Genomic DNA, 136,109 nt, shown 5'->3' on the forward strand with positions numbered 1-136,109 from the left:
CCCCACCTACCTCAATTCCAAACATACAACTTATCATAACCCGACTCGAACAGGCTCTTATTACTGCTGACGCGCACCATATCCCTCGCCATTCCTATCAGCCTTCCAAACCTCCCATTCCCCCTAAGGCCCTGCGCCTCTTACACCTAGCACACGATCTCTATCATCATTATACTCGAACTCGGGACCCTACCACTCTACAACAACACCGTCGAACGTTACGCCACGCTCGCTCCTACATCAAGGCTATTAAACGAAAAATGTGGATGGATAAATGTACTGATCTTGCTGACTACCATGACCCCCGACAATTCTGGCACACTTACCGACGCCTTACGAAAACAACTAAACCTCTTCCCTCTTACCCCATACTTACTTCTCCCCCCCGTCCTCTTTCAGACAAAGATAAAGCGGACCTCTTTGCCAACCATCTTCGTCTTCTCTTTACCCCTTCTGCTGCGCCTGAACTCTCCCACCCTGATGAGCCTATCATTCACCAATATACTCACCCCCGTCTCCCTGAATTTGAACCTTCTTTTCACCACTTTCCTACTGTCGATCATACTCATCCTATTAATGTTCCTATTACTCGCTCAGACATTTCCCACTATCTGAAGAATAAGAAAAACACTTCTCCTGGCCCTGACCGCCTCACTTATCGCCATATCAAAGAAACCCCACCACTCTTTCTTGAACAACTTAGTATAGTTTATACCTTTCTCCTCTATACTGGCTACTACCCCCCTCATTGGGGTAATGCCAATATCCTCCTTTTTCCTAAACCAGCCAAACCTCTATCGGACCTCCACTCTTACCGTCCCATATCCCTTCTCACGGTTTTTTGTAAGATTCTAGAAGGTATATTGAGTAAGCGACTATCGTCTTATCTCCGCTCCCTAGGCCTTCTTCCCCAATCTCAAGTCGGTTTTCGTTCTCTTCATGCTACCCAGGACCATCTCTTTCACATTTCCGCCTCCCTTAATCCCTACTTACGTCCTCGCCGTACTGCAGCCTTGGTATGTCTCGATGTTAACAAAGCCTTTGACTCTGTATGGCATCCAGGTTTACTCTACAAACTTCGCCATCTCCCGCTTTCCATTACCATAGTCCGTTTTTTTCATAATTTTCTACATCAACGTACTGCACAAATTCTCCTTCACGGTACATTTTCATATTCCTTCCCTGTGGCAGTTGGTCTGCCCCAGGGATCCCCTCTCTCTCGCATTCTGTACGTCATTTTCACCTACGATATTCCTCATCTCGAACCTCCCCTTCGACTTTACCAATATGCGGACGACCTGGCTATCCTTGCTCTTACCCCTACTGTTACCACCCTTACACGTAAACTGCAAACATATCTAAATATCCTGGCTTCCTGGCTAAATTCCTGGCACATCACTGTTAACCCTACTAAGACTCAATTCATATTCTTTCTCACTAAATCCCGTCTCTGTCGTCCTCGCCACCGTGTTCACCTCACTATGTATAACGCCCCTTCTTAAATATCTCGGTATTACTTTTCAAAACAACCTTAAATGGCTCTATCATCTTAACCTAGACTATAAGAAAGCCCTACAACGTTTTCGGGTCCTCCGTATACTCTCCGGAAATACGTGGGGATTCCGACCTTCTCAAATATTACATATATATAACACCTTCATTCGCCCTGTAGTGACGTATGCCTCTGTGACTTGGTTGACTGCCGACGCCACATCTTATAAGAAACTCCTTACATTAGACCGACATGCTATACGTATAGCCTACCATTTCCCTTACGACACACCTACTGCCAACTTCCAACCGTACCATTCCTTCCCCTCCATTCACACCCATATCCATGATCTCCGGCTCGCCTACCTCACTTCCGGTCTCACACATCAAAATCTCTCCATTACTGAAGCGCTTAATCTTTCTCCCCTCGCTAAAGCCATTCATCGTCATTCTCCTACCCCTTCCTCCTCCCACCTCTTTCCTCCTGATGTCACGTAGTTTCCCCCTCTAGAAGCCCCACTGCCCTGACTACTATTTCTTTCGGCTCTCATCATTATTTTTAGGATGCTCTTGGAAGTGTTGGCACACGCCTTCTATGTCAGTGTTACTGATCCAAAGGCACTAACCGTGCTATCACATAACTTTATTGCTGTTACACTTTGGTTTTTTCTCCAGTCCTCTTATCCACTATGCTTTTTCCTTTTCACTTATCCCATATAAAACTCTTCTTGCCGTTCCTTTTCCTACATATCTATATCATGTTGGTTTTTCTCTACTACAGTTATGTATTACAAGTCTCTGCTTGCAGTTCTCCTCTGCGATATGATATATTTTGTTCCTATATGTATGTACAACACATACTTCTCTATGTTTCGCATTTCTATACATATTTTCTTTCCTGTTGGCCAAAGAGCTGCAATGTTCAGCTGGCGGCCCGCCTCCCCTCTGCGGGGAGGAATGAACCAACCTTGTGAAAAAAAACAGTTTGGTCTGCCACTGCTAAGCAGAGTCCTGGAGGGGCGTGCCATTCCAGCTGATGAGTCCAAATGGCACGTCTGGACGAAACTCTGCAAAATGCACACGGCCTAACCACCCAAAAGGTGGTTTTATTCCTGTGATTATAAGATCTGCGGCCGTGAAAGCCTTTTTTGATATTGGATCTCCATGGGGGAGTACTTTTTTTTAAACGGATAAATTTCTCCATTAGCAGGTTAGCAAACTGTATTTGCTAACGCGGCAGGACCACACAGTTTGATCTGCCACTGCTAAGCAGAGTCCTGGAGGGGCGTCTCATTCCACCTGATGAGTCCAAATGGCACGTCTGGACGAAACTCTGCAAAATGCATACGGCCTAACCACCCAAAAGCTGGTTCTATTCCTGTGATTATAAGATCTGCGGCCGTGAAAGCCTTTTTTGATAAGTTAAATTCTTAATTACTAACTTTATTCATAATCATCTAGTTACTTTGGCTAAGCTAATAATGTTCCTAATTATTCCTTTGTATACATTGGGATCACATTCAGAAAGATAAAAAGAAATTGTTTTGTTTGTCTTGAAGTTTAAATATTGCCTAACAAAAAGAAAGTGTTGAATATGTTAAAAAATGTCAAAGTGACGAATGTCAAAAATATGATGAATGTCAAAAATGCTTCTTTTCAATACAACATCAGTTCATTTTCCTTTTTATGCTCTTCACTTCTAACTTCATCAATAACGTACGCAGAATAAGTATTGTTCCATATCCGTAGCTTTCAATGGCTACACATGATATTATACCAATAAATAAACAAAATATATTAATCATAATGGGATATATTCAAAATATCCCTGATAAATAAGTGAGAATTCTCTAACATAGCCTCATCATTTTTGTCAATAGGTTAAATATCAAGATCGTATCGTTTCATAAATTCTATCATATGGTCTCGAAAATTCAAGGAATACCATAGATGACATTTCTTAATTCGTTAATAACAGTAATATAAGGTTATGAAGACACTATCGTCAACAATCTGTTGTTTCGACTTAAATCAGTTAAAATACTAAGCAACATGAGAAATTCTCTTTGAAAATATCATCATTATTCTATAATATAGGCTGTTTGGAAATATTCTTTTGATGATCGTACTCATTTATTACCCTGTAAATGCATTAATTAAACACCATCAACATATATATTACGTCAACCTACATTACATGTCAACCCATATTACACGTCGTTGTCACGATATACGTAACCTTGAATTAATATTGCGTCGCATAAATTAACATTAATTAACCTCAAGTAAAATTCTTTCCTCATACTTCGTCGTATTTGCCATAATTCCACTACTAGTATATAAACAAATGCTTATCATTCATGACATTCACATTTCATACCTTGTATGTTCGTCGTATTTGATTTCTCCACAAATAAAAAACATCAATTAATCCTTTTTAAGCAACGCACAATTCATAAAATTCCATATCTTAACAAAAAATAACGCTTTATGGGTCACTAATTACCATTCACATAAATGATGCACTTTTCTTGTCAAAGAATGAGCATATGATGCCTATATTTACTTGCTTTTGGTAATAGGTTGGTGACGAATACGATCTCAATAACCTACAGTTCAATCTGTTTCCAGTTCACGTTTCAACTATATCATATCAATTTATGCATGGTATAATTCTTTGGAAATAAGTCGAAAAATTGTTATCAAAGCTCTTCATTGGCTAATATTATCTTCCCTATATATGAGTGTTATTATATGTTATGGAGGACTACCTAAATACATCATTAAAATCAACGCTCGCGATGAACCTGCACATTGAAATTGTCTCTCGAAGATATATATATCGACCTTCCTTTTATATAACAAACATTAACTAACTACCAACTAGAATAGATATGAATAAATTTTGAATAAACATCATGGAACTTATTCTGCCTGCGTTTCTGGACTGGGACGGGTGTTATCTTGTTCTATGGGAGATCCATCTCCGGGTTAGGGCTGCGTCATGTCCGGGTTGTAGTCTCAAGTGTCGGGTTCGCAGGAATAGCCGGTTGGTTTCCGCCAGACGTCAATTCCATCCTCAGCTTGGTTGGCCATTATGATGTTCTCGTATGCATGCATCAGAAGCATGTTTAAAAATATCGTTAATTTCATAATTTTGTTATCTATAGAATTTTCTTTAATTATATCTATGCTGGACAAGATAGATTGTGATGCCACAAACGTCAATGATTTTTTTAGATTGAATTATATAAAAGGTGTTTAAAATATCTCCTTGTTTTATGAGTAAATACTTCAAATAAGCGATTTTCAATGTCTGCCATACTTAATCCTTAATAATCTTCAATTCAGTCCTAGTCTACAGACAGCTTTTCTTTTTTTTTTTGTCCTTTCAGATATTGCGCTTAGGAATCTTGTTACGTATACGAAGATTATAGTGATATGTTTTTATATCTCAACTTGTTTTCTCAATAATTTAGGAAATCTTCTTTCCAAACAAGCTATTTTCCTTGCGTATGATTTTTCTCATACAACTTCTTCTTGTTACTCAATGCAATGTTCGATTGTTCCCCTTCCTGGTTTAACAATTCAAAAGTACCGTACTGGATTTATCTAAATCACGGCCATTTGAATTCCGGGGTCTGTACATTCTTACTTCACATTTATGGCCTATTTGATTCCACATGTCTGTACTTTCTAACTAAGGTTCTTAAACACTACTAAAGGTTGTGCCCAACGCGAGACGAGATGCTATTGGTTAACGAAATTACGTCACCGTAGGAGCAAAGCAGACGAGCCCAGAGCGCGCGACACGCAAATCAGTAGGAATCTCATAATAACAGCAAACATTACAGTTTCTCAGAACTAACTGCAGACCAGACACAAATATTACTGCTGCTATAAGATTGAAAAAGAGTAGAGCATAGTCAGTTTTCATTATTTCTATTACGAATAAGGCGTAAATGCAATATGTGAATACGTGACGGCACATTGACCAACGCTTGAAATGTATGAACGTTTCCAAGTTCCTCTATTTAGTTCGAGGAAGGTTACGTGCTCCCAAACCTGTAAACATAAATATTTAGAGATATTAAATGTTGAAAGCAGAACTCCCGTAATGGAACTACCGTGTCTTAACATACGATATACTGACTCACTTCGGCAGGTATCGAGTTTAAAGCTTAACACATATTATAACAACAGTCGGCTCCATGGCTAAATGGTTAGCGTGCTGGCCTTTGATCAGAGGGGGTCCCTGGTTCGATTCCCGGTAGGGTCGGGAATTTTAACCTTAATTGGTTAATTTCGCTGGTACAGGGGCTGGGTGTATGTGTCGTCTTCATCATTATTTCATCCTCATCAGGATGCGCAGGTCGCCTACGGGAGTCAAATCAAAAGACCTGCATCTGGCAAGCCGAACTTGGCCTTGGACACTCCCGGCACTAAAAGCCATACGCACCGAGCTCGATAGCTGCAGTCGCTTAAGTGCGGCTAGTATCCAGTATTCGGGAGATAGTAGGTTCGAACCCCACTGTCGGCAGCCCTGAAGATGGTTTTCCGTGGTTTCCCATTTTCACACCAGGCAAATGCTGGGGCCGCTTTCTTCCCACTCCTAGCCCTTTCCTGTCCCACCGTCGCCGTAAGACCAATCTGTGTCGGTGCGACGTAAAGCAAATAGAAAAAAAAAGCCATAGGCCCTTTAATTTTTTTTCATAACAACGGAAATAAGTTCATATTCGAAGCCATGCATAGATATTCCTTCTTCTTCTTCTTCTTCTTCTTCTCAATCTGCTTACCACCCGGGGTTGCTACTTTTTGCTATTGGCTTTACGTCGCACCGACACAGATAGGCCTTACGGCGACGATGGGACAGGAAAGGGCTAGGCCCGGGAAGGAAGCGGCCGTGGCCTTAATTAAGGTACAGCCCCAGAATTTGACTGGTGTAAAAATGGGAAACTACGGAAAACCATCTTCAGGGCTGCCGACAGTGGGGTTCGAACCCACTATCTCCCGAATACTGGATACTGGCTGCACTTAAGCGACTGCAGCTATCGAGCTCGGTCCTCCAGGGTTGGTTTTTCCCTTTGACTTAGCGAGAGATCCCACCTCTACCGCCTCAAGGGCAGTGTCCTGGAGCGTGAGACATTGGGTCGGGGAATATACAACTAGGAGGATGACCAGAACCTCGCCAAGGCGGCCTCACCTGCTATGCTGAACAGGGGCGTTGGTGGGGGATGGCAAGATTGGAAGGGATAGACAAGGAAGAGGGAAGGAAGCGCCCGTGGCCTTAAGTTAGGTATCATCCCGGCATTTGCCTGGAGGAGAAGTGGAAAACCACTCCAGGATAGCTGATGAGAGAATCGAACCCTTCTCTACTCAGTTGACCTCCCGAGGCTGAATGGACCCCGTTCCAGCCCTCGTACCACTTTTCAAATTTCGTGGCAGAGCCGGAAGTCGAACCCGCGCCTCCGGGGCTGGCAGCTAATCACACTAACCACTACACCACAGAGGCGGACATAGATATTCCTACTGTTTAAAATTAAAGAATAAGAAAGAACAGGAAAACACTTAATTAGAACACAGTCCTACCTGTGAGATCAGAGTCATGAAGTGATTGCTTTTGAAGATGGAATCCACTGTCGTGCCTTTCGCCGATGAGCCACAATGGATCTTTCAGTCCTTGCCCGAATGTTCATTTGTCGCATGCGTATAAATGTTATTTCTGGTGGCACAGCGGGGAATTTACTGCTAATTATTTGACACGCTTTGTGTATAATATGAGGTATGCGTGACAGTTCAGCACGTCCGTAAGTGTCCGTGCACATCAGAACGAATTTCTATTTTGCTCTTCCAGTGCCTTCACTTTCTTTAAAAGGAACTCTTCTTCCTCTGAGGTAATATCTTCAGTAGCCGTGGACTGATCAATTTTTCTTTTCTTCGCAGATACATTCTCAAGAATCTCTATAGCTCTCTTGTTAGTTTCTCTGGCTATCTGCCTCTCCGATCTGTTCTTCTCCACTTTTTGCTCGCTTAAGTGCGGCCAGTATCCAGTGTTCGGGAGATAGTAGGTTCGAACCCCACTGTCGGCAGCCCTGAAGATGGTTTTCCTTGGTTTCCCATTTTCACACCAGGCAAATGCTGGGCCTGTACCTTAATTAAGGCTACGGCCGCTTCCTTCCCACTCCTAGCCTATTTCTGTCCCATCGTCGCCATAATACCTATCTGTGTCGGTGCGACGTAAAGCAACTACCAATCCATTTTTTGTTCCGAAGACTGGAACTGACGAATTTCTTAGGAATATTTGTGCACTTACTGGGCTACTACTGTAAGTGCTACCGGGAAGGTTTTCTGTAGGTACCTACTGCATCTTTTTTCAAGATCTTCTTGGGAGGTAAATGCAGTAATTCTGTTTTTAAATCGCGAACATAACTGGCTTCAGTAAAATGCCTCGAGCACACGGTAGAAGTAGCTACATTGAAGACATCATTCCTTTCACATTTTTGTATCCAAACTTTTTGCAGGTCTGAAGCTTTAGGAGATGAATAATACACGATATCTGTTCCTTTCGTCTTTCTGGTACCTATATAACAGCTGTATTGTCAGTTATTTCGAACAGCTATCATCTGTTATAGCCTAACGCAATTAAGAAATTTTATTCACGCTCAAAATTCTGCGAAATGACACGCAAATATATACACTACGATGATGCTATGAACACACAGAAATTTCACACGCAAATATATACACTACAGTGATACTATGAACATAGAAATTTCACTCCAGCTACTATTACACTGTTCACGCAACTAACGAAAAGAAAATAAGTGCATCTCGCTGCACGAAATAGCAACGTAACAGAGATCTCACAGAAATGAACTACGACACACACACTATGCAAAATACACTAGGCCACTATATAAACCAATTGCAATATACGGAAAGAAATAACGCATAGATATTACGTGGAAATCCTTTCTTTGTAAGACAGACAGCGGTAAACAACGAAATAAGATACGCGTGCGCTTGTATGCTACACAGTCACGGTGCTCCTGTGATGACGTCACGCGCAGGACGAGAGAAAACTAACATATACTGCGCAACCAATGTGGGCCACGCATGCTTTCTAACAACATATTCACGGCCTATTTAATTCCGCATGTTTGTGCTTTCTTACAAGATATTCACGGCCTATTTAATTCCACACGTCTGTAGTGTATATTAATATCATAATTCGTATTTTTCTACTGCATGATTTCTGACACTTTATCGCTATTCACGGCAAAAATGACGATTTTAACACCTCGTTTCGACATAATCAGGGCAATGAAATGGTACATATTATTATTATTATTATTATTATTATTATTATTATTATTATTATTATTATTATTATTATTATTATTAATGCAAATAAGGAATTTTACTCTGCGAGCCCTATATTAGGCTCCAAGTTTCTAACAAGGAATGCAAAAATGATTATCTACAATACAGTCATTCGACCAGTACTTCTGTATGATTCCGAGATATGGAGTATAACCTAGAAAGAGCAGCAGCCCTTGCAAGTCTTTGAAAATAAAGTTTATAGAAAAAATTTTGGCCCATGGTTCAGTCCTGTCTCACAAAGCTGGCAGAAAAGATCTGATCATGAGATTTACAGCCTCTCTCAACAATACACTATAATGGGTGTGATAGAATCCAACAGACTGTGCTCGGCTGGATACCGTATTTAAAATCTATACAAGAGATCTCTTAATGGGAAAAGACCTTCAGGAAGACTTAGACCTCGAAGCACCTGGAAGAAGGAGATCAACAAGGTATGCTGGACCCTCCAAATTGATGACTGGGAAGAGTAGGCTCAAGATCAAAAAGGATGGAAGAGCAATGTGAGATTGGCACGGACACTTCATGTCCCTCAGAAGCCTACGGAGTGTGTGTATTATTATTATTATTATTATTATTATTATTATTATTATTATTATTATTATTATTATTATTATTATTATTATTAAATTTTATGCTCCAGAAGGGTTGTGCAACATAAAATGTTTGCTGAGGACTGCTGTAGACATATAGGGATAAGACCTAGAGGACACGAAGTGCAAGATGGGAGAACAATGTGATGAAAGACATGAGGTCAGATATACAGGGGAGTGATGACAGAAGTGTTTGTAACCTAATGATATATCAAGTCACTGATTGAGTTTGAAGAAGAAACAAATATCCCAGAGGATAACATGTTTACTAACAGAGCAAATTGTACAGAGCACATGCACATGATTTATGGCTAGAGACGGGAATTTGCCTATTTTATTCCTGTGTTCAGAAACATAGACTTTTGAGATATACATCCGTTTTAGGGTCTTTTTTAGCTATATTTCATTGGTTTTATTGTGCCTATAGATGCCTATTTCAGGGGTTTGTGCCTATTTGGAGTATAAATGCCTATTTGATGCCTTTTGACTGTATTTTTAAAAAAGCCAATTTTCTCCCAGTGCATTATATTGTAGCTAGTATGCTCGACAGAATTATCTTCTCTTTTTTCTGTTTATCCCACGAACAAAAATGGGAATTCTCAGAAGACACCAGAAAGAGTTCTAGGGAAATTTTCATCAGGAGAAACAAGGAACAATTTGACCTCAAAGCCTTCAACCACTCCAATCTCCTAAGAGCCTAGGACTTATGCGAGAACCAGTCAACGTCAAACTATGTTGCACAACCCATATACCCTCCTGTACCTTCCTTCCGATGCGAACTGTTGTACGCGTACGCTTTGTGTTTAGAACTTGTTGTGATTTATCATGGAGTGGAAGAAGAAAAGGAAGTGTGTTTGTGGCAATACCCAAGGAAAAATCGTTTAAGTTCTACTGGCTGAAACAGTTGATCACAGGCGATCCCAACTTCACAACGGGTGGAAGGGTAGTCTGTCAAGCTTGCAGTAAGGAGGTAAGTTCGTTTGTTCCTTTTATCTTTTTTTGTGATTGAGAACTATGATCTCATTTCATTGTAGCATATATAGGCCTATTAATTTATGTATTGTGGCAAGTTGTTTTGTTGCAATGCTGTATAAGTCGTGAACTTTCACTTGTTCTTTTATATTGCTAAAATGTAAATCATTAAATTACTGAACGAGGAGTTAGAACGCCGGTGGTCTCTTGTCACATAATGGATGAAAATTAAATTGGTATTTTGAACTGTGATTCATTTCCTGTGAAAATACAGATTTACAACTGAAATGCAACTTTTAAAACTCCCTTTAAAAATTGTGAACCAAGCTTGATAACTGCAGTCACTTAAGTGCGGCCAGTATCCAGTATTCGAGAGATAGTGGATTCGAACCCCACTGTCAGCAGCCCTGAAGATGGTTTTCCGTGGTTTCCCATTTTCACACGAGGAAAATGTTGGGGCTGTTACCTTAATTAACGCCACTGCCGCTTCCTAACCATTCCTAGCCCTTTCCTGTCCCATTGTCGCCATAAAACCTATCTGTGTTGGTGCGACGTAAAGCAACTTGGAAGAAAAAAAAGTGAATTCTATTACACTTCTGCTAAGCCTTCGTGAAACACAGGTCACAGATCCAATGTAGCCCGGCTAGGACGATGCCACAGCGTGTTTTACAAGGTTGCCAAGACTATCTTAACAAGACCAGGCCAGCGAAAAGACCATTGGTCTGGATTGGTGAGGTCCGGTTATTAACCGTTGTGTTTGGGGGGGGGCTTATGTCACGGCAATCAAATTACGCTGTTTTTAATTTTCAACGAGGGTGGCGGCCTTCTGGGCGCACATGATGCAGGATCTATTGCAGGCAACAGAAAATATTCATGACAGCTGACCTGGCTGACCAAAACTGGCAAATAGAAACAAATAAAATGTTCACAAATTTGAGATTTATCGTGCCTCCCCCAACTTGGCAGGTTCGATCCTGGCTCAGTCCGGTGGTATTTGGAGGTGCTCAAATACGTCAGCCCCATGTCGGTAGATTTACTGGCACATAAAAGAACACCTGGGGGACAAAATTCCGGCACCTCGGCATCTCCGAAAACCGAAAAAGTAGTTAGTGAGACGTAAAGCCAGTAACATAATTAAAATAATAATATAGTGCCTCCGTTTTCATTCTTCTTCTTGTTTCTGGATTTGGCCGCCTATGGACCGCATTGATCCTTCTCCTCCCAGAACCTCTTCATCCTTTCACGTCTAATCTTTCTTTCTTTCTCAGATATGACCAGTTTGGGTCTACATTTTGGTGGTTTCTCTTGGAATGTTTTGATGCTGTGCACTCGGCTTCCAAATTCTTTTCTGTTGTGAATCATTTCCATAGCAAGTCCACTTTCTATTGCATCTCTTTTTACCTCTTCTACCACTTCCTCGAAGTTTTCAGTCCAGTGGTGTACTTGAATATTTTCTGAGTTGGCCGTTTCTCATCCATTCTTTCTAGATGCCCATAGAATTTTAGCCCTCACTTTCGCATGGTGACAGTAATTTTTTTTTTTGTGTATTTGTAGGGATCATCATTTTTTCTATTCCTCCACTCCCAATCAGCATTTTTCTGTGGTCCTAAAATTTTCCTTAAGATTCTCCTTTCCTATTTTTTGAGATCTTGAAGCTCACCCTTTTTATTCATTGTCAGGCTCTCTGAAGCGTAGATTTACCACTGTGCTGTAATGTCTAAGTATCGCTTTCATTCTTCTATATAAGTAAGAATACTGATAGGGCCAGCTTGGTGGGTCGTTGGCAAGCATAAAGGACGGATCTCACCTCCGCACTACTCCGGTATCTTTTCATGTCTTCTTTATTATATTTTTCACCCGATGAACTCGACACGATACTGCCAAATGATAACTGAAAATCCTTGAGGACGAATTTCCATGTAAATTACTATAAAGTTTTGTACTTCTAGAAACATCATCTCTAATAGTCTTTTTGTTTATGAAACAAATGCATGATATATATTAAGCATTATTGCCAATTAGTCCAACTGTAGAAATTTAAGATATAGGGACAATGTAATTTATGTCAATTTTATTACTTTTCAGATCAAATGTGAGAAAAATACCACATAGATCAACTTAGAAATACTGTGTTGCATCTGATACGAGTACAGAAATCTGTATCAACAAAGCCTTTCTACCAGTCCACTTTGTGCAGCGACCAGCAACCATTTTCTTCAGACCTATGCATTGCAATGTTGGGAGCTAATATGCCCCTGCAAAAACCAGAGCATCTTCAAATTTCAACAAGCTGCCAGGAGCAACCACCAAGTTGGAGAAGAGTGGCATGCCTCTCTGATGGAGTCGTTTAAGATTGTGGAAGAAGTCAGGGGAAGTTTTGACCGAACCTCTGAAAAGGCAGCCGCTGTCAGCGAAATAAAACCAGATGAAGTGACTTCATTGAAGTTTTGTCCAATCACTTCATGTGATGTTGAGAGATCTTTCTCTCAGTACAAAACCTTTATGGATGAGAGGAGAATAAAACTGTAATCGGAAAACACTGAAACGTTGCTTGTAAATTCCTTTTATAGTAATTGAGTGTGTTATTAAATTATAAGTAATTTTTCATGCCTATTTTACACATTAGTGCCTATTTAAATGGCTATATTGGCTAATTAAAGAGCCTATATGCCTGTCTATTTTAACTGTTTTTAGTGCCTATAATTCTCGTCTCTATTTATGGCATTGAAATGTGAGATGACCATGATCACTGTTATAATCAGTACGGCATTACCTAACAGAACGAGCCATACACTGGGATTCTTATCATACCCATACATTGAATCTGGCAACTTTATCATCCGCAGATAAAATCTCAACATATCTATTACTGATCACCCACATATAAAATTTAGTCACATTGTCTGTTCTTCTCCACACAGACAGGCACAGTTATGTGGGTACCTTCTCTCATCATTGTGGTCCTATTCATAGGGACCTCAGTTTCCATTTCATATGATCCAGGTAAGTTTAAGAATGAAATATAAGTCATTTTCTCATTTCTGAAATACTACTGCTAATTATGGGCTGAGTGGCTTGAATGGTAGAGTGGCAGCTTTCTGGCTCAAGCTGGGAGTATTTGGATGTGATCAAATATGCCCACCTTGTGTCGGAGGATTAACCAGCACTTAAAAGAACTCCTCTGGGACAACTTTTCTGGCACCTCGGCATCTCTGAAAACTGTAAAAGTAGTAAGTGAGATGTAAAACTAATAACATTATTGTTAGTATTACTTTAAACTGACTCTCTGTTTCCCAAAAATTAGAAAATATGAGTGTTGATTACAAATTGAAATTTGATTTTTCTCCAAATTAGCATTTAATATTTTAGCATCTATCATTTATTTATTGCTCAATTCTATGGCTGAGGGATCAGTGTCAGGGGCCTTCTGGTTTCAGAACTCCTTGTTTGGATCATGGGATAATGGGTTTTCATGCCAATACCAACATTCATTCAACTTTAAAAAAAAAAATGCTATTTGTTCAGAGTATTGACCATTGTGGATCTTTTGCCCCTACTGGCACCATATTGTATGAACCTGCGTGTAATTGGAATGGCGGTAGTGTGGAATGTTGTGTGTGAGGAAAGGGAGATTAGGGACGTCACAAACATCCAGGCCAGGGATATTAATCATTACAATTAAAAACCCCTGACCCGGCTGGGAATCGAACCCGGGGACGCCGGGTGACGGGCGGATGCATTGCCCCCTACACCATGGTGCCGGACTTCATTCAACTTACACACTGCATATAATGCTATCATCCACCACAATAGCATGCAGTTTCTTACACATGGCAGACACCACCTACCTTCATCAGAGGGTCTGCCTTACAAGAGCTGCATCTGGCTGTAATATAAACAAACAAACAAACAAACAAACTCCATGATGCCTACAAAGTGACTGCTGCTGAGCCCGAAGGCCTGCAGATTACGAGTTGACACATGGTCAGCATATCAAATCCTCGTGCTGTTATTCTTGGCTTTGTGGATCGGGACCACTATATCACCATCAGATAGCTCCTCAGTTATTATCACATGGACCTCGAACGAGCTCTCAGATCCAGGCAAAAATCCCTGACCTGTTCAAGAATCGAACCCAAGGCCTCCAGGTAGGAGGCAGCCTCATTACCTCTAGAATGTGGAGCTGGTAGACCATTAGTATCATTAAACAAATAACATGTTTATTCAATATTGGAAAGGAACACAAACACATAATAGGACAAAAACTACGACAGGTTGGCATGGGTAGAGGGAAAAGTAGAAAGATGAGAGAGAGAGACAAATATAAAGGCACAAAAGGGTAGGATAATCTCCATACATGGCTGTTTTCAAATAGATTGGCTCTCTTCTCCTCAGTCCCAGTTTTCTCTATGCATTTTTTTCTCAACCTCTGGCGAACAAATAGTTTTCTTCTTATCCTAAACTTCCAACATCAAGACTTAAGATCTGTCGAGATGAACCCTCACTGAGTGTTGAAGCCTACCTTCCTGATGAAGCTAGGAAGAAGAAACGAGTTTTTCAGGGGGCTGGAAAGATGTGGATGTGAATTGAAGAGGAGAGAGCCAATCACTTAAGAAAACAGTGTATGGAGATTATCCTTCTCTTTTGTGTTTTCATGTTTGTCCTTATCCCTTTTTTTTTGTTGCTCCTTCTTTCCACAGTGACCTGTCCTTGTGTTCATCCTATTAGGTAGCCTTGTCTGTGGATCAGCGGTAGAGTGTCGGCCTCCGGATCACAAGATCGCAGGTTAAAACTCAGCAGAGGTAGCCCGATTTTAGAAAGGCGGAGAAATATGTCTGTTGGACACACCTTCTCGTACGATGTTGGCATATAAAAGGTCTCTAATGACACATTTGATGTTTATCTGACAAAATTAATAAAAAGTCAGCCTTTAACACTGTAGAGGGATTTGGTTTACTATGCCATCTAGTAGGGCTCAAGTAAAATGGAACATTGAAACCAATGAGCATTCATTCAGGTGGTGTCAAAAATGTATGCATACAGTAACAGGCTGTACAATTATATTATTCATTGTTCTATTATGTGTTCTTGGTTTCATCCTTAAAACTGTCCAACTCTTCCCTCATACTTCTTTATCTCCATTCTCACCCACAGCCCCCACACTTGCATCCCTTAGGCATTCTTTACTCTTCTTTATCTTTCTATGTGTTACTAACATCCTTATTAAATTAGCCATAAACTGTATGCTGACTGCAGCAGTAACATGGGAGTTCTGGGAGTGTTCATATAGCCCCACGTGGAAGGTCGTGACATGGCTCTGAACTGTGCTGAATAGTTATATAATCATTTTTCATTATTGTATTGCCTGTTGCCAAAGTTCCGATGATTTTGTATTGAACTTCAGGGTGATTTTGGGCATCACTGGACCATGAACCCAAGTATTCATGTAGGTATTATTAAGGACTAGAATTTGAATAAATGCCCACAGAGATAGAATAATGGACCATCCCAGTATTTTCCTACAATGGATGAGGAGAAAATTCGCCAAGACTTAGCATCCCAGTGTCCAGGATCAAAGATTTGTCTTCTCAGTCTGCGTTATTGAAGGTGGAGAAAAGCTACATTCAGTGTTCATGTGATTGCTTGGTTGGCTATGAAGAGCGGTGTGAGAGTGATTTGTAGACTACTTTTAAGTCTATCACACAGCAGACGGTTGAAGATTGTGTATCATTTTCTTGAACTCGTAGACGTCCATCAGCTTTTAAATGTGTCTTTATTCTCTTTCATTCCTCAACTTGTTGAAAATGTAATGAATAAATAAATGTATGAACAGTGAAGAGACATAACAATTTGTCTGTGTCTGGGAAGTGTTCTTTATTGGCATTATGTATACCTTCGCTCTTTAAGTGAAATTCTTTACTAGGCCATGGATTGTTAGATTTAACCTATTTTTGTCCTTGTGTAATAATTAGAAAATTACAACATACTTTTGGGTTTTATGTTCACAAGATTCTAATGTGTGAATCTTATGAATCTTATTGAACCTAGAACAAACCTAAATATGACTTTAGGACCTAAAAACAAAGAAAAGGCAAAATAATTTAAGTAAATCCATATCTTTTTGAAATTCATATGGAGCTAGCACGGATTTTGATTGCACATGTTCCATGAAAGCTATAGAACTGTTTGTGGGGCTGCTGATAGAATATGAAGGAATAAAATGCAGTATTTTGTGAGAAGATAATGGGGCAGGGTAGGCCATTAGGTCCAACAAGATAATGAAATGTAACTTTCACTTTTGAGGGTTGGCCAGCGAATTATTTCTCATCACCTTCCTGTTAGTGAGCATATACTGAGCTTACATTGTGTGCCATATTCAGGTCATTTTTCTACTTAGCGTGTGGGGAGTTTATAGTAACGTATTGGCATGCCAAAATATTGTTCAAAAACAAATCAGTTACAGCAGTGGACTGGGGAAGACATTCATTTCACTGCCAATGAGGAAAAATATCATCGAACCTCTCAAAAATAAATAAGAGTCCATGCAGCCTATATTTCAATTATAAATTTCTCATGTTGTTGTTTGGGTCATCATTCCAGAGACTAGTCTGATGCTGCTTTCCATGCAGCCCTGTACTGCGCTAACATTTTCATTTCCACATAACTTTTTTTCTCTTTATTCGTAATTCAATCTACTCGCTTCACCTTCAGCATCCTTTCTTAACACCACATCTCAAAAGCTTTTTATTTCTAAGCTTAGTTATTGCCCATGTTTCACTTCCATACAATGCCGTGCTCCAGGTGAATTGGTAAGTTGCTTTACGTTGCACTGACACAAATAGGTCTTATGGCGACAATGAGACAGGAAGGGGCTAGGAGTGGGAAGGAAGCAGCTGTGGTGTTAAGGTACAGCCCCAGCATTTGCCTGGTGTGAAAATGGGAAAACCATTTTCAGGGCTGCCGACAGTGGGGTTTGAACTCGGTACCTCTTGAATACTGGATACTGGCCGCAAATAAGCAACTGCAGCTATCGAGCTCGGTTTCCACATAACTTCTTCATCCAACATTTGCTTTAATCTATGTTACTTACAACAGGTGATTGTTTAGTCCGCCCTGTCAATATATTATCAATAGTTGACTTTTTTTTTTTTTTTACAATGTTTTACATGTACATGTTTCAGGAGCCTTCCATGTACATGTAAAACATTGTAAAAAGTCAAATATTGATAATATGTTGACAAAGTGGACTAAACAATCACCTGTTGTACATGATTGTTAGAAGTCAATACGGACCAATTAAGGACTGATAAAGGTCAAATTTGTTGATTTTCTAATCTGTGTCATATTCATACCTTTGTCTACTAATACTCTTCTTACCACCTTCAATCCCATCAAAAACCAAATGAAAAAGTGTGTCCTATTATTCTACCTCTTTTTCTGGTCAAATTTAACCAAATTGATCTCCTCTTACCAGTTTGATTCGGCATCTCTTTATTCGTAATTTGATCTACTCGGTTCACCTTCAGCATCCTTCTGTAACACCACATTTCAAAAGCTTCTTATTTCTGAGCTTAGTTATTGCCCATGTTTCACTTCCATACAATGCCATGCTCCAGGTGAATGTCTTCAAAAGCATCCTTCTAATTCCTATATCAATGTTCGGAGTGAGCAATTTCTTTTCTTAAGACAGGTCTTCCTTGCTTGTGCTAGTCTGCATTTTATGTCCTCCTTACTTCTGCCATCGTTAGTTATTTTACTTTCCAAGTAACAATATTCATCTACTACCTTGAAGACTTCATTTCCTAATCTAGTATTTCCTGCATCATAACTCGACTTTGTTTGACTGCACTCCATTACATTTGTTTTGGATTTATTTATTTTCAGCTTTTACTCCTCCAAGGCTTAGTCCATACCATTCAGCACGTTTTCCAGATATATTTTATAGACTCAGATAAAATAACAACATTGTTGGCACATCTCAGAATTTTGATTTTCTCTCTTTAGATTGTGATTCCTTTTCCAAATTCCTCTTTGATTTCCTTTACTGTCTGTTCTCTGTAAGCATTGAAAAGGAGAAGGGACAAACTGCAGCCTTGCCTCACTCCTTTCTGGATTGCTGCTTCTTTTTCAAAGACCTCGATTCTTATCACTGGAGACTGATTTTTATACAGATTGTAGATAATTCTTCGTTCTCGGTGTCTGATCCCAATCACCTTCAGAATCTCAAATGACTTGGTCCAATCAACATTATCGAATGCCTTTTCTAGATCTACGAATGCTATGTGCATGGGCTTGTCCTTCTTAATTCAGTCCTCTAAGGTCAGACGTACAGTCAGGATTGCTTCACGTGTTCCTACATTTCTTCCGAGCCAAACTGATCCTCTCCTAACTCAGCTTCAACTTATCTTTCAATTCTTCTGTAAATAATACGTGTAAAGATTTTGCAGGCGTGAGGTACTAAACTAATGGTGTAGTAGTTTTCACATTTGTCAGCACCTGCTACCTTGGGAATAAACATAACAATATTCTATCCAAAATTGGATGGCATTCTCCTGTATCATACATTTTACACACTAAGTGGAATAACCCCACTGTACTGGTTCCTAGTAGGACAGTCATTAATTCTGAAGGTATGTCATCAATTCCAGATGCCTTTTTCTTATTTAGGTCTCTCTAAGCTCTGTTGAATTCTGACCTCAAAATTGGGTTTCCTATTTGATTAGTATTGACACCCTCTTCTTGTTCCAGAACCTTATCATTTCTTTCTTTCTTTCTCTTGATACAATTGTTGGATATGTTCCTGCCATCTTTCTGCCTTGTCTTCTTTCCCTTATGAATTTTTAATATTCATACACCTATTCTAGTTTTCTTTTCTCCAAAGGTATCCTTGATTTTCCTCCATGCAGCATCTAGGTTTCCTATGACCATACAATATTCAACATGCTTGCACTTCTCTTTCAGCCATTCTTCCTTAGCTCTCATGCACTTTCTATTTACTTCATTCTTTAATTGTCTGTATTCTTTTCTGCCCTCCTAATTTTTTTGAATTCTTTTACTTCCTCTGTTGACCAAGTGAGTTGGCCATACTGTTAGGGCTGCACAACTGTGAGCTTCCATTCGGATGATATTGGGTTTGAAACCCATCGCCGGCAGCCCTGAAGATGTTTTTCATAGTTTCCCCATTTTCACACCAGCCAAATGCGGGGGCTGTACCTTAATTAAGGTCACAGTCACCACCTTCCCAATCCTAGCCCTTTCCCATCTTCTGTGCAAAAAACCGTTGCTATGTTAGTGCGACGTTAAACCACTAGCAAAAAAGAAAAAAGCTTTTTCCGTTCATCAGTCAGGTCTAGTATCTCCTGAGTTATCCACTGATTCTTACTTGATCTTTCCTTTCTTCCTAACTTTTCTTCAATAGCCTTATTGATCTCATTCTTCATCACTGTTCATTCTTCATCTGTTGTTTTCCCTTCAGCCTTTTCATTTATTCTTTGTGCAGCATGTTCCTTGAAACAATCTTTCTCACTCTTTTCTTTCAACTTGTCTATCTTCTTGTATTCCTTCCTTTCTTTAATTTCTTCAACTTCAGATGGCATTTCATGACAAACAAGTTGTGGTCAGAGTCCACGTCTGCTCTGTGGAAAGTCTTGCAATCCAACACTTGGTTTCTGAAACTCTGCCTAATCATAATGAAGTCTATTTGATACCTTTACCCCCTTTTTTGCTAGTTGCTTTACTGTTAATAAACTTAATCATGATAGGAGAACATATGGTTGAAATGAATCATAAATTTAGAGACATTTCCAATGACATGAAATTATTACATTCGACCAAAAAGGGAAAACTGATGAATGTTTTGGAAAATTTAGAAATTTATCTTACACAAAAATGTAATCCTGAATCAAGTTTAAATGAGAAAAGTGCAGAAGATAACCCACTGTTTAGGCTAGCATATAATCATTTAAGGAACAAAAAGAAGAAAAAAAGAAGAAAAACTTGAAGATCTTAATTTATATAGTATTCTCATTCAGTTCAACCAAAATTGTATGTATTGATCATTTTTATAATATTTTATAAGTTCTCTTTCCTCTTTGATATGATGTATTGGGACACTATACTCCTTCAAATTGTAAAACAAAGGATTGTGTCAAAATGTGTTATTCTATGATCTAACCACTGATGAAGGGAATAGTTGAGATTTCCCAAAACATGTATGGTTTAATAAATAGTGTTTCTTTCATTTAATGAGTGTATTGATCAAGGCAGATTTAAATAAACTATTATAAATACAGTAGTTATATTATACATAGTTGCTTTACGTCGCACCGACACATACAGGTCTTATGGCGACGATGGTATAGGAAAGGCCTAGGAGTTGGAAGGAAGCGGCCGTGGCTTTAATTAAGGTGTGAAAATGGGAAATCATGGAAAACCATTTTCAGGGCTGCCGACAGTGGGATTCAAACCCACTATCTCCCGGATGCAAGCTCACAGCCGCGTGCCCCTAACTGCACGGCCAACTCGCCCGGTATTTGATACCTTTCATTGTCTCCAGCTCTCGCCTTCATATACAGCCATCATTTGTGGTGTTTGAACCAATTATTAGCAAGGACTAAATTATAATCAGTGCAGAATTCAACCAGCCGACTTCCTCTTTCATTCCTTTATCCCAATCCAAATTCTCTTAATTACCTTTTCTTCCTTGGCCTACCACTGCATTCCAGTCTCACATAACATTTACATACATAACATACATATTGTACTAAATTGTCTCTCTCTTCATATATTCTTTTGATTTCTTCATCATCTGTTAAACTAGTAGGCATAGAGACCTGTACTATTGTGGTAGGCATTGGCTTGGTGTCTCTCTTGACAACAGTAATCCTCAAAGATATAAACTTCATTGTTTTCCCATACTGAACTGAGATTACAGAGATAAGATTTAGTAACGTTCAACCTTTTCAGTACAAATTACAAGTTGTATAAGATGTTATCTACAACATTTATTCAATAGTAGTACTGGTTTCAACATATACAAACGTCATCATCAGCGTAAATCATACAAATCACACAAATTGAGCAAGTGCATATTAATTAAAATTGCTGTGGTGACATGTAGGTATTCACATCTTCATCCAGTATTTTTCACCAAATGAATACATTGATTAAAAGTTTTAACGTGCTTAGCTGTACATTAGCCGTACATTCAACCTTTTTATTTTTACGCTCTCAACGTGTGAAAGTCTTTAGTTAGAAGTTTCTTTTTACTGTGTGTTATGATTAAAGTGATACACTTATAGAAAATATATAATAATCTGATCTTGCTGATCTGTTTACATACAAGTACCCAAATCATCACACATCATTTTTCAATTGCTAATAAAATCTTTAGTGATTATTTGTCAATTCATTAAAACCACTTGTTATTAAAATGTCGTCCAAGTAAGAACAGAAAGTTAGTCGATAACACATTGCTCGTGTAATGGACCTTGTGGAACTATGCGTTTGTATATCTCATAAAGCATGTTGTCCTTGAAAGGCTTGTTACACTTGTTAAAATTTACACTGAGACATACATAAAATTGAATGTTGTCATTTAAATACGGTAATTGTTTGCCCTTCTGTTCTTCTCTTTGGGCGTAATACAGGTGATCTAAAATTTCTCAGTCCAATCGGGAAGATTTAAAGAAGCCTGAAGAGGAACCAAAGCCAAGGAGGAATAAGTTTTAAAGTTTAATGGGCCTGGACAAGCTAATGGTGCAACTTTTCTTCTCTTACCATTTTCTTACATTTCCTTTTATTATCCAGATAGTTCCTTTTGCTTTCTTTTTTTTTTTTGTCTCTATTCCATTCATGCCATGCATTCTTCTTTTCTCTCACCGCTTCTCTCACCTTCTCATTCCACCACAGTGTCTCCTTTACATTCACTCTTGTCAATGTTCTACCACAGGCATTCTCTGCCCCAATTACAAATGTCCTTTTGAAAGTTGGACCATTCATCTTCCACATTTCCCACTTCAGTGACTGGAATTTGTTGTTCCATTCTCTCCCGAAATTCTTCCTGTACATTCTTCTCTCTTTTAAAATTTCCACTTTCTCCAATCTCATTTTTGCTGTCACAACTCTATGATCTCCATCGAATACTTCTCCTGGTAAAGCTGATACATCCATCAACTCTCTTTGATTTGTCTTTTCCACCAGAAAGTAAACAAAAATTACTGACTTTATTCTTCTCTCAGTCAAGCCATATCATGTAATTAATAAATATAAGTTCACCCTTCTCTGTCCCGTCGTCTTGTCCCCTAAATCTCTCATGGAAATTTCAGTTATTGTACTGGCTAAGATTACATTTATACTTTAAAAATAAGAAATACAACTATCTGAGTTATACTAAATGCTTAAAAGTCCTCCATTCAATAACAAACAATGATTAAATCCATTAAATGTTCCTAATGTTCCTGTAATTCAATTTTCAGGAACTTCACATATTTAAAGTATTGTGTTCTAGCTACTCTAAAAGAATAGGAATTTGATTCATATCCTCTATCTGTTCATATTTCCTGTAAGTAGAAGCCATAGCAGTAAAGAAACTATCTACATCAAATTTGCTAATTCCAGGAAGCTGTAGACAGAATACAATATTTACCAGAGGTGCTCAAATTTCTACTTCTTTTCATGCGGGTTGTTTAAAATAATCCCCAGATCCTTTTAGATTTATAATGATACAGCAAATGATATTTTATTCTAAACCAATTCTTTTGAAATCCTTGTTTCAGAGAGGAGAAAAATCTCGGAAGAGTTCTACAATGAGCATCTCACATACAGAGCAACACATCACATCTCACCAAGATTTCAAGATCTTATTGATGAACTGTCTTCCCCTGTCAGAGTAAGAATGGGAGAGGAGTTTCAGATGCCAACAGTTTGTGACTTATGTGATGCTGTTGCTGTGGCTCTGCTTAAGTATTACCATTCTGCAGAAACTCCTGAAGAATTTCGTGATGTGATTCTTGATATATGTGTTACACTGAAAATTCACACACTAGAAGTGTGCTCTGGAATTATTGATCTGAACCTGGTAAATGCATGACTGTCTTGTCATTATTATTGACCAAAGATTAGTATACACTGATTTTCTCTTGGTGGGAATGTTTCTAGAGTGCCATGTCATTTCTTTTACAATGTATGTGAGTCACGTGTAAATAATCTTTTATGTGTTCTGAGTTTTTCAGGAAGCTTCTTATTGTATGAGTGTTAACTCATGAACTGTGGATTGAGATTATACTGTATCATGTTTATAACTTGTTAATAATCTTGTGTGTATTCCAAGTTGCTGAGGAAACTTCTAGTTATATGTGTGTTGGCATAGGTGAGCTCTGGAACCTTGATTTACCAAAGACATCTGTTTGTAGATGCTTCCAGGTATCTTGTATTATTATTTTTTGTTTTTTTTACAAGTTATTTTACGTCACACCAATACAGATAGGTCTTATTGTGATGATGGGATAGGAAAGTGCTGGGAGTGGAAGGGAAGCAGCTGTGGCCTTAATTAAGGAACAGCCCCAGCATTTGCCTGGTGTGAAAATGGGAAACCACGGAAAACCATCTTCAGGGCTGCCATCAGTGGGGTTCGAACCCACTATATCCCAAGCTCACAGCTGCGCGCCCCTAACTGCATGGCCACTTGCTTGGAGTTTATTAATACTATGTTATAAGAAACAAAACTGACCAGAAACATAGAAAATATATAAAGAATACTGTAGCTGAAGGCAGTCGTTTAATGTAAGTAGTAGCTGGAGACCAGAGTTGTTTTAGGTTTGAGCTGTGAGAGTTATTTGGAGTCGCAGTGTTGTTTATGTTATGTACAGTAGACTCTCGGCTATTGGGTCTTATGGGGCGGAAGGTCAAGCCAGATAAGATTAAAGCTAGATAGCCCAGATTTCTGTAAATACTCTCTTCCAACCCCAGCCTTACCATCTTGTAATGGGCAAGCCTTTCCTGTGAAGTGTTCATGCCACAAAAATAATACTTCCTCAATTTCCTCATGCTTACTTTTCAACATCATTTTTCTTACTTTCATTCCACTTCCACTACCTTGGGCAACACACCACTTTTCACTTTCTGCCCAATATTCCTTCCAGTCTCCAACTGTACTTTTTCCTACCACTAACTCCATAGCAATAGTTTTGGCTGTTACCCCAGAATCTAGTCACCTTATAGTCATCCATAGTCACCACAATATTTTTTTCATTATCACCCATTTTGCAGTCTTTAATTAAAACACAATGGAGTGCACAAAACAACAATTTACCAATCTACACACTTTGGATATCTGATAAACAATTGACGAAACAAAGAACATAGAGTTGTCAACAGAGCTGTTCTCTACATGTGTTCCACGGGTGGCCCAGATTGGCTGCGCAGTAGATGTTAGTTTTCCCTCGTCCTGCTTGTGACGTCATAACAGGAGCACCGTGACTGTGTAGCATACAACCGCATGTGTATCTCATTTCGTTGTTTGTATATGTCTGTCTTATAAAGAAAGGATTTCCACGTAATAACTATACGTAATTTCTTTCCGCATATTGCTGTTGGTTTATATAGTGGCCTACTGTATTTTGCGTAGGTAGTGTGTGTGTGTCGTAGTTCATTTCTGTGATATCTCTGATAAGTTGCTGTGTTTCGTGCAGTGAGGTGCACTTATTTTATTTTCGTTAGTTGCGTGAACAGTGTAATAGTGGCTGGAGAGAAATTTATGTGTTCATAGTACAGTATCATTGCGATAGAAAACTGTGCCGTTAATGATTCACCGACCGAGCTCGATAGCTGCAGTCGCTTAAGTGCGGCCAGTATCCAGTAATCGGGAGATAGTGGGTTCGAACCCCACTGTCGGCAGTCATGAAGATGGTTTTCCGTGGTTTCCCATTTTCACACCAGGCAAATGCTGGGGCTGTACCTTAATTAAGGCCACGGATGCTTCCTTCCCATTCCTAGATCCTTCCTGTCCCATCGTCGCCATAAGACCTATCTGTGTCGGTGGGACGTAAATAAATAGCAAAAAAAAAAAAAGATTCACCGCAATCTACAGCGACACCTGATTGTCCAGCAGAGGGATTTCGGTACGGTACCTCGCTGGCTACATCGCCGACCGTGAAAGAAAATATGACAGTTCAATGCGAAGTCCCACTGCGGAAATGCTTTCCATTTCTTCTGGTACAGCCTCTGTGGGATGGATAGAAATGTTATCTCGGGGAGGTCTACACGTTCTATCGTTAGAATGGTAAACCAAATAAAGGAATTTGAGTTAATTTTCAGGGACACTCACGGACGAGCTGAACTGTGATGCATACCTAATATTATACGCAAAGTGTCAAATAATTAGCAGTAAATTCCCCGCTTTCCCCGCTTTCCCCGCTTTCCCCGCTTTCCCCGCTGTACCACCAGAAATATTAACAATGTATGTTAGAACGAGAATATTTATACGCATACGACAAATGAACATTCGGACAAGAACTGAAAAATCCATAGCAGCTCATCGGCGAAAGGCACGACAGTGGATTTCACCTTCAAAAGCAACCACTTCATGACATCTAATCTCACAGGTAGGACTGTGTTCTAATGAAGTGTTTTTACTGTTCTTTCTTATTGTTTAATTTTTTTAAAGTAGACTATCTATGCGGAGCCTCCATGGCTCAGACGGCAGCGTGTCGGCTTCTCACCACTGGATAACGTGGTTCAAACCCCGGTCACTCCATGTGAAGATTTGTGCTGGTCAAAGCGGGGGGCGGGACAGGTTTTTCTCCGGGTACTCCGGTTTTCCCTGTCATCTTTCATTCCAGCAACACTCTCCATTATCATTTCATAGCATTTATCAGTCATTAATAAATCACTTTGGGAGTGGCGACCCCATTGTAATAATAGCCTATATAGCGTTCATTCATTATATCCCTGACCCGGTCAAAGACTGGAAAACAAGTTGTAGGTTTTCCAGGACTATCTATGCATGGTTTCGAATTTGAACTTACTTCTGCTGCTGTTATAATATGTGTTAAGCTTTAAATTCGATACTTGCGGAAGTGAGTCAGTATATCGTATGTTAACATACGGTAGTTCCATCACGGAATTTCTGCTGTAAAGATTTAATATGACAAAGATTTCATATCTCTAAATATTTATGTTTACAGATATGAAAGCACATAACCTTCCTCAAACTAAATAGAGGAACTTGGAAATGTTAATAAATTTCAAGCGTTGGTCAGTGTGCCATCACGTTACATTTACGCCTTATTCGTAATGGAAATAATGAAAAGTTACTATGCTGTACTCTTTTTCAATCTTATAACAGCAGTAATATTTATGTCTGGTGTGCAATTAGTTCTGAGAAACTGTAATGTTTGATGATATGAGATTCCTACTGATTTGCGCGCTCTGGGCTCGGCTGCTTTGCTCCTACTGTGACGTCATTTCGTTAACCAATAGCAGCTCGGCTCGCGTTGAGCCCAACCTTTAGTAGTGTTTAAGAACCTTGCATGTGTTCATTGTTGTTTGTGAGTGCAAAAAGAGGCCTTCTATGTCTCATTTGAAGAGCATTGTTTCAAATTGTATTAAGTGCACAGATTATAATTTTACAGGAAGTTAAAAAAAAAAAAAGTTTTATTTCCTAACCAAATAAGACATGTCAAAAATCTAAACGGCAAAATCTAGATATTGAGGTCATGTTCCCGAATCAGTCATGATTCAAATCATTTCCCAATATATGAAGGTGTCATTCTAAATATAATATTTCACTTAATACGTTTTGAACCAATTCGTTGAACAAAATACATTTTGATACAACCTTTTATTCACATAATACAATTTGAAATGTTCATTTGTTTCCAAAGATTTTTATTGACTTTATTGTTAGCTACAGCACATCATGTACAGTAAATTAAGTTATTATTAACACATTGTTAATGCTATATGGATGTTTACAATCTTGAAAGCAATTCTTCTTCCTGATGCAAACAGTCCCAGTCGTCATTATGAGTCAGCCTACCAGCATCTGACGTTGAACCAATGTGTAGTGCTGAAACATAAAATTGTAAACTGTCGAACTCCTTCGAGTTGTCTCCAAATCTATTTTTCAGCGGGTTCTCGACGTCCAGTTTTTAGCGTCAGGTAATGCTCTCTGTTTATCGATTACGGGAGGTTCATATACCTGGCCCAGCCTTATGCCTCGCTTCAGAAAGGTTAAAATGCTTGGCGAGGATCTTGTAGTCCCTCATAACCCATTGTTTTCCTAGATGTTTTACAGTCACCACAGATTGATATATCTCTGGGCGTTCCACGGGAGTAACCATGTCAGAGCACTTACGAAGAAAATTTTCTACAACACCAAAAACCTTGTCTACGGGAAATTAGGAATGTCCTCTGACAGGAAAGATGACAACAATCATAAAAATGTTAGCGGGTGCTTTGGTTTTTAGCCAGTAAACTAGAGCATGGATAATATGCATGTTCTTGTTTTGGCCTCCACATCTGTCTACCGAACAGCCTGATACAGGTGATCGATTTATTGAAATGTACCTCATCTAAAAATGAAGTAATAGCTGATGGCACTTCGTTTGGCGTTCTTTCAGCCTCAGTCTCATTCCCCACATTAAATTTTGGATTCTGAATACTGACATCGCTAACACACGGTGCGTAAAATGATATTTGGCACGAATAGAACGCTTCGCCAATTGATAATTTAGGAAGCGGTTGTACCTGTTGCAAATCAAAGCAGAAGAACATTGTGTTAGCAGGTTGTTCCCTCATAAGTTTGTGAAAACCCTGTGAGCGAATATTATCTGCTCCCATATCAGTTAGTAAACAGTTCTTTTTATCCCTATGCTTTTCAGATTTAATCTGAAAGAGCATTCGAGCGCAGTAACTACAAGCATCCGTGGATGTTGTCCGAAACCCAATGTTGAACTGTGTATGGAGGAAGATTCACTTTTTCACTTTCAGGCCCGTGGAAACACTCTCCTACGGGTGAATATCCTCCATTGTGATCAAAAGTGAAAGGGCATGCAAGCAATACCACATTGTCAAGTACGATATAAAACTAGCAGGAACAGCCAACAAAAGAGCGGGATAAATACAGGGTGGAAAACATTAACGGGAACATAATACGTTTTGAATTGTTCGCCGTGGTGCACATAATACGATTTGTTCCGAATCATGTTTTTCAGCACTGAATTCCTATGGGAAAGAATACAAAATGACCCGATCTACTGTAATTCAACAGTGTTAAAAGGTATATCCTAATTGGCGGGAAACCGCATCAAAACATATTCTGACCTCGACTGCATTTAATAAGTTTTAAAAGGATGCTCCTCATTTGTTCAAGAGCTTTTTTCCGATAATTTATTCAATGCATACGTGTTAACAAAACTGTACTGTAACTTATACTTGTGACTCCAAAGATATGCATAAAATATTTTGAAAGATCACATAGCATTCTAGCAGGAGCCTACTTGCTAAAGCTTTGGGAAAGTACAGTACTGTACTGTATTACAGTACCAAGTGGGCCAGATAGTATGGAGACCAGATAGTCACGAGCTGGATAGCTGAGAGTCTGCTGTGGATGGTATTGTGAAGTGCAGAGACTGTGAGACTTCAGGAAGTTGAAGTGCTATTCATGTATGTAGTGAGTTGTCATAGATCAGCTGTAGTGATACCATTTGTCTTGGTGGTTCAGTCGTGATCTTCTGTGTGTTTTATATGAGTTCAGTTCAATTAGTCAGTTGTAGTTGGAATTCAGTGAGTTCAGTAGATGTTATGTTACGTAGCAAGTTGGTAATAGTTCAGTTATTTTGATACAGCCTGATGGATCAATTGTGAATTATGTGTTATCATACTGTATCTTTGTTAACTGAAAATTTATATACTCATAGTCAGTGATAGTAGTAGTTTTATTTTGCTACATTGCTGCACTCGTGTCAGTTTAGACTTTTTTTTCAAAAACCTAGGTGTTTCACTAGTAAGTTGGTAAGTTAGAATTAGTAGGGTTTCATTACCATTCAGAAAACTTAAGTTGTTTTTTATTTTGAAATTCCTTTTTTTGGTACTTCAAAACCCATTTAGATTAATTTTCACTGTTTTAGAGTCATGTATAGAAAGGAACTTGAAAAAGGAACACACAGTAGGATAAACATAATGTTGGGTCAGTGTTGGAAGAGGGAGCAACAAAAAGAGAAGACAAGGACAGACACAAAAACACAAAATGATAAGGACATTCTCTGTATCTTCATATATCTTCTCATCAATCCCAGTCCTTCTATATCCACTTCTCCTACACTCCCAATGAGCTTGTTACTGCTTCCCAGCTTCATCAGTAGGGAGAGCATGATGTTGGCTCCTCGGTAAGTGTTCAAGCCCTCCTGATGAAGATATGTTGGAGAAAGGAAATGTGTCACGCATCTAACGTGATTTATTTATTTCACTGAAATATTTGTAGGTTCCTAAGAATAAAGGATAGCTTCTAAAGTTTTGTGTGTCTAGACAGGTTCTGATATGGCTGTCAGGGTACCAGTGCATTCTCTATAGATCACTCAATAGACAACTATCCATCTCTAGATCTAAATGTGATGCTGGATATCCTATCAGATTAAGTTAATGCATCCTTCTAGAGACTCAGAAAGTAGGAGGCATAATAGCCAAGGACACTGTTACTGATTTCTTGCCAAGACAGCCATGCTTTGAATTCTGGCGAATACATAAATTGTTGAGTACATATTCAAGGGAAACTGTTATCCATTACATGTTAGATTAAATAATTAGTCAGTTCCAAATTTATCACAGGTATAGAATATGCTCATATTGCATTCCTCAATGTTTTTTATAATTTAAAGAAAATAAAACAAAGATGTGGCTTAGCAGCTCGATGTGAAACCTATCTTTCTTTCTTGAGAAACTACTGAGTGTTGTATAGTCTGTGTGGTGTTTCAGTTTTTATAATCAGGTTGCTGTCTGTCATAGGAGAAAACTTCTCAGTTCCTTATATAAGGCTTTGTCAATCACATTTCAGGTTTCTGTCCATTATGGCAACTGCCAGGGCAAGTACATTTACTTTTCCATCCATTTCTTATACTGATCTCAAGTAATACAATTATGTCTGCAGTGAACTAGAGATGGACGTTACCTATCATAATATGATAATGTATTCTCTTCCATCAGAGTACGCTGTTCGAGAAATATTATGTTCCGCTGGAGACCTTAATACAAAAATAACTGCCTGAGAAAAACCAAGGGAGAGGCAGAGAGTTTGTGATTGGCTAACAGATATTAGGGAGCACAGCAGCTCACTTTAAGCACGCCTCCTGCGCAGGCGCGAGCGATCATTTTGTAACAGTTTAGAGGCAGTGCTGATATTCCTACCCTGTTACTTGCTGGCCTGTTACAGATATTCTTTACTTATTCAAAGTGCTTTGTATTAGGGTTACTGGTAATAATACATCCAGAAGCAAAGTTCCTCAAAATTGTTACACGTGGTCTTCCCACTTTGAATCTCGTGTTTCACGCTGTGTTGTGGACAATGAGTAAAAGATCCAATACAATTTAAGTAGACAAAAACTCAATAACAGGGAAACAGTTTCTTAAAAATGCGTTGTAAGAAGGTACATAAATAATAATAATAATAATAATAATAATAATAATAATAATAATAATAATAATAATAATAATAATAATAATAATAATAATAATAATAATAAACAACAACAACAACTGTACCAGGAGGTACACCTCAACGCCGTGCATTCAAAATCAGTGCCTTAAGAACTCCCCTATCGATCAACAAGTGAAAATAATAACACAACAAGTTGGAACTTTAATCAGAAGATGTTTCCACTGAGATATTAAGTAATTGTTTTGTTGTGAAGTTTCCTAAACTGACTGAATTTCTCCTTGTTTTGTTTTGATATACATCAAGAAGTTTGGATATTTTTCTACAGATGACACTACTAAAAACTATGATCATGCACTCTGGTTCAAGGTGGAAGAACTTATAATTCAAAGAAGTTTGGTATTTCTAGGTTTTTGTAACTGATCTATGTTCAGTTATTTTTGGGTTGGCAATACTTCGTTTTTATTTCTGCCAATTTTGAATCTGGCCAATGAAAAATTTCTGAAATTAATTTTCAACCTATCACAGGCTTCTTGTTTGATTTTGAGTGTTACTTTTGAACTTAACCAATAAAATTAAGAGGGTGTGTCCTGATTAGACTTTAATGATCTCGAACTTTCCCTAAGGGTTTATAAACGGCAGCTTTTCACGTTTCCTTGCCAATTGATCATCGTCAATTTGTGTGTGTGTTAAGGCAGGAGGCGGGGTTGCCTCTTTCTTCAGTCTGCAGAACATCTACAAGGTAATGGCCACATAATTCCATCTTTCTTGCTGTAGCCGCAAATTATTCTGAGGGGAAGATCCGAAACCTTACTATGTAACCTTTTCTAAAATGTAACTTTTCTTTCGGCTAATGTAAAAACTTCATAATATCTTTAATTGTAAATCAGGGATAGAGAGTGTGTTACCCTCTCGAGCTCCCCTTCATCTTGATTTGAGGTGTCTGCAATTTAGCAACCTGTTTTCTATAATATATTACCGTTATTTCCATGCGTGCCACCTCAAGTAGCTTGGGATTAGCCCCTGTTTAATTGGCCGAGAGCCCTGTAGGTTTTAATTTTCATTATCTGGGAGTGCAGTGTACGTCTCCATTCTGTTTGTGTTTTGGGCCATTTACTTAACCTGTTCTTTTTCACAAAGGCCCTGTAGGTTGGGTACTGGATACCCCTGTACAAAATGATTTTCAATTTGTAAGTAGTGCCTTGAGAGGCCAAAGATTGTAAATTTTGATGTTGCCCTGAGTGGGCTGTAAGAAACTGAGAGCCTGTTAGCTCTTTTTCCAAAGTTTGTGAAAGTAACATGTGCCTCTGGAAGGCTAGATATTGTATTTTGGGAGCAAGTGCTCTTGAATTAGGGGATTTCTGCCCTTAACTAAAGGATTCCTTATTTTTAATTGAAGTTCTGTAAACTGGATCTGGTATATCTGGAATTGTAAAACTATGGGCCTGAAGCCCAGAATCTGTAAAGTTCACTGTTTTTGAATTTTCCTAGTCTTGCTTCATGATTGCTTTTGTACCTGATATGTTGTTATGTTCACCTAGTGAAAAATTGTTAAGTTTGAAGTTCTAAAAGAAATATAATCTTCAATTCAAGTTTTAAATTAATTTTAATATTGTAGATGGTCCCATTCACCCCGGCACCTTCTTTAACCTCTTTCTGCTCCACGGTTACCCCCGTAACAGGTGGTAGCAGAGTGTGGTTGAATGGGTCTCAATTAAGCCCCTTTGGATGGCTAAACATAGAATCTGCACCAAACTCTAAGAATTTTCTCAGTCGCTGGGAAGATTTCTAAAAATGTAAATTTTATATCATCATGTCTGGCTCTCGCGAAGTCCTCCACCCCGGGTACTTGCGCAAGGAGGAATTAATTTATGAATTACTCATTAGAAATGTTCAATCTGGAGGCACGGTTGTGGCAGATACTGCCAAACTTAAGGAATCACTTGAATTGCCTATTTCTATCCCAATTTTGGGGGAGAAGGAAATTGGTGAGGCTCTCTCCACTATCACTAATAACACCATCGAGCTAGCATCTGTAGTAAGTTTTTTTGAAATAAGTGATCCATCTCTTAATCAACTTAAAAGAGTGCAGGCTAGACTGTTCCATTTTTATCACAGGGTTAGGGACCTATTGTCTCTCAAACTAAAAGAAGATCATGCTAAGGAGGCTAGTAACCTCATTGAACACCTTTCAGAAATGTCAAAGAAAGTTAGGCAATTGTTGACTGGGGCAGCTGCTCCCAAATCTGATCAAGCCCCTTTGATCAACTTGCCTGCTGAGGAGGATTCATCCAAATGTGCAGAAAGTAGGAAATCTGTGGCAACTCCAGAAACTTCTGCTCAATTAGAAAATGATCCTGATCGTCGTACACAAATTCCACCTTTCTTTTTAAATAATACGATGTTAGAGACTTCTCAACATTCTAGGCCGTTACCTATTATGTCACCTCGTTTTAGTAGTTTGCCCCATCCGCTGGCTATGTTACTTAGGGGAAGTCAAAATTTTCCGTAAACTCCACTAATGATGTCATTTCGTTTCTAAGATTCTTAGTTGAATTTCAGGATCACGCACTAGTGTTTTCCCTCTCTCACTCTCAAATTCTTCAAATTAGTTAGCCTCACTTTATAGGTGTCCTCTCGGACAAGATAGTTAGAGCCATAGCTGAGCGATATTCCATACAAGACTTCCACGCCCATCTGCTGGCTAACTTCATTCCGGCTCGAGCCATGTCTTCCTTAATCCAAAAGTACTATTTCAGAGTACAGCAACTGGATGAAAATCTGGCAGATTTCATCCAAGATATTATGTTTTACACCAGGGTATTCGCTCTTCATTTCCCTGAAGATCAAATTGTGCAGACGGTTGTTGAAGGGTTTTCCCCACCCTACAGGTCGTATTTGTGTTTTGCGTCGTGCCCTCAAAGCTTTTCAGAATTAGAGGCTATGGCGGTCTCGGCCGAAGGAGTTAGGTATGCCGACACCTTAAGAGTTGCGAAGGAGCCCCCTCCGTCTTCCAATAGTTTTCGGCCTTCACCTCGCCGAACATTCACCACCCGTAAATGCTATGCATGTGGGTTTATGGAACATCTCGATAACAAGTGCTCTTTGATCATATCCAGTGGGACAAAGAATGGGGCAGGGTCATCTCAAGGATGTTTCAAATGTTGTTCGTTTACCCACCTCGTCAAAACTTGCCCTAATGCCAATAGCACCCCCTCCTGCTCAACTTCTGGTGCAACCTCCGCGAACTCCAATAATGGAAATTGACTAGAGTCATCGGCTGAGAGTGCATGTTCATCTTCCCAAGACTCAGCCCCGGTTAAATCCACCAAAAGCTTGGGTCAGTGTAAAAGCCCTTCTAATATATCATTTGAAGGTCCTAAGGAATGCCTCAGGATTGCGGCGGAGACCCCCGCACTTGTACCTTTTCTTAAAATTGAATTGAACAGTGAACCGGTCACTGCTCTATTAGACTCTGGGAGTGTTTGTTCTATTATTTCGGCTGAATGGTATTCTAAATTAAAGACTGACTGTAAGTTTTCTGATCATTGTTCGTCTTCAGTACAATACGTTTCAGCTAACTCCTCTCCATTAAAAATTGTAGGTTTCATCTTTGCCAAAATTCGTATTTCTAAATTCACTTGGAAAATAAAATTGTTTGTGGCTAAGCACTTGTCTTGCCCCGTAATATTAGGAGCAGATTTCATGTCTTCCACTGGTCTAGTGCTCGACATTCAGAGCAAGTCATGCACCTTCAAATTTGCTAATAATTGTAAAATTCCTTTGCTAAAATGTAACTCTGTGTCATGTTCATCTGTTTTGCCTACCCAGGACGAGATGTTGTTAGACCTTAGACAACTTCCTGAGGAGCAGGCTGAAAGTATTCGTAAATCGTGTCGGTCGTTTCCGGATGTATTTTCTGATACTCTTTGTGTTACTGACCTTATCGAGTACAAGACTGAGATTATGGATTCGATCCCAGTTAGGTTTCCACCTTATAGGCTGTCTCCACCTAAAATGAAGGCTCTTAAAGAGATCATCGATCAGATGCCTAAAGGACGGTATTATTCGACCCTCTAGGTTGGCGTATTCATCAGCCATTTTTCTGGTGCCGAAACCCCAAGACGGCTTCAGGCCTGTGATTGACTATAGACCTTTAAATCGGAAGGTGGTGTTACAATCTGTGCCTCTTCCCGACCTTCACTCTTGTTTTTCATGGTTTCAGAAAGCTAAGTTCTTTACCATCCTTGATCTCAATCTGGCATACAATCAAATACCTCTAGCTGAAAAATTGAAACATCTAACAGCTTTTGCCATGGATTGGAACTTGTATGAGTACAACTGCATGCCTTTCGGGCTCCCCACGGGGGCAGCTGTTCACACTAGACTGCTAGATAGAGTCTTCTCTGACATCAAATTTGAATATCTGTATCACTATCTCGATAATGTTGTCGTATTTTCTGAGACCTTTGAAGAACACCTTGATCATCTAAAGGAGGTACTCAGTCGCCTTCGTAAGGCCAGGTTGACTGTCAAGTTATCTAAGGTAGCTTTTGCTAAACCTTCTATGTCATTCCTAGGGCATATTGTGTCACCCGATGGTGTTTCTATCGATCATTCCAGAACACAGGCCATCCGTGATTTCAAACCTCCTAAGGACATCAAAGGTATTGCTAGGTTCATAGGCATGGTGAATTTCTTCAGGAAATTTATTCCTAACTTCGCTAACAGAGTGGCGGCCTTGAACTTACTTCGTAGGAAAGGCGTCAAATTTGAGTGGGGACCGTCTCAACAAGCCGCTTTTGAAGATCTGAAATTAGCTTTATGCAACGCCCCTGTCCTTGCTATGCCTGATTTTTTGAAGAAATTCATAATTCAAACCGACGCCTCGTCATCGGCGGCGGCTGCTGTGCTTCTTCAGGAAAATGAACTTGGAAAGTGATCCATCGCCTATGCTTCTAGGACATTATCGGCCCAAGAGGCCAAATATTCTATCTGTAAACTTGAAGGTTTGGCTGTTTTATTTGCACTAGAGAAGTTCCGACTCTATCTGGAACATGTCAAGTTTGACCTAGAAACTGATAACCAAACTTTAAGTTGGGTATTAGCTAGGTCACGTTGTACTGGGCGTATAGGCCACTGGGCCATCAGGATTTCTGCATTCCAGTTTGATGGTAGGCATATCAGAGGATCTGAAAATGTTGTTGCGGATGGAATAAGCCACATGTTTTCTCATGATGAGGAGACCACCGAACAGGAAGATAGTTCTTCTCTTCCCACGCATATGCCTTCGGGTATTAATGCCATTCTAACTGATGCCCCCATGTTGTTTAGGGATATTGAAAAATATCAGCGTGAAGATCCTGTTCTGGCCCCTATTATTGAAACCCTTTCTTCTGGGGAACATGTCGTCCCTTATGTATTGAGAAACGGGGTTTTGTGTTGCCCGTCGAGGCATGATGAAAAGATGAAAGTAGTGGTTCCAGCTGTTCTTGTGCCTATGATCTTCAAGTATTATCATGAGATCCTATTAGGGGAAAAGATCCGAGAGATGTTCATTTGGAAAGGTATGGACGGCGAAATTCGTGAATTGGTAAAAGCCTGCAAATCTTGTTTGCTTAGAAAACGCACCTTGTCCACTAAGCTAGGTCTGTTATCATCTCACCAAATGTCACACCCCATGGAACGCCTCTATATAGACTACATCGGACCCTTCCCCCAATCAAAGGGGAACGCCAATAAATTCATTCTAGTGTTGTGTGGATGGTTTCATTAGATTTTCCTGGTTATTTCCGACTAATCTAATGGAAACAAGAGAGGTCCACCTATTCAATACCATATAATGTTATAAGAAAAATTATAACATTTTATTATACTCGGTACCGGTTTTGATGCTGGTGTGCATCATCATCAACCAAATATAAGAAAAATATACATAGACAAAGTTACAATAAACAATGCATAAAGTACATACAAATTTTACAGAACTGGCAAGACCTAATTAAAAACGGGATCCATAAACATTAACCTATGACTTAAACTTAAAAAATAGCACCAACAGTCTTAAAACTATGAATATACGTCCTCTTGATAAAAGTCCTCTGAATCTAAAAACATTAAACCATGTGTGGACAAAAACCAATGTTTCACTATTATAAAAGTCCAAAAGCATAATTTTTAATTTTGTAAGAAGATATGTGTAAAAGGTTTACTTGCTAAACATTCACTGAGTATTAGAGTAACCAGTGCAAGAATGAAGAAACAATTTTTCTATTGGTTAAAAATGGCTGTTAGTAAAATAACACAACCAGTCAAAAGACGTAACTTCCTATTTTACGTGATAAAACATATGTCTTCTCTAACATAGCCGCTTTCTTTAAGTATTAGATAACAAGATCTTTTTGATGAAAAATATTGGCGGACGCTGTGTTTCCAGGGTACTGTTCTCAGTTCAAACTAGGACCTGAAGCAAATAAAAAAGAAAGAAAATAATATCAAGAAAGGCTTTTTAAAAAATCTTGTCGTAAAAATTTACGTGAATAAGAGACTCACCTCTGGGAGCGTAATTATTATGTGTTATTAGACGTTAGGGAAGACACTGAGAGCCGCCAAGACACCGTGACCAAGGCACCTGCATTGGAGGGGAAGGGAGGGGGAAGCAAAACAGGGGAGGCACTGAGAAGGAGTAGGAGGGGCCCGGAGCCAATGGCAATGAAGGAAGGAGGGAATAGGGAGGGGAATTATGCAGGGCAATGCGGCGAGAGGGCGTGGCGTGAGAACGTTTTCTGTATGTTATGAAAAACTAATTTGCTATTAGACGCTTTTCTAAGTCTGAAAAACGCTATCAAAAAATAAACAATACTCTTGGTTTCTCAGAAATGTCATTAAGATTCAAACCTGCATTAAAGTATTGGTCCAGGTGAATAAAACAGCTCTCAGTGATGTCAAGTAAAGTACTTTTATTAATAACCTGTAAAACTGTGAGATCCTGATCAATGCTAGTAAAATTATGTTGAAAATCTTTCATATGCTGCCTCATTGCTGAAGGATTGCAGGAGTAACAGACGGCAGCATGCTCTTTCACCTGGTGATGCGGTTAAACTCCGATGTTCCTACCAGTGTTTGAGTCCTGGTGATGAAGCTCTTTCTCGACTTCAGTCGACGGACTACAGCCTGGTGATTATGCAGTGGGTGGCGAGAATCATTAGTCTCCTTCGTCCTCTCTGCATCAGCAGCAACAGCCCTTCTGGTAGTGGGGGGAGCTATTCCAACAATCGGGTAGAGTTTGTCAACTGGAGTTGGCTTCAGACATCCCGACAAGATTCGTACTGTCTTGTTGATTGCAATGTCAACCTGCTTGGTGTGAGTGGATGCACCCCACACAGGTGAAGTGTACTCTGCAGCGGACACACACAAAGCAAGAGCAGAGGTTCTCAGGACATGAGGGCTTGCTCCCCAGGTGGTGGCTGTGAGCTTTCTCAAAATATTGTTCTGTGAACTAACTTTCAGCCTGTTGTTGTGGCAATGTTTCTTGAAGGACAGTGTTCAGTCAAGAGTAACACCTAGATGCACAGGTGTTGGACAATGTTCTAGTCGGTTGCCTTGCCATGTAATGTCCAGTTCCCGCCAAGCTTCTCTATTCCTTAAGTGAAATGCGCACACCTGAGTCTTGTTGGGATTTGGCTTTAGACGATTGCCTTCATAGTAAGAGCCAAGAGTATCTAGTGCAGAAGTCAACTTTCCCTCCACCTCTTCAAATGTCCCTCCTTGGGCAGTCACTGCAGTATCGTCGGCGTAGATGAAAAGTCTGGTATGTTGCGTTATGGGCTGATCATTAGTGTAAATGTTAAAGAGCACAGGGGCTAGCACACTGCTTTGTGGTAAACCGTTCTTTTGTATGTGCCATCTGCTCTTCTTACCATGGAGAGAGAGTTGGATTCTTCTATTCTGCAGAAGAATGCCAATAAGATATCTTAGTTGATAATCATTGGTGAGCTGATAAATTTTCCTCAGCTAATTCCTGTGGTTGATGGTGTCTTAGGCAGCTGTTAAGTCAACAAAGGTAACTCCTGTTACCTTATGCTGTTCAAAACCATCCTCGATGTGTTGAGTAAGGTTCAATATTTGACTGCAGCATGACTTTCCAGGTCGAAAACCAGCTTGTTGGGGAATGAACTTTCCTTTGAGGATGCCACTAATTCGGTTAAGAATAAGGCGCTCGAAGATCTTAAAACAATGACATAACAATGATACTGGGCGAAAGTTTTTAGGATCGTTTGGCTCCTTACCAGGCTTAAGTAGTGCAACCACTCGAGCTTCCCTCCAGAGCTTGGGAATATAAAGCTTAGATACACACTCATTAATCATTGTAAGCAGCTATTGCAGAGTGGTCCGGCCAAACATCTTGATCTGTTCTACTCTGATATCATCGATGACAGCAGCCTTATTTAATTTCAAGGTGGAGATGGCAAACTCTAGTTCATTGAAGGTGAAGGGTTCTCGGAGATTATGGTTCTCACTTCCTGGGGTTCGTTCCAGTTGCTCCCGTGTACTCCGACCTTTAATCTTCCTGTTCATGAGTAATTGGGTTGCAATCTGGTCTGCTGTAATTGTGGTGAAGTTTCTAGGTTTTGTTGGGTCACCGCTGAGGTTTTTCAGGAGATTCCAGGCTTGCCTACTGTTCAACTTCATGTTCAGATTCTCTACCAGTGAGGTTCACTTAACTCTGCGATTTGCTGAGATAGTTTGCAGCAATTCCTCACCAACCTGGATAGTTTCATCAGCAAATGGGTCAGCCTCAAAAAGATCTTTGTAATGGTTCATCAGCTGTTTTTCTGTCATTAGTCATTCCTCTTATGTAACTTGTTCTACAACCTCTTGGAATGTTCCTTCTAGAGGCTGTCTGGACGCATTTGACAAATGCCTCGTACATCTCAGGTTGCGGTGGGATCTTGGCAACTTCTGTATCAAGCTCATTGGTGAATCTTTCCCAGCTGGCATTCTGAAAATTAAACCTTCACTTGAAAGGTACCTCCTCTGGCACAGTTCAGCCTAAGCCACTGGCGAGTGCAGACATATGGAGTGGAAGGTCCCAGGAGTGGGAGAAGGGAGTGCAGGAAGGCAGTGAGGAGTTTACTAGTAATGATTGGTGTGGAGCAATATAGGACGACCATAGGAGGATGGCAGGGAAGAAAAAAGAAAGAAGTGAAACCAGGAGGGTGTAATAAGGAAATGGAAACGAATGGGAAATTAATGCTAGCAGCGGCAGTGACGATAATACTGCTATGGATTGGCGGGGTCGAGCTGAACCCAAGTCCGACTTCCAGCGGGAATATGAGCTGGGAAGACATGGAAACAATCAGAAGAGCTGTAAAAGAGGTGGTCGTAGAAGTCTGCCCCTTCGAGCAACTCAAAAATATGATCCAAGAGCAAACGAGGGAATTTGAAAAAATGAAGGGATGTTTCCGATAAAGGGTAGTATAAGGTTAAGAGAAGTGAGTATTTGGTGTGCAGTCTGGGATAGTAATTAATGGGTTATCTGATAATGGTATTTGTTTGGAGGCTTGTTTGTGGTGGTATAAGATAGGCTATGAGTTTGAAGAGTTTATGGTGGTAAAAGGCTAAGAAAAGTGGTTAATTGGTGTATTGATAGTTGGTATCGGATGTTTGCAGTGTATTAGAACAGATGTATCAGATATATGCGTAAGTTTGAAAGCGCTAACGAAATTTGGAAAAGTAATTAGTGAGTTGTTTATTGGATTTAGGAGTGAAGTATGGTAATTTTATGCTGTTTGCACATGAGTGGAGTTTGGTATGAATAGTGAATTGATGAATATGGTAGTATAAGGCAGAAAGAAGTGAGTATAATAATAATAATAATAATAATAATAATAATAATAATAATAATAATAATAATAATAATAATAATAATAATACAAAATTCAACTGGTTCATTTAGTTCTCATTAATGTACATGGAACTCAAGTATCAGGTCCTGAAAAGCCATCACAAGTGCCATCACGTGAATCTGTCCCTCCTGAAAGTTCGTCATCGTCAACTGCAACCTGCTGTTGTCATCATTTTTACCACTACAAAGGAAAAGGAGTGATATAGAGAAAAAGATGCTAGACAAGCCACTTACACAGTTGTTCACTGCATATTCCCAACTTTCATCTTATGGTGGAAGATGAAGATTTTTTAGATTTTTATACTGGATTTCCAGAGCAAGTTGACTATACAGTTCGGGTCATGTAGCTGTTAGCTTGTATTCAGGAGATGGTGGGTTCTAACCCCACTGTCAGCAGCCCTAAAGATGGTTTTCAGTGGTTTCCCATGTATAGACCAAGCAAATGCTGGACTGTTCCTCAATTGAGGCCACGGTCGCTTCCGTCCTAGACCTGTCCTATCCTATTTCATCATCATCATAATATTAGTCTAAGCTGGTGCAACATAAAAAGACAAAGAAATATAAATAAAGGAAAGTGTACTGGATTAAACTCTGCTTACGTCTTGCCTGATAGAAGGACTGTTTCCTCATCTCTCATTCGGGCAGAATCTGAAGTATATACGACACTCTTTCATCAGCATATTTTATAATACTGGGTCCCAGTGTCTGTTTAACTACAGATCCTTGAACATCTAGGAATACACAGAGATGCCTAACAATCACGGCGATTTTTATAAATGAAGATTTCGAAGTATTAGTTTTCGGAGTGTATATGGGTCACTGCAAACATATTCTAGGAATAGTCAAGAACGTGAGTGACGAGCTGGTGAAAGAGAGAGTGGGAGGGAAGAAAGCGAGATGAAGATAGAGTATTGCTATTTACAAGTACTTATTAGGTGCGCTTAAGGGCTGCAAGAGACAGCAGGTATGGTGAATTTTTCCCCCCAAATGTTGACCTGCAACTTGTATTATATTACTTTTATATCCTAATACTCCAAGCTAATACTGCACTGTAACAGATACATAGGAACATGTTACGGTAAAGTAACAGTTTGTCCCATCCCTACAGGGAACTGTGACGTACATCATAGAGAACACACCCAGCCTGACTCCTGAGAAGATATGTGCGACAGTCTTGCAGGGAAGTGATTGTATGGAAGAGACCAACTATGATGTTGACTGGACAGTGAATGTTATTCTTGGTGACAAGCCAGCAATTAGCAGGACAGTACATACTCAGCCAAATGTAAGTACAAATAGTGTTGTAAGACAAATAGGAAATTTATAATCTAACTTTATCAAAAATGTATGAAAAAGTCCACCCATTGGAAGGCAGATATGATTCTTATTGCTATTTCACCTTCCTTGATCTTCCACATAATAAACTTCATGGTTGAGCCCGTATTGCCATAAGTATTAACTTGTGAAATACTTACGTCAAGTATTCCACCTTTACAATACTGTGAAACGTCTTTATTATTAAGACTACAGTAAGCTATTTTGACCCACTTTCTGGACATCTTTAGTCAAATAAGAACAAGACCCCTTTAAAAAATAAAGTAAGGACAAAGTTCAACTATTTGATAAAAGCCTTAGCAACTTTATTTTTTAAAGGGATCTTGTTCTTATTTGACTGAAGATATCCCGAAAGCAGGACGAAACATGTCTCATTATTGTAGTTTAATGTAGTCTTAATAATAAAGACGTTTCACAGTATTGTAGAGGTGGAATGTTTGACATAGGGATTTTACAAGCTAATTCCTTGATCTTGTCACTATTCAGTTATCGAATTTTCACAACCGCATTGTACTCGAAATAAACTTTTAACGTGTTAGGTCATGTTCGGTACATCTACACTGACTGACAGAGCAAATGCAACACCAAGAAGGAGTGGTTCGAAAGGGTTGAAAGTTGGGGAAAAAACAGCGACGGCACGGACGAATAATTGATGTTTATTTCAAACCGATATGCAGGTTATACAATGCGCACGGCATCGACTCAGTAGGATGTAGGACCACCGCGAGCGGCGATGCACGCAGAAACACATCGAGGTACAGAGTCAATGAGAGTGCGGATGGTGTCCTGAGGGATGGTTCTCCATTCTCTGTCAACCATTTGCCACAGTTGGTCGTCTGTACGAGGCTGGGGCAGAGTTTGCAAACGGCGTGCAATGAGATCCCACACGTGTTCGATTGGTGAGAGATCCGGAGAGTATGCTGGCCACGGAAGCATCTGTACACCTCGTAGAGCCTGTTGGGAGATGCGAGCAGTGTGTGGGCGGGCATTATCCTGCTGAAACAGAGCATTGGGCAGCCCCTGAAGGTACGGGAGTGCCACCGGCCGAGCACATGCTGCACGTAGCGGTGGGCATTTAACGTGCCTTGAATACGCACTAGAGGTGACGTGGAATCATACGCAATAGCGCCCCAAACCATGATGCCGCGTTGTCTAGCGGTAGGGCGCTCCACAGTTACTGCCGGATTTGACCTTTCTCCACGCCGACGCCACACTCGTCTGCGGTGACTATCACTGACAGAACAGAAGCGTGACTCATCGGAGAACACGACGTTCCGCCATTCCCTCATCCAAGTCGCTCTAGCCCGGCACCATGCCAGGCGTGCACGTCTATGCTGTGGAGTCAATGGTAGTCTTCTGAGCGGACGCCGGGAGTGCAGGCCTCCTTCAACCAATCGACGGGAAATTGTTCTGGTTGATATTGGAACAGCCAGGGTGTCTTGCACATGCTGAAGAATGGCGGTTGACGTGGCGTTTGCTACGTGCGCAGCACAGCGGCGCATTTCACATCATGAGCATACCTCAGTGACGTCAGTCTACCCTGCAATTGGCATAAAGTTCTGACCACTCCTTCTTGGTGTTGCATTTGTTCTGTCAGTCAGTGTATATATATAAAATAAGAGTTTTGTCTGTACATTGCTCTGATTTGAGAAAAATGGCATTTATGTATCGGTCATGTCCATAGCAACAAGGAAATGCACTTTTTACTTTTCTGTAATTTCTGTCTGTATGTATGTCTTGTCTGTCTGTCTGTCTGTCTGTCTGTCTGTCTGTCTGTCTGTCTGTCTGTCTGTCTGTCTGTCTGTCTGTATGTATGTATGTATGTACACGCATCACGAGTAAACGGCTGAAGAGAATTTAATGAAAATCGGTATGTGAATTCGGAGGATGAGCCACTACAATCTTGGCTATAAATCATTTTACTCATGCTGAGTGAAATGGTAGTTTAGGGGAAGGCCTAAAATGTAATTCCCAAATATTTATATTATTAGTGGTCGTATCGATAAATACTACGTAACGAAAGTTATATAGAATTAAATTTCCGATCTTTTATGTCATATATTGTTACTGTACCGGCTTTGATAACACAGATATTCATGAATTTGTATTTTTGCTGCCAAGTCCATATCAACGCCGAGCCACAAGAAAATGGGTTAACATAATTTAATGAAAGTCGGTATATAGAGTCGGGGAATAAGAAACTACATTCTAAGTTATAAACAATTTTATTAGCCCTGAATGAAATTGTAGTTTAGGGAAAAACGTCTAAAATTTAATTTTTAAATACCTATGTTATTGGTCCTATCGAAAAGTACTACATAACAAAAGTTATATACAATACAATTTCCGACCATTTATGTTTTATTCAGTTTTACCGTACCGACTACAATAAGAGTGGTATTTCAGAGTCGGAACACAAGTAAATGTGAAGGCCTACAATATTGAAAGCTCATAACATTGATCAACAATAACATTACATTGACCATTGTTTGTTGTGATGTTCTTTGTCGTTTATGCTGCCACTCTAATCCGATAGATGGGATTACTGCTGCGTACCGAGTATAACAGCCTGACTGAATATTGGCGAGAAATAGCTGGGGAGTTAGAAAACTTTCTTCTCTAGCATGCCATTCCTCTGGTTCATACATTTTCTGATACTGCCAGTACGTAACAGATTGGTTCATCATACTACTCCAGCTATTCGATCCCTACTCTGACGCGCTGCTTTGAATGAGCAGTGTACACACTTAAGGCAGAGGCTCACTTAGTAGTAGTAGTAGTAGTAGTAGTAGTAGTAGTAGTAGTAGTAGTAGTAGTAGTAGTAGTAGTAGTAGTAGTAGTAGTAGTATGACCTGGTCTAAAATTACAATTTAGGCCTATTCCAAATTAATGCAACACAATTCAATAAATAACTCATTCAACCCTGAAAAGAGCCATTTCTTAAGAAAAGCTTCTTCCTCTTCACTTTTATGAAATTCTACATTCATTTTATTCCAAATTAGCAGTGAAAAGGAGGGTTTCTCCTCTGGCTGGAAGAAAAATTTGCCTCCAAGTCATATAGATTTTTCCGCCGCCAGTGTATTGAACTGAGCTTTTCCAACTCATCGGGTACTCCTAGGAAACAGATTAGTAAAAGGGCATAGTTTTTGCCCTGGGAGTCTCCACTATTCGACACCCCCATCCGGCCGAAATAAGACGAAGTGTGTTCACAGATCACGGCTGTCTGCGGCTTGGTCATTCCAGCTCTGGAACTTTGGACTGTTAGATCAGCAGAGTAATACTTTTCATCAAAAGTGAGAAAATGTGTGGTTTTTCATTTGATTGAGTATTTCATATGAAAGCATTGTTTTTAATCGCGCCATTCCTACTGTCGTCATTGTAATGACCTATGTTCATTTCAGGTGGGAAAACTACTAAGACAGTCTTTCTGAGGATGTAAAAAGGCAAGTGGAGAGTGAGTGTCAGCCATTATAATGAAAACTTCCTAAACTGATTGTGACTGATGGTAGGCAAGGGGGCCTACCATTACAATGAAAATTCCCTAACCGAATCTTCATACGAGAAAAGACTTTTGGTGACTTCCCCGTCATGTTTCTAGGGTAACGTTAATTGCTATCCAATTTAACACAGTCTTGCTCATAACGTGTACACTACCTAACCTAGAATTCTGTATACAATGTAGAATTGCGTAGCGAAGTACAGGTATAGTGTATATTGGAGAGATGTTAAGTACGGAAGAAAAGTGGCCAACTGGACAGCAGTGGGATCTGAACCCAACAGAACAAATTATACCTAGGTCAACTAGATAGAACAAATGACATGAAATCGGGAGATTGTGGGTTTGGATCCCACTGATGTTCGGTTGGGCATTTTTGTCCTGTACTTAACATCTCTTCAATATGTTCTGTGTGTACTGAACACGACATAATACGTTGGAAGTTCATTGCGAGTTGTCACTAAATAACGAAAATTAAACAGCAGTCACATGGCCATGGGAATGAAATATTTGTTAATTAAAAATATGTCTTTTTATGTTCCTATTTTGTAGAGATTTCTTACATGTTTATTTTTTTTGTTCATTGTAATCATCATCATCATCATCATCATCATCATCATTATCATCATCGGGGGTTGATGTTGTTCACGTCCATAGGTTTAACCTCAAAATACCCTACACGTGACCCCTCGGTGGTGCTAAGTGAGCAGCCAGTCTATCACTGACTTCCTGGAAATTACATACAATGACATATCAAACATGTCACAACAGCTCTTTTAAGAGCTTCCTAACAAGAAACATTGGACCAACCATTTAACTCCTCTAACTAAATGTCGAAAGTATCAGCAAAGCAAAGTGTGACTATCTAAACTCTTATTGGACAACAATATTGACATTGTCACCATTCAGAAAACCCATGTTTCTAATGCAGACCACTTTCAAAGCAGAGATCATATCCCTGGTTATATTGCTCTTGGAATGACATATCACGATATGTGTGGAATAGCCATCTACATCTGTAACAACATAAATGAAAACACGCTGATTTCTGAAAACACGGATGGGAATATACATACAGTTGTCACACTGTTGCATGGCATTACTATAACAAATGTCTACAAACCACCTAACATTCCCTGGCTCGAACATGTCATACATATTGCAAAACATCCTACAAATTATGTTGGGGATTTTAACAGTCACCATGGACTCTGGAAGTACTCCAAAAATGATGAAATGGGCAGAGAAAAATAGCCTCCATTTAATTCTTGATACTAAATATAAGGGCACATTTAGATCAGCTGCATAGAACAATACAAATCCAGACCTCTGTTTTGTAAGCTGTAATGAAAGTGGTTTTCTTGTAAACATCACAAGAAAAGTGATTGGTGAATTTCCACTTAGTGAACATAAGCCTGTCCTAATTGAAATTGGTATTACAATCCCTGTAATTTGATCAACACCACATTCTAATTGGAACCTTTGTAAAGCTGACTGGATCAATTTCACAGCAGAACTTGATAAGTGCATCTGGTGGATTCCTCCTAAATCTAACAACTATAGGCATTTTGCTGGTGCAGTTATAGGAACAGCTAAGAATTTCATTCCAAGATGTTGCTTCAAAGAATATATCCCTGAATGGAATGAAGAAAGTGAAGCACTATACGAAGACTTTCTACAATGAGGAGATCCTAACACAGCAACAGAGCTTCTGTCCAGTCTGGACTCATCTCGAAGGTATAAGTGAATAGAAACGGTTGACAGGATATGTTTTATTTTTTTCTAGCAGAGAAGCTTGGACCCTTCTCAGAAAATTAGGAGGAAGCCCACCATCATTCAGAGAACAGGCTGAAATTACATCATATCAAATTGCCTCCCACATCATTGCAACGCCACGAGTTCCAGGTGACAAGAAACACACCAAATTTATTAGACGACAACTTCAAGTCTTGAAGTCAACAGCATCTCAGTCTTTAGAACATGCAAATCCCTTCACAGTATCCGAGGTTGATACAGCACTAAAAGTTCTAAAACCATTTAAAGCTCCTGGCTTTGATGGAATTCATCCCAAGTTCTTAAGTTCTTGATCAATCTGGGACAAAATGCAAAGAAATGGCTGGCAGGATTTTTCACAGACACCTTACTAACTGGACACATGCCATTGGAGTTCAAGAATCTGGCAAACCCAGCAACAAGCAAAAATTATCTTCCCATAGCTCTACTTAGCTGTTGCTACAAACTTTTTAAAAGATTCATATTTAACAGAATAAACAGTGCCATTTTACAGCACATTCCCATGGATCAGGCAGGCTTCAGACCAGGTCGCAGCTGTTGTGATCAAGTTTTCAAAGAAAACTGAAAACATCGTTTGTTTTTGTTGATCTCACTGCTGCATTTGATACCGTGTGGAGGGAAGGTATGGTCTATAAACTTTTTCGGGTCATACCATGCAGAAAGATAGCAAGACTTATTAACAATATGCTGAGTAATAGGAGGCTTCAGGTTATCATCAGAAACAATGTGAGCAAGGAGAGGAAGCTTAAAAATGGTTCATTCCTATCGCCACTCCTCTTCAGATTATATGTATCTGATCGTCGTGAAGTTACATAATGGAAATTCTGCTACGCTGACGATATAGCATTAATTGTGCAACACAAAGAACTTGAGAAAACTGAAGAGATGTTAACAAGGGTTTTGTCCATTTTGGAAACTTACTTCAGGAACCGGAGACTTAGCTCAGCACCAATAAAACACAGGTGTCTTGTCTCCATTTAAACAATCACTTAGCAAATACAAAATTGAATGTGAGTTTCTGTGACAGGATACTCCACCACAACAGAACTCAAAATATCTTGGAGTAACCTTCAATTGAACACTATCCTACAAGCAACATCTGCTGAACTCCACACAGGAACTGAAAACATGTACAGTGGAACCTCGGATTGCAAGTAACTTGGTCTACGAGTGTTTTGCAAGACAAGCAAATATTTTAAATAAATTGTGACTTGATAAGCGAGTGAGGTTTCACAATACGAGCATCATGATTACGTACGTTTTCACCTCCCCTGTGCCTTTGTTTTCCCCTCCCCCTGCCACTCTCTTTCCTGGGAAAGTATGTGTAATCATTTCCCGCTCTGGACTTCAGTTGGCGTACCTCACTCGCATAGTCAACACCGTACAAGTGTACATGTTTTGTTTCTGTCATCTGTGATATAACAGTTCTGCAACGATGGACCCTGTGAATGAAATGAAGGCTAAAAAGGAATTTGGTCGGAAGAAGGAGATGATTACAGTGGATGAATCTGTTCAATGACAATGCAATGTCGCATTTTCGTGAAATCCTCAAAAAGGGGCAAAAACAGTCATTGGACAGGTTTCTCGTTAAAGTTCCACGAAAAGAAAACACTTCCAATGAGCCAACCGATAGCAGTGATTCTGTTAGTGAAATTCGTGCTACACAGTAACTCTTCTCATGTCATCTCTCGTCTCCCTCACACCAATAATGATTCTATTGTAAGGTAAAGTGCATTTTAATTGTTTTACGTTATATTTTGTTTTAGAAATGTTATGCAAATAAATGTTTTTGTGTTGTGGACGAATCATCCGAGTTTCAATAGTTTCTTATGGGAAAATTTGCTTTGATATACGAGCGATTTGGATTACGAGCATGTTGCCGGAACGAATTATGCTCGCAAGCCAAGGTTCCACTGTAACATCATTCATAAGCTTTGTGGAACTACCTGGGGTTCTTCGGCAAGCGTTTTACGGTCTTCAGCTTTAGGCTTGGTGTATTCAAGTGCTGAGTACTGTGCTCTAGTATGGATGGACAGTCATCACACAAGACTTATTGATACTCAATTGAATTCAACTATGCACATAATAACTGGCACAATTCGATCTACGCCAACTCATTGGCTCCTGCTTTTATCTGGAATAATGCCATCTGATTTCCGCAGATCCACCGCTCTCATCAAGGAATTCGATAAAATCTTAAGGAACCCCGATCTACCTGTACCTGAAGACCTACGAACTATCAACCAAGACAGATTACGTTCACGCCATCCAACTTTTCGTAATGCCTCAGACATGGCTGCTAGAGGCTACAACCCAGTTACAGAATGGAAAAGATGGTGGGAAGCAGCAACGGAGATTCACCTGCACAGTATGTTCTCGAATGCCAAACTTCCAAGTGGATTCCATCTAGCATGTAAAAAATGGACTGCTCTGAACAGAATAAGAACAGGCCATGGCAGATGCAGATACATGTTGTTTAAATGGATGAAGTTGCCGACACCCGCGCGTGACTGCGGAGCTGCACAACAAACCACATGCCACGATGTCAGAGAGCGTGAAACGTGGGCATACACAGGCAGTAAAGTGGATTTTTGATGGCAACTCCAGAAGCAATACAGTGGATCAATGACCTTGACATTCAATTGTAAGGAGTCTTTTCTTGTTCACTGTTGTCCTGTTATGTACTATGTATATCATTTATTTCTGTATTCAGCTGTTGTATGGGCCATACGCTAAAAAATAAAAATCATCATAATCATCATAATCATCATAATCTAGCGCAGTTTACAGCTAGTGGCCAGGTCCATTTGGAATATAATCCTCTCTATTGTATTTCTCAAACATTGATATCAATTTCATAATATTAATAATAACTTACCAGTACCTCTATAACCTGTGAAGACTCATGATGAATCCAACCCACTTCAAGGTAGGAAAAGAATAATGTTGTTGATACCATTGAAAATGCTAAACATCATCTCATTTACCTCCACGTTAATGGAAAACCTTGTCCTGAGGAGAATGGTAGAAAGTTTACACTTAGCAGCTGTGAATAGGAAGATGCCTTATAGTTACATATCACAAACTGATCATCATCAGAGTTCACAGTATGATCAAACAGACTCTTGCACTATGAGTCGCAGTGTTACACCAGATGTGCTGTTTCTTTCTTTTCCAGTGGCTTTTCCCACTCCTGGTGGTGTCACAGGTGATGTGTGTCGCACATGTGGATGTAAATCTGACCAATTTTTGTGACAATGTCCTTTCTGATGCCAACCCTGTGTGGAGGGATATATTCACTGTTGTGTGTTTCTGTGGTGGTTGGTAGTGTAATGTGTTTAGAAAGGAATGAAGGGGTATTATGTAATAAGACAAATTGTAACACTCACTCTCTGAGCCAGAGGAATTCACCTGTCTTGGGTAGAATCTCCGACTTGGCTGGAAATTGAATCCAGCACTCTTTGAACTGAAGGCTTCAAAACCGACCATTCAGCCAAGGTGCCGAATACACCAGAATATACAGTCGACCCCCTATATATTGCCATCCAATATAATGCAACTGCCAGCCACTGTTGGTTGTCGATAGGAAACCAGAAACTTCTTCTTCGAATGAAAACATGGCTCTTATATGATGTTTTAGGAATGTGAACAGGCAGGGTATGCTAACAACTCTCATTATCTGTACCTCACCAGCAATTTATCTGCTCTCGTCATGAATGGTCTTGGCATAGATGGGAATTTCCTTGCTGCTTATCACCATGGACAGTTTCGAAGAAAACCTTTGGGACCCTGGACAGGGAGCTTGGCAGTAGCACACCTTGAACTGTAAGTCTGAAACAAAAGCAAGAGGTGTTTGCTTATGAAGAACAGTATCCTTCTGCTAGTCAGTAGAACATTGCAAACCATTTTTCATTGTTGTGAGGGAAAACCCTAAGTAGACAAAGTGTTGGAGACATTCTTAATAAAAATATATAACTGGATGATGAAACATCTCTGTCAGCCAAGAAACTCGAAATGTTGTCTTATTGGTTTATGAGGAGTATAGAAAAGATAAAGGATAAATGATCACTGATAGATTCTATGAAAGGATCAAAGATTTCAACAGTGACATAAGAATCATGATGTGTTACTCATTCTTGACAATTTCAAATTTCTGGATATTTAAGCAGCACCAGGATGGAATTTCTGGATGTATTCAGCCTTTGGATGCAGGAATAATCAAAAGTTTTAAAGCACATTGTGGGCAGCATCAAGTGAAAAAATCGTTGAACTAATCAATGATCACAAATCAAAGACCACAATTAGAGTCAGGTTCCAGTTTATGGGACCCTCACCAGGATGATTTGAGAACTGGAAAAACTTCAAAGAAAAGTAGTTCAATTTGTTATGTGTAATTTCCGACAAAAGAGTAGCATTACAAAAATGTTGCAAGGTTTCGGCTGGGAAGACTTGGGAGAAAGGGGATGAGCTGTTCGACTAAGTGGCATGTTTTACATTAAATCAATAAAAGTAAACTTCCACCTGTTTGATACTATGTATTTGCTTTAAGCAAATTAATTATTTGTAGAACATGTTTCATTCCTTAGGAATATCTTCAGCTACATAACATTGTTTAGGTAAAATTATATATAATTTTCTTCTTCTCAAAAAACCATCATAAAATAGTACCTTTCATATGCTTAAAACAAAACTAATTTAAAAAGATAAAAATAATTAAAATATGTGAGGAGAGTTGAGTGGGGTGGTGAAATGGGAAGGGAAGATGGATCTAATTATGTTCTAACCTGCTTTAAAACAATTTCCTGTTCACTTAAATAGATGTTAAAAATATGTTAGTATTTGTTCTTATGTGATGTGTATGTTTTTCTTAATTGTACATTTAAAAAAGTATATTTTTGAAAAGGACTTTTTCATGTCGATGTAACTTCATAATTAAAATAGAAAACTGTTCTCTTCAGCTGCTTGTCTTTTCCGTAGTGAGTATTGTCGTTTGATTTAATTGGGTGAAAATGGATCTCTTGAATTTGCTGATGTTATGAAAAAGCTTCCCCTAAGTCTTGTTATGTCGTCAACCTGCTGTGTCCTTGGAGGGGTCTAGCAGCAACTGTGTCAGTTTGTTGTTAAAGGATGCCCTGTTCTATATCACTGTTGCACGGGGAGAAGTTTCAGCTACAATATTAAGGAACTCTTGGTCCCATACTAGAATCGTTGCAAGGGCTAGTGCATCCGAAGAAGACCAATCAGTCTAATCATTAGAGAAAACCCTTGATCTTACCAACATATCAGATGGAACAACTATCACTGCAGAAGAACTCATAGCAACAGACCAAGAAGAACCATTGTTTCAGGAACTTTCCACTGACAACATTGTTGACTTAGTGAAATTACTAGAAAGTTCAAGTGACAGTAATGGAAATGAAAGTGAAATACCTGAGCTAGTGAATCAAAATATCACTGTTAAAGAGTCTGTAGAGTGTGTAAATTGTTTGCCTGTTTATTTTGAACAGAATTATTTCTCAAAGGCAATGTACAAACAACTCATAACTGTTCATTCAACTGTTTCAGTTCATAGTGAACACCATAAGGTTAAATGTAAAATCGATTAATTTTTTCAAAAGGATTCAGTATCTAGGTACAGTGCTGTCCTGTATATCAAATACTGTACTTTGTCGAAATCATTTCCAGACAGAATCAATGCACTTTAACATGTGTGTGGTGACTGTATAGAATTTGCATGTACCATCTGTCACTGTATTGTACATATGCAAAATACATGCAGTTTTAAATTAAATGTTGATTAATATTTAGATTGATGGATTGATGGCCCATAATTGTAGCTTTTGGGCTTTTGCAGTGTCAGAAAACCAGGTGAAATACTTTACGTTTCACAGAGAACTTTGCTCCACGTCTTCAGAAGAAAATCTCGTCTATTCACGAGCAAGACTTCTCTAATAATGAAGTTTTGAATTTAAGAATGCTTTACCATTGGTCTATAGTAAGTGGTACTTTTGTTTGTCACTAGATGGCTCACTGTGCGTTAACCTTCCGAGCTCCAGTTAAGATGTTTCTTTCTCCATTGTATTGTTCCATTATGTCAGGGGAAGGCTACAAGGAGCAGTCATCTGATCCTATGCCTAGACACCTTAGTGGACCTGAGTTTTGGCTTATGTTTAACGTTTCAGAAGAGGGAGGTAAACATTTTTTAATTTTGATAGTGACATTGAGATGATTATCAGAGTAGTTTAGTTGAAGCAAGTGTGAAATAAAATCCGATCCATGTTGGAAGATTTTCAGATACTGTGATGACTATATAGCCTTTTGATTTTGTTGATAGTCAAAGCAATGTAGAAGGCTTATTGGAGTCTTCACTGATGTTGTTGATGAATGGTATTGACGTACATTCATGACAACTTCTCTGTTGAATGTTGTATGCATACAATAGGTCTTGCAGCAGTTACCTGTGCTGGTGAAATAGCTAGGAAGAGGTGAAGGTTGTTACAGTTCGTTACAGCTGAGGTTGTAACTGACATTTGGTGGGTGCCTAAACACAACTGTCGGACGTTTAGGAAGAAAGTTCTGTAAAAACTTATCTCACTCAACTATTGAATTATCCTCAAGTAGATCACACCATCACTGTAATAGTGGATCATAAACAGGGAACGGATTTTTATTATGTACATAATATTTTGTATGTAAATACATGTTTTAAAATATTTTTTATAAATAAATATTTTTGTGAATTCTGCTATAAAAACATAAATTATTTTTATTTTTTCTGATTTTAAAGTTGAACCCAAACATGTACAGTAGTACAAATACTCCACATATTAATGAAAACTTTATGTGAATGAATTTCTTTTTTAACTGTATTGCTTTGTGGTCTTGACTGTATATACTAGCTCACTCACTCTCTCTGCAGAGGGAAATCCATCTATGAAATGTTGTAATGCATTTTATTCTAATGTTCTTCAGTCATCTGTGTTCCCTTGATTAACTCAGAGCAAGGGCAGATCCTATGACTGGCAGGTTGGCAAATATTTGTAGCAATAGTCTAATATTGGGAAAGAAGTCTTCATCACATAGAGCTAATGTTTGCAAATTTTTGGCCTTCTACTTTCTTCTCGATGAGGCACTGACCAATTATCTCTCCATAGTAATATTTCTGCTCTTAATTCAGCACTTGTTGTTGTGCAATCTGCTTCATACATCTCTGCTGCTTATCACAAAGGCTTATTAAGGGGTCAACGGAATGTAAGAATAGCCTACTACCCTCCTGAAGTATTCCTCAGGATCCTTAGCTGACACATTCATTCTTTGAGTTTGCCTGCCACAAATACGTGGGAGACGGATTTCTGAAGCAGCCATGTCACTTGCTGCAATAAAAATGCCTTTACATTTTTCATCGGTATTTTTTTCTCTTTCTACTCAACCTTCCTGTTATGGTGCCAGTGCAGATGATAAATATTATTTAGAATCTTGCGAGAACTTGCTTAGTTTAACAGTGTGGGCCATAGAGTGAACACCTGTTTCCAAACTAATTATAAATTCACTTCTTCTCGAAGACGTGCCTAAGGCAACAGCTTTACTTAATGTCTCACTATCTGGATCCATAGAGAAAGGCTGTGGAACATCATCATGGAGTTTGGCTTTACCATAAAATGAATTAACAGGTGCAAACTGTGTATGGGTGGTAATGTTAGCTGTGTTTTGCTCAAGGGCAGAAAATCAAGTTCCTTCCAGAATAAAACTGGTCTCAGACAAGGGGGTGCACTATCTCCTCTTCTATTCAACATTGCACTGGAGAAGATTATCAGGAAATTAGCTGCTGTACCTGCTGGCATCATATTGGGAAGACAATATAAAGTCCTTGCATATGCAGATGATATTGTTCTTATTGGCCACAATGAATTAGAAATTAGTCAGTTATTTGTGGAACTAGAGGAAATGGCAACAAAAATTGCCTTCGGGTAAATGATAAAAAGACACATTACATGGTTGTTGTAACCGGTTTCCATTGGTTACATGACACCCATTAAGAAAAGAGGAAAATAAATCAAATTACACAGCACTTTAAAACCATAACACACAATAAACATCAGATGAACTGCGCCAATACACACAAATAAACATCAGGTTGGGCAACGTGACGACTATAATAAAGGAATGTGGAGCGGGTCTGGAAAACCTACCAGGGCCATAGAGATATGAAAGTTGCGGGTTTCCAGGAAAATCAATGGTGATCCCTTGATTCAAGATATTATTTACCAAAATAAACATTACAAAGAAAATTCTGAACAAAATTCATCTATCCAAACAATCCACTAAATATATCATAGCATAACGCAAGTTCTACAACACCACTTTGAGGGTAAGAAGAAACACAAGATGCAAATACAATATTAAATGAAAGTGAACGTGCTTTCTAAGACATCTGAGAAATTGAGTGGCGAGTCTGGGCAAGTAGGGCAAACTCTTATGTGAAAATACAAGCGAACATTAAATGCAAATTAAGGTGGAACTGAAACCAGCAGTGCTTACCCCAAAGTAGCCCATCCCGGGAGCGAGTATTTGCCGACGTGCATCTAATCGCTGGACTGACAAGAGAATGGAAGACCACAAAATCTCGCCTCACTCTCTTAAAACGGCAAAGCTGGCCCTGGTGTGATTACCGAGTGACCAATTTGTGGCACAGGAGCTTCCCTGTCGCCACCCAGATCTACCAATCAGAACTCTTTATCAAGTCGCGATGTTTTCACAATATTCCAGAACATAGGCAGACACTAATCGCGAACTTTCCATCTTACAGAATTTGTAAAGACATGCTTCTAGAATCGACAGGGGCCAACACACTCTGTTCCAAAAGTCCGCATCACAAAAAATCACAGAACAATAATAATTTACAATCTAGTAGTTACTTAAGTAGATAAAGGAAATATAAATAAAATATTCTACAATAATATTTTACACCATATAGGTTAGGTAGATAAAAGGGATACAAATAAAATATTCTACAATAATATCTTACACCATACAGCAAACATTCATTAAAAGAGATTCATCACAGGTCTCATCCTTCCTCCCCCCCAAAATCGAGCTATGTTCGACAATTACTATGGGATTGCTGGGGGGGGGTTGATTACACCCGGAAACTTGCACACCATAGCACAGATTTGTAAAACATAACATAATGGTGTTCACAAACTATTTTCACGTATATATATTGTACCGGAAAATGATTAGGGATCTGGGCATGAGAATCTTTACGTAGGGGTGGACAGCTCTTATGGAGCAGGTACAGAGAGGCGTACGCAGAGCAAAATAATATTTATGGGCAATGTTTCCTACGGTATTATTCCTGCTCCTTTTCACGAAATATTTGTTTCGTTGGCAAATTATTTAAACATTAAAGCAAGTTATTTTACAAAATTTTCGTAATGCAATATTTGCCTGATTTAAAAACATGATATCCACAAAAGATTGCCTTTATCTTGAGGTTTTGAAAATAATTTGTTTTTACGTAAGTCACCATAAACTAACTGAAATGAATGTCTTTCACCAGAAGATCAAATTCAAAATTCCAAATAAGTTACTGAATTGTTTCCCTACAGTCTTTTTAAATAATAAATTTCACTTGTTTCCTAAAGTCCTTTTAAATAAATATCATTTGTTTCCTACAGTCTTTTAAATAATAAATATCACTTTAAAATAAATACTCTTTCACTTTCAAAGTTTGTGAAGTTCTCCCTAAAAGTTTTTATACGTATGAAAAATTTTACACTTCAGAAATAATGCAAACTAGAATTTAGTAAAAGTCTAGTTTCCAATGAGCGTTGTAATAATTGTTTGTAAAGCTGCTACACGAAGTCACTGATTTTACTATTCTACTTGGCAAGAAGAAAGTTTGTTTTGTGGAATTTTATGCGCTTGTTTTGAAAGTGGTTTAAAATACACTTTATATCACCTGTTTTTACTGGAACTCAGGACTGGAATGTAGACAGCTGCTGGTCAGCGAACAGCAAGTTGTCACCATAGTCAGCCGGTGTCGTGAAGTCATCACCATAGCACAACGCTTCATATTCCATGTTGATACTGCAGTTCCATTCCCTTGTTGACACGTCCCACGTCGACTCAAGATTCAGCTTGTATAGCGGCAGGCAGATATGATAATTACGAGAAACAGGCACTTGTCAGGATTTCGCGCGTCACTGTGTAATGTAGCGAACACGAGAAAGTTCAACTGACTATGATTGCTAGGTAGTGTCCCATTCAAAATAAGTCGTATTTGCACTTCATAAATGTATGCACGGTATTTTGTTATGTGCACTTGTTCACTGTTCTTAACACTAGCAGCAAAATTACGAAAGCTCATTTATCGGAATAACTGTTCAGAGGAAAAACACAGTTCTAATATAATCATTGGTATGACACACGAAGAAAAGGTATATTTACAACAGTAGAAGTGTTCTAAACACATGCGTGTTTGTGTGTTCAAATAGCTACAGTGTTTTGAAGAAGTCGTCTAATGCAGCACTGTCTTGTTCACCCAAGATGAATGCTTTAATGCTGTTTAGAGTTAATTACACTTGTATTGAATACCAATCTTTAAACACTTTAACTGCGTTACTTGCTTTAAAAGACTAAGTATTTATGTATTTCACTGGAAAATTGCGTTAATATGCACCCGCTTTTAAATTACAAATGTTCCAAGTTAAAGATAAATCTGGTGTGAGTACAAGTTCTACACACTTGCTTTCGACTGAGTTGAAGTTTAAATACATTATACCACAGTTTAAGTTACTGTCATACATTCTCGAAATAGTCCTAGTAGTTCGTGAAAACTAAGTTCGTATTTTAATTTTTTTTAAATTTGTAAGTCCAAAAGCAGCACTTTGTATACAAGTCTTTTGATGACAATTACGGCAGAGTTCTTACCGGCGAACCTCACTCGTGGCGGCTATGTTCGAACCTCGGCGTAGTTACTCGCGTACAACATCGTGTTGTTCCTTCAGCTGCGAGTTATGAACTGACTTTTACTTATGGAAATTCTAAGTTCCCATGGAGGGAATTAGATTCTTTTCCACCAATAGAGCATATCAAAAATCAGATCAAAAATTAGATGGATGGCTTTTCCGGCGTTTGCTCTATTAACCAGCGTTTCGTCTTAGGTCTGACACTAGACTCTTCAGAGTGGGATGTGTCAGATCCTACCCACTGACGCTGGGGTGTATGCAGGTGAACTTATCAGAAGCTTATTTATGAAGCACAGTCTGATAACTGCATACGGGAGATAAAACGCCGGAAAAGCCATCCATCTAATTTTTGATCTGATTTTTGATATGCTCTATTGGTGGAAAAGAATCTAATTCCCTCCATGGGAACTTAGAATTTCCATTTGGAATTGCTAGGCGGGCATTAATTCCATTGTGGAGTTTTATCTCCCGTATGCAGTTATCAGACTGTGCTTCATAAATAAGCTTCTGATAAGTTCACCTGCATACACCCCAGCGTCAGTGGGTAGGGTCTGACACATCCTACTCTGAAGAGTCTAGTGTCAGACCTAAGACGAAACGCTGGTTAATAGAGCAAACGCCAGAAAAGCCATCCATCTAATTTTTGATCTGACTTTTACTTGGCGAATCCCTGTCCTTTTATACCATTCCTTTCCATGCCATCACGTGCTGTACACGTGATTGGCGCATCATAGCAATGTCACTTCCTTGCGTGAAGCTCGAGACGTAGTTACTCGCTCTTACTCGAAAGTTCCAGCTGTGACTTTGTTTACTTCGCAGTACCTCACGCTGAAATAAATTGTGTTCCAGACCGCTGGCAGTTCCTGGTACAATATGCACTGATAGTTCTCAGAAAGTTCGACAGTCGCCTTACTGACAACCATGATTTTCTTCAATTGAACTTCCAATAAAATAAAATAAACTGTCACTACATCAAAAGTCCTTTCAGTAACTTGCAGTATTTTAAGGGTTACATATAAACAGAACATAAATGTCAAAATGTGATACAGTCCAAAACTGCATTTACCAATATTCCAAAATGCTTTGACCCTTTTAACTCTGTCCATGGAAAAGGATGTATACTCCTTCCTTCTGCCAAATGTCAGTAATTCAGAGCCCATTCACTTTCTTGTAAGAAGGTGTCCACTGCCTCTTTCTTAGCAAAGTTTCGGAATAAGTAGATCTTGCATCAGTTTTCACATAAATCATAGGATCAAAGTTGTGCAACTGGACCACAGGTTATTGCTGATGATGTGACTGCCGACACGGCCGTTTGCCAACAGCCTCCATTCAAGTTGAGTCCAAACCAGGTCGATAGGTAAGTTGCTGTGCAGCCCAGCCGTGTCTTGAACCAATGGGTAATGGACAGAGGGGTGAGGCGCAGTCTAGCCAGACTGCCTCCATCGGGACACTTGGCCACTGGATAGTGGTTCCTGATAGTAGTGCCCAAGTCAATACAGTGTGCTACTCAACTTGGCGCGTTAGGTTGCTGTCAGACAAAGTCGGTCCCTGCAGCCACTGCAACATAAACCAACATGCAGCAGACTGGCGAATACTCAAGTCAAAGCTACCCTGCCGGATTAGATATTGGCGACAAGACGGCTTTCAAAGGATGGTTTGTGTTCTTTCTTTAATTTACTGACTATCATAGTCACCCAACTGGTGGCTCAATGAATTTCATGTTGAGACCTCGTCCCACACCAGGGACATTAGGGCACCTATCCCCAGAATAAGCACTATCCACTATCCATACATTTTAGACAAGATTACGGTGGGGGCGAAAGGAAATAGAACTACAGGAGTTTACCCAGAGCCTAAAATGTTAGGGGATTAAATTCCAATCAGGTACCCTAAACTAAAACCTACCTAACTTATCATACAAACCCATTACACTAAGGGAGATAAATGTTATTACTAAATTACTCAAATCACTTAGGATTAGGGTACAGATATAACTAATATGTGCTGGCTAGCATCTAAAATCTTACAAATACCTTATAACTAAATCTATATGGTTACGAAAAATGGAATTTATCCCTCCCTATACAACTTAATGTACCTTTATCTGAGAGAGGTGAACTCTGCTGTTCCTTTTCCTTTCGGGATCACTCACCAATAATAACACCGGGGTAAGGAACTTTAAGATGGTGCAGGGACCTCAAAATCTGGGGTGTGTTTTAATAAACACCTGGTCACCCACAGACATATCATGCGACCTTCGCCCGTGGTTGTAATTACGCTGAACTTAAGCATAATAAACTCCTAAGTTTTTTGTGCATGGTGCCAATTAGCTTGGATTTTTTCTGGGCTGGCATCATCAGGCAGGAGATCATTAATTGATCACAGATTTGACAGTGGAGAATTTGGAGTAAAGGCCAACCTTAATAAAGCAGGAGTTTGCTTGTGACTTTCATGGACAGCAGTGTTAAAAGCAAACGACAACCAATTTAGTGATGAATCCCACTTAAAGTGGTCAGCGGAGTGATAAGCAATGAGAGTGGATCGCAGATTACGATTCACTCTTTCAGCATCATTTGGCCTCAGGTAATACGGGGTAGTAGTTACATGAGCAATGGATAGATCAAACCAGAAATTCTGGAACTGGACAGAGGTAAAAGCTTTTGCATTATCACTCACCAAAAATTGACAGGTTCCAAATGACGCAAAGATCTGTTTCAAGCACGAGTTGGTGGTGTTGGCATTAGCCATACGAATCGGGATGTAAAACGCGAAAAGGCGTCAACACACACAAGTATGAAACGATGGCAGTCTGTGATCTCGGGGAAGGACCAATGTAGTCTATGAACAATCACTCCATTGGACGAGAAGCTTGCTCAGAAGACAACAGACCTAGGCGAGTATTAGGAGCGGGTTTAATGATGATGCAAGTTTTACAAGATTTAACAAGGGTACGGATTTCACCATCCATGGATTTCGAAATGAAGTGTTCACAAATTTTCTCTGTAGTTTTGAAAACGCCAAGGTGACCCCCCACTGGGGATTCATGAAAATACTTGAAGAAGCTGGAACTATGTTAGTTGGGAAGACAATTTTTGGGTCTCTGCAACCGCGAGCAGGACAACACAAAACATCATTCTTAAGGACATGTTCACCGGATTTAATCCTGTCAATAATAGCTTTTAATTCAGCGTCGTCCTCCTGATGTTTAGTTACATCTTTGAAAAGGAAGGGAGAGTCAGTGGGACCTACATTCACAAAGGCCGATACTTGTTAAGAAGATGGGTCTGCAGGATAGAACATCCTACTGAGGCCATCAGCCACAATGTTTTCAGTGCCACGAATGTGACAAGCTTCAAATTGGAAAGCTGAGATGCGTACTGCCCAATGAGCAAGACGACCGTTCCTTCTTGGCTTGGCCAGTACCCAACTCAACGCCTGATTATCAGTTTAAAGATTGAAAGGCAGATGTTCCAGGTACATTCTGAACCATTTTAAAGAGAAGACAACAGCTAAGGCTTCCAACTCATAAATGGAATAGTTTTGTTCAGCAGGATTCAGAGCACGAGAAGCATAAGAAATGGGACAATGCGCCTCTTCAAATTCCTGAAGGAGAACACCAGATATGCCTGTGGAAGAGGCATCAGTCTGAAGGATAAAGCATTTATAAAAGTCTGGCATAGCCAGTACAGGGTTACATAAGGCGGATTTCAAGTCGCAAAAAGGCTTCATGTTGGGCATCACCCCACCCAAATTTGGCACCCTTTCTTCTCAAGGCATTTAATGGAGCAACCCGTTCAGCAAAATTGGGGATGAATTTACAAAAAAAAATTAACCATGCCAATAAATCTGGCTACAGCCTTGATGTCTTTCGGCGTGGGAAAATTTTGGATGGTGGCAGTGCGAGACTGATCAATAGAGACACCCTTCCCCGACACAATATCGCCTAAGGAGGACATCTGGGGTTGTGCGAAAGAAACCTTGCTAGCCTTAAAGGTTAGACCTGCTTTACGCAGTCTTTCAAGGACTTCGTTGAGATGGACAAGGTGTTCCTCGAAGGTTTCACTGAAATTTACCAAATCATCAAGGTAATTATACACAAACTTGAATTTAATGTCAGACAAAACATTATCCAGTAACCGAGTAAGGACAGGAGCTCCCGTCGTTTGCCCAAATGGAACCTGTTCAAAGCAGTCAGGTGCTTGGATTCATCGGCAAGAGTTAGCTGGTAATATGCCTGATTTAAATCAAAGGTGGTAAAAATGTTGGCATTAGCAAACCAAGAAAAACAAGAGCACAAATCAGGAAGGAGAACTGATTATAGGACCACTTTATGGTTCAACATCCGATCGTCAACCACAGGACGATAACCACCTTGCGGTTTAGGGACAAGAAACATGGGAGAAGAATAAGCTGACTTAGAAGGGCGTATCACTCCGTCAGCGAGCATTTGGTCAATAATAGCTGAAAGGACTTTCATTTTGGGAGGCGACAGCCAATACGGAGGAGAGCAAACAGGTATGTTATCCGTGACTTCAGTTTTGTACTCTAAAACATTGGTGACACCTAACTTGTCGGTAAAGACATCAGGAAACTTATTGCAGAGTTTCCTAAATTGGTTGGCCAGATCATTGGGTAAATTATTGAAATCAAAAGCTTTGGGTATGCCTGTATCTTCAGGAACAGCATTAACATGACAAAGCAGAATAGGGGAGCGATCACACAGCCCAAAGGTTCTTGCAGAAAATTTTAAATGGAATCTGTTGAACTGCAGGTCCAAAATCATGCCAGTATTGGAGATAAAATTTGCACCCAAAATGAACTGACAAGATAAATCTTTTGCCACTACTACTGGCATTTTCCATGTGAAATTACGGACTTTTATCTTCACATCTAGGGATCCTACAGTGTTCAATGAGTTGGAATCAGCAGTATGGCAGGTTAAGGACACGGCTTCTAATGTAGGTAACTTGCAAACAGTTTTCATCAAATCGTACCACGTCTCACTCATCAAGGTGATACTACTTCCAGAGTCTGGCAATGCACAGACAGTTTCATTATTTACCTCTAAGCATAAGTAAGGTAATTTACAAGAAGGATAGCAGAAATCCCACAAGACTACAGAAAATGGACACTAGGTTCGGACTGGGACTAATCATCAGCCTCAGAATTAGGTAAATCATCCTTCAATGTACAGTTATAACAAACAAAACAAGAAGCCACACCTTGGGGTTTACCATCAGAAATGGCGGTTAGCACACGGGGGCGAAACGCTGGCAACCAGGAATGAGTTAGCTGGAAAAATGATAATGTCAATAACGGACCATTTATATTGGTATTATAAATTTACTCATTCGGGACAAATATTTCAGATTCCCTATGGGAATCAACATCTATATCATCTGATGGCCAAGCAGGCATCAATTTTTAGTAGTGAGGCAAAGTCTCTCATAGTGCATTGACACTGCCGGTGGCTTCAAGTAGCCTAAGCAGTGGCGTCCACAGCAGATACGACTTAACCACATACACAAAAGTGGACATACTCTCCGCCGTCGCAACTTCCAATTTTTGCTCGGCCGGGCTGCCTTCATCTCTACCTGCCACCTACCCGACCCTAATCAGCATATAGGTTGACGCCTAGTTGGCTGTTGATCTCCCCACGACCATGGCCTATTGTATCATCCCCGGAGTGGATCCAGACATCTCCAAAGAAGATCAAATCAAAATCAAATCAAAATCTCTTTATTTGCAAATGAGGTGTCTACCTCGGTGGCAAATGGTACACTAAAATACATTATTGTCAAGCACTAAATATTAAATTAACAAGAGAAGAAAATTTTTCCTATAATACAATATTATACAATTTACGCTAACAATGTTTTCTATTAAACACACAGCTCATCCTTAATAAATTTATATTGTTTACAAAATTCTACTTATAATATCTCCTGTACTACTTACAAATATAGTCAACTGATATACAGTATGTGGAATTACTTCAAATGATACTATACAACTGGTATAAGATTAATATTTACATTGCATTTATTTACTATTTTTTTTTTTTACCCGTTCTGGATCCTAAGTAGCATAACGACCTGCTGCGTCTTAACCAGAGCCCCTTTTGCCACCACTTTTCAGAGTTCCTGAAGGGCCTTCACAGCTACCGTAGCGGTCCCAGGGCCCTCGAAGTCCCCACTGTATTTCACCCCTACAGGCAGTCCCCTACTTTGGCTGTCCAAACTCCTTAGACCAGGGGATGGAATTAATTTATTCACACACATTTTTTTTATTTACAATAACCTGCACTGGTCGAATGCCCTCTAACACTTCATTTATTTTCTGTGTTGCTGTTTATTCTCTTCTTGAATATCTGTACAGATTTTGGAAAAGGATCAAACACTACCCCTGGTAAACTATTCCACTCCTTCACACCCTTCCCAATGAATGAAAATTTACCCCAATCGCTTCTGCTAAAATTCCTTTTAATTTTATATTTGTGGTCAGTCCTGCCGATAAAATTATTTTCCAACTGAAGCCTCTCACGGATATCTCCCCATGCTTCTTCTCCTGTATAGGCTCTATATAATCCTATAAGTCTAGTTTTCTCCCTTCTCTTACTTAAAGTTTCCCACCCAAGTTCCTTTAACATTTCTGATACACTACTCTTTCTCCTGAAATCCCCTGTTACAAATCTTGCTGCACACTATCTATTTCTTTTATTAGGTATTCTTGGGGAGGATCCCAAACACTGTTTGCATATTCCAATAATGGACGAACCATACTCAAGTAACTTTTTTCTTTTAATTCTTTGTTGCATCCTTTAAGTAGCCTCATTATGACATGTAACGATCTGTATGCTTTCCCAACAATGTCATCAATATGACCCTTCCAGTGCAAATTACTTTCAAATCTCACACCTAAGTATTTGCACTTGCCATCTTTTGGGATAACTACCTCATCCAAAGTATATTCAAATTCAGTTTTAAAGCTCCTGTTTGTAAAAGTTGTAACAGTTGATTTGCCTCCATTAACCTTCATATTATTTTCTTCAACCCATTGTTGGATACTCTCAAGGTCCCTTTGTAATTCTGAACAATCCTCAATGTTGTTTATTTCCCTATAAATAATTATGTCATCTGCATAGAATCTTATTTTTGATGTTATATTATTCCCTAAATCATTTGCGTATATTAAGAAAAGTAATGGACCGATTATACTACCCTGTGCAATTCCCTTCCAAACTTTCTCTTCCTGAGATACATTATTTCCTACTTTGACTTTCTGAACCCTTGAATTTAGAAATGTTTTTATCCAACGTGTAACCCTTACGTCCAATCCTATTCCCTCCAATTTCTTTAATAATATTCCATGTTCTACTCTATCAAAGGCTTTGGAAAGATCTATGGCTATGCAATCTAACTGACCTCCTGAATCCAACTGATCTGATATGTCCTGCTGAAATCCCACCAGTTGTGCCTCACAAGAAAATTTCTTTCTAAATCCATACTGGTTCCTCATGAACCAATTTTTATCATCACATATCCCTCTGATGTACTTCGATATTAAACTCTCCAGCTTTTACAAACTATACTGGTCAGGCTGATTGGTCTGTAGTTCTCTGGTTTCCTTTTATCACCCTTTCCTTTATAAATTGGTATTATTATAGATTCCTTCCATTCCTTTGGTATTACACTATTTTTTATGACATAGTCAAAGAGAAATTTTAAATAAGGCACTATGTACCACCCCATTGTCTTTAATACCTCCCCAGTAATTTGATCACTTCCTGCTGCTCTTCCTTGCTGAAGCAGTTGGATTTCTCTGAAAATATCTTCGTTTGTGAATGAGAAGCTTCTTGTTTCCCTCTGTCCCTCTCCCTCTCTATCTTCTGTTTCGGTTTCCAACTCTTGACAATCATCAACTGAATCTCTAAATTCCCTACTAAATAGGTTTGCTTTCTCAGTATCTGTTAAATAGTGTTCACCCCCTTCTCCCACATTGTAGGAATTTGGATTCCTTTTCCTTTTTGATTCCTGATATATGAATACAGCTTTTTCCATTTCCCTTTGTGGTCATTACCCTCTTGAAGTATGCCATTCATATAATTCTCTTTTGCTTCCATTTCACTCTATTCAGTTCCCTCATTAGCTGTTTTCTAGTTTCTCTACTCTCCCTACCCTCTTTGATTTTCCTGTTTACTATTCTACATTTTCTTTTTAATTTTCTTATTTCCCTTGTATAATAAACAGGGTCTGAGGTCATTTTACCCTTCTTAACAGGTACAAATCTCTTCTCTCCTTCCCAAATGATTCCTTTAAATTTAGCCCAAAGTGTATCCACGTTACTCCCTTCATTTATCCAACAACTGAGTTGTGATTTAAGGTAAGTCCCAAATTCATCAACTTTAGTTTTTCTGTACAATTTCTTGTCTTGTGTAACCCTCTTATTAAGCCTTTTTGGTACGAGTCCTACATCCATTATTACAGCCTTATGGTCTCCTATTCCTTCAATTACCTCAGTTTTATCAATAATTTCCCATGGTTTAACCAAGAATACATCTAGTAAGTTATTGAGACGAGTCAGTTCTTGTACTACTTGTGTAAATCCTCCCTCCCAAATTAACTTATTTGCCAGTTTCTGTTCATGGGCTTCACTTGCAGCTCCATTCCATTCAACTTCAGGCAAATTTAGATCTCCCACAATTATTACCATATCATTATTGTTTTTACGAGTATAATCTATTATTTTCTCAAAGATTTCCATGTCTCTTTCCTCTCTTCCAGGCCTGTATGTTCCTATAATTCCCACCTCCTTCATATTATCACAAACTAATTTTATCCCTAATATTTCATCCCTTTCATCGGTAAACCATTCATGTGAACAGTAAGTTTCCTTCACCAGAATAAACACCCCCCCCCCTCCCTTTTTATCTCCTCGGTCTCTACGATAGACTGTGTACCCTTCTGGAAATACTTCTCTATTACCCACTTCTTCTTTCAACCACGATTCCACTCCTATCACCACATCAGTCTCATAAGATTCCATCAATGTACTGAATTTTAATTGTTTATTTACTACACTTTGACAGTTTACCAAGAGCAACCTCAGACCCCCTTCCTCCCTAAAACTTGACTGTTGCAATTGGGTAACTTGAAATTCCTTACTATCCTGAGTTTCTTTTTCTAGTTGACTGAGCCAGCTTGAAGTACAGCTGGCTCTTTCTACTAGTTTTCCTGGTCAGTATTATAACTCAAGGGAGTTGCCTGTTTTACAGTACATATCTTAAGATTAATAAAATCTAGAACAATATTTGCTATCTTTCGTTTACCTGAATTGTTTAGATGGAGGCCATGTTTTGTATAACAGTATCTCTCAAAACTGCTGCATTCAATAACCTGAGTATTCCGAATATGTTTACAAATTTTAACAATATCTGTATTGACCTTGTCCACTTCAATGTTCACACACGAGTCTCTACTCAAATCATGCCTGTGGGGCACGTTCACTACAAAAACGTTAGTGTGGGTCAGCTTCCCTAGTGTATGTTTAAGTTGTGATCTTACATTCTTGGCGTCGTCGTGAGCTACGTCGTTCGTCCCACCGATGATAAGCACTGCATCATGCAGATATCATCGATGACCTACTCGCCGCTGACTTCCCGGTACATAACGCCTACAGACTGACAGTTGGCCACACCTCTACACCCTCTACGCAGATTTTAGTGCATCTCAGTGGAGAAGACGCCCTCCGCCGCCTCTTCGCTTCCGGTGCAACGATCCATTGTAAGAACTATGCAGTGGTGCCAACCCCTCCGGACATTCAAGCCCAACTCCTCAAATCACCAACACTTGTCCCAGTTGTTCACGAGCCCTCATCCTGGACGACGCTCCAGCCATCAACACCCTCCTTCCCAACAACCACCACCATTACTACCACCACCACGACGTCCTCTAGTATCCTTTGTTCTCTTCCTGTCACAACAGTTACCACTTGTCACCCATCACCTGTTATGTCGTCATCTCTCCCAATTTCTTCGTCCACTGCCCTTCAGCAACTCCCTGCTAGCACGCCGGACTCAACTATCGCCGCTTCGCCATTGATATATTCGCCAGCCAACACCGCAGCAGCCGCCGTCCAGGCATCATCGACCCAGTCTTCTTCACAGTCCCCTCCAGCTGTGTATAGCTGTGTACTACGTGGAATTCCACCTGAAATTCCCGACAAGGACGTGCTACAAGAACTTCGTGCAGCAGGCATTCCGGTCCGACGTGCTATCCAGATTCGGAACGCCCATCGCCCAACATTTCTGGTTCGGCTCCAACTGTCTACATCTGAGGCTGTCTTCCAGCTCATCACCACTGGTGCCAGTGTCCACGGCCAACATTATCGAGTGGAACCCTCACCCGGTCGCCAACCCCCTGATCAAACGTCTCGTCGCCCCTGGTCAGTTCCTCCTCCTGTTTACCTATCTCCACCAGTGTGTCCACCCCTTCCTCCAACTGGTTTCATCCCTCCACCCCTCCCAACATTTGAACTCCTTCGTATTCTCATCGCTTCCCTCAATCAAATGACAGCCACCCTCCATCTCCTCACCTTGCACCTTTACCCCGGCAGTTCCTTCCAAACTCCATCTCTCCCCCTTGCACAACACCTTTTCCCTCACACCCTTCCGTAAATCATCTATGTGCTTTACTATGTACTTATGAATTAAATAAAGCGTTTGTTCAATCCCTAGGCACAGACATAATTCCTATCCCATCTCCTACTTCTTCACATCCTTTGCCCACCTCCTTCTTCCATCACATCTCCCCAACCTGCCCGCATCTCTTGGCCAGAGAGAGGGCGTTACCCTCTAGGTGGCCTGCCCCACCCCTTCAGGGTGGGGAATGAAAGCATTGTTAGTAGTAGTAGCCTCCACGGTATGCACTAGCCATGCGTCTTGGTAAGTGTGCTAGGTACCAACTGACGAGCCCAACCTAGCACACGGGGGCGAAACGCTGGCAACCAGGAATGAGTTAGCTGGAAAATTTATAATGTCCAATAATGGACCATTTATATTGGTATTATAAATTTACTCTTTCGGGATAAATATTTCAGATTCCCTATGGGAATCAACATTTATATCAAAATTCATCTATCCAAACAATCCAGTTACACTATTTCCAAAACACAAATAAGATGTAGTTGCCGAGAGCTTCCTCTTAGGCCAAGAGGTTAACTAAATATATCTTAGCATAATGCAAGTTCTACAATACAACTTCGAGGGTAACAGGAAACACAAGATACAAATACAATATTAAATGAAAGTTAACGTGCTTTCTAAGACATCTGAGAAATTGAGTGGCGAGTCTGGGCGAGTAGGGCAAACTCTTATGTGAAAATACAAGCGAACATTAAATGCAAATTAAGGTGGAACTGAAACCAACAGTGCTTACCCCAAAGTAGCCCATCCTGGGAGCAAGGATTCGCCGATGTGCGTCTTATCGCTGGACTGAAGAGAGAACGGAAGACCACGAAATCTCGCCTCGCTCTCTTAAAAGGGCAAAGCTGGCCCTGGTGTGAGTTGTACATAGAATCATGAGGAGGTTGACAGATTGCCAGTAGAGGAGCTTAAATTCCTTGGTGTATTAATCGATGAGCAAAACCGGAGCCAACAGGCACACCAAGCTAGAATTAAGAATGCAAATAAGGGAATTTACTCTATGAGCCCTATATTGGGCTCCAAGTTTTTAACGAGGAATGCAAAAATGATTGTCTACAATACAATCATTCGACCAGTACTTCTGTATGGTTCCGAGACATGGAGTATAACCCAGCAAGAGCAGCAGCAGCAGTTGCAAGTCTTTGAGAATAAAGTTTATAGAAAAATATTTGGCCCATGGTTCAATTCTATCTCTCAAAGCTGGAGAAAAGATCTAATTATGAGATTTACACCCTCTCTCAACAACACACTATAATGGGTGTGATAGAATCCAACAGACTATGCTGGGCTGGACATGTACTGAGGATGCAGGATAACAGAGCACCAGTAATCTATATAAGGGACCTCTTACTGGGAAAAGACCTTTAGGAAGACCCAGAAGCACCTGGAAGAAGGAGATCAACAAGGTATGCCGGACCCTCCAAATTGATAACTGGGAAGAGCGCGCTCAAGTTTGAAAAGACTGGAAGAGCATTGTGAGATCGGCACGGGAACTTCATGTTCCTACGGAGTGAGTGAATGAGTGAGAGTATTGTACAGATCATATAGAAATTTAAAATCAGGAATTGACAAAACAAAAAAATGCTCAAAAAATTATGGATTTCATAGTATGTATGCGGTTGCCAAAGTTTTGGAACGGCAAGAAGTTAGTGAAATTGAGAATTTACGTGTCAGTGACATTCCTGTGATGAAATATGCAAGACTATCGTCTTGTGGCGTTGAACGGTCCTTCTCCCAGTATCGTGCATTGTTCTGAGACAAACAAAATCACTTTGTGATGGAAAATTTGGAGAAAGTCTTCATTCTTTACTGCAGCAGTGAGTTATTTTAACCCATCACTATCTCAACATGATAGACAAGTGATTTATTACTATACATACTTACAATTTTGTAATTACTTACTAAAAGAAAATGTTTTAAATATTTAATATACAGATTTTTCAACTTTTTACTGCATAACAAAAATATATTTCCAAGTTATTTAGCACATAAAATCCATTACCTTGCAGTAAGAAAGAAAGAAAGAAAGAAAGAAAGAAAGAAAGAAAGAAAGAAAGAAAGAAAGAAAGCAAGAAGGAAATCTGAATTGGCTTTACATGTAGGAATTCATTCCTTGTTATTTTCAGTGTGTTGATAATATTTTTGTTTTTTTTTATTTACAGGCAGACTCTGAAGTTCTCACTGTTATCCACTTAACAGATATTCATTATGACCCATCATACAAGATAGGTGGAAATGCAGTCTGTGAAGAACCTACCTGCTGTCGTGTAGAACAAGCTTCTCCAAACAGAACAGATGAGGCTGCTGGATACTGGGGAGATTACCGCAGTTGTGATGTACCACTCCATTCTTTACAAGCTGTGCTGGATGAAATTGTACAGCAGCATCCGGTAAGTTTGCAAGGAGATTCCTTTAATGTCACATAAATAGTAATAAGTATAAATTGAAGAAAGTGTCATTATTCCTAGTTTCTTGAAGATAGGCCTACATGATTTCATTTGAAGGATCCCCTTAATGTAGCTAACCGCTGTGTTCATTATTGTGTGTAAATTATTGTTAGTGTTAAGAATCACTTGACAGTTCATATACTGTTGGCATATTTCATATGTAATTGTGGAAGTTGAATGAATGAATGAATGAATAATAAATAAATAAATAAATAAATAAATAAATAAATAAATAAATAAATAAATAAATAAATAAATAAATAAATAAATAAAATAAATTGCTTAATGAATTAATTAAGAAATATTGTTATATTTATGAGAAGTAGGCCTATAGAGGGCTATCTAAATACAAAGGAATTACATTGCATAGTTTAGTGAACTGTTGTTTGTGAATGAGCACTCATATGGTGAAAAAACTCTGACTTGACCTTTGAAGGACTATAGTGATTTATGTCATCTCTGAGGAGTGTAGGTCGACCGTAGTTGTAATAAAACTTGTCAAATGTAAATGCATGCTCCCTCATATTTTGCATTAAATACTTCCAAAATTCACTCCTTTCACTGTAAAATACACATAAGAATTTGCTGGTGAATCTGTGAACTGAATAAAACTACTGACCAGGACACTTACAAACTCTTTGATCTATACACATTTGTAAATATAGATTGGATGGACCATAATACCAATCAATCAATCAATCAATCAATCAATCAATCAATCAATCAATCAATCAATCAATCAATCAATCAATCAATCAATCAATCAATCAATCAATCAATCAATCAATCAATCAATCCTGATCTGCATTTAGGGCAGTCGCCCAGGTGGCAGATTCCCTACCTGATCATTTCCTAACCTTTTCTTAGATGATTGCAAAGAAATAAGAAATTTATTGAACACCTTGGTAAGTTATTCCAATCCCTAACTCCCCTTCCTATAAACGAATATTTGCCCCAATTTGTCCTCTTGAATTCCAACTTTATCTTCATAGTGTGATCTTTCCTCCTTTTAAAGACATGACTCAAAGTTATTCGTTATGAATAAAACAGTAGACCACCTTCTACAATTCCCCCATTTCTTTCCAACCTGCACCTCCTTCTTAGTCTCTTTACTTCTCTGTTAACTTATAATATAACATGAACTTATTCTTGATCCTGAAGAGAAGATTTTATCTCAGTGACATCATCAGGGTTGTTGTTGTTTGAGTCATCAGTCCATACTGGTTTGATGCAGCCCTCTATGCCACCCTATCCTATGCTAACTTTTTCATTTCTACATAATTACTACATCCTACGTCTACTCTGATCATCATCATACCATTCTTACAGCCTACAATTTCCTCATAAACCAACTGCACAAGTCCTGGGTGTCCTATCATTCTGCTGTATCTCTTATTTTGGTCAAATTTAGCCAATTTGATCTCCCGTCACCTATTCGATACAGTATCTTTACATTCATGAGTCGATCTATCCATCTCACCTCAGCATTCTTCTATAACACCACATTTCAAAAGCTTCAATTCTCTTTCTTTCTGAGCTAGTCATCTTCCATGCTTCACTTCCATACAGTGCCATGATCCAGACGAAAGTCTTCAAAAACATGTTTCTAATTCCTATATCATTCTAATTCCTATATCAATGTTCAAAGTGGGCACATTTCTTTTCTTAAGAAAGATCTTCCTTGCTTCTGCTAGTCTGCATTTTATGTCTTCCTTACTTCTTCCATTATTAGTTATGTTACTACCCAAGTAACAATATTCATCTACTTCCTTTAAGACTTCATTTCCTAATCTAATATTACCTGCCATCATTCGACTGCACTCCATTACTTTTGTTTTGGACTTATTTATTTTCATCTTGTACTCCTTATCCAAGACCTCGCCCATACCATTCAGCAATTTCTCCAGATCTTCTGCAGTCTCAGATAAAATATCAATACCATCAGCAAATCTCAGGGTTTTGATTTCCTCTCCTTGGATTATGATTCCCTTCCCAAATTCCATTTTGATTTCCTTTACTGCCTGTTCTATATACACATTGAAGAAGAGGGGGGGGAAAACTGCAACCGTGCCTCACTCCTTTCTGGATTTCTGCTTCTTTTTCAAAGCCATTGATTCTTATCACAGCAGACTGATTTTTATACCGATAGATTGTAGATCATTCTAGATTCTTGGTATCTGATCCCGATCACCTTCAGAATCTCAAATAGCTGGGTCCAACATTATCGAAAGCCTTTTCTAGATCTACGAACACCATGTATGTGGGCTTGTGTTTCCTAATTTGATACTCTAAGATCAGACATAAAGTTAGGATTGCTTCACATGTTCCTAAATTTCTTCTGAAGCCAAATTGGTCTTCTCCCAACTAAGTTTCAATTTGTCTTTCCATTCTCCTGTAAATAATATGTGTTAAAATTTTGCAGGTGTAAGATACTAAACTAATGGTGTGGTAGTTTTCACACTTGTCACTACTAGCTTTCTTGGGAATAGGTATAACTACATTCTGTTGAAAATTGGATGGCATTTCTCCTGTCTGATACATTTTACACACTAAATGGAATAACCTCACCATGCTGGTTTCTCCAAAGGCAGCCAGTAGTTCAGAGGGAATGTCATCAGTTCCAGTGCCTTGTTCTTATTTAGGTCTCTCAGAGCTCTGTCAAATTCTGACCTCAAAATTGGGTCTCCCATTTCATCAGCATCATCAACGTCTTCTTGCTCCAGAACCATATCATCTATGTCTTTACCTTGATACAATTGTTGGATATGTTCCTACCATCTTTCTGCTTGTCTGCTTTCACCAATGTGTCCACAAAGACGTACATGAAATGATGTCAGTTGGTACAGTTATTTATTCACATCTATTTATAAATTAACACACACATAACCTTAATCACAGTATCACAAACAAAACACTTCGTTCTGAGAACATCAACAAAGCCATCATTTTAAAATACTGCCGATCAATTCAGCAAGGAGACTGCAACCACTGCATGTCAGCACAAGGTCACAAGTATATTCTTGCTACACCATAACTCTACTAAACAATAACTCATCTTTCCATCAAGAACGCTTCCTTATATATGTGCCTGGACAGGATTCTAGAAAGATACGTTACAAAAAAAAATACCTTCTCGAAAATTCTAGAGTGCTTAATACATAGATTATAGTGTACAGAATATTCTACCATCATTTAGTGCCTTTCTGGAAGTTATGGTGAGTTTCAAAATACCGTAGTGGATTACAAACTATATATACAGATAAGAATAAATTATATGTACCATTTCATTGGCCTGATTACTTAAAACGGAATGTTAAAGTCATCATTTGCCGTGAATCATGCTAAAATTTTCGTATATCAAACGGCAAAAAATACGAGTTAAAGGATACAGACAAGTGGAATCAAGGTGAATCTGTTAATTTCGAACTGTTAAAATCAACAGAGAGAACAATTGAACACAGCATTGAAATAGCCATGGTGAATTACGAGAGATAAGTTACGTGAAGAAAATAATAGATTTTAAGAAGACAATTCCAAAATTTAATGATAAAACTAATCATAATACGAAGTCTTAACGCTATGCATCTCAAATATATGAAACCTCAAGCAAAATATTCAGAAGGAGATAGAAAAATAACTGTGCGCATACTAGGAATGCATTGAAGATTAACAAGAGTTTCTTAGGAAAGATATTAAGAAAACGTTAAGGAAAGGGTAATAATAATAACAATAATAATAATAATAATAATAATAATAATAATAATAATAATCGTATGGCCTCAGCTACCGTGTGCAGACATTTCGATTTGACGCCATCTGGCTGTCTGCTCGTCAATTTCGACGTTCCGTTTTACTCTAGGTCCGCTAGATGGCAGACAGAGTAAACCGGATCTCTCTTGGGCGTCTATGGCTGAGATTTAATTAATTTTGTCAGGTAAATACCAAATGTATCACCAGAGATCTTTTACATGCTGACATCATACGACATGGAGTGTCGAATGGACTTTTTTCCGCCCTTCAAAAATCCGACTACTTCTGCCGGGTTTGAACCCGCTATCTTGGGATCCGGAGGCCGACACTCTACCACGGATCCACAGAGGCAGCTGAGGAAAGGGTGATAGACATAAAGCTGAAAATTACAGGCCAGTTAGTTTGACATGCATCGTATGTAAGCTTTGGGAAGGCATTCTTTCTGATTATATAAGAAATGTTTGATAGAAGACAGTTTGGGTTTAGGAAAGGTTAATCAACTGAAGTCCAACTTGTAGGATTCCAGCAAGATATAGCAGATATCCTGGAATCAGAAAGTCAATTGGACTGTATTGTGATTGACCTGTCTAAGGCATTTGATAGGGTAGATCATGGGAGACTACTGGCAAAAATGAGTGCAGTTGGACTTGACAAAAGAGTGACTGAATGAGTGGCTCTGTTCCTAGAAAATAGAACTCAGAGAATTAGAGTAGGTGCAGCTTTATCTGGCCCTGTAATAATTAAGAGGGGAATTCCTCAAGGCAGTATTATTGGAACTTTATGTTCTCTTGTGTATATCAGTGATATGTGCAAAGAAGTGAAATCAGAGATAAGGCTTTTCGCAGATGATGTTATTCTGTACAGAGTAATAAATAAGTTACAAGATTGTGAGCAACTGCAAAATGACCTCGATAATGTTGTGAGATGGACAGTAGGCAATGGTATGATGATAAACGGTGATAAAAGTCAGGTTGTGAGTTTCACAAATAGGAAAAGTCCTCTCAGTTTTAATTACTGCGTTGATGGGGTGAAAGTTCTTTGGGGATCATTGTAAATACCTAGGTATTAATATAAGGAAAGATTTTTATTGGGGTAATCACATAAATATGATTGTAAATAAAGGGTACAGATCTCTGCACATGGTAATGAGGGTATTTAGGGGTTGTAGTAAGGATGTAAAGGAGAGAGCATATTTGTCTCTGGAGAGAACCCAACTAGAGTATGGTTCCAGTGTATGGGGCCCTCACCAGGATTACATGTTTTGGGAACTGGAAAAAATCCAAACAAAAGCAGCTTGATTTGTTCTGGGCGATTTCCGATAAAAGAGTAGCATTACAAAAATTTGCAAAGTTTTCTGCTGGGAAGACTTGGGAGAAAGGAGATGAGCTGCTTGACTAAGTGGTATGTTCTGAGCTGTCAGTGGAGAGATGGCGTAGGAGGACATCAGTAGACGAATGTGTTTGGGTGTTGTCTTTAAAAGTACGAAACATATCAATATGAAGATAAAGTTGGGATTCAAGAGGACAAATTGGGGCAAATATTCGTTTATAGGAAGGGGAGTTCAATACATTTCCAATTTCTTTGAAATCATTTAAGAAAAGGCTAGGAAAACAACAGATAGGGAATCTGCCACCTGGGTGACTGCCCTAAATGCATATCAGTAGGGAAAAAAAACACTTACATTTGAAGCATACTAACGTTAAATAAGACGATTTTAAGCTACCATTAATATCATTGAGACTACTATAACAGAAATTTGACGTCATATTCTACCTTTCAAAACGTAGTAATAGTACAAGAAGGCTTTGTAACGAAGAAGATGATGATATTAATGTTATCTTTGGATATGTTTTTCATGCTTATGTCTGAAAACGTCATGATGGCCTGCTAAACTGGAGATGGGATTGGCGACTGACGGAACCCAACCGACTCTTCCCGTGAATGCAAATCCAATTGCTGAGACTCGGAGATGACAGAGCCGAAGTCCAGAGATGAACGTTCCTGAGGAGGGACAAAGCAACAACTATCGCAGCCCATAAACACATACAGAATAAGATAAGTTTTACGAATTATATTAAAAATTTAATTATGTTGTTACTGTCTTGTAGTGAGTTGTTGATTGTGTTGTTTATAAGGAAAAGGTCGTTTTATCTTCGAGAAGTGTTTTAAATATGTAGTTTCAACACAAGTGTACTAATAGTGATGTTTTAAGGAAGGTTATAGGTAGTCTTCCAAAATATTTAAACTCATCCAAGTGTAGGGAAAGATGTGTACAAAATGAAGTGTTATGCTAACAGTTTTTCAGTTTATTCTCAAAGAGCTATGCCAAAGATAGTGTGATTTGATGAATATGAAGTATGGTGCATATCAAGTTATAGGTTACCGAGGTCATAAATATCGACAACTTATTGCCAAACGTAAGTCAATATAGGTTAAATAAGGTAATATTTTGACAAGTGCAGTACATATTGCTAGGAATATGGTAGTTGTTGATCCATAAAATATTAATTTTACTGAGTTTGAGAAGTTATGTGAGTTGAGCATTACATTGAATTGATTAAGTAATATTTACATATGTGGCGATATAAATATATGATGAAAATATGAGGTAAGGAATGTGAGATTCTTCTTCTTCTTCATGTGCCATGTCCTCGCAGAACGTTGGCGATCAGTAGCATGATCTGTTGTTTGTTCATAGCTGTTCTGAACAGAGTAAGCTTTGTCACCCCAAACCACTGGCTCAAGTTGCCGAGCCATGATGTCCTACTTCTCCCCGGACCACGTTTTCCATTAATTTTCCCTTGGAGTATTACTTGCAGAAGGTGGTATTTAGAGTTCCGCATCATATGACCAAAGTATTCTAGTTTCCTTCTCTTGATGGTAGTGAGAATTTCTGGTTCTTTGTTCATACGGTGCAAAACGTCTATATTGGTCATTTTAGCTGTCCAAGGTATCTTAAGCATCCTTCGGTACGTCCACATTTCAAATGCTTGCAATCTCTTGCACATGGTTTCAGTTAGTGTCCATGCCTCAACGCCGTACAACAGAATGCTGAAAACGTAGCACCGGAGTAGTCGTGTCCGTAGTGAAATGGAAAGGTCACGGCTTGTCAAAAGTTTCCTAAGTCTCTGAAAAGAAGTTCTGGCCTGCTCAATTCTGCATCGGATCTCGTGAGTAAGATCCCAGTCATCATTGATGTGACATCCCAGGTATTTAAATGTTGCCACTCTCGCGATCTGTTCCTTCGCTGTTGTGAGATTACCTCGAATGCCATCTTCATTCCTACTTATAACCATCCACTTGGTCTTCTTTACATTAAGCTTCAAGCCCATTGCGCTGCTGGCTTCAGTGACAGCATTAAATAGTTCCTGTAGATCCTGGAGATTGGTTGCAAGTAGCAATGTGAGATTAATGAATAATAAATATTCTTGGATGATTAGTTGAGGAATTATGATAAATATGACGACGTATGAGAAAATAATTTTATGTAAGGTTGATTAATGAAAGATTAAGTAACACAAATATGGATCAAGGTTATAATAGATGCTAGTAATGATGTGGAATATGGAATAACCTATAATATGAATTTATGGCAATTGGATAATGGACATAAACTTTAATAATAGATTATGGTCATCAAAAATAATTTCAGGTAAACTATAATTAAGTCTGTGATGGCAACTACAAAGAGAACTTCATATTTTATTTAAGGTTTAAGCTGACTTAAGCTGAAATAGCAGATCATTGATGGTAGATATGATCTTTGTGTCTTCATTATGATAGCCTATCACTATTAAAGAATTAGGAAGTTTCATCTATCGTATTCCTTGTCGACTTACAATCATGTGATTGAATTTTATGAAGTGATATGACTTAAATTCAACATGTTTACAAACTGGTTGAAGCTATCTAGAAAATTTTACCTATTTCTTAGGAAATATTTTGAGTATATCTAGTCATGCTTAATACATTTTTAAATATATTATGAAAGGTAGCCATTGAAAGCTACAAAGGTGAAACAGTTCTTATACTGCGTATGTTCAATCAAATAATTTAGTTGCATACATCAAAGACGAGTGAAATATCTTCTCTTAAACAAACATTCTTGGAAGTCTTTAAGAATTTTATAATCCTTAAGAATTTTATAATCCTATAGAATTTTATTATCCTGAAGACTTTTATTTTATTCTTATTATATGATTTCTATACTTTCAAGCACGTAAATTGAATTGTTTATTTTCTTAATGTCACCATAAAGAATTCTTGAATTTTTATCTTTCAGTAAGAGGTATAGGAGATATGAATTGTAATTTATGCGAGGTCAGGATAATTTTCGTTAAGTAATTTCAATCCAAGTAGACTTCAAGGAGAGGAATTACTTTTATTTACGAAGACAAGACCTTGGAAGATGATAGAATATTTTATGATTGCGAACTAAAAAGTCAAGATCAAGAGAATGATTATGAAACAATACCTTCAAAGAAATATCAATGTAAATAGTAAAAATATTGGCACAATGGATTTAACTTATCTGAAGTATACTACATTTTTCTGAATAAATATTAGTAATTAAGAATTTAATTCATTATTATTATTTATAGATTATAGGATTGATTTAAGATAATCTCTTACTTAATAATAAGATAATGAATTTACAGTTGGTTCCTTATGACATAATGGTCCATTAAATTAAGATATCGTGAATGAAGGAGAGATGGAGAGTAATTCTCAGTCAAAGTCACGTAAAAAATCTCTTGTATAACATAATCCCTGAGATGTTCTCCAACGTTAGCTGCAAATTTTCTTGAATGCCAACGTGGACTAAGTGGAAGAAAGAGTAGATGCCCAGTTTGTTTGCAAAAGTAAGTCTTGGCATGAGAAAAAATAGACACCCAACGCTGGAGCAGATGAGAGTTAGGATACCCAATAGCCACGTACTGGCGCATATATTATATTAATTTAGAGGTATTTACATTAACTGAACTCATATAAATATTTATGTACATTCAAAACGCATTTACTGGACTTCCAGGCTATTTATGAACACATAAACATTGTGGGTGACTTTAACTCTAACCTACTTAATACGACTCATGACAGTAATCGATTAGTAGATTTGTTTACTGCTTGTAACATGACTATTCTCCTGCTGTAACCCACGAATCACATGTATGCAACAAACCATTCATCACACACACCCATCAGTCTCATTGTAAAGAACAACTCAGATAAAGTAATAACCCATGGGCAAATCCATGTACCATCAATTTTGACCCATGACCTTATATATTTATCCTATTCCCTCAAAGTGCCTAAACACAAACCCAATTACATAACTGTCAGAAATACGAAGGACATAAACTTGGATTACTTGAATTATGATGCTTATTAACTACCGTGGGACGATATACGGAGTCTAAATGATACCGACACTAAAGTTAACTTGTTATATATTAGAGTTTTAATATAGCATAATTTACTGTAGATGTTTTAGGATTTAACTAGTGCAATATTCTATTGTTTGTATATATGTATATTAAGGAGTTACGTATGACAATATGTTGTTTAATGTTTAGATTGCCAAGTTTTTTTTGCACTTTCTGAGCAGCTGATGATGCTGTCAAAAATTGAACACCGAAACATGTTCTATAATAAATAATGTTGTAAATACCGTCTAACAACATTGTATTTTGTATTGAAAAGGTGGAACCCGCTAGATTCTAATTTAATTGTTTAGTACGACGGTAAAGATCTTATATGACGGACATGCCCCTAAACGTCAAATAAAGGTTTTCTCGCCCTTCTTGTCCATGGCTAGATGATGAAACCAAGAGAATGATGGCCCTCTGAGACTCGTTATTTGGACATTATAAACAAACCCTAGATAACACAGACTTCGAATCTTACCGCATCTTAAGATATCACACAAAGCAGATAATCAGAAATTAAAAATGTGTATATTTCTGGAGTTTAGCTAACAACATAAATTCTAATCATGCATGGGGCCAACTTAGAGCTCTAGGAATAGGAAAACATCGACAGAGATAGACAACTCCTGACATTCCACTTGACGAACTGAACAATTACTTTAGTAGAAATATTCAACCTACTCAAATTACTGTAACTGCACCGACTCAACACCCTCCCTTCCAGCCAATCCACCATTCACATTTCACAGTGTCACAGAAAATCAGGTTAAAAAGGCTTTGTACTCGATTAAATCAAAAGCCACAGGTGTAGATGATGTTCCTTTCATATTTTTATACATTACATTATGGATGCTGTCCTGCCTATACTGACGCACATACTGAACTACGGTTAAATAAACGGAACTTTCCCAACTGTCTGGAAAACAGCCAATATTACACTGGTACATAAGAGTTTAGTCCCACAATCACCCTCTGACTATCATCCTGTGACTGTACTCCTTGCACATTCCAAAGCCTTTGAACGTTTAGTATACGAGCAAGTTCTGGAGTACCTAAATAAAAATGCTCATTTGGACCCTTTGCAATCTGGATTTAAGAAGGGTCACAGTACCACAACAGCACTTTTGAAGGTTACTGAAGACATTAGAAATGCTATGGACAAATGACTGCTCACTATAATATCCTTCTTGACTTCAGTAGCGCCTTTGACACTATAGAAATTCAGACTATGATAAAGGAAATGGAACTGCTAAATTTCGACCTGGCTGCGCTCGAGTTTTTTAGTTTTTATTTGACTAACCGTCAACAGCGTGTAACAGTAAATGGCAAGGCCTCTAAATAGAAAATGAAACTTAGTGGTGCCCCACAGGGCAGTATTCTAAGGCCCTTACTTTTCTGTATTTATATCAATGACACACCATTTGTGACAGAAAATAACACACACCACATCTCTGCTAACGATCTTCAAATTTATCGACACTGCAAGACTTCAGGCATAGGTGAAACAATACAAGATATTAACAATGACCTCTGATGACTTAGTATATATGTACAACAAAATTCTCTTATATTAAACTCCACAAAATCTCAGGCAATCATAATTGGATCATGAAAATGACTGAACTGCTCAAACAATGTCGCAATCCTGACTGTCTTATTGAATGGCAACATTATTCCCGTCAGTAAAATGGTTAAAAATCTGGGCGTATGAATAAAACACTTGAGTGGTCTGATCACATAAAAGAAATCTGTGAAAAGATTTTTGGAGTGCTTCACCCTCTTAAACGGCAAAGGGATATATTTCCATTTGAGCTAAAGGTCAAATTAATACAGACACTGGTTCTCCCTATTCTTGATTATTGTGATGTTGTTTTAGTTGATATGACGCGAGAAGAAACACTTAAACTTCAACGAGCACTGAATTCCTGCAATTTATTTACAATAATGGGTATGATGTTCAAGTCACCGCATACTATTAGGCTGTCTCATAGCTGAAGCCTGAGAAACTTAGGCAGCTACACATTTTAACGATGGTGTTTAGAGTGTTAGCTGAAAGTCAGCCACTTCTTCTAAATTCACCTTTTTAACATCATTTTACAACTTAAATACACGTTCCAGATCCTTTCTTTCTATTCCAGTGTACCTCACAAATAAAATTAATAAATCGTTTGTAGTGACCGGCGCCAGATTATGGAATTCCTTGCCAGCTCAGGTCAGAGAAACTAGCTCTTTACCAAGATTTGAGATCACCTGCCGAGACTACCTGCTAAGGACAACTGACTGAATGGTTGAAGTATGAATGTGTGCTTGTCTGAGGATTAGTCATTATTAAGAATTTTTAATATTAATTAGTTTTAATATCAATTTAGTTAGTAACTTATTTTCAGTTCTATTAAGTTACGTAGTTTTAACCATTTTAAGTAGCCTACCTCAGTTATTTATTTTTGCTTAGTATGTGGTTAAGTGGAAGAGAGGGCCTCGAGCACTAACTTCGCCGCTGTAAAAAAGGCATAAATAAATAAATAAATAAATAAATAAATAAATAAATAAATAAATAAATAAATAAATAAATAAATAAATAAATAAATAAATAAATAAATAAATAAATAAATAAATAAATAAATAAATGTACAGAACATGTTTCATGACATAACCTCACACACAAGACGATCATTCGACTATGTAAATAATAATAATAATAATAATAATAATAATAATAATAATAATAATAATAATAATAATAATAATAATAATAATAATAATAATAATAATTCAAGCTCGATACTTGCATTATTTACCCATGGGTGAGAGAATATTTTGTCCAAGTTATATCTGTGAGTCCACGTCTGCTCTTGGGAAAGTTTTGTAATTCAACACCTGGTTAATGAATCTCTGCCTAATCATAATTAAGTCTATTTGATACTTTCCAATGTCTCCAGGTCTCGTCCACGAATACAGCCATCGTTTGTGATGTTTGAACTGAATATTATCAAGGACTAAATTATGATCGGTGCAGAATTCAACCAGCCGACTTCCTCTTTCATTCCTTTGACCCAATCCAAATTCTCCTAATGTATTACCTTCTCTTTCTTGGTCTACCACTGCATTCCAATCTCCCATCACGATTACATATTGTATTAAAACTTCTATCTCTTCATATATTCTTTAATTTCTTCATCATCTGCTGAACTAATAGCCACATAGGCCTGCACTATTGGGGTGGGCATTGGTTTGGTGTCTATCCTGACAACAATAACCCTTTCACAATGCTGGTCGTAGTAGCTTACCCACTGCCCTATTTTCTTACTCATTATTAAACCAACTCCTGCATTTCCCCTGTTTGATTTTGTGTTGATAATTTTGTATTCGCCTGACCAAAAATCCTGCTCTTCCTACCAACGTACTTCACTTATACCAACTACATCTAACTTTAGTCTATCCATCTCCCTTTTCAGATTCTCTAACCCACCACAACGATTCAAACTTCTAACATTCCACGCTCTGACTCGCAGAATGTCAGTATCAATCTTCCTCATGATTACCCCATCTCATGTAGTGTCCCCCCCCAGAGATCCGAATGGGCACTATTTTACCTCCGGAATACTTTATTCGGGGGGAATCCATCATTAGTACATCATTCATACAGAGAGAGCTGCACGTTCTCGTGAGTTACTTACGGCTGTAGTTTCCCGTTGCTTTCAGCCATGTAGCAGTATCAACACAGCTAAGCCATGTTGAGTATTATTACAGGTCCATATCAGTCAATCATCCAGACTGCTGCCCTTGCAACATCCGAAAGGCTGCTATCCCCCCCTTTCGATGAACCATTTGTTAGTTTATCCGATATGGTTGTACCTGCGGGTTGGCTATCCGCTTCATTGGGACGTGCAAGCCTTTGCACTGTGCCAAGTTCACGTTGTTCGCAAGGGAGGGTTATACTTCCTATACTTCCAAAAAGTTTATGGAATTTATAGATGATGTCAAAGATTCAATTATGAAAGAACCAAGACATCAGTTCGTCATACCACAGAAGAAGCACCAGATCTCAATGCACATCAAGGGAAGAGAGGCAAGTATATTGCCTAAAGAAAATGATGTATCATTTGTGAAAGCCTTTATAAAAATTAAAAGGTATTCTTTAAATTCTGGAAGTCGGATGGATTGAATAATTTGTAAGTTCCTGAGAATTTTGGTGCAAAACATTTTAATGTAATTAAGATTAAGGTGATGAACTGTACAGCAATGAATCCACCAGCTGCAACTGTTTTGGTTTTCTTGGAGAGTATAAGAATGAAGAATTTTGAGATACACATATTGAATTCTAAATGCTAAAAATCGATAACTAAATTTATTTCCAATTTCCCTTTTGTGAATGATTTTATTTATAATGTTAATTGAAATGAACTTAACCTTCATATAGGTTAATCATGTTGTTAGGTTCCCTTTTTTTATTATTATTATTATTATTATTATTATTATTATTATTATTATTATTATTATTATTATTATTATTATTATTATTATTATTATTATTATTATTATTATTATTATTATTATTATTATTATTATTATTATTATTATTATTATTATTATTATTATTATTATTATTATTATTATTATTATTATTATTATTATTATTATTATTATTATTATTATTATTATTATTATTATTATTATTATTATTATTATTATTATTATTGCCTCACTTGACAGATTTGCAATCTTCCCTGCCTGTACCCAACAAAGTATTATTGTAAATTCCTTTATGGTATGTCCACCACCACCAGCAAGCTGAGGACTAAATTTTAAATATCAAGGGAACAAAACTTAGACAAAAAGCAAAAATATTTTGTAAATCATGGTTGCATTCTGGTTAATAGACCAATGACTTTCAGTTCTCCACTTATTTCCATTCATGATCATTATAACTTACTGCATTTAGGAAGAATGTAGTTAAAAGCACTCATAGTATTGATGTAGGGAAGAAAATGAAACACACTAAAATTATTGTATGTCGAAGTGTATGATCACTGGATTTTTTTAACATACTCTTACCAGATAAGTTGTTGCTTTTCATCAGTTTCCTTCACTTTAAAATGAATAATTGATCATTTCTCTTTCAGAAAATTGATTATGTATACTTCACTGGAGATTTAGTAGACCATGGAGTATGGGAGACAAGTCAAGGATACAACAAATATATTTTCAGTACAGTGCACACTGCTTTCCAAAACACTTTTGTTGACATTCCAGTATTTCCTGCTCTTGGAAACCATGAATCCAGTCCAGTGAATGTGTGAGTTGTTTACCACATGTCTGTTATAATTATTGTAAATAATTGGCTTTTCTTAACACATTGCATAATATAGTGATTCTGATCCATCATAGGACATTTTCATTATTTTTTCTTTTGGATTTTATCCTGGTACGTAAACTCGTGTCCTCATCTTGAGGTGGTGCAGCTCTTTTCAGGCATACCTCCAATGGAGGTGATCTGCATGTACAATTTTAACTACATACCCCAGCCCTCTTGCCATTATTAAATTTCTGGCTGTACCGGGAATCGAACCCGGACCCCCAAGGATGGCAGCTTATAGTGCTAACCATTATGCTGGTACTTAATTTACAATTAAATGCAAAAATGTCAGTGAAACTTACCAGTGCAATTTTCTGTTGAATCCACGTATCATTGTCATACTCATTTTGAATTATTACACTATACAAAAATATATTAACATTTTTCATGCCATGAAATGAAAGTATGCCACTTCCACTAATTCGCATGAAACTTCAAGACAGGATAGAAACAACAAAGCTAAAGTGGTATGGGCATATGATGAGAATGGGAGAAGAAAGAGTGCCAAAAGGAAAAGCTTTTTCAGAAAAGTTAACAGGAAAGAGACTGTGAGGAAGACCCCAAAAGAGGTGAGCAGATTCAGTGTAGAAGTGCATAGAAAAGAGTGTAGGAAAACCTGAAGATGTACTTAAGAAAAGGAGAAGATTGGTGGAGGGACAGGCAGTGATGGAGGTCGTTGATTCACAACCCGACCCGAGAAGCTGGAAATGGGAAATTAAGATGATGATGATGCTTGATTGTAGGACTAATGCCGTATAATCCTCTAATACCACCCACCACCGAATAAGACCCGCACCCTAAATTTGTGACGCAAAATACGAAAAAAAATCAAATAACTTAGATACCTATTTAATTTTCTACATATACACCACAAATATAAATTCAAACAGCTTACAATTAATAAAATCATCACAAAAATTGTAAATAAAATTGGTCCAATACTCAGATCATTCACAATTCACCATCGTCATCTGAAGTTTCACCATAGGAACTTTTGTCGCTGTCATCTTTCCACAAATAGTCCTCCTCACTAGCATCCACTGAATTTGAAATTCCACATTTCTTTAAGCTTTTGGACACTAAATCATTGGGGATGCGTGCCCATGCGGTCTTGATCCAGCTGCATATTAGTCCCACTTCAGGCTCTTCACTCGTCCGGTTGATGATAACGCGTGATCACCATCAGACATCCATTTGGTGTACAACTGTTTCATTGCAGTTTTGAAAGGGCGGTTCAAGCACACATCTAACAGCTGTAGAATAGAAGTGAGTCCTCTGGGAATTATCGCAAGATTGGTTTTTCCTTTCCTCATCATATCTTTCATGGCATCAGTTGTATGTCCTCGGTAACTGTCCAACACAAGCATGGTTCATTTTTTGTAACAAAGCTCCCGGGTGACGTTGCCAAACTCACTTCAAGCTGTCCTCAATTAACGAACGCACTGTCCATCCAGCCAAACTCATGTGTTCTAACAATAACACCGGACGGCAAGTTTCCTTTTGGAAGGGGTTTCGTTGTCAGAACCACATATGGAGGGAGTTTGGTTCCATCCACTAATACGCACAACATTATCGTGCATCGTTGCTTTTCGTTACCACCTGTTCTGATGGTTACACTTTTAGAACCCTTCGTATTTACTGTATTTTCCAACAGCATTTCAAAATAGACAGGTGTCTGTTCAGCATTCCCAATTTGCGACAGCAATTAAGAATTTTGCTTCCTGAAATGAATAATGTGACGTTGAAAGGCCGTTAATTTTTCTTCATTCGCCCCAGGGAGACATTGCAAAATATATGTACGTCTCCGAATGCACAATCCATTTCTCCGATAAAAGTTTCGGATCCATCTGCGGCTTGCAGTAACACCCTGTGTTTTGAGATCTCTAGGCTTGCAGTTGACACATTTCACTAGAAACAGCATATCCTAACTCACGTTTTTCTATCTCAAATATATGGAGTCGTTCGTCAATTTCCGGAAACACTGCACTCCGCCTGCCGAAACCCCGCGATCGCTGTAACTTTTTAGAAGTTTTGCCTTCTTCTTCCGCCAATCACGAATACAAGATTCATCAATATCGTACTTTCTGCCAACGGCACGATTTCCATATATTTCAGCTTCGCTTACAACTTTAAGTTTCTCATGCACGTAAATGACTGCAGATGCTGTTTTGAATCCATCGCTTACTATTGAGACAGCACTTTCATGGGACAGATACGGAACTCGAATGTGAGCGAGGTAGACTTAACCAACAGTCTCGACTCTCGCAAAGTACGATATTCCACGAGATCAGCTATTTGCGCATCCAGCATGCCAGCAACACTTGTGAAACAAATGACGATCGAACATCCACAGCAGCGGCTTTCATATTTATCACATATTTACCCATATTCTTTGATTTACCATATTTCATTAACTTACATTTTGCGTTTACATGCTACTGTAACCTTATTGAGAAAAAAATCAATCTTGTTTTCTAGAATGCAACTAAAACACAATAAGACCTGAATGCCCGTTTACACGTGGTATATTGAATATAGTAACCATATTCAAATCTATTTCAATACTTCATGTAAATGTAGTAAATATTTACGAGAATGAGCGGCTTGAATACAACCCGCACCCAAGATTTAGAACCAATATTTTGGGGAAAAAAGTGCTGTCTCAAATTTAGGGTGCGGGTCTTATTCAGTGGCAGGTGGTATTCGGGATTATACGGTAAACAGGACATGTCATAAAAGCAATAAAAGAAACTATAACTTCCATTAACATCTGCCTGCAATGTTTTTTCTTATGTTTATTTTATCCACACAGGAGTGCCCATCCTGTAAATTATTAGCAGAAAGTGGGATTGCATTACTGAACAAAAACCTTACATGATAGGAAAAAGGGAATACATTTTCAAATTCAGCGGACACAAAAACATGGAAATGTCATTATTTTAAGTTTTGCCTCTTTTTTCAAATTATTATTACAATGTTATCTGTGATCTCTTTTTTTTTTTTTTTGCTAGATGTTTTACGTCGCACTGACACAGATAGGTCTTACGGCGACGATAGGACAGGAAAGGGCTAGGAGTGGGAAGGAAGCGGCCGTGGCCTTAATTAAGGTACAGCCCCAGCATTTGCCTGGTGTGAAAATGGGAAACCACGGAAAACCATTTTCAGGGCTGCCGACAGTGGGGTTCGAACCTACTATCTCCCGAATACTGGATACTGGCCGCACTTAAGGATCTCTTATTTCATAATTAGTTAAATAAGACTGAAATTTGGAAACACTTCTATACATTTGTACCATTTGAATTTTGCTTCTTTTTTTTTTTTTTTTTTTTTTTTTTTAGGATACATTAGAAACTTAAAGTTCAAAGAAAAATTGAAAGATCATTTTTGTTTCTCATGAATTTTATTAATTGTTATTCTTTCAGTTCATAATTATTGTGATTTGTATTATTTTCTGTAGATATTCAACTCTTATGAGTGTGCCATTTCTGCTGTAGTAAACAGAAAGCAATTTATTATCTTTCAAACAAGCACAAGAAGTAATTGTAAACTGTTGTTTGTCTCAGATACGCCCCTCCTGAGATCACTGATGATGAGGTTAGCACACAGTGGGTATATGAGGCAGTAGCATCTCACTGGTCACATTGGCTGCCAAATGAAACCATGAGTACCATACTCCATGGAGGCTTTTACACAACACTTGCTCGACCTGGTCTTAGAATCATCTCTCTTAACAATAACGTATGTTATGTTTACAACTGGTAAGTTTTCCATAACAACCTGAATATGTATACAGAAATATTTTATTGCTCTAACATCTGAAGGGACAAAGACTGTTGTCGAGTGACAGTAGGATAAATGAAGTCTTAATTGAGATTTATTATTTATGCAGCAGCCTATGGCACTATAGCTCCTGGAGAGCCCTGGCCTCCCAGATAACCTCCTTTCTTCCACTCTATTCATCACTCTCTGCCGCCATCTTCCGACTCCCAGCCTGCAATGATAATTATTGTAAAATATATCCATGGTATGCCATTCTTTCTTATTCATTCAAGACTGCTTCTGTAATGACTTGCCACAAAGAGGTCTGAGGTATTATAGGTGATTGTAAATAATTTTAACACGCTGAATACAGTGCCGGAGTCCGGTTTTCTTACGATATACATTAAATACATTAAATCTCCCTCTGCAAATAACCTCAGCCTTTGTGGTTGGGGTTAACTTCCAATAAGTAACCAGGGGAATCTGACCCCTACAGAGCGCATCCACAGGTGGCAGTACAGTACGTAGGGCAGGTTGAAATACCCAATACAACCCTCGGATCAACAGGTAGTCCAATTCCTGGGGGCTTCAAAATACTGGGACACCCTCTCTCCAGGAGTCATAAATATGGAGGGCCGTTGCCCTGGTTTACAGGTGAAGACCTCAACGGCATCTATGGCGGAGAACATGGACTTCCAGTATGGTGGAGATGGCAGAAGGGCCTAGATTAAAAAATAAAATTCCTAGAAGGAAACCAGAATTTAATTTCATTGATTGTAAATGATAACAACATCAAAGCTCTTTAAGTCTTTAAGCTTTTTCAATCATGAAATTACCAGCATTTCGCCCCTGTGTAGCAGTGGGCTCATCAGTTGGAATGCTACACCTTTCCAGGACGCTGGCACTAGTGCGCTGTTGACCTAGACCAAAGGCAGGCAATTATACAAGTGCAGACACATGCTTCCCCTAGTACACCGTCACTGTATTTTCCTACATACTAGGCTTGCAGTAATGTCTCAACGGCACACTGGCGTCAACATCTTGGAAAGGTGCTGTATTCCAACTGATGAGCCCACTGCTACACTAGCGCGAAATGCTGGTAATTTCAAGGTTGAAAAAGCTTAAAAGACTTAAAGAGGTTAAATGTTTTCAACATTTGCAATTGATGAAATTAAATTATGGTTTCCTTCTAGGAACCTTATTTTATAATAATTCTATGGTTTAAATTTTCCCCCTAAAATAAATTTTATAGCATGGATTAAAAGATGACCACAAATCAAATATTAATATAACTGTAAATAAATATGTTTTGGAGTGTTAATCACAAATTTATCCTCACTTCCAGGTGGTTGCTGTATGATTCTCATGATCCAGGAAAACAGTTGCAGTGGCTTGCAGAAACATTGCTTCAAGCTGAAAAGGATGGTGAGAAAGTCCATATACTGGCACACATTCCTCCAGGGGATAGCGAATGTCACTACATTTGGAATAGCGAATTCAGGAAAATCATTGATAGGTAAAACAGTTGTATGTTTCTGTCATTCTGTTTATTGTATGTGTGTTCAAGTAGAGTATATGAAAGATCACATAATGAGAGGAGAGCAAAGAATTTGGGAAAAGGAAGTTATATTACAAAAGAATACTAGAGTAGAACGTAGCCCAGAAGGCGGTTTCATTGCGCAAAGAGAGACAGAAGTATAAGGTGTGGTGATGCCAATTTTGCTACCCATAATAGCAAAAAAGTGTAAACATTTTTTCATCCAGTTATATCTTGAATTCCAAAGCAATGACCAATACTTTTGTGGGCTTAAAAGTTACCTGAAAGTCAAAATTAATTTTTAAAATCAAACTCCGAGAAAGTGTTGAGGGAAATTTTCGAGATATTAAAGAAGGTAAATGGAAGTTGAGAGAAATGAAAGGCGAAGTGCAGAGAGCATAACAGCATGAATGTGTAAATATTTTCCTGAAATTCCAAATTAATTTTTAACATCAAACCCCAGGAAAGTGTTGAGGGAAATTTTCGAGATATTAAAGAAGGTAAATAGAAGTTGAGAGAAATGAAAGGCGAAGTGCAGAGAGCATAACAGCATGAATGTGTGAACATTTTTTCATCCAGTTATATCTTGAATTCCAAAGCGATGACCTATATTTTTCATGGGCTTAAAAGTTTCCTAATTAATTTTTAACATCAAACCCCAAGAAAGTGTTGAGAGAAATTTTCGAGATATTAAAGAAGGTAAATGGAAGTTGAGAGAAATGAAATACCCCTAAAAAGTGTTGAGGAAAATTTTCAAGATATTAAGGAAGGTAAATGGACGGGCCAGTTTCAGTGCCATATGATATTTGCCGTTTTTATACATATCAAATATTGTTGTAGTCAGAACATTTTTATTGAAATCATCGAGGTCCGTCACTGGCTTCTTCCTCTTAGGATTCTTCCCTGGTGACCTGAACACTGCATTATTTTTATTTCCGTAGATTGTTTTCTCCTCTGTACTGCTCACAGGCTGATACCACACGCGAATGCTGTCTTCTTTTGAAGCGTGGCAACATGGCGTTCCTCACCTTCCCCGCCTATGAACGCCTGCTGCTGCATGCTTACAAAATACAAATATACTCGATATACTATTTGACTTGCCTGTAAATGGAATACTTGTCTTTTTGCTCTTCCTGGATCTATCGTACACACGCGAAAAATTCCCTAAATTTGTTGATTATGATATTTACAAATAAAACTCAAAACATTCACTCGTGACCTGCACAAACAGGCACCTCTTACTGAAATGATTCTATTGGCTCAGCGGAAAACATGTCATACACAAAGCGCGCAAATGTTACTGCGCAACCCTCTTCAAACCGCCTTTCCGGCTGCGTTCTACTCTAGGAAATTTCCACTCGTAGGCAGACCATTCTCTAACTAGAAATTAAATCATTGAAAAACTACTAAATATCAAGTTAGTCTTACTTTTATTAACCCCTGGAGTGCCAACGTTGATTATATGAACAGCTGGAAATGTTACGAGATATGCCATTGTTGATATAATCAACTCTTCTTTTAACTTGATGTAGTTACTTCCATATTCACTCAATTGCACAAGAGGTGTCTGCAGGTAGTTTGCTTTCAAATAATAATATATTTTCTGTGGAAGGATATCTGATATATCTGACTGATATACAGAATGGCATTGTCCAGTTTTGCTATTGGCTCAAAGAACAACAAATAAGTGTACTTGTATGTAAAGAGGGAAATAGTTGTGGGAGTGTTTATCATACAAACCCATCGTTGTTTTTATGTCAAAGCTTCTTCTCAACAGGCAAAGAAAACTGGGTAGGGCTTGCTCCAATGTGAATTGTGAAATATTTTGTGTGCTGTGAATTTTGAAATGTTAATGGTTTGTTTCATTCACTTTGTGTAGCTGTAAGATGTGTTTGATCACAGCAGTATTTTATTTTTAAAAAAAAAAGGAAAAATGAGAGAAATATAGTACTTTGCCCTTTCTTTACAAATTCCTAAATAACACAGCCAGATAAGTGAAATCTTACATTTTTGTCAGTGATTAACTGTTTTGTCTTTAATTACAGTATAGTCGTGAAACACTCCATTTAATGCCATTTTTTGGCCTAGCAAACAGAAAATAAGGTTCAGATGAAAAAGTTGAAAATGAAAGGGATTTTTTTATAATGTATATACTTGTCACTAATTATATTTACACTTTCTGGAATATTAAAAGAGAGAATGGAATGTAGGGCAGCTGATGCTCCCCACCACCACAAAAGAGGTCAATTGACAAACCTTAATAGCTAAGTAATATGAATGTTTGTCAAATACTCTGCATTTTTAGGGAATTGGGCTAGGCACTTTTAGCATAGCACAGTGGTTCTCAAACATTTTTATATCACAGAACCCTAATCAGTGAAAACAGTGAATGGTGGAAACCTTGTTACACATGTTTGCACTCTTGAGTTTTCCCAGAGACTGATTTATGCATATTCATTCTAGTAAAATAATGAACTGTTAGATAACTACCTTGTAATATTATATCAGTAAAAAAGTAATAGATTAATGGTTGAAAATTCAAACAGGCAACGGAATAAGTGTAATCAATTTTATACCATTGTCACAAACCCATTATTTATTACTGTGAATCACGTGTCGTTGTTGGCTGGTGTTCGTGTATTACTAACCAGCATTTTGTCCAACTTTGTAGTTTAACGGTTAGCACTAATAGCTGCCATCCCTGGAGGTCTGGATTTGATTCCCAGTACTGCTAGAAATTTAAGTGGTAGGAGGCTGCTATTTGGTTCAAAAGGCACAGGCAGTTCACCTCCATTGGAGTGTGCCTGAGGGCATAAATTTTTTCACCTTTGTAGTATAATGGTTAGTACTATTAGCTGCTGTCCTTGGAGGCCACAATTTGATTCCTGGTACTGCCAGAAGTTTATTTATTCTGTGTATGTCGCATTCAAGACAATAAACAATACATTTTCACAATACAAAGTTTACAGCAGTAGGACCATATTTTCATATTTGGATTGAAAGGTTTGTAACCCTTGCGAACCAGGAAATGAGTGTAGATGGCACTCCTGCATTATATGGTTGATGGTCTACATTTCAAAACCACAGGAGAGTCTATCCAACCCCACTGATGTAGGACTGCACCAGTTCGAGCAGTGCCACACCGAATTCTGTTCAGTCTTAACCAGATTGCCAGAAGTGTAACATTGGTAGGAGGGCTGGTATGTGGTTAAAAAAGGTACAGACAGCTCACCCTCATTGGGAGTGTCTCCAAGATAAGCTACGAGGAGGGATCAAATATAAACGGGATTTTACTTTTTATTCAAATTCATTTATTGAAAAAACAAGGCAATTACATTCTATTTTTCCGCATAGTTTCCTGCTTTGGAAATGCACTTGTGCCAGCGTATGGGCCGCTTTTTGATGCCCTCATCATAAAAAGAACAGGGTTGTGTCACCTGCCAGTTGCGCACAAAGTCTTCCACACTCTCGTCACCTTCAAATCTTTGACCTCCTAGAGCTTCTTTAAGCAGTCCGAACAAATGGAAATTGCAGGACAATAAGTTCGGGCTTAAGGAGGATGAACAAGTGTAGTCCAGTGTATTTCCTGTAGCTTGGAGACATTTAGAGCGCAGTATGGGGCCGTGCATTGTCGTGGAGGAGGACGACCTGTCGAATCGGTTGGTCTCGTCTTTTGCGACAATATGCAAACCTCGCCTTGTTCAACAGCTCGCAGTAGTAAGCAGCATTGCTTATGTGTTGCTCATGCAAACAATCAATCAGCAAAATGCCTCGGCAGTTAAAAAAAAATGGTTGCAAGAACCTTGCCAGCTGACAGTAGAGTCCTTGCTTTCACAGGTGCTGCCTCCCCTTTCCTCCGCCACTCCTTACTGGCTTGTATGGATTCAGGAGTGTAGTGGAGGACCCATGTTTTGTCACAAGTGACGATCCGACTCAAAAATGCATCATCTTCTTCTGCAAACCTTGCTGTAAGCCTCTGACAGTCCTCCAAACGTCTCAACTTCAAATTTTCGGTCAAAAGGCGAGGGACCCTTCTGGAACATATTTTCCAGAGCTGTAGGTTGTTTGTTCCCATAACTGATTCCAACTTGTTCTGCAATTTCTGATACTGTCACCCGTCGATTGTCAATAATGTCTTTAACTGCACGAATGTTTTCATCTGTAATGCTGGTCTGAGGACGGCGATCGTGTTGCTGATTTTCCACATGTTCTCGACCTTCCTTGAACATTTTATGCCAGGCAAACACACACGTCCTTGACAAAATTTGATCATCGAACTGTTCAGTAAATCTCTGGCAAATTTCTGCCATTGTAATTCCTTCACGATTGAAAAAGCTTAAAGACTTAAAGAGCTTTGATGTTGTTAACATTTACAATCAATGAAATTAAATTCTGGTTTCCTTCTAGGAATTTTATTTTTTGATCTATTTCCTTCTGCCATCTCCACCATACTGGAAGTCCATCTTCTGCGCCATAGATGCCGTTGAGATCTTCACCCGTAAAGCAGGGCAACGGCCCTCCATATTTATGACTCCTGGAGAGAGGGTGTCCCAGTATTTTAAAGCCCCCAGGAATTGGACTACCTGTTGATCCGCGGGTTGTATTGGGTATTTCAACCTGCCCTACGTACTGTACTGCCACCTGGGGATGTGCTCTGTAGGGGTCAGATTCCCCTGGTTACTTATTGGAAGTTAACCCCAACCACAAAGGCTGAGGTTATTTGCAGAGGGAGATTTAATGTATTTAATGTATATCGTAAGAAAACCGGACTCCGGCTCTGTATTCAGCGTGTTAAAATTATTTACAATCACCTGTAATACCTCAGACCTCTTTGTGGCAAGTCATTACAGAAGCAGTCTTGAATGAATAAGAAAGAATGGCATACCATGGATATATTTTACAATAATTATCATTGCAGGCTGGGAGTCGGAAGATGGCGGCAGAGAGTGATGAATAGAGTGGAAGAAAGGAGGTTATCTGGGAGGCCAGGGCTCTCCAGGAGCTATAGTGCCATAGGCTGCTGCATAAATAATAAATCTCAATTAAGACTTCATTTATCCTACTGTCACTCGACAACAGTCTTTATCCCTTCAGATGTTAGAGCAATAAAATATTTCTGTATACATATTCAGGTTGTTATGGAAAACTTACCAGTTGTAAACATAACATACGTTATTGTTAAGAGAGATGATTCTAAGACCAGGTCGAGCAAGTGTTGTGTAAGAGCCTCCATGGAGTATGGTACTCATGGTTTCATTTGGCAGCCAATGTGACCAGTGAGATGCTACTGCCTCATATACCCACTGTGTGCTAACCTCATCATCAGTGATCTCAGGAGGGGCGTATCTGAGACAAACAACAGTTTACAATTACTTCTTGTGCTTGTTTGGAAGATAATAAATTGCTTTCTGTTTACAGCAGAAATGGCACACTCATAAGAGTTGAATATCTACAGATAATAATATAAGTCACAATAATTATGAACTGAAAGAATAACAATTAATGAAATTCATGATAATTTCAATTTTTCTTTGAACTTTAAGCTTCTAATGTATCCATTAAAAAAAAAAAATTAAAAAAAAGCAAAATTCAAATGGTACAAATGTATAGAAGTGTTTCCAAATTTCAGTCTTATTTAACTAATTATGAAATAAGAGATCCTTAAATGCGGGCAGTATCCAGTATTCGGGAGATAGTAGGTTCGAACCCCACTGTCGGCAGCCCTTCTACTAGAAGACAAGTGTGTGTTGGTACAGGTATTTCCTGGCAACGTTGCCGATAAGCAATAACTTACAGCCTTACGTATTTCAAATGAGAACTCATATGTAGGTGGTGAATAAATTGTACACTGTCTCGCGATCACGTTGTCAAAGTGCCGATAGCCTACTGGTAAGCCATGCATCATACATATAACAGTATTATTTATTTATACGTTGTGCAACATCTCGCAAATGTGACTGTGTTGCCAAATTGTCCATAAACCATACACGTATTTAAATTGTGCATTGATGTGCAACTTATATTGCAGTTCCATTCACCTTTTAACCAGACTGGTGAAAAATATTTGGACGTGCGACGATTATGCGATTAAATGTTTAAAGTCCGATTTTTGTATTGAAAATAAAGGATGCGATGATTATGCGGTGGCGACGATTATGCTGGGAAATACGGTATATTGACACTGGCCGTGAAAGCCACCATACCTTAATATCACAGGGGTCTCTTCCCGCATCGCGCTCACTTGTTTCTCTCCCTGTCCGCCTTCTGCGTGACGTCATGTGGTATGAGACAGCGGTCGCCCGTCCTGCTGACACGTATTACCACTACAGTCTAAAATGGTCATAACCTCTGAACCATTCATGCAAATAATGTCCTTAGAAGGTTATTGTAATCCTTATAAAGGAGGTCAAACAATTTATTTTGATGAGGAACTCGAGGATAATATTGAAATATTTATTTAATTTTAAGGAGTTACATTTTTTACCACGGACTGTAGCATAAAATCGCTTCTAGAGGGCAGCCGGTTGGAAATAGGTATGTGCCATCCCAGACTTTTTTGTAGAGGATTCTATGCTCTACATTTCGTACGCTTACACTTGGGGTCTATCGTTGATGGTTCACGCAGTGTAAGCCAAGAAAGCAAGTGACCGACCGACATTTTTATCTCTTTCTACGTATTTACTGTATATCGGATCACGGATATATAGTAATTTTATAGTGGTTCACTATGTGAACAGTGTTCGTGTTGTCAGTATCTGAAGTAGAACCACTGTACTGATTAAAATGCAGTCAACATATAATGGAAACGTGTGTGGCGCTATAAATAGTCGGCACGTAAAAGAACTCCCGTGGGCCAAATTACGGCACCTTGAGTCTCAGAAAACCGTAAATGTCAGTGAGACGTAACACAAATAACATTATTATTATTTCGCATATTATAAAGACAATAATGACAACAACCGTCATAGCCAGTTAGTTTGCTACTGTGATGGCATAACAATACTTCCTCGTCAGCAATGCTTGGTTATTGAAACACTTTGTAATAAACTCTTGATTATCTCCACTATTACAGCTCGTACGGTAAAAAGGTGTCAGATATAAACGACTGAATGAAAATCATATTTTCTATAATTATTGTTATGTGCTAATAGCCGGGCTGAGTAGCAACTCAAATGGTAGATCGCTGGCGTTCTTAGCCCAACTTGGCAGGTTTGATCCTGTCTCGGTCCGGTGATGAAGGTGCTCAAAAACATAGTTAGTGGGACGTAAAATCCAATAACATTAACGTTATTATGTGTTAATAACTTATATTTCTGAATATATTTCGAAGCTCGTGAAATAATACAGTATCCATGATCCTATGTACCGTAAATACGAAGAAAGAGACAAAAATGTCGTGCAAGAAGAGACCTGTTACTGGATCTCGGTTATTTCAAAAGGGGGCCTCACACATCCCAGTCATGAGTGGTTAAAAAATATAGCCCAGTTCAAAATTTCATTTGGTGTGTTTCATGGTAAGACTGTATCCAGATGCAAAAAAGTAAAAACTCTTACTTCTATTATTAAATCAAAATTTCCAGTATTCCATGACAAAATAATTTGTCTCTACGTAAGGACCAGGACATTTATTAGGATATGGCATTTTAATGTAAAGAGTAAGGAGCTAGCACTGAGAAAATATGCCAATAAGAAGGCTAAGCTTTGGGCTGGTTCATCAAGTAATTAAGTCTCCTGACACGTACATTTTAATAATTTAATATAATTCCATAAAGATGTCGATATGATGCATATTTTCCTATGCCATTTAATCTAAATATTTACTTCATCAGGAAATTAATTATTTATTTTGAGTTGCATGGCAATATTTTATTTCTTATCGTATTATATGTCATGTATTTGATAGTTGATGTTCTACCTGCTCAGCATGTGACGAAATTTAATGCATTTTCACGTTTTTAAATCTATTGGAAGTGCCGTTACTTATCGAATCGGACTAAACCAGACTATTATTTGATAAAAGATTGAGAAGATGTTTCACAGGCACGAGAATTCACAGGCTTGCTGTACTGCGACTGTGTTCCTTACTTGCTATCATTCATGCCGCGTGACGGCAGAGCGCTCCAGCCAATGGAAGCTTCAACCGCCGGAGTAGCCTACCTTATATTCTAGTTACCTTGCCTTAATATCCTGTTCTGTCACACTAAGCTGTTCCAGAAATATAATGTTATACTGGAGACGCTAATAGAGAAGTAACTATCTTAGCTGAACCCAGGGAAGGGAAGGATGTTTCTGACTGGCTAACAGATATTAGGCTCCAAACAGAAGCATACCAGCTCACTTTAAGCGTGCAATCTTACAAAGGCGTGAGTGATAATTTTGTAACAGCTTCGAGGCAATACTGACATTCCTACTCTTTTACTTGTTGGACGGTTACATATATTCTTTAGTTATTTGAAGTGCTTCATATTGTAATTGTCGTCGTTGTTGTTGTTGCTGTTGTTGCTGTTGTTGCTGTTGTTGTTGTTGTTGTTGTTGTTTGAGTCATCAGTCCATAGGCTGGTTCGATGCAGCTCTTCATTCCACCTTATCCTGTGCTACCCTTATCATTTCTACATAACTACTATATCCTACATCTGTTCCAATCTGCTTGTCATATTCACACCTTGACCTACCCCTACCATTCTTACCACCTACACTGCCGTCAAAAACTAACTGAATAAGTCCTGGGTGTAAGATGTGGCCTATCATTCTAACCCTTCTCCTCATCAAATTTAGCCAAATCAGTCTCCTCTCACCAATTTGATTCATTATCTCTTCAATCCTGCCTTTCGAACCATGTGACCCTGCTGCGGTGGGGAGGCTAGTGTGTCCCAATGAAGCAGATACCTGAGCCGCAGGTGGAACCATATCGGATGGATATCTGTTGAGAGACCAGACTAAGGAATGGTTCATTGAAAGGGAAGTAGCAGCATTTCGGAAGTTGCAAGGGTGGCAGTCTAGATGATTGACTGATATGGTCTTGCAATAATACTCAACATAGCTTAGCTGTGTTGATACTGCTACACGGCTGAAAGCAACTAGAAACTACAGCCGTAACTACCTCCCGAGGCAATGCAGCTCTCTCTGTATGTATGATGTACTGATGATGGCTTCCTCCCAGGTAAAATATTCCGGAGGTAAACTAGTCCCCCATTCGGATCTCCGGGTGGGGACTACACGAGAGGGGCCGATCATGAGGAAGTTGTTTACTGACATTCTGTGAGTCGGAGCGTGGAAGTTAGAAGTTTGAATCGTTGTGGTAGGTTAGAGAATCTGAAAAGGGAGATGGATAGACCAAAGTTAGATGTAGTTGGTATAAGTGGAGTACGTTGGCAGGAAGAACAGGATTTTGGGTCAGGCGACTACAAAATCAAACAGGGGAAATGCAGGAGTTGGTTTAATAATGAATAAGAAAATAGGGCACTGGGTATGCTACTATGACCAGCATAGTGAAAGAATTATTGTTGTCAAGATAGACACCAAACCAATGCCCACCCCAATAGTGCAGGTCTATATGCCTACTAGTTCAGCGGATGATGAAGAAATCAAAAGAATATATGAAGAGATAGAAGATTTAGTACAATATGTAAAAGGCAACGAGAATCTAATTGTGATGGGAGACTGGAATTCAATGGTAGGCCTAGAAAGAGAAGGTAATACAGTGGGAGAATTTGAATTGGGACAACAGGACGAAAGAGGAAGTTGGTTGGTTGAATTCTGCACTGATCATAATTTAGTCCTTGTCAATACCTGGTTCAAACACCACAAATGACGGCTGTATACATGGACGAGACCTGGAAACACTGGAAGGTATCAAATAGACTTCATTATGATTAGGCAGAGATTCACAAAGCAGGTGTTGGATTGCAAAACTTTCCCAGGAGCAGACATGGATTCTGACCACAACTTGTGGTCATGAAATGTCATGTGAAGTTGAAGAAATTGAAGAAAGGAAGAAATACAAGGTGATGGGATCTAGACAAGTTGAAAGAAAAGAGTGTGAGGGATTGTTTCAAGCAACATGTTGCACAAGGACTAAATGAAAAGGCTGAAGGAAACACAATAGAAGAAGAGTGGATAGTAATGAAAAATGAAGTCAGCAGGCTGCTGAAGAAATGTTAGGAAGGAAGAAAAGATCAACTAAGAATCACTGGATAACTCAGGAGATACTAGACCTGATTGATGGATGACGAAAATACAAGAATGCTAGAAATGAAGAAGGCAAAAAAGAATACAGGCGATTAAAGAATGAAGTGGATAGAAAGTGCGAGGTAGCTAAGGAAGAATGGCTGAAGAAGTGCAAGGATGTCGAAGGCTGTATGGTCCTAGGAAAGGTAGATGCTGCATACAGGAAAATCAAGGAAACCTTTGGAGAAAGGAAATCTAGGTGTATGAATATTGAGAGCTCAGATGGAAAGCCACTTCTAGGGAAAGACAAAGCAGAAAGATGGCAGGGAACATATCCAACAGTTGTATCAAAGTAAAGATGTAGATAATTTGGTTCTGGAACAACAAAAGGCTGTTGATGCTAATGAAATGGGAGACCCAATTTTGAGGTCAGAGTTTGACAGAGCTGTGAGCGACCTAAATAGGAGCAAGGCACCTGGAATTGATGACATTCCCTCTGAATTACTGACTGACTTAGGAGAAACCAGCATGGCAAGGATATTCCATTTAGTGTGTAAGATATATGAGACAGGAGAAGTGCCATCAGATTTTCAGGAGAATGTTGTTATACATATTCCCAAGAAAGTCGGTGCTGACAGGTGTGAAAACTACCGCACCATTAATTTAGTATCTCATGCCTGCAAAATTTTAACATGTATTATTTACAGAAGAATGGAAAAATAAGTTGAAGCTGAGTTGGAAGAAGATCAATTTGGCTTCAGAAGAAATGTAGGAACACATGAAGCAATCCTGACTTTATGTCTGATCTTAGAGGATCAAATCAAGAAGGACAAGCCCACGTACTTGGCATTCGTAGATCTAGAAAAGGCATTCGATAATGTTGATTGGACCATGCTATTTAAGATTCTGAAGGTGATTGGGATCAGATACCGAGAACAAAGAATTATCTACAATCTGTATAAAAATCAGTCTGCAGTGATAAGAATCGAGGGCTTTGAAAAAGAAGCAGCAATCCAGAAAACAGTGAGGCAAGGCAGCAGTTTGTCCCCCCTCCTTTTCAATGTTTACTAGAACAGGCAATAAAGAAATCAAAGAGGAATTTGGAAAGGGAATCACAATCCAAGGAGAGGAAATGAAAACCTTGAGATTTGCCGATGATATTGTTATTTTATCTGAGACTACAGAAGATCTCGAGAAGCTGCTGAATGGTATGGACAAAGTCTTGGGTAAGGAGTACAAGATGAAAATAAATAAGTCCAAAACAAAAGTAACGGAGTGCACTCGAACAAAGGCAGGTGATGCAGGAAATATTAGATTAGGAAATGAAGTCTTAAAGGAAGTGGATGAATATTGTTATTTGGGTAGTAAAATAACTGATGATGGCAGAAGTAAGGAGGGCATAAAATGCAGACTAGCACAAGCAAGGAAGAGCTTTCTCAAGAAAAGAAATTTTCTCACTTCAAACATTGATATAGAAATTAGAAAGATGTTTTTGAAGACTTTCGTGTGGAGCGTGGCATTATGTGCAAGTGAAACATAGATTACAACTAGCTCAGAAAGAAAGAGAATAGAAGCTTTTGAGATGTGGTGTTCCAGAAGAATGTTGAAGGCGAGATGGATAGATCGAATCATGAATGAAGAGATACTGAATCGAATTGGTGAGAGGAGAGCAATTTGGCTAAATTTGACGAGAAGGAGAGATAGAATGATAGGACACATCTTAAAACACCCAGGACTTGTTCAGTTGGTGTTTGAAGGAGGTGTAGGTGGTAGGAACGGTAGGGGTAGACCAAGGTATGAATATGACAAGTAGATTAGAGCAGATGTTGGATTCAATAGTTACATAGAAATGAAAAGGTTAGCACAGGATAGGGTGTCATGGAGAGCTGCATCAAACCAGTCTATGGACTGATGACTCAAACAAGAACATCTCTTCAATCATGATTTGATCTAACCCACCTTACCTTCATCACACTTCTGTAAACACCACATTTTAAAAAGCTTCTATTCTTTCTGAGCTAGTTATCATCCATGTTTCACTTCCATACATTGCCATGCTCCAGGCAAAGGTATTCAAAAACATTTTTCTAATTCCTATATCAATGTTTGAAGTGAGCAAATTTCTTTTCTTAAGAAAGACCTTCCTTGCTCGTACTAGTTTGCATTTTATGTGCTCCTTACCCCTACTTCTGCCATCATTAGTTATTTTACTGTCCGACTCATTGGCTGAATAGTCAGCGTACTGGCCTTCAGTTCAGAGAGTCCCGGGTTCGATTCCCGGCCGGGTCGGTGATTTTAACCTTCATTGGTTAATTCCAGTGGCCTGGGTGTTTGTGCTGTCCCCAACATCCCTGCAACTCACACACCACACATAACACTATCCTCCACCACAATAACACGCAGTTACCTACACATGGTAGATGCCGCCCACACTCATCGGAGGGTCTGCCTTACAAGGGCTGTACTCGGCTAGAAATAGCCACACAAAATTATTATTATTATAGTTATTTTACTACCCAAGTAATAATATTCATCTACTTCCTTTAAGACTTCTTCTCCTAGTCCAATATTTCCTCCATCACCTGACTTTGTTCGACTAGACTCCATTACTTTTGTTTTAGACTTACTCAATTTATTTTCATATTGTACACCTTCTCCAAGACTTTGTCCATACCATATCACTATTTCTTCTGCAGACTCAGATAAAATAAGAATATCATCAGCAAATCTCTGGGTTTTGATTTCCTCTCCTTGGATTGATTCCCTTTCCAAATTCCTCTTTGATTTCCTTTACCATCTGTTTTATATCAAAATTGGAAAGGAGAGATGGCAAACTGCAGCCTTGCCTCACTCTTTTCTGGATTGCTGCTTCTTTTTCAAAGCCCCCAATTCTTATCACTGCAGACTGATTTTGATACAGATAGTAGATAATTCTTCTTTCTTGGTATCTGAACCCGATCACCTTTAAAATGTCGAATAGCTTGGTCCAATCAACATTATCGAATGTCTTTTCTAGATCTACGAATGCAATGTACGTGGGCTTGTACGTCTTAATTCGGTCCTCTAAGATCAGACATAAAGTCAGCATTGCTTCACGTGTTCCTACATTTCTTCTGAAGCAAATTTGATCTCCCAACTCACTTTCAATTTGTCTTTCCATTCTTCTATATATAATAATACGTGTTACAATTTTGCAGGCATGAGATACTAAACTAATGGTGTGGTAGTTTTCACACCTGTCAGCACCTGCTTTCTTAGCAATAGCTATAACAACATTCTGTCTAAAATCGGATGGCACTTCTCCTGTCTCATACAACTTACACACTAAATGGAATATCCTTGCCATGCTGGTTTCTCCTAAAGCAGCCAGTAATTCTGAAGGTATGTCATCTATTCCAGGTGCGTTGTTCCTATTTAGGACTCTTAAAGCTCTGTCGAATTCTGACCTCAAAACTGGGTCCCCCATTTCATCAGCATCAACAGCCTCTTCTTGTTCCAGAATCATGTCATCTACTTATTTACCTTGATATAACTGTTGGATATGTTACTGCTATCTTTCTGCCTTGTCTTTCTTCCCTAGAAGTGGTTTTCCATCTGAGCTCTTATTATTCATACACCTAGTTTCCTTCCTCCAAAGGTTTCCTTGATTTTCCTGTATGGAGAATTTACCTTTTCTACAGCCAAACAACCTTCAACATCCATGCACTTCTCTTTCAGCCATTCTTCCTTACCTATCCTGCACTTCTTGTTTACCTCATTCTTTAACCACTTGTATTCTTTTCTTCCCTCCCAATTCTTTTGCATTCTTGTACTTTCATCATTTCTCAATCAGGTCTTGTATCTCCTGAGTTATCCATTGATTCTTATTTGATCTTCCCTTTCTTCAGCAGCACTACTGATCTCATTCTTCATGACTCCATTCCTTCTCTGTTGTGTTTCATTCAGCCATTTTGTTTAGTCCTTGTGCAACATGTTCCTTGAAACAATCCCTCAGACTCGTTTTCTCAACTTGCCTAGATCCCATCTCTGTGCATTCCTTTCCTTTTTTCAATTTCTTCAGTGTCAGGTGGCATTACATCAGCAACCAGTTGTGGTCAGAGTTCACTTTTGCTCTTGGGTAAGTCTTGCAATCCAACACCTTGTTTCTGAATCACTGCCATTGTTGTTCCTGTCCAGATTAATATTACCCTCCATCCTTCCAGTGCTTTAACTGCATACATAATCACACTCACTTTAACTTTCACTATCTGAAGCTATAGGATCATTACCTATCATTATTGTGCAAAGTATCACACATTTCATCTTCTGGAATCACTCTTATTACTAAAAAAATTTACTCTTTTGAAGCTTTGTCTACTACACAACCGGGGCATACATAGTATTTTTAATATTTTGGAAGATAAATGGCGACTTGTATTCTGTGGTAGAATAATCCACAGTGTTCCCTGCCTTTTGGTGGGGAAAGGTACTATAGCTTCTTACGTAATACTGACTTTTAAATCATTTTCTTGAAAGGAAAACACCTGACTAGACTATTTTTTTGCCTTTGCCTGAGAGCTGGGGGGGGGGGGGCGCTGTGGCCCCACCTTGCCCCCGGGTATGGGCATCCTTGCGACTGTGCGCTTTTCATCTTACTAGAATATAGACAAACCAAGCTGGTCACTATTGAAGAAAATATGTCACGTAACTCCAGAACTACCTCTGTGGATCCCTGGGGTTCTGTAGAACACAGTTTGAGAACCACTAGCATAGAACTATGCAATTTAAGATGACATTCAAAGGGTTAACATTATTTTCCATGCCTATATTTACCCACACACTTTTCTATTCTTACTACTGATCACATTAGATTCTGCCTTCATAATGACTGATATTGAGATCACTATGGAATTATGTGTCTGCCAAACTGTTTAGAATTATAAAGAACAGCTGTTGGTTGTTATGTACAAGCTGTTACAAAAATATCACCATATCCTCTGAAAATACTATCTGTTCCTTGTGCTAATGTATAACTTTTTTCCAGGTTTGAAGGTACAGTCATAGCCCTTTTCAATGGACATACACACAACGATGCATTCCGTTTATTTTATTCCCTGAATGATTCCACTCGAGCCACTAACATTGCCTTTGATGGTGGCAGCGTTACTACCTATAGTGATCTGAACTCCAACTATCGTGTGTATAAAGTTGATGCTACTACAGGGGTAAGATATTATTTTGTTATGCAGTGTATGTATAATGCTCACTTTGCTGGACTGGAATGGAACTGCTATGTCTAAAGAATTTGCTCATGAGACAGACAGGGTAATGTACAAATTTTTGTTTGTAGGCTGTCTTGGATTATGAAACATGGATATATAACCTGACTGAAGCAAACCAAAATGGTAAACAGAAACCTAAATGGTATAAGCTCTACTCATTTAGAAAAGCTTATGGAGTGAAGTCCATGACACCAGCCGCATTAGATGAATTAGTTCATCGAATGGCTGCACACCATGAACTTCTGGAGCAATATCAAAGGTATACTTACTCAAATTTCATTTCATATTTCCTTATTCTATATACTCAGAACCAAGGAATGAGAACTAGTGCATCATGCAGGGTACTTTCTTGGGCACACACGGGAAGTTCGGAGTTGTTGCAGTGGGAAAGTTCTCCATACTCTATACAAAGAGTGTAACTCATGAACACTACTTGTTCACAAAGTTTAACTATAGGAATATTTACCCCAATTTGTCCTCTTGAATTCCAACTTTATCTTCATATTGTGATCTTTCTTACATTAAAAAATTCCTTTCAAGCTTATTCATCTACTAATGTCATTCCATGTCATCTCTCCACTGACAGCTCGGAACATACCACATAATATGCACACAGCAAATTTTAAAATTATTGGATGAAGATGTAAAGGGATTCATTATGTAGGAGAAAAATAGAAAATCAATCATATGAACTGTTTAGAGCACTGATGCTAAACTGAAATGAAAGACATGAAGAGATGTGAGATGTGATGTGATTTACCATAAAATGGCACTTTTTTCCCCTTAACATGAGGAAAAGCCTAGGAGAAGGAAAGGAACTCTGTAAGTTATGGAAATAAACAAACAAGTGATGGATAGTAAGTCTTGCTGTAACTGACAGGTTGATTTTTGTAATTGTAATTGTATCAGTAGTACCATCTATCAGAGATGAGAGGCAGCAGAAGAGACAAAGCAAACAATAAATTGTCAGTTGGTTGACAAGTTTTAGGGTCATCACTGTTTTTTCTTCTTCTTCTTCTTCTTCTTCTAATAATAATAATAATAATAATAATAATAATAATAATAATAATAATAATAATAATAATAATAATAATAATAATAATAATAATAATAATAATAATATATGGTCTCTGGAGAGGCCTGGTGCAGGTCTTTTTTTTTTTCTCAAAGACAGCCTTTTAGGTGACCTGTATATCTGTGAAGATGAGGGCCCTACATAGGATGATTTCTAATGCTGAATACACCACACACACACACACAGCCCCCCAGCCATTGGAATTAACCAATTAAGGTTAAAATCCCTGACCCAGCTGGGAATCGAACCTGGGACCCTCTGAACTGAAGACCAGTACGCTGACCATTCAGCCAACAAGTCAGACTGTTTTCTTCTGACTCAGTATGATTACGGCTTTCAAACACCACCCTTTTAATGATTTCTTGTCCCGCACTTCCCAAAACAAGACTGAAGATGTGTGGCGGGATAGCCCCTAAATAAATGTTGAAGCCCCCGTTTTGATGAACCAGGAAGCAGAAACGTGCTTGTTGGGGGATGAATAGAAATGGGTGCAGAAAAATTGGAACTGATGAGGAGAAAGCCTGTATATTTGAAGACAGTAGTGTATGAAGATGTGTGGAGACTGTGCTTTTGCATTTTTATGTCCATCCTGGTCTTCTTTTCTATTGCTCCTTCTTCTGACACTGATCTGTCATTGTGTTCCTGTCTTCCTACATATAACTTGATGCATCACTTGTTTGTTCCTTTCCATTACTCACATCAATATCAGTCTATTCTTCCTCATGACAGCATTTCATTAATCCATTCAAATCACAATAAATGGCCACTTTTTTACTGTGGAGTCAGATTTAATTTGCCCGCCCATAGTTTGAGTATAATGTCACACAAAATCATGCATAAAATAGTAACTACCGGACAAGTTGACCACGCGGTTAGGGGCGCGCAGCTGTGAACTTACATCTGGGAAATTGTGGGTTTGAACCCTACTGTCGGCAGCCCTGAAGATGGTTTTCTGAGGTTTCCCATTTTCACACCAGACAAATGCTGAAGCTGTACCTTAATTAAGGCCATGGCCGCTTCCTTCCCATTGCTAGGACTTTTCTATCCCATCATCGCCATAAGACCTATCTGTGTCGGTGCAACGTAAAACAAATTGTAAAAAAAGTAATAACAATAACTAATGCAGATAATTCACTCAAATTTTTCATTCATGCCATTAAAGGTTATGACTTACCCATTCATCATTCCTTGAAGACTGCTGGCTGTGGTACAAATGTTTCATTTGAAATAATATTCCAAAAAAGAGTAGATCCGTGTACTCTAAAAACTTCACAAGTTCTGACGGTGGGCAGACTATAAATTTTTCATAATTTTTTGAAACACCACTGTATCCATGTAATTTATATATATCAGGATTATTATCTTCTCCAATTTCCAATCACTATGGTTCTTTTGTGTCACCGGCCAGGCGCTTTTGGAAAAAGCTGGGACGGCACATTCACTCTCACTTTCTTCAATGCTCTGCTTACTTCAGTAACTTTCACTGTTGCTATCACTATCCTCGAGCTGGGATTCATTTTCCAAAATGCCATTATTGCCGCAATCACCATCTATAACAAAATCTACAAGCGCTTTCATTCTCTTGTTGTCGTTACCGCAAAACCGGTTCTACTGCATAATAAATACTGAATACCGATGAAAATAAACTGTTTTCAACAATTCCAGTGTCACAGACATACAGACAGCATTGTTTAGCACATGCCTCTAATTCCTTACAGTATGTATTGTTAGAAATTATATTGCAAAGGGAATCTAATATACAAAGATAAGCGAGGTACTGCATCATTGCGAGCTGAGCTCATCATTTGATTCATGTGCCAAAACACTGCAGGTGACCACAGCTCATCATATGACACAGATGGGTTAAGTAAATTGAAATGGCCATGGAAACTATCCAGTTCAAACAAGGAATGTTTACAAAGCAGACTCTCAGGTTGATATTTCATCACCTTTTTGATCTAATCCAACATCAGTTTGCTGATTATACTGATTTTCTGAAACATTAGCTACAAACTTTGACCCTTTAAGTGCAATTTTTGTTAGGAATGTGATGTACTACAACAATTCCCTCCATTGGCACCACTCAGATGTTAACGTCGACCATGATGATGGATTTTACTGTTCAAGACTGGTTGACATGATGAAATCATTCTTTCCCATTGTAACAGACCTGTTTTCTATGTCCTGCTCTTTAACACCACCCAGAATTTTTAAAAAAATCAGAACAGACACGTAACAAACTGGAGTGTGAAAATTTTGGAGTTTGAAATTAACCACAAAAATATAATCTGGTGTAATCTGTTTTTGTACTCCTAAAAGGTTCTAGAATACACTGGAAGAAAGTATCAGTTATAGAATAGGTGTTTTATTTTCATATTTTTCCCCTCCCAGATATTTTGTGAAAGATGGTGATCCGCTTCTGTCTACTGGATGTGATACTTCCTGTCTCACATCAAGGCTGTGTGGAATTGTGCAGACTGATGCTACAGATAAAACCAAGTGTGAAGAACTTCTGGAGGAATTTAATGCAAATAGATTTAAGAAATAGAAATACTTAAACTTGTAACTACATCTAATAATGTTGTTGTACCTCCCTTCCTTGGAGAGTGGAGACAGCTCTCATCTGTAAAATAAAAGTTCAATAAACCATGAAACGTATGAATCTTTCTGCTTCCTGTCGGTATATTTTGTGAATATCACTCAGTTTTCTATCATCTCCACTACCTTCTACCAATGTTCATGACAGTCTTTCTTATACTCAGTTTAAGGCTGTACTAGTGGCGTGAGCAGAAAAAAAAAAAAAAAAACATGATTTAACGGCACTTGGAAAAAATTACTGCAGTCAGTATTCACAATTTTGTAATTGCCTGTGAAACTCTCCAGGGTCATTGTCCCTCAGATGATTTTTTGTAAGATCAGTTGCATCATTAGGAATGTCCTTCAACACAGCGGTCCTCAGCCTTTGAGAAAGTATGGCTCTGTAAATTCATTTTCTGTAAAATGAGGACCCAGTCTCATCAATTTCACTCATAAATATGTTTCCAGTTTTTTTTTTAAATTCATACATTTAACTAACATAAATATTAATTATGAAGCATGGCATAATTTTGAAGAGTATTAGTGGGATTAGTATGCTATGAAAAAGGTGTGACACATTGGCAAATAAATAGATTAATTATCTGCAACGTAAGTGAATTATTTATGTTTATACTTCCCAACTAATTGGTCTGTGACATCAGAAATACATGATATTTCATTCAGGTTTGAGAGTAGAGTATTCACTGCCCATTGCTGTAATTGGATTGCAGGCAATTTTTATGACTAGTCATAAGCAGCACTATTCCCTTCCCCAAAAGTTGAAAGACTTCTGTGTTTGAAAATTCCTGATCATTCAAGATTAAGTGGCTTGGTCATAGACATTTGCTACAGAGATGTTATTTATTTATATTTTATATTTTAGAGAATACCTGACCAGCACTTTTCTGTACAATCGTGAAAATTATTCTGTTAAGAATATTTCCACTTCAGAACATTTATTCATGAACAATGCTTAGAAAAGTAAAATCACAGATTCCAGGTGAATATCTCGCAGACACCGAGAACGAAGAATTATCTACAGTCTGTGTAAAAAACCGTCTGCAGTGATAAGAATCGAGGGCTTTAAAAAAGAAGCAGCAATCCAGAAAGGAGTGAGGCAAGGATGCAGTTTGTCGTTCCTCCTTTTCAGTGTTTACATAGAACAGGCAGTAAAGGAAATCAAATTGTAATTTGGAAAGGGAATCACAATCCAAAGAGAGGAAATTAAACCTTGAGATTTGCCATTGATAGTGTTATTTTATCTGAGACTGCAGAGGATCTCGAGAAGTTGCTGAATGGTATAGTCGAAGTCTTGGGTAAGGAGTAGAAGATGAAAATAAATAAGTCCAAAACAAAAGTAATGGAGTTCAGTGGAACAAAGGCAGGCGATGCAGGAAATATTAGATTAGGAAATTAAGTCTTAAAGGAAGTAGATGAATATTGTTACTTGGGTAGTAAAAAAACTAATGATGGCAGAAATAAGGAGGACATAAAATGCAAACTAGCGCAAGCAAGGAAGAGCTTTCTTAAGAAAAGAAATTTTCTCACTTCAAACATTGATATACCGGTACGAATTAGAAAGATGTTTCTGAAGACTTTCGCCTGGAGCGTGGCATTGTATGGAAGTGAAACATGGACGATAACTAGCTCAGAAAGAAAGAGAATAGAAGCTTTTGAAATGTTGTGTTACAGAAGAATGCTGAAGGTGAGATGGATAGATCGAATCAGGAATGGAGAGATACTGAATTGAATTGGTGAGAGGAGATTGATTTGGCTAAATTTGATTAAAAGAAAAGATAGAGTGATAGGACACATCTTAAGACACCCAGGACTTGTTCAGTTGGTTTTTGAAGGAAGTGTAGGCAGTAGGAATGGTAGGGGTAGACCAAGGTATGAATACGACAAGGAGATTAGAGCAGATGTACGATGCAATAGTTACGTAGAGATAGTTATGGGATAGTGTGGCATGGCGAGCTGCATCAAATCATTCTATGGACTGATGACTCAAACAACAACAACAACAACAACAACAACAACATCTCACAGTCTGGTATAACTGATGCCATGGTCTGGTAGACATGGCAGTACATTGATTTCCATATTAAATTTTACATAGGTTATATAAGTTCATAAGAACCAAACTCCAAGGAATAACTTAACACTACTGTCTTAATAGTACACTATCACACTCCTGCTTGAAACTGGTGATTCTGTTGCTATAGCCCCAGTAGTAATGACACCAGCTAATAATACTAATGGTGTGTGGCCTCTGGAGAAGCCTGGTGCAGGTCTTTCAATTTGACGCCGTATAGGCAACCTGCGCGTCTATGAGAATGGGGTCCTGTCTATGATGAATTCTAATGCTTAAGGTGACACAAACACACACATCCCCCAAGCCATTGGAATTAACCTATTAAGGTTAAAAGCCTCGACCCGGCCAAGAATCGAACCCGGGACCCTCTGGACCAAAGGCCAGCACACTAACCATTTAGCCATGGAGCCGGACAATGATACCAGCTGTCATGCAGTGCATATAGCAGAGGGCCATAGAACTATGCTAGCCACGCACCATTGTACCTTGCAGAAGATATTGGAACTACTTGAAGAAAATAAAATAATGTAGAGAAAGTGGTAATTCGAGAACCTTCAGATTGTATGCTTTAGGGGTCACATATTGAAATCTGTTCAGCTGTTTTCTCACAGTTTCCATTACGGAAATGGCTCATCAAATTATATACTGTATATAGTTAATGGCAAAGTTCCTAATAGTGAGAATACTGCATCTCATTGTCCACTTCGAAGATCAACTTGCTTTCCTTTCTAGAGGCATGACAATAAAGTGGTATCATCACTGGCTTTTCGGCAAGGCTGTCACAATTTGATTGCCAGGATTTTTGAAATGAAAAGTCATATCACTGTGGCTCAGATTCCAGGTAAAACTACAGAGATCCTGTGGGTGACAATAAAACAAACAAATCCCATGGAACTACAGTCCTTGAAGGGCCTTGGCCTACCAAGTGACCGCTGCTCAGCGTGAAGGCCTGCAGATTACGAAGTGTCATGTTGTAGGGGTATTTCAGTCGCCTTGACAAAGAAAATTGCAATGTATTCGAAACGTCAGCAAACTGTACGTGATGTACAGACAACTACAACACGGTTCACCCGGAAATTAAACTAAATAATTCTTCACACCGTGGAAACTTCACTTCTCAGATGCTATTGAACTCTTTAAGAATTTGCTCAGTATTATATATGGATATGAACTGCAGCTGAAAAATACATACGAGGCGTGTTTTTTTAAGTAAGGTCGTTTGAAAATAAGTACACAACGAAAGGTTATTTCAAAAAAGTAAAGTTATTTTCAGAAAGTACATACTTCACTCTATCTTTTGACATAGTTACCAAGTTTGTTCAAACACTTATCATACCTCGTAACAAATTTTAAAATACCCTCTTCATAGAAACCTGCCACCTGCTCCGATAACCAAGAGTTCACTGCCGTTTTCACGTTGTCGTCATCATTGTAATGGTTGCCACTGAGGTGAAGTTTGAGGTGGAGGAACAGATGGTAATCGGTTGGCGCAAGATCAGGACTGTAGGGTGGGTGGCCTCAAACTTCCCAGCTAAAACTGTCCAGTAAATCACGGGTCTGACCTGCAGTGTGAGGTCTGGAATGTCATGGGGAAGGACAATTCCCTTTGTCAGCATGCCATGTCTTTTGTTTTGAATCGCTCTGCGTAGCTTTCTGAGAGTTTGGCAGTATGCTTCTGCATTGATAGTAGTTCCTCGTTGCATGAAGTCGATCAACAAAACACCATGCCTATCCCAAAAACACCGACGCCATGATTTTGCACTGGGACAGAGTCTGTTTGGCCTTCACCTTTACAGGCGAGTGTGTGTGTCTCCATTCCATGCTCTGTTGCTTCAATTCGGGCTTGTTATGCGAAACCCATGTTTCGTCTCCAGTTAGGATCTGACTCAAGACGCTGTCACCTTCTTCGTCATAATGAGTATAGAACTTCATCACACACTCAAATCTTTAGTTTTTGTGGTCCTCTGTTAGGAGTTTCGGGACCCAACGGGAGCACAGTTTCCTAAACTTTAGGTGTTCAGAAACATTGTTGTAAAGCACTGATCTCAACATGTCAGGAAATTCATTTGAGAGACCTGTTATTGTGAAGCGCCTGTTCTCACGAATCTTTGCTTCAACTGAAGCCACCAAATCGTCTGTAATCAAAGAAGGGCGACCGGAGCGGTCCTCATCATGGTCGTTGTCACGGCCATTTTTGAATTGTCGTACCCACTTACGCACTTTGCTTTCACTCATAACAGTATCACCGTACACTTCGCAAATCTGTCGATGAATTTTTGGAGCGGACAGGTTCCTTGCTGACAAAAACCGTATCACTGACCGAACCTCACATGCAGCGGGCGAGTTGATAGTCTTAAACATTTTGAAAGTACGGAACAGAACCGTACAGGTTAGCTACAGAGCTGAAACTGAGCATAGTTGTTCCTGAGGCATGCCGGTACATGACGCACATGCTCATTGTGATATGCGTGTGAACTACTTGTGTCTACAGCAAAATGGGCCTTACTTAAAAAACACGCTTTGTATTTGATTCTAGACTTTTTTCATAACATTGTGTTATATGCTTCATAAACTACATGTGACTGACTATATTTCAATGCACAGAACTCCCTAAAGATTTTAGTGCTCCGCTATCAGCAATCTACAGAATTCTTTACACGTCGCAATTTATTTATCTATGCATTGTTTTACACTTATTTGTGATCAGCTGATTATGACAAAAAATACTGGTCAAAATCGATACAATTTTAATTAAATAGGAATGTAAACTTACAATTCATATTTTTAGTATTGAAAGGTTGAACCCTTTTATACTTTCTTTTAACTTACTAGGTAAAATTGCCACTGCTGCGAGGGATCTGTGTACTTCTTCCGAGATTATAGCCACATTGGATGAGTTACTAGATCGCCCAGGTGGCAGATTCCCTATCTGTTGTTTTCCTAGTCTTTTCTTAAATGATTGCAAAGAAATTGGAAATTTATTGAACATCTCCCATGGTAAGTTATTCCAATCCCTAACTTCCCTTCCTATAAATGAATACTTGCCCCAGTTTGTCCTCTTGAATTCCACAATCCCTAATTCCCCTCCCTATAATGAATATTTGCCCCAATTTGTCCTCTTGAATTCCAACTTTATCTTCATATTGTGATCTTTCCTACTTTTAAAGACACCACTCAAACTTATTCGTCTACTGATGTGCTCCCACGCCATCTCTCCACTGACAGCTCGGAACATACCACTTATGAATATTAAAACAAGAATAATAGTCTATACCACCCTTCCAACACCCATCCTTCCCTATATTTAATATACAAACACTACAACAAGCGCTGTAACACGGGACATGCCTCGCCCAACCGTCGCAAGCATCATCAGCCGAAACAAATCTTAGCCCAAAGCTAGGTCATTACTGTATTTAAAATGCGGGCCACCGATTGAAAGAGACAATCTAAACTGAAACCTGGCCAGTTATGAAAACCATTTATATGTATTGTTCTGACATTATTCTTTGTAAATTTTTAGTTTTAATTTCTTATCAGCTTAATCTATATATATAAAATAGCTTGTCCTGACTGACTGACTGACTGACTGACTGACTGACTGATTCATCATCGCCAAGCCAAAACTACTGGACATAAAGAAATGAAATTTTGGGGATATATTCATATTAAGATGTAGGTGCTCGCTAAGAGAGGATTTTTGGATATTCCATCGCTAAGGGGGCGAAAAGGGGGGTGAAATTTTAAAATGAGTGTATCTATATCTCGAAACTTTTAAAGTTTACAGATATAAAAGTTGGTATTTAGAATTTTCTTTAAAAATAAGGAAACACGTATTTTTTTTGTTTTCAGAAAATCCCAATAGGAGGGGTGAAAAAGGGTGAAAAAGGGGTTGAATGCCTTTAATCAGAATACTGGTACCTATATCTCAGAAACTGAAGATATTACAGACCTGAAAATTTGTACTTTTGATCTCTTTTAAAAATAAAGAAACACGTATATCCTTTGTTTTTGGAAAATCCAATTAATGGGAGGGTGAAAAGGGGGGCGAATTTTTAGAATGAGTGCATCTATATCTCATAACTTCTGAAGTTTACAGACGTAAAAATTGGTGTTTAGAATCTTCATTAAAAATAAAGAAACAAGTATTTTTTGTTTTCGGAAAATCTCAATAGGAGGGGTGTCAAAGGGTGAATAATGGGTTGAATGCCTTTAATGAGGATACTTATATCTCAGAAACTGAAGATATTACAGACCTGAAAATTGGTGTTTGGGATCTCCTTTAAAAACAAAGAGAGACATATTTTTTTGTTTTTGGAAAATCCAATTAATGGGGGGATGAAAAGGGGGTGAATTTTCAAAATGAGTGTATCTATATCTCAAAACTTTTAAAGTTTATAGATGTAAAAATTGGTATTTAGAATCTCCTTTAAAAATAAAGAAACACGTAGTTTTTTCGGAAAATCCCAATAAGAAGGGTGGAAAAGGGTGAAAAAGGGGTTGAATGCCTTTAATGAGGCCACTTATATTTCAGAACCTGAAGGAATTACAGACCTGAAAATTGGTATTTGGTATCTACACTGACTGACAGAGCAAATGCAACACCAAGAAGGAGTGGTCAAAACTTTATGCCAATTGCAGGGTAGACTGACGTCACTGAGGTATGCTCATGATGTGAAATGCGCCGCTGTGCTGTGCACGTAGCGAACGATAAATGGGACACGGCGTTGGCGAATGGCCCACTTCGTACCGTGATTTCTCAGCCGACAGTCATTGTAGAACGTGTTTCGTGTGCCACAGGACATGTGTATAGCTAAGAATGCCAGGCCGCCATCAACGGAGGCATTTCCAGCAGACAGACGACTTTACGAGGGGTATGGTGATCGTAATACCAATATAAATGGTCCGTTATTGGACATTATAAATTTTCCAGCTAGCTCATTCTTGGTTGCCAGCGTTTCGCCCTCGTGTGCTAGGGTGGGCTCATCAGTTGGTACCTAGCACACCTACCAATACGCTGGCTAGTGCATACCGTGGAGGCCACTGCGTAGGCTAACTGGAGCCACCAGCAGTGCCAATGCACTAAGAGACTTTGTCTCATCACTAAAAATTGATGCCTGCTTGGCCATCAGATGATATAGATGTTGATTCCCACAGGGAATCTGAAATATTTGTCCTGAATGAGCAAATTTATAATACCAATATAAATGGTCCGTTATTGGACATTATAAATTTTCCAGCTAGCTCATTCTTGGTTGCCAGCGGGCTGAGAAGGGCAGATTGGTCGCTTCGTCAAATCGCAGCCGATACCCATAGGGATGTGTCCACGGTGCAGCGCCTGTGGCAAAGATGGTTGGCGCAGGGACATGTGGAACGTGCGAGGGGTCCAGGCGCAGCCCGAGTGACGTCAGCATGCGAGGATCGGCGCATCCGCTGCCAAGCGGTGGCAGCCCCGCACGCCACGTCAACCGCCATTCTTCAGCATGTGCAAGACACCCTGGCTGTTCCAATATCGACCAGAACAATTTCCCGTCGATTGGTTGAAGGAGGCCTGCACTCCCGGCGTCCGCTCAGAAAACTACCATTGACTCCACAGCATAGACGTGCACGCCTGGCATGGTGCCGGGCTAGAGCGACTTGGATGAGGGAATGGCGGAACGTCGTGTTCTCCGTTGAGTCACGCTTCTGTTCTGTCAGTGATAGTCACCGCAGACGAGTGTGGCGTCGGCGTGGAGAAAGGTCAAATCCGGCAGTAACTGTGGAGCGCCCTACCGCTAGACAACGCGGCATCATGGTTTGGGGCGCTATTGCGTATGATTCCACGTCACCTCTAGTGCGTATTCAAGGCACGTTAAATGTCCACCGCTACGTGCAGCATGTGCTGTGGCCGGTGGCACTCCCGTACCTTCAGGGGCTGCCCAATGCTCTGTTTCAGCAGGATAATGCCCGCCCACACACTGCTCGCATCTCCCAACAGGCTCTACGAGGTGTACAGATGCTTCCGTGGCCAGCGTACTCTCCGGATCTCTCACCAATCGAACACGTGTGGGATCTCATTGGACGCCGTTTGCAAACTCTGCCCCAGCCTCGTACGGACAACCAACTGTGGCAAATGGTTGACAGAGAATGGAGAACCATCCCTCAGGACACCATCCGCACTCTTATTGACTCTGTACCTCGACGTGTTTCTGCGTGCATCGCCGCTCGCAGTGGTCCTACATCCTAATGAGTCGATGCCATGCGCATTGTGTAACCTGCATATCGGTTTGAAATAAACATCAATTATTCGTCCGTGCCGTCTCTGTTTTTTCCCCAACTTTCATCCCTTTCGAACCACTCCTTCTTGGTGTTGCATTTGTTCTGTCAGTCAGTGTATTTTAAAAATAAAGAAACAGGTATTTTTTCATTTTTGGAAAATCGAAATAATGGGAGGTGAAAAGAGGGGTGAATTTTTAAAATGATTGTGTCTACATCTTAAAACTTTAAAGGTTTACAGATGTAAAAATTGGTATTTAGAATCTCCTTTAAAAATAGGGAATATGTATTTATTTATTTTTTCTTCTGTAAATCCCAATAGGAGGGGTGTCAAAGGGTGAATAATGGGTTGAATGCCAATGAGGGTACATATATCTCAGAAACTGAAGATATTACAGAACTGAAAATTTGTATATGGGATCTCCTTTAAAAATAAAGAGACACGTATTTTTTTGTTTTCGGAAAATCCAATTAATGGGGGGATGAAAAGGGGGTGAATTTTTAAAATGAGTGTATCTATATCTCAAAACTTTTAAAGTTTATAGATGTAAGAATTGGTATTTAGAATCTCCTTTAAAAAATAAAAAAACATGTATTTTTTCTGAAAATCTCAATAAGAAGGGTGGAAAAGAATGAAAAAGCGGTTGAATACCTTTAATGAGGCCACTTACATTTCAGAACCTGAAGGTATTACAAACCTGAAAATTGGTATTTGGGATCTATTTTAAAAATAAAGAAACAGGTATTTTTTCCTTTTTGGAAAATCGAAATAATGGGGGGTGAAAAGGGGGGTGAATTTTTAAAATGAGTGTGTCTACATCTTAAAACTTTAAAGGTTTACAGATGTAAAAATTGGTATTTAGAATCTCCTTTAAAAATAAAGGAATACTTTTTTTTGTTTTCTGTAAATCCCTATAGGAGGCGAATAAAGGGTGAATAATGGGTTCAATGCCAATGAGGATACATATATCTCAGAAACTGCAGATATTACAGAACTGAAAATTTGTATATGCGATCTCCTTTAAAGCAACACATATTTTTTTGTTTTTGGAAAGTCCAATTAATGGCGGTTAAACAGGAGTGAAAAATTGGGGTGAATTTTTTGAAAGGCTATATTTACAGAATATCTGAGAAACGTAAAATGTTACAGACGTAAAAAGCGGGTATTTGGAATCTCCTGTAATTGTAAAGAAAGGTGATTTGTTTTTGGAATCTCCACTTAAGGGGAACTAAAAAGGGGTGAAATTTTAAAATGAGAATTTCTACAGTCTATCTCAAAAAAATTTAACATGTTACTGAAGTGAAAAATTGTATTTTTTTATCTCTATTAAAAATAAAGAAACGTGTATTTTTAGTTTTTGGAAACACCACTTGGGTGGGGGTGGGGGTAAATGTGACTGAAAATGGTGTCGAGTTCTTTTAATTACGCTACTGATACCTCAAAATGAAGATGTTACAGACGTGAAATTTGATATTTGGAATCTGCTTTAAAATTAAAGAAACACGTATTCTCGGAAAATCCAATGAAGGAGGGGGGGGGGGTAAGAATTGAAATATTAATTGATTTAATTGTATGAGAATACATCTAATAAAAACTAAAGTTGTTATGGACGTGAAAAGTGGTATTTGGATCTCCTTTAAAAACAAAGAAAAACGCGTTTGGTGGGGGGAACCATCTTGGGGGACGGGAGTGAAAAGGAGTTGAATTCCATTCTTGAGGACACAATTTAAAATCTGAAGAAGTTAGAGTCGTGATAATTGCTATTTAGAAGATCCTTTACTATTAAAGAAACTTGTATTCTTTGCCGGAAAACTCACATGGGAGGGGGGGGGGGTAGAGGAGTGTGAAAGGAAGTGAAAAAAAGTTAATTATTTTTATGGGGATACTTATATCTCCAAACTGAAGGTAATAGACGTTAATATTGGTGTTTGGAATCTATACATAAAGAAACATGCCTTCTTTTAATTTTGTTTGGGTGGGGGTGGGGGGGTAAATAAACTTAACGGCGGTGGGATGTAAAAGGAGGTGAGACCAATTGAATTTACTGATCATAATGTACTTATAAGGAGCCTCTGTTGCTCTGGCGGCAGCGCGCCGGCCTCTCACAGCTGGGTTCCGTCATTCAAATCCCGGTCACTCCATGTGACATTCGTGCTGGACAAAACGGAGGCGGGACAGGTTTTCTCCGGATACTCCAGTTTTCCCTGTCATCATTCATTCCAGCAACACTGTCCAATATTTCATTTCATTTGTCATTCATCAATCATTGCTCCAGAGGAGTGCTTCGGCAGCCGGCACAATTCCTATTGTCGCCGGTAGATGGGGCTTTATTCATTCCATTCCTGACCCTGTTGCATGACTGGAAACATGCTGTATATTTTCGATGTACATATTCTGAAAATAAACCGATCATTTTTAATCTTTCCTGGGTTCGTTTTCAACAGCAATCTTTTCCTTCGGAGAACGTTCATAGATTATAGTACATTCTCCTGGCATATAAATAAAAATTTAAACACATTTGAAATAAACAATAGGAATGAGATAGACCGTCAAATTGTTCACCTCTATAATAAGGTCAGTAATGCACGGAAGTATGTAATTCGTATCGCTAGAAATCCCGCACACTTGCCTACACGCGACAATGGTGCTGGTCACATTGTCAACAATGACAATGGCAGCAGATGTAATTTACCGCCAAGCAGTGGTCTTGCATCTTGCTGTGGGGTCCAGAACATCTATAATAATAATAATAATAATAATAATAATAATAATAATAATAATAATAATAATAATAATAATAATAATAATAATAATAATAATGTTCTGGACTGTCGTCAAATGTGCAGACCGCGCTGGAAATGGGTCCTGGACGGGTAATGACTAAGAATGCAGTCCGGCCGTGGGTTCAGTACTGCCAAGGCACCCAAGACGACACCACGCCGGATCTCCTGAAGGATTTCATCCACATTAAAAATGCTTATAGGTAAAGATGGCAAAGATTTAGGGACCCAACTGACCGGGTGGAATACCTGGACCTAGCCCGGGAAGTACGTAATCGATTGCTGGAAAGAAAGATTGAAAAATGGGAGGAAACTTGCCGTAATCTATTAGAAAACTAGTCGATCACGAATTTTGGTGGATTCTCGCAGAAAACGAGTCAGATCGCGAATTTCGGCAGATTGTATATCTAAAACAATAAGCATTCAATTATAAATTTCAGTATAATACCGTAGCGAAGCATGGGTATCTTGCTAGTATCTGATACGGACAAAGAAGCTCTTAGTGATCCTGATATTCCCGACCAGGATCCCAAGTACATTCCCCATGACTCAGATGATTCAGAGGTATGTAAATGTGCAAATCTGTTGTACTTTGTATGTTTCACGAACATAATAATAAGTGTATGTACATATGATTATGTTCCAGAAATGCATGAATTTTTAGGTTGTAGTTGAATGACTGCTGTTGAAGGCTTGATGGTGTGTATATACATATTCCTTTATGTATATTGGTACACATAGTAATAATATTATTATTAATAATAATAATAGAAGCATTAACGCAAAGAACAAAACCATGAAGAATATGGAAGTATTCTAAAAAGAATGAACATTATGAGTTATTTAAACTACAAAGGAGAGAAACAGCAAGAATTATAAGGAATGTCAAAAGATCCTATGAAAAATCACAGCTACTGGAAATACAGGATAATTTTGTACAAAATAATTCAAAAAACTTCTATTAAACCTTCAAGAATAACTTGAAGGGCTCTCAAGCTCCGAGTATTTGTTTCAGAGATGAAAATGTTAAAACTGGCCTTAACAATGGTGAAAACTGTGAAATACTGGCAAAACACTTTGAAAACATTCTGAACCCTCCGGAACCAAGCCACAAATTAAAATTTCCAGAGATTCATAAAAACCTAAAACTGATTTCTGCCAACTGTCGAAGAAATTAAAGATGCAATTAATTCTCCAAAATATAATAAAGTTAGTGGGAAAGATTCCATAGCAGCTGAACTTTTAAAATGGTCAGAACCAAAAACCATTGAATATTTACAAATAATTTTTGAAGAAATTTATAAAACAGAAAAGATATCAGAAGAATGGAAAGTGGCTCTAATACACCCATTACAGAAGAAGGGTAACAAGCAAGATCTCGACAATTATAGAGGTATTTCTTCTCTACCAATTGCTTATAAGGTACTCACAACAATATTACTCAACAGAGTACAATCCACACTGACAGTCAACTGGGTGAATATCAAGCTGGATATAGAAAGGGCAGGTCCTGCTCTGAACAGATATTCAACTTGAAGTCAGTAATTCATCACAGACAAAAGAACTCGAAAGACATAGTCGTAACATTCATGGATTTGAAAAAACAATTAAAACAACTCAGCTGTAGATTGACCAACTCAAGTTTACTCTGCCATTTGCTTCAAGGCCTTGGGTCAGTTCTTGCAAATTCAAGGATTTTAGTCCTGGTCTGAGGGCAAGAATGGGGGTTTGCTGAGGAGCTGTCTGATCTGGGAACATCTGCCTGGGTAGCAGTCATCTTTGCTAGTCAAGGACCATAAAAAGCTGTATGTATCACGGGGTTTCTTGTGTGTTGTTGTGGGTTCTGTGGAGTGAATAGTAAATATTAAGGTTTATTTTAGAACTGCTGCCTCAGGACTTGAAATAAAGTATGTGAAGAAAGGAAGAATGTATGAAGAAGGACTCACTCTCTCAATAGCCACGATCAGGGTCTTCAGATCTTAAATTATACTGTTTCATAGTCTTATCATTGAATGTGAATTATTGTGAATCATTCTGTACAAATATTCATGGCTTTATGATCTCTTATTCTCAATTAGTATTCCAACCTCATCCATGTCTATACCTCGTTCCCTAAAATTATTAAATACCAAATCCAACCACACAACTTTACATCTCCTAGTGCTCCCCTACAGTTGAGTTCACTAGACTGTTCTAAACTTATGGATCACCCATTCACACAATTTAATTTGGTTCATTTCCATTGCTTCATCTGTAAAGTTCAACTTGATATTTATTTATCCTTTACGAACTCCTTCCTACCAATCAGTTCAAGTTAACATCCTCACCATCTGAATGTTTACTATCTCATTTCAGTAAGTCAGATATAATCAATTTTCAGTGCTTTCGTAGGGATGGTCTCCATTCCAGATGACAAAGGGATTTAGACTGAAACCAAATTCCTTCTTGCAGAATGTTGTAGATCACAACCAATAGCCTACTGTGTTATTTTTCTATACCTTAATTTCATATGTTTGTCTCAGTTGAGCATATCCTGTTATTCACTCTTAACTGTAACTAAACAATCAACCTGTATCAAAATTTATGTTGTATCCAGGGCTGTAGACTATTTAGAGGGAGGCAACCTAAGCTCCTGCCATTCCTTTCTGATGGCCACGATCATTAAGGCGTCACATCTATATGGTCTGAGACTGTGGTTAGACGGTTTGAGTCCCATTGGTCCCAAAATGTCACTATCAGTCAGGATAGGAGAGGTGGTGGTATACAGTCGCTAATCCCTAGATTGCGAGCCAAAAGCCTGGATTCAATTCCAAACCTCTCCGCAGTGTTCATATGGGGTGCTTTTGATGGTGATTTGTCCATTAGATTGGGATGTTAAAAAGCTTTGGGCTGACCCTTTGGTGCTATTTGGCAGGAGTAACTTATGCACGAAAAGCAGGTTTCACCTTTGCTCTTCCTTCATATATCATGCCGTTGAATTTCATCTCCTCTGATGAGTTTGATGTCAGGAAGGGCATCCAATTGTAAGACTTGCTACAAAGATACATCTCACTTCATACCTGACGCCTCAGAGAAACACGATAAGTGTTGGACACACAAGCTGGGCAGTTACCCTGGACAGTAGGTTTTAAGGGGCAGCAAATTTCTAAAAAGGTTGAGTGAAATTAAAGTAACAGAGCCTTGCATCATTTCTGTTGAGATCTTTAATTTCAAAATGTAAATGACCCATGTTACTAATAAGTGTGACAGGCTTACAGTGCATATACTGAGGAGTCAGCATTTGTACTCAAGTGCCTATATTTCAAAACCTTCTTTTCATCTAAAAAAAGTGAACATGGATCACATTTCCTTCCATAGCTATGTCCAACTCCATGGCTCACTGGTTAGCAGGCTGGCCTTGGTTCAAGGAGTCCTGGGTTTGATTCCTGGCCGGGTTGGAGATTTTAACCTTCCTTTGGCTTAGGGATCGGGTGTTTGTACTGTCTTCAATTTTGTCCTAGGTAGGGATCCATCCTCATAGACACACAGGTCACCCATGGGCATCAACTCAAAAGAACAGAGGTTCTCCAGAGGTTATATGTCATTATTATTCCACAGCTGTGTTAGATGTTAAACAATAGGGTCTTGAGACTATCTACCCAAACTTAAGAATTTACATGAGAACTTCAGCTTCCAATTCCTCAGCAAAAATATAATTTTCTGTACTGAGAGAGCAAAAGAACTGTTTTAGAACATTGCAATTAGATTGCCTAAGTAGTTTTATTGTCCTTACTATTGAGTGTGACCTCAAAGTGAAACTGAACTATGAAAAACTAACCAACTCAACTGCGAGTTATACTGCAAGAAGGAACCAGCTTGTGATGTGAACAGGGTTTTCCTCTTCTGGAACGAATGAGTAAGCTCAGGTAAATTTCTGCAATAAATGAAATGGCATATGGCTTTTTGTGCCGGGAGTGTCCAAGGACGTTCTTGGCTCGCCAGGTGCAGGTCTTTCGATTTGACTCCCTTAGGTGACCTGCGCACTGTGATGAGGATGAAATTATGGTGAAGACGAGACATACACCTAGCCCTCGTGCAAATGAAATTAACCAATGATGGTTAAAATTCCCAACCCTGCCAGAAATCGAACCCGGGACCCCTGTGACCAAAGGCCACTGGAGCCATTGGAGCTGGACATTTCTGCAATAATTTGTGTTTATAATTTCAGTTTTGTGTACATTCCCAGTCCAACAGCCTAGGGGTAGTGAACCTGCTCGTTACCCAGAGGCTCTTGATTCAATTCCTGCCCAGGTTAGCGACTTTTACCTGGATCTGAGGGCTGGATTAATGTGCATTCAGATGAATCATCGTGCTGAATATCATCACCTCATAATCTGCATGCAACAATTCTGTGCAATCTGTGTGGATGCTTACTCCATGCTAGAATTGGTCTGTTCACCCACCAAAAGTACTTCCACAGACAGAAGTGAATTTATTGGAAGAATTTAATTACTCGGAAACGAGTTAAATCCACTGATGATTAATTAGATAAGTGCAAGTAGTCAAAATGAAAGTAAATAGCAATAAAGTAACATAATATGTAAAAAAAAAAAAAAATAGATATCATGCAGCTCTTTGTAACCTACCTTTATTTGGAGGGGCTCTTTTCTTTTTGCCCATGTCTGTAAGGATACCTAAATGCCAGGCAGGGGGCATCTAACGTACTTAGTGTCATAATTTGAATATTCATTGAGATATGTATTACTTTACATTTTTCAGATAATGAATTAAAGTACATTTTATGGTGGCTGAAGGCTATCACATCCTCGTAATATCAGCTGGCCATTACCTCACAGAATGGAAAGCATGTGAGAACTTTATCATCAGTCTGATATATGCATTCTACCTGAGAGTTTTTTCAGCTACAGATAAATCAGTATACAATTCATTGTTATGCATGGTATTACTTTGCTGACCCACATATAAATTCAGTCTTATGTGGGTTCATTCAACATTTCACCAGCTACAACCATGCAGGTACCACCTTTGGTCATTATGTCCTTGCTTGTAGGGACTACAGCTTCTCTTCCATGCAACTCAGGTAAGCAGGTAAACTTATGACTTTTTTCATTTAACATCAAGTCATTCTTCCAACTATCCTGAACTTTTTAGAAGCATAATATTTTCAACTGATTTTCTACATCTTAGTTCATGTAAAAGTATTCTGAGAATTGATACCAGACTTCTCCTTCTTATTCTTTTCCTCATTGATTGGGATTTGGCCCAGTTTTATGGCCAGATGCCCTTCCCACTGTCAACCCTATGTGATAGGATGTATGTATTCATTACCATTCGTAGTACCTGGCTCTGCTCGTGTATGTTTCAGAATATTTAATTTTAGTTTTTGTATTACCTGTTTGAAGTGAATTTTTGTAGATTTCTTTTATTGTGACGTTCATTGATATTTTACAAAATCTTTGGTAGATTTAGAGTTTATTTTGATTTATGTTTGAGATTATTTTGCTTCACATTAAATATTGTCCTTGTTGTAGCACAGATTGTCTGTTTCAAATAAATAATAAAAGTAAGTTATAAATGTATGCGTTGTGCTTTAGATATAAACACGATTCCAACTGTTGTCGGGACTGTCGCTAATCAGTTTAGTGACCCTGGAAACTGTGGATCCAACACTAGTTTCACTCATTTTTGACATTTCCATTTTCACTCTCTCTCAACCCCTATGACAGTGGAGAATGAAGTTAATGGCATTCAGAGTGTCAATTTGTCAATTTAACTCAGCAATCCTGAAAACTATGGATTCAACATTAATATAAGTTGCTTTCAATAATTTTACATGTCAACCCCACCCTGCAAGTGCTACGAGTGCCATACCTCCCTTAGTAATTTTTTTTTTTTTTCCCTGTCAATTTGTACATTTTCCTTTTCATCCCTTCTTACCCTCCATGCTGGCGGGGGGAAGAACTTGGTCTTAGACGGCATCCAGAGTGTCACTATTCATCTCAGCGATTCCAAAAACTATGGATTCTGGTCGCTGTTGATTACTTTTACACGTCACCCTTTCCCCATTCCCAACCCTAGAGGTGCTACGGGTGTCTTATCTACACCATTTTTTTTTTTTTCCAGATAGTAAGTCATATGTGTACCAAGTTTGGTTCAGAAGTATACTGGAGCATACACTCATACATTCATAATCTCGGTCATTTTGCCATTCAGACTGGTCTGAACTATGACATAAATGAAATCTAGAGTGTCACAATTCATCTCAGCGACCCTGAAAACTGTGGATTCAACACTGATATTGGTCGTTTTAGATTAATTTTATGTTTCACCCCTCCCCTAGGAGTGCTCAGGGTGTCTTGTTTCTACAGTAATTTTTCCAGACAGCAAGTCATATGTGTACCAAGTATGCTCGAGAGCAATGCTGGAACATACACATATTCGGTTATTTTGGACATTATTTTTCACCACTTCTAATCCCCATTCTACTGGGGCTGAACTTCGTCTTAAACAGCATCCAGAGTGTCACAGTTCATTTCAATGACCCTTATTATTTAGCGTATTATGCTACAGTTGACAATCGACTATATACAAGTTCTTTAAAAAACACACACACACACACGCACGCACGCACGCACGCACACACGCACACGCGCACACGCGCACACACACACATATATATTGAATTTATATACATACAATCTATATATATAAAATAAGAGTTTTGTCTGTACATTGCTCAGAATTTGAAAAGAATCGTATTTCTGTATCGGTCATGTCCACAGTAACATGAAAATGCATTTTTTACTTTTCCGTAATTTCTGTCTGTCTGTCTGTCTGTCTGTCTGTCTGTCTGTCTGTCTGTCTGTCTGTCTGTCTGTCTGTCTGTCTGTCTGTCTGTCTGTATGTATGTATGTATGTATGTACACGCGTCAAGAGAAAACGGCTGAAGAGAATTTATTGAAAATCGGAATATAAAGTCGGGTGATGAACCGCTACAATCTAGGCTATAAATTATTTTAATCACGCTGATTGAAATGGTAGTTTAGGGGAAGGCCTGAAATTTAATTCTCAAATATTTATGTTATTAGTGGTCCTATCTTAATGAAAACTGGTATGTAAAGTTCTAAAATAAGTTGCTACAATATAAACTATAAATAATATGTATTCACTCTGAAAGAAATGGTAGTTTAGGGGAAGGCCTAAAATGTTATTCGCAAATATTTATGTTATTAGTGGTCCTATCTTAATTAAAATAGGTATACAAAGTCGACGAATAAGTCGATACAATCTAATAATCTTATTCACGCTGAGAGAAATGGTAGTTTAGGGGAAGGCCTAAAATTTAATTATCAAATATTTGTTATTAGTTGTCCCATTGTAAATAAAATCGGTATGCAAATTCGAGGCATAAGTCACTACAATGTAGGCCATAAAGAAATTTATTCACGCTGAGCGAAATGGTAGTTTAGGGGAAGGCCCAAAATGTAATTCTCGAATATTTGTGTTATTAGTGGTCTTAGTGACAATTACTATATAAATAAAGTTACATAGTATTAAATTTCCGATCATTTATGTCTTATACATTTTAACCGTAACGGAGATATTCATGAATATGGATTTTTGTTGCTAAGATCATATCAGCGCCGTCACGAGAAAATGGGTAAACAGAATTGAATGAAAATCGGTATGTAAAGTCGGGGAATAAGGAACTACAGTCTACGCTATAATTAATTTTATAAGAGGCCTTATATTACAGAGTCGAACGAAAACTGAATGTGAAGGCCTACAATACAGAAAGCTCATAACACTGATCAACAATAACATTACATTGACCATTGTTTGTTGTGATTTGCTTTGTGTGTCCGTTGCCATTCATCTCCGATAGATGTGATTACTGCTGTATACCGAGTTTTTTAAAATCTGCTCGACGTCGCGCCGACACAGTTAGGACTCATGGCGACGATGGGATACGAAAGGGCTAGGAGTGGAAAGGAAGCAGCCCCTATGTTAAATACTTTACAGCCCCAGCATTTTCCTGGTGTGAAAATTGGAGACCACGGAAAACCATCTTCAGGACTGTCGACAGTAGAGTTCAAACCCACTACCTCCCGGATCCAAGCTCACAGCTATGCGCCCCTAACCGCACAGCCAACTCACCCGGTCGTACCGAGTATAACAGACTGCCTGAAAATTGGCGGGAAGTAGCTGGGGAGTTAGATAAATTTCTGATACTACTGATGCGTAACAAACTGGTTCATCATAGCATTCGAGCTATTCAATTCCTACTCTGAGGCACTGATTGGAATGAGCAGTGTGCATATTTAAAGGAATAATGGCAGAGAAGTGTTCACGGCTGTCTGCGGTCTGGTCATTGCAGCACTGGTACTTTGGACTGTAAGATCGGCACCGTAGTACTGTTCGTTAAAAGTGAGAAAATATGCGGTTTATTAATTTTGATTGAGTATTTTATATAACATTGCTTTTAATCACTACATTCCTTCTGACGACTTCAGGTAGGAAAAATACACTTTCTGAGAATCCCGTAGCGAAGCACGGGTACATCAGCTAGTATATATATAAACTCCACATTAAAAAAGGTTAATGTGGGGGGTGTTCCAGTCTCTTAGAGACGAATGTCCAGCTCTTCCAGCCAAGAGAGTACCTCAGGGTCACTCGGTGAATGTCCTCGATGGAACCAGCAAAAGCTCACAGAGGGCAGTCCTTCAGAATGTGCAGGATGGTTTGCACTTCAGTACCACAGTCACAAGCTGGAGAGTCTTTCCAGCCCCAATGATGCAGGGCAGAAGCGCTTCTTCCCACTCCGCAGCGTATCCTGTTGAGTGTGGTCCAGGTGGAGTGAGGAAGTTTGAACCCAGGCAACTTTGTAGTTGGGTCCCCGATGTTGACAATGCCATGAGGGTGTGATTGAGATCATTCACGTTTCCATATTTCATCAGGCTTGAAATGTGAATTAACTAATTTTCCTTTGCCACCTTCCAGGCAGGTTTCCATGACTTGAGTCTCATTACGGCATTTTCATCTGTATCCTGATGTATTGGGAGGTAACTATTCTTCACTGTCCTGGCCCACAGTCTAACAAGGGTGCTTTACCATCTGATGTGAGGAGGCTGAATGTTGCTCAGTAATGGGGGACAACGTTGCTCAACGTCCATAGGTTTAACCTTAAAGTACCCTACACGTATCCTCTGGGTGGTGCGTAAGAGCAGGAGATGCGATGTCATCAGCATACTGCAGTTCTGTCACCCGGGTAACCAGAGTACATCTTTGTGAGTGAAGTCTTGCCAGATTGAAAAGGCCTCCATCAAAATGAAATTTAATCTCCATGCCTATGTTGTTTGCAGATGATTCATGCAGCATGGTAATCATGTACAGTGCAAAGAGTGTAGAAGCAAGCACACAGCCTTGTCTCAATCCATGAGTGATTGGGAAGGAATCTGATACTGAGTTACCATGATGAACCTGTCCAGACAAGCCATAATGAAGAGCTTGAACCAATTCCACATAACATTCAGGACACCCCAAATGTCTCAATACTTTCCACATAGCAGATCTTGGTACTGAATCAAAAGCTTTTTCCAGATCATAGAAAACCAAATACAGAGGCTGCCGTTGCTCTCTGCATTTTTCCTGGAGTTGTCTAGCACAGAAGATCATATCTGTTGTGCCTCTGAGGGTTTGGAAACCACATTGAGACTCAGTCAAAAATCCTCTCTGAGATAACTTGGAGCCGATTTAATAGAATTCTTGTGAAAAGTTTTCCAGCAATTTACAAAAGCGATATACCACGATAGTTCCCACATACACTACAATTGCCTTTCTTGAAGATAGTGATGATGATAGCATTCTTCGAGCCATCAGGTGCTTGCAAGTGATAAATATCATTGTTAAACCGTATTGAAGATACTGAATGTAGAATGCTAAAGGGTTTATTGTGCCACCTATTCAATACATTATAAATTTTTAAACACTTAGGAATTAATTATTAATTCCATTTGAGACATGTTTCGCCCTTCATTGAGGGCATCATCAGTTATAATACCTCCTCAAGGCATAAATCAGGTACCTGATTAGAAATTAAATTGTAAACATTAAGATACATTACACTGGGGAAGTTAAGCAAAAAAGAAAAACTTATTCAGTGATGATACAGTTAAACAATATAAGTTCATAGACACAGTAGTCGGCACCAATGCGTAAAATCACTGGGTATTTTAGCAGAGTCCAGCAGTGGTGGTCCGAAAAATAATTGACGCTACTCATTAGAAAATCATAGGAAATTATAAAGTTTAACAAATATTTACATTGAAACAGTTAGGGAAGAAAGGGTATAAGGTATCATCAACAAAATAAAACTAAAATTAACAACACAACTTTCCCCAATAAAACCCAATAAACCCAAATACGCAACTTTCACATACACCAATCCAGTTATCCACCAGATAGCCAACCCCCTGAAAAAGCACGAAGTTAGCATTGCTTTCAAAACGCAGAACATGAACCAGAACATATTTTGCAACCAGAACTCTGTCAACCTAAGAAATAATCGCTATGCAGGCTCAGGTATTTACAGACTCACCTGTTCACAATGCAATTGCTCGTACATCGGACAAACTGGCCAAAGCTTCCAAACCCGATATTTAGAACACTATCATGCCCAAAAACATAATAAATTTTCTGCAGTGAGTACCCACATGAGAGACACTGGCCACCACAACAGAACAAGACTTAAAAATCCTAAAAAGAGTTGAGAAAGGCAAACTAATGACTGAATTTGAGAACCTATACATCTTTCTAGACCAACACTTCAATAAAGACAAAAACCTCAATGAGATAATAGATATTTTTAAAAAAACCTTTATGACTAAATTCCCACCTTGCTACAAAAAATGAATTTTCAAGGCAACAACTTTTCTAAAATCTTTAATACCACATACTAACTCACCCAGCATGTTGACAGTTTACCTCCCCCATTCCCACCAATTCCCCCATACGCAATGACAGCAAGCCCATACCTCCTCCCACCCAAGAACTTCCCCCTCCTACCAGGCAAATTGGTCGTGCGGTTAGGGCCACGCAGCTGTGAGCTTGCATCCGGGAGATAGTGGGTTCGAATCCCACTGTCGGCAACCCTAAAGATGGTTTTCCATGGTTTCCCATTTTCACACCAGGCAAATGCTGGGATTGTACCTTAATCAAGGCCACGGCTGCTTCCTTCCCATTCCCAGGCCTTTCCTGTCCCATCATCGTGATAAGACCTATCTGTGTCGGTGCGACATAAAGCAAAATAGCAAAAAAAACCTTCCCCCTCCATTACGACCCCATCGATACAATACGAGAAATAAAAACCACATGACCATCAAAAACACAACAACACCCAACACAAGCAAATAACATTTCAACTGCATTAGTAAAAAGACATCAACACTATCCACGTAATTTTTGAGTCCATACACTCCCCCCACTTCTTTTTTCAACCAACACTCCAAACACATTACAAGCTCACCCTGCCACTCTACCTCCCTCCATTCAGTCAGCTCTCCTCTGCGCATGAACTCCGCCCATACTCCTCCCTACCAAAGCTCGTCCCGCCCCCCGCCGCCAAACGGCAAACACATGTGTGTATTACCGGCTGAGCTTCCTTCATAGTCATTCAACACTCACCAACAAATAGCTTCTCAGTGACACATCAGGTATGTAACACAACATTTACTCTTCTTTACTTACCAAGATATTTTCTTTACACACCAATTAATAATAATAACATCTTGATTACAGATAACTTCCACTTCATAAAACACAACTTTTAACAACACGCTAGAATCCAGCGCACACCGGCACGAACATGGCGTGCCACTATGGCTCCTCTTCACAAACAGAAAAAGAAAATGCCTCGTCCCAGCTATGACACTCTGACTCTGTAGTAATGTATTTCTAATCCCTCCACTGCGGATTATACCATAAGCAACTTCATTCTATTTCACTAGGCCAGCAGCACAAAACAATAACTTCGTCCTGAGGTCCTTCATGTTTTCATTTACAGAATAATATCAATTTAAAGTCTCACTAGCATCTCACACTGATGTTTCCACATAGTATTCAAAGCTACATGAAGTTAACAAAACTAAAAAGCGAAAGATCTAACCCGCAACATATTCCCAGTAAATACAACTATCAACAAATAACTGCCGTCATTGTTGCCATTCAAGTGCACCGTGTACCCAGTGACACCCACTGAGTCTCCGTCCATGCCGACCAAATTCGGCGTACTTATTAAGCCATATTCATGAACCCGGGACTTCAACCAGACAACTTCCAGTATGACTACGCCTATAGAACCTCATTTGACATTCTTGAAAAAATGGTTTTTTTCCCTGCCCCCTGTGGTTATGAACTAAGGTTGGACCACTCTGCATATTACTGATGTGTTAATGCTGCAATCATCATCCAACAACTAAAACAACGGAACACACTTGATGCCAGACATTTTTATATCCTTTCTCACCAAGCTGCTCTTTTGTAAATATGTATATAAGCTTGTAATTTCTCAACTGTTCAACTGGATATTGTAAATTTACTGTATAGTTACACTGTCAACCTGTAATCGTTCAACCAACGGCAGTATTTAGTGTTATGAATATTGACGCCAGATACTTTATACCCTTTCTCCCCTAACTGTTTCAATGTAAATATTTGTATAAACTTTATAATTTCCTATGATTTTCTAATGAGTAGCGTCAATTATTCTTTGGACCACCATGCTGGATTCTGCTAAAATACCCAGTGATTTTACACGTTGGTGCCGACTACTCGTCTATAAACTTATATTGTTTAACTGTATCATCACTGAACAAGTTTTTCTTTTTTGCTTAACTTTCCCATTGTAATGTATCTTAATGCATACAATTTAATTACTAATCAGGTACCTGATTTATGCCTTGAGGAGGTATTATAACTGATGATGCCTTCAATGAAGGGCGAAACATGTCTCAAATGAAATTAATAATATATTTTTAAGTGTTTAAAAATTTATAATGTATTGAATAGGTGACACAATAAACCCTTTAGCATCCTACATCCATCAGGTGCTTCTTGAGTTTCCAAAATTAAGACGATGAGTGGGAAAAGTCTAATCTTCAAGCATATACCTCTATTTTGTATCAGTTCCAGAGGGATGTTATCAGGACCAGGAGCCTTTCTTGGTTTTAGTTGATTGAGTGCTTTGGTGAAGTCTCTGTATGTGGGTTGAACTGCCATCCATGGTTGTTGGGGTTGCTGAAGGACATTATGAAGAAAGTCCTCAGCAACATTGGAGGCATGATTTAGAAGCACAGAGAAATGTTCCTTCCAATACTAAAATTTCTCCATTATCATTTAAAATGATGGAGTTGTCAGCAGCCTTCAATGACCCTGATGAAGATTGAATTCTATCATATATCTCCTTTATGCCAGCATAGGAGTTTTGGAGGTCATGGGCATCAGATAGTCTTTGGAGTTTTTCAGCTTTTTGTTGGCACCAGTTATTCTTGATTTCCCTGATTTGTGCCTGATATCTTCTTTAACTTCCAAGAAATGTGATATCTTCACATTGGAAGACATATCTTGAAGATAGGATAGATGGGCTTCCCATTTGGCATTGATCAGACACTTAATTTCTTCATTATTTTCATCAAACCTATCTTGTCTCTCTTTCCTCACAAAACCAATTGTTTCCTCAGCTGATTCAGTGATGACTTTCTGAAGTGTGGCCCACTCCTGATTTGTACTATCACTGTTAACTGGATGACTAGCCAGTTTGTTTGAGATTGTATTTCTGTAATCTGTAGCCATGGATTCAATTTAAAGTTTAAAAGTATCATATTTATTTCTGGGCAGGTTGTGGATGGATTTTTTTGGTTTACGGCAGATTGAGATTCTCAGTCGGCAAAAAAGGAGTTTGTGATCTGTCCAGCAGTCATCGACATTTCTTGCAGTCCTTGTAACAAGGACATTTTTTTCTAGCACATTGCCTGGTGATGATATAGTCAAGGCTGTGTCAGTGCTTTGAGCGAGGATGCATCCAAGTGGTCTTGTAGCGATTAGGCAGAAAACTGAGTATTAGTAATAAAGACTTCATGTTCAGCACATAAACCAAGGAGCAGTAGACCATTGGCATTACAGTTGCCAGGTCCATATTTTCCCATCACATTGCCCCATAATTGGTGATCTTTACCAACTCTGGCGTTGAAATCACCAAGTAGTAAGAGCTTGTCTCTTCGTGGTACTTTGGTGATTGTAGTGCTCAGCAGGTTGTAAAAATAGCCTTTAGCTTCTAC

At 38.7% G+C, this 136,109-nt stretch overlaps 1 protein-coding gene across 2 annotated transcripts; it reads left to right on the top strand.

The window, feature by feature from the left end:
• Positions 1 to 13,337: 13,337 nt before the first annotated feature.
• Positions 13,338 to 110,714, top strand: LOC136857794 (sphingomyelin phosphodiesterase-like). 2 transcript variants are annotated; one of them, XM_068225327.1, is made up of 10 exons: positions 13,338 to 13,439; positions 23,213 to 23,514; positions 42,102 to 42,278; positions 71,453 to 71,680; positions 86,040 to 86,212; positions 89,836 to 90,030; positions 91,377 to 91,547; positions 106,759 to 106,939; positions 107,065 to 107,255; positions 110,463 to 110,714. In XM_068225327.1, the coding sequence occupies exons 1-10, from the start codon at positions 13,370 to 13,372 to the stop codon at positions 110,617 to 110,619; spliced, it is 1,845 nt and encodes a 614-aa protein (XP_068081428.1). In that variant the 5' UTR covers positions 13,338 to 13,369; the 3' UTR covers positions 110,620 to 110,714. The 2 variants fall into 2 exon arrangements, with proteins under 2 accessions (XP_068081428.1, XP_068081429.1); XM_068225328.1 differs by lacking the exon at positions 13,338 to 13,439 and adding an exon at positions 21,482 to 21,551.
• The last annotated feature ends 25,395 nt before the right edge of the window (positions 110,715 to 136,109 follow it).

Source organism: Anabrus simplex, chromosome 1 (assembly GCF_040414725.1).
Source record: "Anabrus simplex isolate iqAnaSimp1 chromosome 1, ASM4041472v1, whole genome shotgun sequence".
In the NCBI taxonomy this organism is placed as follows: domain Eukaryota; kingdom Metazoa; phylum Arthropoda; class Insecta; order Orthoptera; family Tettigoniidae; genus Anabrus; species Anabrus simplex.

Excerpts from the sequence above, each read along its gene's own strand:
- LOC136857794 (XM_068225327.1), top strand. The coding sequence starts at position 13,370 with ATGTGGGTACCTTCTCTCATCATTGTGGTCCTATTCATAGGGACCTCA. Across the intron at positions 71,681-86,039 it reads AAATTGTACAGCAGCATCCG|AAAATTGATTATGTATACTT; the intron begins GTAAGTTTGCAA and ends TTTCTCTTTCAG. Across the intron at positions 106,940-107,064 it reads AAGTTGATGCTACTACAGGG|GCTGTCTTGGATTATGAAAC; the intron begins GTAAGATATTAT and ends TTTTGTTTGTAG.